Here is a 115,617-nt window from a genome sequence, read left to right on the forward strand (position 1 = left end):
GTGAAACAAGTTTCACGATGAACTAAATTAGCCCCGGAAAAGCCCACGTAACAACCGGATTCATTGGCGATGTGTGGGGTACAAATTGCCCATTCTACTGAGCACCGCTTTGGTAATCCAACTGGCCATTGGAACCCAAAGCACTTTGAGTCCCGAAATGGGACGATCACACCAAGGGTGGCGACCTACCGCTAGGGTGGTGACCTCATGCCAAAGGGTGGCGACCAAACGCTATGGGTGGCGACCTGTAAGACTCAGTTTTTAGACACACAAAAGTCGCCAAAAGGGTGGCGACCTCACGCTAAGGGTGGCGACCTACCGCAAGAGGGTCGCGACCTACCGCAAGAGGATGGCGACCTACCGCTAAAGGGTCGCGACCTACCGCCAAAAATGAGGGTAGCGACCTACCGCAAAATGGTGGCGACCTACCGCAAGAGGGTCGCGACCTACCGCAAGAGGGTTGCGACCTACCGCCAAAAATGAGGGTAGCGACCTACCGCAAAATGGTGGCGGCCTTACGCTGAGAGTGGCGAGCAAGTCAAACTAATTTCTTATAAGGCTAAAGCAAGATGGTGATGGCGATGCGGCAAGTGAGGACACTCCTACTCCTCATGACTTGGACACAGAGTCTGGTGGACTTGTAGACTATGGCGAGTGAAGGAGCATGCGTGCTGGGCGGATCTTCTCCTAGGGACGATGCGGCGTCGACTTCAGCTTGAAGACACATTGTGCTCTCATGCTTCGAGCTCGGTGTCTTGTGGACTGGTTGAGTCCCTTCGCCATATTAGGGGGCTCGCCCAGGAAGCAACTTGATCCATGAAGATGCTACGAGGGGCGGATGCGGGGGAGATTGGCGGGAGACCATGTCATCAGGCGAGGCAGCTTCTATTCAGCGAGTCACGTCATATAAGGCGGGCCACCACGACTCCTTAATCTTGTAGGCGTTTGTACACCATCTTTCTAGGTCCCGCGTCAATCGGAGATTCATGTATTTGCGTATTTCCTTGCGCTATTGGCGGTTTGTGTTTCATTTGCGCCATGTCGGCGACCTACACGCTTTATACATCCTTTGTTGATCCCGCCAAGTAGCGTGGCTAGGTGATCTTCTGGGCGGGGAAGCTATTGCAACTAGAAACTTGGGAATAGTTCCTGCGCGTTGGTCGAAACCGCCAGCCGAGGAACGCCGTACCAAGTGGAAAGTGGCAACGGGCGACTTGCTAGGGGAATCACAAGGGGACAGAGATTGGCGGTCACAGTTTGGAGACACACTTCGCTCTCCTGCTTCGAGCTTGTGGACTTGCGGACCAAGGGCGCTCGCCCTTCATCTTTTGGCTGTCAAACCCAATTGTTATTGTTTGTGGGAAAGTGCGAAAAGCCTCGCCATTATAAAGATCAAACACCATCGCCTGGCAGGTGACACCAACAACAAAGTTCAGTCGCTCGCCGGGGTTACCGCCAGTCGGTGATTGAATGATCAGCACATGACCCATGCCTGCCACCTTTTCCGCCGGCGAACGATCATACACCTGCTCCAACTTATCGCCAATACGAAGTAATCGTTCTCGCCGCTTGTGGACTAGTGGACTTGCCAGCTCGGGTTGCTCGTCAAGTCAGTGGACTGGGTAACTGAAAATGCAAGTTTCCTTTTGCTCACGCCATGTTGGCGATATAGTTTACTTCTCTTTTCTCAAGCCATGTTGGCAGTGCAGATTCTGGTGTACTGTAAGACATATGTAAAAGCATTTAAAAGACACCCTTAGCTCTCGTACCTCGAGCTCGGTGTCTTGTGGACTAGTGGACTGGGCGAGCCCCTAGAGGGGCAACGCCCAGCATGTATCCCGCCCTGAGGCGGGGCCCTGGCCTTCAGATGGGCCTTGACCTCGGAGGCCCAATTGGCCCAATAGGTAGTACCCAAGCTCTATAAATAGGAGGTAGTTATCAAGTGTAGAGGACTTTTGGGGGCTCATTTGATGAAATAACACTCGAAATTCAGCGCACTCTCTCATTCTGATTCTCTCTTAGCACAATCCTTCTACCTCTAGGTACTATACCTCTCTTTAATGTTCATTCCCAGAACAAATATTAAGGTGTAACCAAAATTTTTAGATAGATTGACAACTAAATCACGTTCCTTCTCTAATCTATGGTTCAACAACCCTTGTTCATTCCTAAAAGCCCCAAAAGCTTATCAATTCATATTCCAACCACTGTTCTTGATGCATGACATAAACTATTGATACATGTAGGATAACTTTGATGATCTACTGGTCTTCTCTCACACAGGAGAAAAGAACGAAGGAGTTCTCTGTGAGTTAAATGGTTATTTCTTCGTTTGCTAATTTTAGCAATCGGTACTAATCCTTACTTTGAAAAAGGTTTCATATTTACTTCAATATTTTTATATCTACCTGCTTCTTTAGTAATATTAGTACAAAGGCTGAGAAAGGAAATGAATGTTGATCTGCAAGCTTAGTATATTCACATGCCTAAACCCTTAGTTAACATGATTTTAATTCTTCGATTATGATTTAGTTTTTGAACATTTTGGTGCAGAATGGTTTGTGCTGATCTTGCATTAGCCTTCTAGATTTTTCTTTGCAATTTCCTATCTCAATTCGACTTCTGTTTCATGAGCAAATTTCTTTTTAACTCCAATGATCGGGGTACTTGTAGAATATAGAAACAAAGATCCAAATCATGTTGATAGGCGAAAGCTCTGAAAGAGTTATATCTACCTGGTTTGAGAGATTTTGTCAAGGGCCTTTATCCTTTAGGCCATGTTTGGAGTCCAACAGGAAGCACAATTTCTCCATCAAAATGGTATTATCAAATACCAATAGTTACGTTATAATGGTTCTCTATATAGGCTTTGTTGGTATTGGTTGCTATAGCTAGAATGTGTCATGGTTCTCTACTATCTCTAGGTTAAAACTAAAGATTACAAAATTTATACTTACAAACAATAAAACATTTTCATACATGTAACTCATTATGTTTGGATGGTTGATGTGATGTTGTCTTTTTCTTTTATTTCTCAATATCAACTGTCTCTTCCATTGAGCTTGTCTGGCATCCATGCTAATTGGTGCTCAAGTTGGAGAAATTATCAAGCAGGTAAGAAGGTGCTTAAGTTAATTTGTAAAATCATTGCATTGATTACAGATTATTGACTGATTGGAATACTGTTAAAAATAACCACAATTAAATTGGTAGTTCAAAACAAAATAGATTGATATATGTTAGATTCATTGGAAATATGAACAAAATAGATTGATATATGTTAGATTCGTTGGGACTTGGAGTGATATATGTTAGAAAAAGATTGATATATATATATTTGAGTGATATTCGTTTGGGCCCGTGCATACAACATTAAATCAGATGGATATGATAATTGATTGGGAGAATAGAAATATATATTATTACAGTATCATAATAGATTATATTTGCTAATTGTGTACAAATTTAACCAACATTAATATATGCTCTTAATCAATATATTACAACATTTACAACATCAAAGGCCACTTTCAAAAAAAATCAAAGAGACTCATACAAAGTAAGAAATCTGAATTTATTTTAATAGCTCAAAGCTATTTAATCATCCCTTTCACAAATATAGACACTCGTCTAAGTTTTTCTTATATTCACCATTTCTTGTATTTGATTGAAAGTGGTGGAATGCTCTACTCATGCTTAAAAACACTTTCAGGATCTACTCTGGTATTTATCTTCACCAAACTGTTGAAGTTAACCTTAAAATATGTATGAATCGAAGCACTTCTTGTAATTGATTCAAAATGGGTAAATAGCCAAGTTCGTCCCTGAAAGTGTCCACCGCCTTCAACTTAGTCCCTAAACTTCAAAAATGACGCCCGTGGTCCCTGGAAGTGGCAAATCTCCCTCATTGGTGGTCCTTCGTTAAAAAAAACTCACGTCCGTTAACGGACGTGTGACATGGATTTTTTTTTTTTTTTTTTTAAATCATAGCTGATATGGAAATAAAAAAGTTTCCCCCCAAAACTAAAAAACGTAGGGTACGTGTCAGATCAGGATAGGCAGATATTATGGTCAAATTGGTCCTTACCACCTTCCTCCTCATATTAGCAACCTCTACACTTCTTACATTTCCAGTTGAACTAACAGAGAGAAGGAGTGACGGAGAGCGCGAGGTACGACGGTGAGCGTGAGGATAGCGGTGGTTGTTCGTCGGAGGCGTACGAGCACTCGACTTTGGCGAAGAAGAACGATCGTCTACGGTGATCATCACGAGAGGAGCAACGGTGCTCTTCATTAACGTACAAAGGTAACATTTTTTCGTTTCAATCTTGCAATATGCAGTTGAAATCTGTATAATATGCTTATGTAAACCCTAAATTTCAGATCCATAAACTTAGTTTTCAACTCTAACCGGAAGTTGTACCTGAACTTGTTATTCTGAAATGGGTTTTGTGTCTGTGTTAAAGTTTCAATTTTTATGGGGTTTTCTTAACATTGGGATTTATGCATGTAGGGATTTTACTCTATTCTATATATTAGTTTCTTTGTGAGTAACCTACCATGGGTTTGAAACCCTATTTTGTGTTGCAGTTCTTGACTGTTGGATATCTTCATTTTTTTACAGATGGATGATAACAATGTCACTCTGATATTGTATCATGGTGGATTGCTAGAGTTTAGTGGTGAGAATGGCAGTGTGTCCTATGAAGGGGGTCAAATGTGTGTTTGGGAGGATTTGGATTTTGACAGAATAAACGTTAACATTGTGACGTTAATGGGCAAAGAACATGGCTATGCCGTGTTTCAGAACATATGGTGGCGTGACCCAACAGTTTCAGAGGACATTGTGTTGAATGAACTTTCCACTGATCGTGATATCATGGATATTTGTAAAGCAGCCAAGTTGAACAATGGGGAGATTGAGATTTATTTTGAGCACCCTCACCATAAGCCCTTATCTATGATTCCTCCACCCCTACCCCCACCCCCACCTGCTGATGAAGATGGTGCAGTTGTGGTGATTGTTCCTGATGAAGATGGGCTGGGTTGTGGTGTGGGAAATGTGTCTGAAGAGGGAAGTGGGATTGGTGCTGAAAATGGGAATGAGAGGGTGACTGGTGAGGGAAGTGAGATTGGTGCTGATAATGAGAATGAGAGGGTGACTGGTGAGGGAAGTGGGATTGGTAGTGTTCATGGGAATGAAAGGATGACTGGTGAGGGAAGTGGGATTGGTGGTGTTAATGGGAATGAGAGGGTGACTGGTGAGGGAAATGAGATTGGTGGTGTTCATGGGAATGAGAGGGTGGCTGTTGAGGATGTGAATGAGATAGGGAATGAAGAGGAGAATAGAAGAAGAAATGCCAAGGGGAAACAAAAGGCTTCTGAACAGTATGACTACAATGGCATGGGGAGGAGAATCAATGATCCTATCTCAGATGACAATAGTGAGACTGAGTCAGATGATGATGCATTTATCATGGCTCATGCAAAGGGAAAGGCTGCAGTAACTGGTACTGAGTCAGATAATGACAGTGACTACATACCAGATGAAATTGAAGAGGAAAATTGGTCTTTGGATGATGACAACAACTCTTATTGTAGTGAGGACCTCCATAGTCCTGTGAGTACAGATGATGAGGGCAATTCTAGGATTAAGCAAACTTTCCCACAATTTGATGAAACTGCAGGGTATGGCAATATCCATCTAGAACTTGGCATGGAGTTTGCAGATTTGCAATCATTCAAGGAAGCTGTTATAGATTACACTGTTGAGGTGGGGAGACAAATCAGGTGGTTGAAGAATGATAAGGACAGGTGTAGGGCTGAGTGCATGGGAGAGACCTGTAAGTGGAAGATCTACTGTGCATGGTCCAGGGCAAGACAAAGCTTTCAGATAAAGACCTATGTAGAAGAACATACCTGCAGCAGGTCTTTCAGAAATAAGCAAGCATCAACTAGATGGGTTGCAAAGAAACTTGAGAAGAAACTCAGGGCACAACCAAATATGACTCATGCTGAGGCTTTTGATTACACGAAGACTGAGTTTGGAGTGCACTTAAATGAGACTAAGATTTGGAGGTCAATGAAGAAAGCAAGGAAGATAGTGGAAGACAGTGAAGCAGAGCAATATGCCAAACTTTGGGATTATGCACATGAGCTTCTTTTAAGCAACCCTGGATCTACTGTGAAGATGGATACCATTCCCATTAGTGAAACAGAAAGACAATTTCAGAGGATTTACATATGTCTGGATGGATGTAAGAGGGGATTCAAAGCTGGATGTAGACCCCTCATTGGCCTTGATGGATGTTTCCTCAAAGGTTACTATGGAGGGCAGCTTCTTTCTGCAGTTGGCCAGGATGCAAACAATCACCTCTATGTGATTGCATATGCTGTAGTTAATGTGGAGAATAAGGACAATTGGAAGTGGTTTCTGGAACTACTTCATGCTGATTTGGGTGACTACCAGCAGTATGGATGGTGCTTTATTTCAGACATGCAGAAGGTAACTTTTTCTGTTAAGTATTTGTTATATTTTTTGAGGACTTGTTTGAAAGATTGTTTATTCATTTGAGGACTAATGTGAAATGTTTTATGTTTTCGATCAGGGTCTTATTCCTGCAATGCAGGAAGTTATGCCAGGTGTGCACCATCGATTTTGTGCAATGCACCTTTGGAGGAACTTCACAAAGCAATGGAAAGACAAAGAGATGAAGAATGTGGTGTGGGAGTGTGCTAGAGCAAGAACAATCCCTGAGTTCAATGCTAAGATGGACAAGTTGAAAGATAAAAATGTCCAAGCTTGGAACTATCTGAACAAGTGGCCTAAAGAAGCATGGACTAAGGCTTACTTCAGAGACCATCTCAAGGTTGACAATATTTGCAACAATGCATGTGAGGCCTTTAATGCAAAAATCCTCAAGTATAGGGGGAAGCCAATTCTGACTTTGCTGGAAGAAGTTAGGTGTTACATTATGAGGACAGTGGCAAATAACAAGATGAAGCTGAGGGGGCACCAAGGCATGCTTCCACCACTGCAGCAGAGTAGACTTGAGCACCAGAAAAAAGAGAGTAATGGATGGACACCAGTATGGTGTGGAGATGGTGATGGTTATGAGTATCAACTGCAAAGCTGGGAAGGAACAGTTGGTGTGCATCTCTCAAATGGGACCTGCCACTGTAGGTTTTGGCAATTAACTGGGATGCCATGTAAGCATGTGGTTGCTGCATGTGCACACAAGAATGAGCCTCCAGAAAATTATTGCCATGCTTGGCTGACTATGGGGGCATACAGAAGCACTTATGAGTTCTATGTGCACCCCACTAGAAGCCAACAATACTGGGAGCCAACTGATTATGTTAAGCCACTTCCACCTAAGGTGCCAAAGAGGAAAGCTGGAAGATCAAAGAGGAAGAGGAGAAGAGATGCAACTGAGCAGCAAGTGGCTGGAGGATCAAGGACAAGGCTGAGAAGAATTTATCCAGACATTACATGCACAAGGTGTGGTCTGACAGGTCACAACTCAAGGGGCTGCCACCGCCAAGGTGTGTCACGTATGCCCAGGAATTGGGTTCCACCACCACCTGAGGAGACAGAGAATGGTGAACAAACTGAGAATGGTGGGCAAACTGAAAATGTTGATGCACAGCCAGGGCTGCAAACTGAAATTGATTTGTCTCAAAGTGCACCTAATGAGATTGATGTCTCCCAGCCAAGACATCCAGCACCTGAGGTAAATTATTCTCAAAATTTTACTTCTTCCTTGTACTATAATGAAATTATTAATTCTATTTAATTTCTTGTTGTAGGGAACTTCAAATGCTCCAGCTGATCCAATGCCCACTCCAGCAGCTAGAGGTGGCAGAGCAAGAAGGAGTTCAAGTAGGGGCACAAGAGGTGGTACAGGAAGAAGAGGTGGTACAGGAAGAAGAGGTGGAAGAGGTGGGAGAGGTGCAAATCCTGAAGTCATAAGCCAGCCAACTCCTGAAGCTCCACCTCTACAAAGCCAACCCACTCCAATACCCCATAGGCCTGCATCAGCTCATGCCCCAGCCCGTGGACCTGCCCCTATTGGATATGTTATCTGGCCCAATGCTCCCACTGGAATTGTGCATAGGCCTTCAACAACTGCCATAAGAGCTCCCACAGGAGGGTATAGACCACCCCCTATTAGAGCTCCAATGTTTAGGCCTCCACGCCAATCAAACCCAACTCCTCCCCAAGTCCAGCCAAATTTCCAAGGTAGGAGGAGTTCACCTCCACCAGGTCCAGTTCCAGTTAATCAACAGCTCAATGGAGGCCCTATGACATTCATGCAAACTCCTTCAGTTCCATGGAGGCCTTAATGAAGATGCTTAGGTTTCATTAATATATTACTTTTTGATATCCCCATCCTTATATGATGGTGGAAAGTTGTACTTTTTTTAATCATGTCTCAAACGTGTGGTTTAACTTTGATAATGCTCTTTGGTATCCCCATCCTTAGTATGATGGTGGAAAGTTGTTATTTCCTGGGATCCTGTCTGAAACTTGTTAGCTACTTATTATGGTTATGTGGCCAGTTAAGTTATCTTGCATGAAAGGCCTAGTAGCCCTTTTGTTTATGTTATAAACAAGTTGTCTTGTTATGTTATAAACAAGTTGTTTATGTATGTTGAGCAGGTTGTTTATGTATATTGCAAAATTTCTGTTATAAGTAGGTTGTTTATGTATGTTGAGCAGGTTCTTTATGTATGTTGCAAAATTTCTGTTATAAGCAGGTTGTTTATGTATGTTGAGAAATTAAAATTCATTGGTATACTGTGATAGAAATTTAAATTCATTGATAGAGTTCAATAGACTAATACAGAAAAACAATACATGATTACAAACTGCTTCCCTCCCCCCTCTCCCCTAGGTTCACTCATTCTACACAAACAGTTTCAAAAACACAAAAAAAAACACAGCAAATCCCATGAATATCACACATGATTTCATGAAGTGAATTTGTTGCATATGAGTGTCATTGTTCTTCAGCATAATTCCCTTCATGATCCTAATCTCTTCAACCAAAAACTCATTCTTCTTCTGCATAATCTCCTTCATCATCACTACCTCCTGCAAGAAGGTCTGATTCTGCAACAAAATTTCCTTCAACAGCCTCACTTCTTCATCATTGTTGTTAGGGTTCTGCCCATTTGAAACCACTTCACCTTCTTCTTCAACCCAACGAAAAAAATTACAATTGGACACATGACCCTGCAAACAAACACAACAAAGTTACAAAATGAGGCTTCCAGGTCCATATTCAAGAACAAACTTTGGAAACAAGAGTTACTAACCTTAGGTAAATAGCAACTATAGAAAGCTTTTCCTGGGTTCAAATCAGTCCTCGAGACCCTAACCACAGCCTCTTGACCACATTTGCAGTGAGGAACAACAGCATGCACACGAGAGCTTGAAGAAGCACTGTAATTTCTGCAATTGTTCGGTTGAATCCGCGACTTGGAGCTCCCACTCATTGTGTGTTCAATTGCGACAGAGAGGGAAGGAGAATTCAGATGAAATGACGAAGGAAGCTTGGAAGGTTAGGGTTATGCGAATTAGGGGAATTTGAGATTTTAGGGTTCATCATCATATAAAGGGCTGGAAGGACTAAATTGAAACCTACACAAACATCCACAACGTTAACATTCCACATCAGCTATGATTTAAAAAAAAAAAGAAAATCCATGTCACACGTCCGTTAACGGACGTGAGTTTTTTTTAACGAAGGACCACCAATGAGGGAGATTTGTCACTTCCAGGGACCACGAGCGTCATTTTTGAAGTTTAGGGACTAAGTTGAAGGCGGTGGACACTTTCAGGGACGAACTTGGCTATTTACCCGATTCAAAATCAAGATGTCATTATTTCACATATGCTCCCCTTGGAAAGTTAGACACATAAGGAGTCATGCAGTTTGGAACATTGTTCTTGTCACCATCTTGCCATAAAGAGGTGAAGTGAATGTCCTTCCTATGCATATACTTATCATGCATGAAACATGTATCTTTAAAACTGTAAAATTTTAAGGCTCTGCATTATCTTCAAAAATCTGAATCACAAAGTGCACTAACGCTAGACAAAAAGAAAGAATGTGATCAATAAACCAAAAACACACATGTCACATTTTAGATTCATATGAATGCAGGACAATGCAGAAAAAAGAAACAAAACCTTCTATCAACTATAGAACACATGGTATGAAGTGAAAAATATTTAAAAAATGAGAGGCCACAAACACAAACCATACACCTTTCTCGCAATCATCCCATGACCTGCAACATGGACATCACAAGCTTTGTAATGTTTAAAACATATTTTTTTTTTCGAAAGCAAAAGATAACTTGATAATATAGAAACGAGCAACAAAAGAGCAACCATCTCAAGAAAGAGTATGATTGCTCGCCCTCACCAAAAAATCACTATACACCACCCACAACAAAAGCCCAAGCTCCCTATACAACAAAATACCCGCCAAAACAAAACTCCTAAAAGCTCAAAACAGCAACAACCTCTTATCCCTCAAAACCCCAAAGAACCACCCACCCATCACAAGAACCGCACCAAACAAACAAGCAATCACCTACCAAGAAAGCTAGCTCTATGATGCTTAAAGTTTTGTTTCTCCGTGCAACTGCCAGTGATGCATAATCTTCCTTTTATAGTCCTTAAAGTTTTGTTGTGTGTGCACGACCATGCATGTTTTGACAACCTTCATAGAATATTTCAATTCTATATAAAAGAATTGAACACAAATGAACAACAAAAATTGCATGCAAATCTAATAGCAAAAAAAAAGCACAAAATTTGTTTCTAGTGAAAGTTATGATCAAGAACTATAGGTTATTGAATGTTTCCATTGTACCTTGACATGGAGGCAACCAAGGGTCATCAGCACAATGCCAATATTCTATACCGCAACATTGAAAAGCATAAGCCATGCACTTCATTCCAATATTCTCTTCTCTATCATCAATCACCACCCCTGATAAATTACAGAAAAAACTACAATAAGTTGGAACCATAAAAAAATACATATCCATATTCATATAAGATACATAAGACAACAAATAATTTACGAAGTGCTTAGAAAAGCAAAAGAACTCTATGTAAGATATACATTAAAAAAACATATATAATGAGAGGAAAAAAATTAACTTTTAGAGCGTACCAGGCATCATATTTAGTATTTACATACCAGATGAATGAAAAAAAATCCAACTAACCAAAGATGCGTGGGCAATGTGATGAAAAATATGATATTTAGTCTCATAAACGTAGTATAAATAGCCCCTGGGTAGACAAACAAATCAAAATCAAAATATTACAAAAACAAATCAAAATCTTTCATTTGGTTTGTTTTAGGTGGGTAATGGGTTTTGTTTTTAATTTAAAATATGTATTCAAATATGTATACGAATAGTTTTTGGAAAAAAAGAAAAGTGCATGATTTCATTAAAAAATAGATTATTTCAAAAAATTCTACAATCTACGTATGAGTGTATGCATGATTTGGAAAAAAAAAGGTGCATGATGTATACGGATAGTTTTGTTTTAGAAATCCTTATTTTATACGTTTTTTTTTTTTTAAACAGTTTCTAATCTTCACCTCGACAACAGTTTTTATTCTTTATTTTTTTTTTCAATGCACATTTTGATTTGTTTTAAAAATCTTTATCTTATATGGATGGTTTTTTTTAAAACAGTTTTTAATCTTTATTTGTTTTTTTAATGCAGATTTTGATTTGTTTTGAAATCTTTATTTTTTTAATCTTTATTTATTTTTTTAATGCACATTTAATATTGAACAAAATCTTTATTTGTTTTTTAATGCAGATTTAATATTGAAAAACAAAATTTATTTAATTTTTATTGGGATGTTGTGGGGGCGACACGTGGCAAAACCTTCTAAAAAAAACCTTTCTTTAGTATATTATATAGATAGATTGAATAGATAATATTTATCAAGATAAATGAATATAGTATTTCCCAAGAAATTTTAATAAGACATGAGATAGAATTATGAGATTAAATACCTTCGAAATTGGAGAGGACTTTGACAACTTTGGACTCACAACTTTCAAAGTCCATTGAAACCTTGAATTCCACTATAAAAACCATTAGGTATCTCAAAATGGTCTTAACCTCTCTTTCCTTCACGAGCACATTGCCGCCCTCTTTTTATATTATGTATATCATCCAAATGGAAGAAAAATCATTATATATATATATTAGAATATAGAAACTGTTATGAATATTTTGATGCCCATCAGAGTTAGAAGTCCATGGGCCAGGCCCACATGTATACTTGTTCAACACTCTAAACCTAATAGTATAAATACAAGGGAGTCTGCACCTAGCAGAGCATCCTCATCACACTATTTCTCTATCTCTTGTTCCTCTCTTCTCCTACCTCATTCACTTGCTTACTCTTTATTCATAACACGTTATCAGCACGATAGTCTCTCCATAAAATTCTCAATTCCTAAGTGAAAGAGTAAGTACCACTTCCAGAGTAAGTACCACATCCATGTGGAAGGTTATAATTTTACAATTTTTCTTCTTCTTTTTTCTTCTCCTTCTTCTTCGAATCATTTATCTATGAGTCAAAAGAATAAGCATGAATCCTGAAGATTCATAGCCTTACAGTCCAGAAGCACTGTATTATTTTGCATGAATCAGGAAGATTCATAGCCTTACAGTCCAGAAGCACTGTAATTGAATTATTTTGCATGAATCAGGAAGATTCATAGCCTTACAGTCCAGAAGCACTGTAATTGAATTATTTTGCATGAATCAGGAAGATTCATAGCCTTACAGTCCAGAAGCACTGTAATTGAATTATTTATAAATGAGGAAGATTCATGGCTTACTCTGTACTGTAATTGAATTATTTATGCATGAATCAGGAAGATTCATAACCATACAGTCCTGAAGTACTGGAATGAAATCATTATAAGCCTATGTAGAAAATCACTTTTACGATGATTGGTCATAAGCCATGATAATTATTTATCTTATGCTCTTTTCCTAAATCAATCACCCTATTGATTAACCTTATTATCTATTTTCCAAATTAAATAAATGAAAAAGCAATCATATATATATTATTCTAAAGGTTACCGTGTGGTTGTTTTATATGTGTGGTGCAAATCAATTTTTTCTAAAATTGTGCTATTTATTTGAAGCAAATTGGATATTGATTTAAAAACCAATTTCGTAACAATCTTTGAAAATATTGTTTCCATGATGATTAGATTGTGATACCAAGTAACAAATTGAATATATATTTCATCATTATCATAAAAAACAGTTTCGGAATATATGTGCCTAACCAATAACAAATCAATTTCAGTTATTAAAAGATAGATTTTTTTATTCCAATATATGCTGAATATATATTTTTTTTCATTATAATAATTTCCTTTTTCTTCTTGTTATTCATAGTTAAAAAAAAGTCCAACCTAGCAAAGCTTGAATTCATGGTTCTAGATATCACTGGAGTTCCTTCTTTTATCATAAATGAATATTTAAACAAACTTAGCCATTTGAAATAAACAAAAGAAGAAGACCCTATAGTCTTTTGTCATACATTATAGTTCATGAAGAATTATATCGTTATCATTATAAATGATCAAGTTGATTGAAAGACATGTGTCTATCATGTAAGCTACAAAAGTAGCTATATTAAGGAAGGATTGAGATATTCCTTGAAGTGAATATTTCAACAAACATGACAAAAGTTGTGATCATTTAGATCAACGCATGGTTAAATGTCCCTGAAGAACATCCAATGGCATATATGGTATTGTTTCATGAAATGAAACTTTTGTGGTGGCTCACTAGAAGAAGCCTATGAAATTTCAAAGCAATATCTTAAAATTGATCATTGACACTCTTGAAAAGATCTATTGATCAATAATCTTATATTTTCTATTGAAGAAACAACCCCAGATGCGGTTGCAATCCTAAAAATGGTATTTGAATTCATGGTTGATGTGACCATGATAATGACTCCTCATATCGAAAGTCTTCTTGACACAATGTGGTGGTCAGACAACATGTCCTATTGACACGGTGATGAAGCGAATTGCAGTGCAATTGCTAATGGTTTGTTGAAGGGGAGCATAATAATATGATTGTGACTCACACTTAGGGGGAGAATGTTGAGAATTGAAGTGTGAGTTAGAGTCTCACATTGGTGCATGATCTCATGCTTTCTGCTCCCTTTATCTTCCCCTAAATTGGTATCAAAGTATAGAAAGATAAGGAGCAATATAAAAATATAAAAACTGTTGTTAGATATTGCTTGGATCGGTAGTAATCCAGACATGTAAATATGTCAAACCTATTGCGTTTTCCATTCGATGGATATGAGTTAAAGGAAATTATGAGATGTTGCTTGTGACACAATTTTCATGTACACATATTCCTTATTAATTTGAAAGTCTTGAAGGACTTTATTTACATCTAATTGATGTAACGATAAACTATGGGTTGAAAATATCAAAATCCTTGAAGGATTTAAAATGCCAGAAAATTTTACTTCAAACATTGAAGTATTATTTTGAATGATAAAGTTCTATATATGGAACAAATTGAATGTGATTGACATGCATGACCAGTTAGACCATCCCGAGTCTTATGATGCGAAAGTATATGAATTCATATGAGTACCCATCGAAGAACCTAAAGATTCTTCAATATAATGAATTCTTATATTTTGTTCTCATTATCAATTAATAATTGGTAAAATATATGGGTTTGAATCCCGCATACTCTTGAGTATATTAGATGCGATACATGTGCACGTATTCACTCTTTTATGGGTCATTTAAGTATTTCATAAATTTATCGATGCATCGACTAAATGACCAAATATATGTCATCAACTCTCAATATTGACAGAGTGAAAATTCCAACCTTGATCAAGTTGGTAAATGACATGATTTTGAATATCTAGTTGCACATGTTCGTATTCAAATTATCTAGCTGATTTGTTTAATTAAATGCCTCATATTTATAGCTAGACAATTACATATGAGAACAAATATCCTTATTTATGGACATGTGATATTGCAATTAGCAGCATTGACACGCATCAAGCCGACAATTCATTAGAATTCTCCCCATTGTAATTGGTTCATGGTCAGGAACCTAATATCTCCCATCTAAGAATTTTTAATGTGCGTTATATATTTTTCAATTGCTCCACCACAACGCACTAAGGTGGGACCACAAGGAAAGCTGAGATTATGAAATCAATTTGAACCATTACCGATAGATATTTCATATCTTACTTGTTGTTTCTCAGCATTAGGGGGAGAGGAAATTAAGCAGCTCTGAAAATTTGTGAAGAATGCATATGTACACTCGCACTATGAACCAGAAGTTCAAAAGATGCATTCTCTGACCTAAAAGGAATTATTAAATTCCTTATGTGCTGCAAATACCCTTCTCTAACTTGATATCCCAGTTGGAAAATTTGTCATTATTAGGTTAAGGCATGCCTAAAACTTGGTTCAAAAAATATATATCCTAGAGAAGGATGATGGTCTTGTTAAGGAGGCAAACTATCTTGAAAAGTGTAGAGACTACAAAAATGTTTATTCCTCCTAAAGAGGTTCAGGTACCTGTAATTATTTATTTAAGAGGTCTCATATGATTATGTCTCTACAAGTTAAAACAAGGAACCAAGAATATGAAGAATTGTCGACATGATGAAGTAGCGCTCAATATTAGAAATATGTGCGAGAATCTTGAACCCGAAAATGAATGGGTATGATTGGCCATAAATAGAAGCAATTCATTTGCTGAATTTAAGGGTCTTTGGACCTCATGTCTATACCCTAAAAGTATAAAGACGATAAGACTTAAAGAGTCTTTGTAGTAAAATGAAATAATGTTGTCATATTTAAGACACATGTGACAATCGTGGTGGATACTTGGAGTTACAACATATTGGTATGGCTCACTTGAGATTTATATCTCTATAAAACTCCTTCAAGATTGTAAGATGTCTAAAGCACACAATTCATGTTCTCAACAATGAACAAATTACTAGATTGAGGCAATCTAGATGATTATTTTCTTAAGGACGGTCACAAAATGACCCAACAAACTCATGCATATTTATGATGAGATATGAGATTGTTTATGTCATAATTAATGTTTATTGAGACTCTAGAAGTGCTCACAAAAGCTGTAGATTTGCTAAAGAAAGAATTTGAGATAAAAGAGTTGAGAATGAAACTTTTGTCTAGCCTTATCAATTGAGTATCTAAAGGATGAGGTATTTATGTACCAAAAGACTTATATTGCAAAGGTACTAAAAGGATTATATATGGACAAATCATGTCCACTGTGTAAATAAAGATCCTTTTAGACCTTGAGAAAAGAATGAAGAATTACTTGATCCTGAAGTACCATATTTTAGTGCTATCAAAGCATTATTGTATCTTGCTAGTCATACTCGACTTGATATATCATTTGCTATTAACTTATTAGCAAGATATAGTTCTTCACCTACACAAAGACATTGGAATGGAAAACAAGTGTTTCGTTATCTTAAAGGCACATTAGATATGAGTTTATTTTTTCCCTTTATGTCCAAGCTTAATCTAATTGGTTATGCAGATGCTGGATATTTGTCTAAATATCTCAAACAGGTTACTTGTTTACATGTGGAGGAACAACTATTTCATGGAGATCTGTGAAAGAAACTATGATAGCAACCTCAGCTAACCTTGCAAGAATATTAGCATTACATGAGGCAAGACGAGAATACGTTTGGCTGAGATTCGTGATTCAATGCGTACTTGATATTGGTGATTTGTCATCTTGAAAGATGCCGCCAACAACTATATATGAAGATAATACTACATGCACTACTCAATCAAAAGAAGGATACATCATGGGAGATGGACAAAGCACATATCACCGGAGCTTTTCTTCACTCATGATCTACAAAATAATGGTGACATAGACATCCAACAAATTCGTTCAAGTGATAATTTGGCAGACTTATTTACGAAGACTCTTCCAACTACCACATTTGAAAAGCTTGTGCAGAATGTGGGAGTTCGTCGGCTTAAAGATTTCAATTAAAATGCATTGTACTCTTTTTTCCTTAACCATGTTTTTTCCCATTGGGTTTTTCATGGTAGGGTTTTTAATGAGGCAATGTACAAAGACGAACTATAGAATGATGTACTCTTTTTCCTTCACTAGCTTTTTATCCCACACTGGGTTTTTCCTAGTAAGGTTTTAATGAGGCACATTCTTAAGGGATGGTCATTCAAGGGGGAGTGTTATGAATATTTGGATGCCCATCAGAGTTAGGAGTCCATGGACCAGGCCCACATGTATACTTGTTCAACACTCTAAACCTAATAGTATAAATACAAGGGAGTCTGCACCTAGCAGAGCATCCTCATCACACTATTTCTCTATCTCTTGTTCCTCTCTTCTCATACCTCATTCACTTGCTTACTCTTTATTCATAACACGTTATCAACACGATAGTCTCTCAATAATCCCTAAGTTCTTCCACTTCTCTTTGAAGTGAGTAAGTTCTCCACAATTCCTAAGTTCCTCCACTTCTTTTTCAAGCGAGTAAGTTCAAGCGCATGTAAGAACAGCAACCTTCTCATCTCAAGAAACTGCCAATATCTATCAAGTGAGTAAGTATCAGATCTACATGAAAGACATGTAAGTATATCAACCTTGATAGTTCTCATCTCAAGAAACTATCAATACCCATCAAGTGAGTAAGTATCAGATCTACATGAAAAGTTACAATTTTATATAAAAAAAAATAATAACAATAACAACTAATCAATTAAATTTAAAATAAAACAATAACAACGCAAGTTTTAAAGAAACTTTGATACTAAAAAACGTAACTCTTAGAAATGATTATTATAAAACTGATAAGTAAAGTAAAAGTAAAATTAAGGCTTAAATATGTTTTTAGTCCCTCTAAAATTAGGGTCTTTTGGTTTAGGTCCCTCAAAATTTATTTTTTTGGTACACGCCCTTATTTTGAAAATAATATGGAGGGACAAGCCCCTACTGTGACATTTACCTAACGGACGCTGACATGACATATTTTAGACGAACTTAAACTAAGGATCTATGATTTTAGAGGGACCTAAACCAAAAAACCATGATTTTAGAGGGACTTAAAACTCATTTTTTATCATGTCTTAGGTCCTCTAAAATCATGGTTCTTTGGTTTCGGTCCCTCTAGAACAAAAATAGTATCTTAATTGTCCCTCAAAAAACTCCCTTCGTTTCAATATAAGTGTCCACTTTGAGCAAAAATATTTGTTTCATAATAATTGTCCACTAAGAATTCCAAAGTTGCATTAATTGATGTTTTTCCATATAATACCCCTATGAGAACAATAAATGAGGAGAGATAGAAATACAACTTAAGGGTAAACTATGAAAACAAATAATATAATTTTAAAAGTTAACAATATTTATTACTATTCTTAATATGTGTGCATCTTCTCTAAGAGCATCTCCAATGCTAGGTTTTTAGTTTTTAGTTCTTAGCACTATTCATGTGGGCCCGTACTGCCACATGTGCTTAAGCAACTCTTTGCAGATTTTACTTTAATCAGGAGTTCTTAGTTCTTAGTTCTTAGCACTATTCATTGCACAATACCATTATATTAGTAATATTTTTTATTTTCATGTAATTTTAATACTTTGCATATTTTGTTCCAACCATTATAATATTCATCTGGTCACACAATACCACAATACTAATTTAATACTTAAATTAAATCAGTTGATGAATGAGAGAAAAATAATAATTTTTTATGCTAAGAACTCAAAACACTCCTTATATAAGAATTAGTTCTTATTTTTAAGAACTAAGAACTCCACGTCAACTCCCTCCAATGGTAAAAACTAAGAACCTTGCATTGGAGATGCTCTAAAACTCTAAGTGAATACTTATTCTGAAACAAAGGAGTAGATAAACATCTCTGGAAGAATACGTGACTTGCTGATCATTTACTATAGTTACTTTTGCAGAGTATTGGAAAATCAAATAATTAAAGTGAAAATTTATGGCGAAATATACTTTATGGGCAAAACTGCAAAATAAATTAATGGAAGTGGTTAATTTTTTATGGGCATAAATAATTTGGTTGTTTTTAATATGCAAATGTTAGTTGTTGTTTTTTTAAAGTTAAATAGATAGATTTATATATATAAGAAATGTTGAGAAACAAGCCTTCTCAACGACATGGGTACAGTTAGTTGTTAGTAATGTTAGTAAATTAGTCTCCCTCAGGCTCTGAACACTGGACCCTTCACCCCACCCAACTCTTATATCCCCTAACTCTTACCACTTGAGCTAGCCATGTTGTTTCCCCTATACAATTTATTTCATCATTTTTGGTTGAACTTTTATGGAGTATACAAATTTCCCCATTTTGACGTTTTATGCAACTTTCAACAACTACTCCATGTAGTAGTTTTTGTTATGAATAAAGAGTAAGCAAGTGAATAAGGTAGGAGAAGAGAGGAACAAGAGATAGAGAAATAGTGTGATGGAGATGCTCTGCTAGGTGCAGACTCCCTTATATTTATATTATTAGGTTTGGAGTGTTGAACAAGTATACATGTGAGTCTGGCCCATGGACTCTTAACCCTGATGGACATCCATATATTTCATAACACTCCCCCTTGGATGATCATCCCTTAAGAATGTGTCTCATTAAAACCTTACTAGGAAAAACTCAGTGTGGGATAAAAACCTAGTGAAGGAAAAAGAGTACATCACTCTATAGTTCGTCTTTGTACATTGTCTCATTAAAAACCTTACCATAAAAAATTTAAAATTATAACATTTCACATGGATGTGGTACTTACTCTGGAAGTGGCACTTACTCTTTCACTTATGAATTATGGAGAGACTATCGTGCTGATAACGTGTTATGAATAAAGAGTAAGCAAGTGAATAAGGTAGGAGAAGAGAGGAACAAGAGATAGAGAAATAGTGTGATGGAGATGCTCTGTTAGGTGCAGACTCCCTTGTATTTATATTATTAGGTTTAGAGTGTTGAACAAGTATACATATAAGTCTGGCTCATAGACTCTTAACCTGATGGGCATCCATATATTTCATAACAGTTTATTTTATTTTATTTTGAAAACCATATAGTAGCTTTCTTTTGGTACACTATATAGTAGCTTCAGATTAGGGGTGTTCGCGGATTGGATTGGATCGGTTTTGAGGAGAAAAATCATCCGATCCGATCTCATCGGTTTTATAATTTTGTCATCCAATGGATTTTTTACTAAATTCAAATCCGAACCAATCCGATCCAATCTATAGCGGTTTGGATTGGATTGGATTGTTCGATTTTTGTTTCACTTTTTTATACTTTGAAATTGTGTTGTATAAAATTTAAAAATATATAATATATGATAAATACAATGATACATAATTTATAACATTAATATAACATTCATAAATTATAACATAGTCAACATATTTTAAAATTATGATTATAATTGTTTACTTTGATGCATGTATATAGTAAACTTTGATGCATGTGTGATATAATCAATATATATACAATAAATATGTACTATGTAAGTGTAAATGGAATGATATATGTATAACTAAAAGTATACATATTTGTGAATGTTCGGTTTGGATTGGATTGGTTCGGTTTTGGAAATCAAATCCGAAATCCGATCCGATCCAATAAATAATTTCGGTTTTTTCAATTTTCAGTCCGTTCGGTTTTCGGTTTGATTGGATTTCGGTTTTTTTGGATCGGTTTGTCGGTTTTGTTTGGATTAGTTCGGTTATGAACACCCCTACTTCAGATCATATACTTTAGTCTATATATGTGGTATATGATATATCAGCTATTTAAAACTTTTTGTTTATTTTTCATCTAAAATAGTACATGGACTAATATAGGGTTTGTGGCGAACCAAGTTGTCGCAAAATGGCCCGGAGAACTTTTAGCCGAGGTTGAAGTTGGGGCCATGAACAAGTCAATCACCTACTAGTTACTACTGAGCTAGGGAGATGTTTAAATTCATAATTCGTACATAAATACAATTTCAAAGAGATCGTCCAATCCTCTTTCCCATTAATGTAATTATTAGGATCTCTCGTTCAAAAAAAATTATTAGGATCTCTTAATATTCTCCTCCTCTTTATGTAATTTCCTAATTGTTTCTTTAATTGTAATCTAAATGAAGGAGCTTCTCCATACATCGTAAAACAATGTTCATTACGAGAATTCTTAAAGGTTAGGCTTTGTCAACCTGATTCTTAGGCATTTTCCACAAAGAGCATGCTATATATCATCTGTTTGTATTGTTCGAATAGATATTATCTAAACAACAATAATTTAACTGTGCAAGTTACATGAAAAATATGATACCAAACCTAAATGTCTTATTGAATGAAAGGTATTACAAACATAACAACTTTGTTGTTGTTCACTAACTTTGTTTGTTTACTATGTTTAGCCGCCGAAAGGGAATACTTCAAATGGGTTGAATGAATTTTGACTTTTGTTACTGATTTTACAAGATTATCAAGTAAGCACCCCAATCCTACTCATTTTTACTGGATAAGATATATATACATCTCGCTTTCACAAATTTGCCTTAATATATATAATCATTTAGTTAGCAGGTTTTTTTTCTTCCCCTGTTTAAGGTCTCTCCAATTGAATTCACTTTACGACTTTATACTTTTTCTGGTCCCATTTGTGGGGGTATATACAATCCCAATTTCATTACTGTTTTATTGGGCGTGGGAATCTGGAAAAATCTATGCATGCAAACTTGGCTTGTGGCTTTCTGTGGGCGATGCCTTTCACCAGCTAAGGGGATTTGTATTGGACTCCCTAGCTCCCATCCTATCAGTGTCAAAATTACGCACTTTTTATGGTGTACTTAATTTCTCTCGCAATTTTGACCATGTGTAGATTAAAGGTCTTTCAAAAATACGTTTCTTAAAAATTAAACTCTCCATGTAAAGTTTAAACAATCACGTTTAACTACTGCGTTCAACACGCTTTGATGTCAAAGTTACACACTCACTTTGTAGTTTTTTTCCTTCTATTTTTGTTTCAATAATAATTAGAGGAAAACCTGTTAGAAAATTTCGAAACTAAAAATTAAATATACTGCCAAGGAATAAATGTTGAGAGACATCAAACATATATTCAAGGGGAATTACATATATTAATCAAATATACCACATATTATACAATCAGAATCAAACAGTAATTAATGATAAAGAAATAAGAGAAAGAGTTTAGATGAAGCATGGGTTGAAGCGCGTTGGACGCTGTCCTTAGAGAGAAAACGCCCCCACTACACACATGGTAGAATGAGAACTTAAATGCGTTCCTCTCCCAAAATACGTCAACCCGCCGGACCAATTGTGTGCAGCGAAAGATCCCGAACTGATGACCAAGTTTGTGCTCTCAAGAAAACTTCATCAAAACTAGTAGAAAAGAGAAAAGCTAGGTATGCAAAAGATGAAGGGGAAAAGTTTATGCTCTGTAACGTATTTTTTTTTAACTTGACAAAGTGTCACATATAAAATAGGTAATCTGAAGTCAGGCAAGTTTGTAACCGTCAACAAGTGAATAGGAGTTTGTTTCTTGACTCCTTTGAAGCAAGCTTCATGTGGGCTAAAAAATCGGAAAACATGTTACTTCACTTTCTGATACATTTTCAACAAGTAAACAATTAGTAAATAATATAATATTAATTAAAATATAAGAAAATAAAATAGTAGTTAAAATAAAATATCAATTATATTTAAATCATAATTTTAAATTGAAATAAATAAATGTAATTTTTCCAACAAAACCTAAAGCAACCTTTTTTTTTCCCTGTAGGATAGCTCAAGTGGTAGGAGCTGGAGACATATGGGTTGTGTAGGGGAGATTCATAGATCAATTTCTAGTGGGTGCAATTTATCTTTCCGATGTAAAAAAAAAAAACAACATTTTTTTCTCTTCGTCCGCAAAAGATGAAGCATTCTTCCATTATATTTCAAGCTATATAACCTCCCTCCCTGCATGGTATAGGGCGGGGTGTAGTTTATGGAACTACAGTGTTTTGAAGATTCAATCTAAACATGCTAATGGACCGTTATGGGGGGGGGGAGGCTTGCTATCTAATGCCAAATTAACTATTAGAAAAGAATTATTTTTTTGTAAATGAGGAAAAGATATTAGAAAAGAAAGCTTAATTCTCCCTATCCAAACACAAATTTTAAATTTTATATGCAAATTGAGGCAAATCTCCCAACAGGGAAACAAAATTGAAATAATTTATGTGACTTCACACTTTCTAATATCAACAAGAACATCATTAATTAACAAATAAAAAAATGCATGAGGAGGTGAGGTAATTGAGTGAGTGAGTCACTAAAGAACTTTAATTCGAGTTAGTTGTAACAAACTTGCATGATTGAGATGAGGCCAAGCCGGCCAATGTATTAGAATATGTTTATTTGGCCTCTCCAAGATTCCAACTAAAAGACAAGTTTGTAAGCTTAGGTAAGGACTAATGAATGATCAAATGAATACTATATTAATCTACGATATAGGAAGGAAAACTAAATGTTCTATAGCTGAAAAAGAGCTGAGACAAAAAATTATATGCATCACTGTTTCACAATAACTTATCCAAAAAAGCAAAAGTGCAAAAAGCACTTCTTGGTTGGCAAGAACAGATGGGCGCAAGTAAATCCAAGTTCGGACTTGAAAGCAAAGTGCTTTTTTATTTATGATTAAAAGGTGATTCCATTTTTACATTTACAGAAAAATGATTCTTCTAAAATCAATTAGACCTTAATTTTCTCATTACTTTAGCATTGTGAAGAATTGGGTTGTTAAGCAATAAAAATGTGAACAGTTTTTTTTTGTTTTATGGGTTGCCCTCTCCAGAGATTGAACCATGAACCTCCCTATCCAACCTACATATATATCTCATAATTCTTACAACTTAAGTGGTGTGAACCGGTTAGATGTATGTTTTTACATTGACAGTGTATATTCTTTTTTTTTAACAGTAAATATTCATTAAATTAAAAAAATATTGTATTGGTAGCATTTTCACATGTCCACTGTTATGGGCTTATGGCCTTAACTCACTTATTTTGGTCAACTGCCTTAACTCACCTTTTTTTTTGGTCAATTGAAACTGATATTATAACAGAGGCCCAAGGCCCAAGGCTCGACCAAAAAAAAGATACTACTTTGACAAAAAAAAAAAGATACTACTTAACACTTACATCGACCAAAAAGAAAATGAAAAGGACTCGCTTACTTAAGTTACCATTTTTTCAAAAAAAACTTCTCAATATAAGGCTATTTATGAGTTTTTTTATAGACAAATGTTAGTTGTTAGTAAATTAGTTCATACTCAGTGTTCGAACCCTTAACCCTTTATCAGTGGCGGATCCAGGACCCAGGGTCAAGGGGTTCAAAATATATAGGGGGTAAGAGCATTTTTTTAGTGAGATGAGTAAGTAAGTGTGGGTTTTTGGTTCAAATAGGTGCAAAACTTGGTCTTCTAATATAATTTAAAATTTTAAGAGGGTTAAAAAAATTATATAGGGGGGTAAGTGCAATTTTTTTTCCAAGGGGTTCAAATGAATTGTAAGCTGAATCCACCATTGTCCTTCATCTCACCCAACCCTTATGTCCTCTAGCTCTTACCACTTGAGCTAACATTCGGTGACAATGTCATTCATGAGTACACCAAATATTAAATAATAGCATAAATTTTGAGATTATTTGTATAATTTTAAGGTATATTTAATTGATCTTATATGCATTGAAAGTGTAAAGAGTTTTACACACATCCAATCATATTTCTCTATATTTTATTTTATATTGGTCTTAAAAAAATTAAAGATCTATTTTATGCTAGAATATTTAAAATAAATATTAAATTATTTTCTTAGTACACTTACCTACCAGGCAAACCAATAGCCACAGTGTCAAATAACATACAAGCCAGATCAAAGGTTTCACAACTACATGAGCACCATGTTTGTTTGTTGAGATGACTAAGACAGTAAATGAACATTTCGTGTAATGACTCAACTTGGATTAGTAGTGCCTCTCTAACTCCAGTGGTGGTGCTTGGCCTTGGAGGTACCTCGAAAGACACTAAGTTAGTTGAGAGAATTGAGAGAGAATTTTAAAGTATGACAATAAGTTAGTATGAGAGAATTGAGAGAGAATTTTAAAATCACAGAAAAACAATGAATAGGTAAAATGAGTAATGCTACAACCGAACTTGTATTTAAAGAAATGGCGACTGCTACATTTTGTGATTATGGGTCTCTAGGAAGTCGTAGTGAGATAATACTTACTGTTGACCCATTGATATAAGGGTATTTCTTATCATATTTCAATTTACTTTTTGTAAATGAATAATAGAACCTGTATTTATAAGGTCGGTATATGTGTCAACTGTCTCTATAGATGTAAGGGAAGCCCTTTAGTGGAGTTTTCGAGCGCATGGTTAGCTTGGTGTCGTCATGCTTTAAGTGTTTCATCTCGACCCTTTGTGAGGCTGCTTGGACACTTTGCTAGTTGGACCAGGGTGGTCCTTTTCTGTACCAGGGTGGTCCTTAATAGTGTCTTCTTAAGAGCAAACCCTTGAGGATAGGTTATGTCGCCGTCGAACCTTATGTCTTGAGAGCCGGCTAGAATAAAATACAATATAAATACTAAATTGAGTTATTTAATAGAAAAATTCTTCTCCTTTATCTTCTTCTTCCAATCACACTAGAAAAATCATTTTCCTTCCTCTTTTTCTTATTCTAATCATCATCACATTTAACCACAACAATACCTTCACCCAAATGACCAACATCAATGCACTACCATTATAAAACACATTTCACTTGTTTGAGAAGTTTATGCTTAAATAAGCCCGAAACTATCACAATATGTATACTCAAATTCATGAAGATGGAAGTTAAACTATTTAATAGATAAATCAACCAAACAGAAAGCAAAAGCAAGGGACTTCAACACCATATATAAGAAAGAAAGAAACCGAAAGAAGGTGCAGTGTCTTCTCCTTCAATCCCTTTGGACGCGTAGTGTCATCTTAGAGAAATTAGAAGAAATTTTTTTGAGGATGAAGAAATAAGGTCAAGAAGGAGAGACAGAGGGAAAACCAGTTGCAACAATATTGGAGAGAGTGCATCTAACCATGGTGCGGGTGATTGGGGCCTCAGATTGTTGGCTTGGGGGAACAGTTGGGTTGGCGAGGAGAGGGACCTGGCGCGAGTTTAATATTGGAACTTGGTGGTTCACGATCTGGGTGATGGTAGTGCATTAATGTTGGTCGTTTGGGTGAGGGTTTTGTTATGGTTTGGTGTGATGATGATGGGAAGAAGAAGATGAAGAAAAATGGTTTTATTTTGGGGCGTGATTGGGAGAAGAAGGTGAAGGAGAAGAGTTTTTATGGGTTGATTAATTTATTCAACCTAATTTAATAATATTTTATTAATAAAAAATGACATGACATTTGAGAGTTTTCAGTCCCTATAAAATAAAGGTCTTTTAATATTAGTCCATCGTTAGCCACGTTTTTTGTAACAGAGCTTGACGGTAGAGACTAAAATCACACTATTATTTTGTATTTAAAGGCTAAAATCAAACTAAAATATCATAGGGCCAAAACTAAAAGACCTCTAATTTATAAGGATTTCCAACATATTTAAGCCTAGGTGCAAGTTACTCAAATTTAAGTCTCCTTTAACCCCGCTTGAGGCCATGGTAGCGCCACGTCCTATGTTTGTAATAAAGCGGGAAGATAACGAAGATGAAGAGGAAAGAAGAGGTGGAGGTACTACTCTTGAGTCTTGAAGCTATAAAAAAATGGTAAAATAAATAAAGTAATAATAACAAGTCAAATAGATACCCAATACGGAAACAAAGGATGAGAGGGTGTGAAAAATACCGCAAGTTTTACTCATTAAAAATTCTCCAGCAATCTTTGTAATCTACTATTTGATTTATTAACTAATATTTATTTATGTGGGGGAGGTTTTGTTTTGTTTTGTTTTGTACTTTTGTTTATTACTTTATTTATCTTTTGTTGGTCCCTTTTTTAATGATTTATTATGTTGGACAATTTATGAGGTTGTGGCGCTACCTTCACTGTGCTTATGCAAACTAGAAAGTCTTGTTGTGTGGCTGTGTTTCTGAGGCTGTCTAAACTGAAACAAGAGATCTTCTTATTGTGATACTGGTACACCTCTCTCTCTCTCTCTCTCTCTCCTTCTTCTTCTTCTTTTCTCTATGTTATGTTCTTTCTTTTTCTTTGTTTCTGTCTCAGTACACGTGTATGTTTTCTTAACTCTAATGGGTGGTGGAGAATTCTGATCAATTTGGATAAAATTTGGTCATTTTTTAAGGGTCTATGTTGTTTTTCCTAGTCTTCTATGTTGTAGTTGAGATACAGGTTTTCTTTTAAGTTTGGTTTGAATATTGAATAGCTTTTAATCTTTTGATAACTTGACAGGAAGTTGTGATCAAGTTTAGTGTGAAAAAAAGGCTGAAAGTTTGATTTTGAAATTGGTTCCTTGTGGTTAGCTCTGACTTTTGAAATGAGTTTTGAGTTAACATGGTGATTTTGGAGGTGCAAGAGTGTAAATCATGTTGGAGGAGTCCTCTGTTTCATGGATTTGATGTACCTGGCCTACATGCAACTCTAGTTGGATAACAATGGAGGGTTCTTCTGGGTCTGGTTTCCATAATTCTGACAGTTCTAGGGCACTGAATAGTTCTGGAGTCTCTGACAGGAATCAAAGGCCTCATTGTCCTGAAGGAAACCCCTTCTCTGGTGAGGCAGCATCACATGATTCTGGTTTTAGAAAGGAAAGGGATTGGCTTCTGTTGGCACAAGGTGACCAGCATAAGAGCCTAGGTGGGTTTTGTGAGGATGAGGTGGAGGCTGATCCTCTTATTTGTTCTGTTGAATGGGGTGATATTAGCTTGAGGCAATGGTTAGATAAACCCGAACGATCCGTAGATCTGTTCGAATGCTTGCATGTGTTTAGGCAAATTGTAGAGATTGTTAATGTAGCGCATTCTCAGGGAGTTGTAGTTAACAATGTGAGGCCTTCATGCTTTGTCATGTCATCTTTCAACCATATCTCATTTATTGAATCAGCATCTTGTTCGGATACCGGCTCGGATTCTTTAGGAGAGGGAGTGAACTGCCAAGGTGTAGTAGAGGTTAAAACTCCAACATCTCGCTGCCCACACGATGTGCATCCGCAGAGTTTCGGAAGTGAAGACTTTATGCCTGCCATGATTTCAACAACTGCTCTTTCAGATTCTAGCTGCATGCTGTCAAGTGCTGTGTATGCTGCTCGTGCATCGTTAATAGAAGAAACAGAAGAGAACAAAATGAAAGATAGGAGGAAGGATGAAGAAGTAGAAGGAAAGAAGCAATCGTTTCCGATGAAACAGATACTGCTAATGGAGATGAGTTGGTACACTAGTCCTGAAGAGGCTGCTGGTACTCCTAGTTCATGTCCTTCCGATGTTTATCGATTGGGAGTTCTCCTTTTTGAGGTTTATTTCATGATATAAATTGTACAATTCTTTAGTTCTTGTATTTTAATTTGGTGCTTTATATACTTTATTTTCTTGTTGTTGTTGTTACAATGGAATTACGATATAGTGTTGAAACACCCTACTTACATTTCAATGCATTCTAACTTGATTATTGTACATGTGAACAGCTATTCTGCCCACTCAGCTCAAGAGAAGAGAAAAGTAGAACCATGTCTAGCCTCAGACATAGAGTTCTTCCTCCACAGATACTTCTAAAGTGGCCTAAAGAAGCTTCATTTTGCTTATGGTTACTACATCCAGACCCAAATAGTCGTCCAACCCTGGGGTAGTTTATCTTCATCACATTAATTTTGCATGTCAAATATACAATTACCAGTCATTTGTTTTCCAATTAGCAATAATTTTGAATTAGATCCTTATAAGCTGCTTTTACATTGAATTTCTGTAAGCTTCAAGGTCTTTGGGCTACATATCTCCTTAATCTAAAGCCAATTATGAAGTGCCTATTTTAGAAACTAATTAGATAAAACAATATTATGTGGTGAGTTTTACAGTGCTGGATCAAATTAGCTTTCTTAAGAAGTTGTATCAGATAATGATGTTTTTGCTGAAGGTGAAAGATAAGTAATAAATCATTTTCTAATTGCTGACTGATTTAAATTTTTTAGGAATTGCTTGGCTAAATTTGAGTTTGCAAATATTCATGGGAACTTTAAGGCTTTAATTGTCTTTGGGCAGGAGTCAGCCAATTCTTCACATATACTAAAAGTATGCATCTAGTGCCTGCGACCATTTGTTCACAAAACTTATGCTGACCTTTGTTATGAGTTTTCAATAAGGAGATCTAATCTTATATATCTAAATTTCTTCATTTGAGTAGCTTCTCTAGACATTTCTATTTAATATTAGCTAATAATAAAGATTGTGACTGATCAACCTGTTTTTTATCCTGTAATAGTCATCACATATTTTTTAAACCATTTGTTTTATTGTTTATCAGGGAGTTGTTGCAGAGCGAGTTTCTTAATGAACAGAGAGATGATATGGAAGAACGTGAAGCAGCAATAGAGCTTAGGGAAAGGACAGAAGATCAGGAGTTGTTGCTAGAATTCCTTTTGTTACTTCAACAGAGAAAACAGGAAATTGCAGAGAAGTTGCAACATACTATCTCTTTTCTGAGTTCAGATATTGAAGAAGTGACCAAGCAGCAAACTAGATTTAAAGAGATTACTGGTGATGATCGTTCAGCTTCAAGTTTCCCATCCATGACAATTGTCGACAGCAAGGATTCGGCTCATATAGGAACTAGAAAACGAGTCAGACTAGGGATGCGTGTTAAAAATATTGATGAATGTGAGGATAACATAGGTGATGATGAGATAAATCAGGGAAGTTTTCTTTCAAAAAGTTCACGGCTAATGAAAAACTTCAAGAAACTGGAGGCAGCGTACTTTCTAACAAGATGCAGACCAGCCTACTCAGCGAAACCGGTGGTTAGACATTCTGCGATAGCAAATGATGGTAGAGGTTCTTTTGCTGCTACTGAAAGAAGTTTCATCAATAACATATCATCAAAAGAACAGGGAAGGGATGGTACAAGTGCTTGGATAAATCCTTTCCTTGAGGGTTTGTGCAAGTACTTATCTTTCAGTAAGCTGAAGGTTAATGCAGACCTGAAGCAAGGAGATCTTTTACATTCTTCCAACTTAGTATGCGCACTCAGTTTCGATCGAGATGGAGAGTTTTTTGCTACTGCGGGTGTGAATAAGAAAATCAAAGTGTTCGAATGTGATACAATCATAAATGAGGATCGTGATATCCACTATCCAGTAGTGGAGATGGCTAGCAGGTCAAAGTTAAGCAGCATATGTTGGAACACATACATCAAAAGTCAAATTGCTTCAAGTAACTTTGAAGGTGTTGTACAGGTAAGTCAAATGCCATTCAGAAATTGTTTATGGTTTCTTTAACAATATTTAACTTCTAATCTTATTCAGTTATGGGATGTGACAAGAAGTCAAGTACTGTCTGAGATGAGGGAGCATGAACGGCGGGTGTGGTCCATAGATTTCTCATCAGCGGACCCGACAATGTTGGCAAGCGGAAGCGATGATGGTTCCGTTAAGCTATGGAGTATCAATCAGGCAATTCCATTTTTGCACTTCGTGGATGAACGCTTTGAAACTAAACGTACTGCAGTCTTTTTGCATGTTTTATATGTTTAATGCGGGATGTATAATGAGTTGTTTCTCTCACCTGGGCTGTTACTGCAGGGAGTTAGTGTCGGTACCATCAAAACGAAGGCGAATGTATGCTGTGTTCAGTTCCCTCTGGATTCTGCTCGTTTCCTTGCATTTGGTTCTGCGGATCACCGGATATATTACTATGACCTCCGCAACTTAAAAGTGCCACTTTGTACTTTAGTTGGACATAATAAGACTGTGAGCTACATCAAGTTTGTAGACAATGTGAACCTTGTGTCTGCATCCACAGATAACACTTTGAAGCTCTGGGATTTATCTACGTGTTCATCTCGTGTTATAGACTCTCCAATTCAATCATTCACGGGTCACATGAATGTTAAGGTATACCTGTTGATAACAGAAACTAATGTATTTGCTGTCATATGAATTTTCAATTATATCTGCCCAATGTTTTTGTTTTATGGTCACTCATTGAACTTGATACCACTTTTATGTGTGTATGCAAGAGTCTCCCACCCTCAATTAAATGATTTTCCTCAGTAAATAGAGATTATAATCATAGTAGTGTGATAATTTGAACTGCCTGCTTCCTTTGTCTTGTTTTGGGGGTAAACGAAGAAGCTGAAATCTGCCTCTTCTTTGAAAGATCTTGTGAGTATATATTTAGCATCCCCTCCTAAAATACCTCCCAAAATGCATTACTATAGGGGACCCCATTGACTTGGTTTTAGTTTAACAGATTCCAGAGCTTTCATTCAAATCAATATTTTACATAGTTGGTTTTAGTTTAATCTTTTCAAACACCCAATGAATTAATGATATCTTTCTAGGAGACCTGCCTGTTCAAGTGTTCCTGGCCTAGTGGTTGATTCTTTTGGGTCAATAGGTATTGAGATCTGACGAGTTTCGTGTACTCCTTGTTCATGGAGTATTATATCTTCTTGATATTTGAGATCCACTTCCTGTTCTAACTAATTGGTGGGTTTGTGTCTTGAAATTTGGGTTAGGCCTAACTCTACCCCAACAGCTAGTTTAGGGATGAGGGCTACTCTACCTCTTCTAAACACTTATTTGGCTAAATCTTTAGTCAATGTGGGACTTGTGTGAGAGGATTATTTTCTATGTTAGGACTATCTAGCCTTAATTTCCACAACATTTCATGTAGTAAATGTTTCAGTTTTTGAGGGATCATATATGATCTTTGCTGATGCATCCTCCCTTTGTTGCAGAACTTTGTTGGATTATCAGTATCTGATGGTTATATTGCTACTGGTTCAGAGACAAATGAGGTATATATTTCATGTCACTTTGTATCAGTTTTCCTACAAATGACTTTGCAAAACTACTGAATATAATTCTTCTATGTGGATTAGGTGTTCATATACCACAAGGCTTTCCCCATGCCAGTATTGCAGTTCAAGTTTCAGAATACAGATCCACTTTCAGGGCATGAAGTGGATGATGCTTCACAATTTGTGTCCTCAGTTTGTTGGCGCGGTCAATCCCCAACCTTGCTTGCTGCAAACTCCACTGGGAATGTCAAAATTCTGGAGATGGTTTAAGTTAACCTTTCTACACAGCAATCTACATATTATGATAGAGTTTTCTGTGTAAGATGAGGAGACACAAACACAATCTTTGTTATACAGAGGGGTATACAAATTCCTTCATAATTACTTGAAATTTGTAACATAACAAATTTTTGCCTTATTAGATCATAGCGGAAGCAGTTAAAAAAAAGAAGAGTGAGATTGATCTCTTGACAAAAAAAAGGTCCTGTAGATCAAGTGCTACATGGGAAAAGTTAAATGTCCAAAATCTATTTTATGATCCTTATTCAATTTTATATATTCATTTACCTACAGGGAAAGCTACTATTTTCATGTAGAAGTCAGTGATATTTACATCCAATGAACTTTATGATATTGCTTTTCTTTTTTGATGTTGCTTTTCATGTGTTCTAATTTATATATTCATTTACCTAAATGTCACTATCTATAGCTTTTTATGAGCTCTAATGTGGCAACCTTTGATTAGTTGAATGTTGAGTTACTATGTAAAAAGTGGTCCCCCTCCCTATGTGGAGGGAATGTTTAGAAGCTGTTAATTACAATTTTGGCCGTTGCTTATGTTATTTTGGACCGGGGATAATAATGATCAAATATAGTCTTTTTTTATTTAAATATCATAAAAGAAAATGACGCTTTTTTTTTTGGCCAATGGTTTTAAACAATCATATTCTTATTTTCTTGTTTGACTCTTTAAATCGTGGATCAGGGAGTGCAAAGGGCAAACAAGTTTCTTAGTCATAAATACCACAGTAGAGTTGCCACAGTACAACTTCAATGGCCTAGGAATATAGTCTATAACCCTAAGCCCAAATATGAAAATTTTCAAACCATATATCAAGGTAGCCTCAAAACAAGAAATGAAGACGACCTCAATAGTAACCAGATGCTGATTTTCAAGTTCCAATGAAGCTAACGTAGTCTAAACCGAAGTAGTCAACCACTTCTAGATCACCATTTTGTTTGTACATGAGTATGAATTTCTTTTGCCTTCTTTGCAGCTCTCCAATGGTCAATATGTGAATTATTCTGATATCTTCCCAAATCTACAATAATAGGCAATGTTAGGTCTAATGCAAACTTGAGCATAGACAAGGCTTCCAAGTTCCAATACGTTTATACAACATGGTATATTCTTCATGTGTTCGCACACAAAATCATTTTTTTACTGACTCAAATCAAGTTTGTATACCTTCACTATGGGATATTAAATTATTGTTAAACATAATTGATATAGCTCTATTGAGACGAACATAAGATGACTCTAGACAACCTTTTTCTTTGGATCTTAATGCCAATGACATAAGATGTCTCTTCCATATCCTTCATTAAACCTCTTACAATCATGGGTGTCTACCCAACACTTTCCATACATTAAACCTCTTACAATCTAGCCTCATGTCTTATATTGTAATTTTTCTAAAACAATTATAATGAAAAAGAAAATAAATGTCCATTCGTGAGAGATCAAAGTACTGAAAATTCACTCACAATCTTACATTAGGCTTGATATAGCAGAAAAAAATTGTATGACAGTAATTATTAGCTATTTTATAGCTTATTATTCTCTTATCAGAGCAAGCTTGAACTCTTCACCGCATTGAGATTTACTGTATTGTATTGATCATGAACTTTCATTGCCATTAAACTAAGCAATTTAAAACAAATAAATTCCACTGAATTTTTTTTATCATGATAAATAAATGACATGCACAGTTTCTGGCTGATTGAGCCTGTAGCTATAGGTCCACATTTCTGTTGTCCACAGGAAGCCAAAAGATAATGATCCATCAAACATGAAGTAACAACAATGATTCAATAACCTATAAATTTCCGTGATCTTGATGGTGTGTAACCTCTTATGTTCAAAAAGAAAGATTACTCTGATTGATATTAGATATAGAGGCAATATAGCTAAAGTGTGAATGGGCACTCGAACTTCAAATGTTATTTCCATTCAATTGGGGGCTAAAATAGTGCACTTGGCTACAAAAATAACCTATATCTATGTGACTGTTCCATCTCCAAGGATCTACTTACACTGATCACGACCAGATTGAGCCTTCAATGTTAGCTCAGCTACAAGGCGCTGAAGCCTCTGAGATCCCGGACCAGGTTTGAGTTTATAAATGTTCCCAACCTCGGTACACTTGGGTTTACCGGAACACCACCCGCCGAGTGTGAATAGTCCATTTCTCCGGTGTAGGAATTTTTTATCAATCAAATCCAGGGCTGGGTCATCTTGCTTAAATTTTCTGGCAAATGCAGCACCACTTGCAATCATTTTTTCAGTGTAGTTGATGTTAAGGACGTGAGGGTGCTGTCTAGGAGGATTGTCCCAGGAAATATAATGCATGTCGCTGTTGACAACGGTTTTCGCTAATTCTGGCACATTGCATGCAACTGTCTGAAAGTAGCCTTCAGGGGAAGATATGAAATTAGAGTAGTACATGAGAAGGGTCCTTGGCAGATTATCCCAACCCCAGACAACATATTCAACAAATTCACGCGATAAAACCATCCATGCTGAACCTGCAATGTAGCAACAATCATTCAACAAAAAAATAAGAAACAACTTTGGAAAACAAAGTAGATAACTATAGAAAGGGAAAAACAATGGCAAGCAAGAAATCAGTCATTTCGCAATTGGTGTGTAGTGTACTACAAGGGGCATTGTTATGAACTTATGACTTATGGCTTGAGATTGAGATTTATTGCTCTTCACTCTTCTGCCCAAAAGGTAAAAGAACGTTTTTTCTTGTTCCAAAAGGAGAATATTTCACCAGACCATGCATGCTTTACTGATTGTAAGAGCACAAGTTTCTGAAATTACACATGCATATATTGTAATTGTGCCTTAAAAAGCTATCTCCTAGGAGGTAATGAAACGAATCAAATAACTTCTATCATAACCAAAATGTTATTATCTTCTGAAAAATAAAAAGAAGGTAGTTATATATAAGGAAGTGACCAATTAATCAATTATTATAAGGACAAAGAGGTGTGTGATCAAGGGGGAAACCAACCAGTGAATAGTTTAAACGCAGTTGGCAAAGTTCTCTTAGGATTGACCCAAAATACATCAGACTTGGTTGACATGTAAAGCCCAGGGTCTATAATTAAAGGCATTGCTCGTTTATCCCTGCAGAGTATGGTTCAGTTCATTATTATGCATAAGTTCAGGTTTCATATGTAGCTTTTCATTTCAGGGAGGAGAGAAGAAAAAAATTACCGCTTCCATCCTAACCGACTCGTGTGCTCAATGAAGTTAAGGCCTCTATCTAAATTCGAAAAAGTATATAGTAGATCTGCACAGTTATAATCCATATTAGTTTAACAATTATAGTTGCAAGTTGCAACCTTAGCATTTGTAGCAGAACAAAATACTAATAGAATCAATGGCCATCTAAGATAACAAACTAACCATCCTGAGTGACAAGAGGATAGTCTGAAGCACTAAGATTAATAAACCAGTCCCAGTCTTTACTTCTCTTGAGCAGAATGGCACAAGCATGAAGAGTATTAGCAACCATCGTCGGTCCTCTATAGGTTACCATATTAGCCTTTGTAATTACAAAAACATTTCCAACCTCTGAGAAGACAGGCTGTTTCTCAACTCTAGAAGCAAGCTCCGACCTTTCTTCTAAGGGCGATTTAAGGTCCAAATGAACAACATAATGGTTTAGCGGATGGTAAAGCGCGAGAAGTGTTCTCCAAAGCTTATCCAAATCACCTTTGGAGCCGGCGATCAAATACGCAAAACGCGGAATTGCAGGCTTAGAAGGAGCCAGAGCAGGAGAAATCTTCCTCTCCACAAATGGGAGGGAAGTTTGGTTTGGTTGTGAATGTGATGGGAGAAAGAAGAATAGTGAATTGATGGAGTGAATTGAAGATACAAGGCCTATGTACAAGGATGTGGCTAGAAAGAGAATACAAAAAGCAGAGGTCATGATGATAGGAAAGATCCATTTTTTCTTCATGTTTAAGAACCCCATCACTAAGAATTACCATGGATACTCATACACTTACACAATTCTCACATTCTAGATTTCATGAATCATTTGAAACATGAATAACCACCAACCAGCTGCTAAATAAATCTAAATGGCATCCTCTTCATATATCTTTTCAATCAACAATCTCTGCCTTTGAAGTTTGAACAGTATCTGTTGAATCCACATCAAACATTAAATTCAAGAAATTTGCAGTTCTCTTCTGGGGTGAGATTAATTGTTCCACAAACAAAGCAATCTCAGGTTTCTTAATCAAACAGGTCAATTAAGAAACCTTTAATTAAATTGCCAAAACTAGAAAATATGTACAGGAAAACAAGACAAATTTGAGCATGAAAAAAATCGACTGAACTTGGAAAAGAATATTAAAGCATTAATTAATTTGTAACAAAAAAAAGCATTAATTAATTAAGAAATAACAGATTTTGCCCTTGGCATTGAAGAACTAAAAATTGTAACAGAGAAAACGAATTATGCAACGAAACACGTATTAGCTTGAAAAATAACGATCTAGAAAAAACAATCGTTATATTGGGATAAAATAAAGATAGGTTTAAGCTCAAACAATGGTCAATTAAGGCCTCGTTTGGAAAAACAACTTAATTAAGCGCTTATGTCATAGGTGCGATCATAAGTGCTTATAACATAAGCGTCATAAGCATGTATTCATAAGCGTTTATTATATAAGTGTTTGTTCATAAGCAATTTTAATTTTTTTGTTAAAATAAATTGAAAATAAGTTATATAAGCATAAATTCTTTTTCATAAGCTTTCATATAGCTTATGAAAATAAGCTCAAAACAACTTATAATAGGTCATAAGTTGTTTGCATAAGCTTTGTCAAACATTTGCACAAACGCTTATATTATTAGATAAGTTCAAATAAGCTATCCCAAACGGATGTAATTTCAATTATAACGATTGTTTGGGAAATACTATGAGAAACACACAACAATAGATGTGCTGTAACGCGTGAAAAGAATATGATCATAAACAGAAACAAACGCGGATCAAAAAATAAATGTCTCATAGAAATTGAAACTGCAGAAACACACAAAAAAATTGAAGAGAGAGGGAACCTGCATGTGAGAGTTAAGAATCTATTAAGTTAATGATCATAATCTAGATCAGAGTGATGTGAAACACTTAGATAGATAAACACGAGAGACAAACCTGTTTTTGTGATGAAGAACGCGTATGAAAATAGAGAAGAAGCAGAGCACATATAAAGCACTAAAATTTAGAGGAAGATGTAAGCAAAAGGAGTTTCTTTTGTTGATGTACGTGTCACACAAAGTGGTGCCATATATATAGAGGGCGTTGCTGCTAACTTCTCGATTACTAGTGCTTTACAACTGAAATAAAAATAAAAATAACAGTCTCTCTCAATATTGACTCGCGGGGTGAAGATGCAATGTTTTTGTTAAGAGTTCGGTTTATATGAATTGAACTTTTAACCTCCAGTTTTAAACAACAATTTTTTATTATTGCGACTAACACATATTAAACCTTTTGATCTATGGACCGTGTGTTTCTTTTAAATTGTGTTATTTTTTATTGTTAGAAACGCATAAAAGTAGAGATAATTTAATTTAGGAAATTAAGACTTGTTTAATCCACGTCTACCCACTCTTAAATATTAAATTTGACTTCTTTTTTTTAATATCATGAAGGCACACCATTATCTTTCCCCTCACACGATCATGTCTGTCTACTTGTAACACAGATCACCATCTTAGACTAGACAAATTCGTAAGTCGTAATGAAGTCAAAAAAAAAATTATGTAAAATTATTCATTTTCGTTGAGGCATGGCAAAAGAGTGGAAATCAGACAACTAATCAAAGTTAGCACTTCTAATGAGATAAGTCAGCCACGACACTCAATGTCAATGATGGTTTTTCACTTTTTCTGCTTGAGCAAAAGCAGAAATTGGGTATACGTCGTTTTTACATTTTAGGATTTTTTTTAAGGATTTTTTAGGCTAATCATTCATATTCATATTTATACCCTATTTATTGGACCATTTAAAAGGGAATTTAAAAAAAATTCCTCAACTACCACCAAACGCGTGCCGTCAACTGTAGGATTCCCCTGGTAGAAAAAAAAAACAAAATTTCCTCATTCAATAAGTATTACATATTCAGACTTTTTTTTTAGAGCAAAAGGAAACATATACATATTCAGACTTACACAAAATAGAGTACGCAACGAAAATAAAAAATATAATAGATTTTTTTTAAAAAGAAAAAATATAATAGATGATCATAAAGATAGTAGAAGAAAAATTACTGAAAAAAAATGGAAGAAAGTAAAGTGATGTGAATAAATCAAAACTTTTTCACATCCCCGGCCACAAAGTGTATTGCAAAGTTTGGTGGTAATTTGTATTTTTGGTAGATGGAAATAAAAGACACAAAATCAATAACACAACTACCAGAAAAATTTTCCAGCCTCCATACAGGGATGGCAATGGGTCTCATGGGTACCCGCTAAAAATACCCACAATGGGTAGTGTAAAAACCCGCTAAACGAGTATGAGGTTGAGTATGGGTAATTACCCGTAAAAATAGTGGGTATGAGTGCGGGTATGGGTACCATACCCGCACCCATACCCGCACACATTTATTAATTATTTTTATTATATATATACACACTTGGAAGTATATATATCAACAAAATTAATTAAAGTTATAACTTTTTAACTTACTCTTTTAAAAATGAATCATTTTACTTATTAAATATTTGGATAGATCCCATGGATTAAAATTGTCATCACCTTCCCAAAAGATATCGGGTTGTCCTTCCCATCCTTGGTCATAGTATTGATGTTGGTCATATCCATGGAATCCACTCAAACCAAAAGCATCCATTGAACCCTGTAAAAATTACTTTCACACACAAGTTAGTAGCACCGATTCAATGAAGCAATTGTAATAAAAACTCCAAACAATAAAACTCAAGAATCAATCAACAAAACGAAATTATCCCCGGCAACGACGTCAAAAACTTGATAGCAATTTCGCAAGTGTACAGATTGATCGAAGTAATACAAAAGATTGTCGAACCACAAGGATAGTTGTTTGTTGATTTGATCTTGGAGATTAATGTTTGGAATGGAAAAGAAAAAGAAATATAGATTAAAGTTTGTTGTGATGGAAGCAATTGTAACAAAAGCATAAACAAGAATATTGTAAAACTTATGAGAAAACAGTACCCTGGGTCAAGTTTTACCCAATTCAGTTATGTTACTCACAATCTAATTCATATATGAACTCTTAGGAACATTTCTATGGTGATGTAGCCTTTACCTTCACTTGTTAATACATTAATCAAGTAAATCATTCAATTTCAGTTGCTAAGCCTAATGCCTTAGTACCTAGTCAATTCAATTGAAGAATGAAGCTTGTATGTTCAGGCCAACACAATAAGTTCTCACCCTTATACCTAAGTGATAGCAAACAAATCAATCTAATCCCAAGTCTCTTAATCCTTACCAACTGTCGTTGTGCAAGAAGAAAGCAAAACACTTGCATGCATTCAAGAGAGTATTGAAACAGAGAAAAGATACATAGAAAGGAAACTTTATTCATATAAGAAACTCAGAAGTTCATAACATAACTTAAACTAGGATCCACAATCCCAAGGTACAAAGGTAAACTAGCCAAACATGGCTAGAGAACTCATAATGCAAATCAAAAGAACAAAAACCTGAATTAAGAGTGCTAAGAAGCCTCCACAAGCTCCAAGAAACTAAAACTCTAAGTTTTATTCAAAAAGTTACAAGCTACCCAAAAGAAATGACAAAAACCCAATTTATAGAGTTTCCAGCGGCGCACCACGCATGTGCGTGGCCTCCTCCACGCACATGCGTGGAGCATCTGTAAAAAATCAGCCTCCTTGTTAGCCCACCACGCATGTGCGTGACCTAGGGGGCGCACATGCGTGGCCTTCAGCGTTTATTGCTTTTCTTCAACAGAACGACCACGCATGTGCGTGGCCTCCTCCACGCACATGCGTGGGTCATCAGATTCCTCATCAATTTTGTAACTCATTCTTCATCTATCATCATGGCTCATTACTTGGCTTTCAATCATCATCATTAGCCATCAAAATCCTATCAAACCTGAAAAGCTTCTCAAGAAACCATCAAAACAACAATGTAACTCATGGAAACATCTTATTAATCATGGTAACTCATCAACCCCTCATTCAACTCAGCAAATAAGAACCCCAAAGGACCATCAACACCAATATTCTCACAAGATTCCAGCTCAAACCTGACCATAGGGATTAACCTTAAACTAAAACTAATAAAAACTAACAAAAAGATCAAATAAATAAATTAAAATTCATAAACTAATGCAGATGCATAAATGAACTAAGAAGGACTCAATTTAACTTAAAACTTGATGAAAGACTCAAAAAGAAGAATAAAGGAACAAAAAGGACTTGATAAACATAGAATAAACCTCGGGTCATCAAGTATTGTTCTTAGAGCCTTCTTGGGGCCTTTTTCCAGGTTTGATTATGTCTTTCTTAGCCATGCTTGACTAAGTTTCTTTTAGCATGCAGGATGTGAATTATTTTCTTAGTTATGTTCTAAGTTTCTTAGTTTGTAAGAACGTGATATAAATCTATGCATCTATTTCCCTTTTACAATATTAACCTGAATTCATGAAAGTTATTTTGCTTATTATCTTCATCAAATGGAAGTTTGGTTTAGAATAATGAACTTGAGATTAAATTGATTCGTTGCTGGCACCTTATGAATAATGGTATGGGCTAATAGTCGGTGGTCTGATAAAGAAATCTAATCTTCAATTGAATTATTTGTAGGTACTAAGGAATTAGTCTAATGAGATTGAATTTAACGTTTTTCTCACTTAAGTAATTAACTTGTAAAGATCTAAGCTAGATCAACCATAGATGAATTTCAAGAGCTTCATACACTCTTAGTTGTCTTGAACATAACATGAACTTATGAAACTAAAGTCAAGTGCTTGTCTTTTATCATAATCATTTATTTGCTTCTTAATCAAGTTCAATATCAAACTAATTATATATTGCTTTAGCTTTTCTTGTGTTCTAAACAACTAGTTCTTCTTACAATTTGGTTTGGCACACAACCCATGTGGATTCAACAATCTTTTGTATTACTTCGATCGATCTGTTCACTTACGAAATACGTATCAATGGACCAGCTCAAATCATGGAATAAAGCTCAGTAACGTGCTTTCTAAGGGAAAATATAATGGCAAAGTATTGAGCACCATAACCCTTTTTTTTAATTATTTTTCAATAATAATGCGTGGAAATACACAATTCAACAATCACTATTCGACATACAATTTTGTGGCGGTTAAAAACAGCGGTTAATGTTTATTTGGAGTTAAAAGTCATCACTAAAAAGTAGATGGGATGTTATAGAAAAGTCAATGTTTATGAAACATCCTTACTCATTGTTTTTACTAAAACAAGGAAGAAAGAAAATGAAAAAAGCAAAAAAATCTCACAATAACAGTGTCAAAAACGGGAATCTAATGTTTTACCGTTTCGAAGAAATCGAGGTAGCGAAATCCACTCCGGAACCTGATCACATTTGTTTTATAGTATAAATAGGACAATGTAAAAAAACACCACACTCTCTCTCTCTCTCAATCTAGTTCTGATTAGTCTTGCACGTGGAGACGCTTGAGGTTCGGGTCTAAGATCTGACCCTTCTCCCTATATTTCGATTCGGATTTTGAGACATCCTTTTTCAAAAGGGGTCTTCTTCTTCTCTGCACTCTCTCCACACACACTGGTATTCTTCTCTCTGTTATTGCTTGAGCAGTTTTTAGTTTGTTTCTGTTGTTTTTTCAGTTGAATGTTTGTAACTTTTTGTGTAAATCAATGGTTTGGATGATCGTTCAATGTGTTTAGATCATACCCTTTTGGAATTTTGTTTTTCTGTACTAGTTGTTTTCATTTTCTGGGATTTTGATTTGCATGTTGGGTTTGATCATTGAACTGGTTTGACTATCTCCCTAAAAACCCAGATTTGAAATCTTATATCTGAATTGTGGTGTTGTGTTGTGTGTTGTTGATTTCCTCTGCATGTTTGAGATGGAGATGGTAATATGTAGATCCCCTTCATCCATTTCACATGCCATGATTGAAGATCGAGTTTCTGTTATCTAATTGAATGAATTCAGTACTCATCGTTGACTTGACTGAGCTTTGTCCTGCATATGCTCTGTGGCTTTATATATATGTGTGTATTTTGGTTAATTTATAGTTATATAGACGATTAGTGTTCCGAAATTTTTCTTTTCGATTCATGATTTAGCCTTTGCTTATGCACTCGACTTGATTCGAATCGAAGAGAATTTTTAGAGTATCTGTTTGCTGAGCTTGTGGATGAACTTGTTAAATTATACATGCTCCTAATTGCTGAATCTTTCCCTATATTGATATGATATACATGTGTATTTTTTTCTCTGGAATTAGGTTTTGTGACTTGTTGTTGGAGACATGGCGGTTGAGGTTGTGGGATTTGAGATGGTTCAAGGACCAGGACCATTTGAGAACGGTGCTGAAGGAGGCAAATCTGTTTTGCATGAAAAGGAGAATGGAAAACTGGACCAAGATGTGGGAGCTGGTAAGCCCATCAAGTTCGGGTCACATGGAGATGAATCTGCTGCTAAAGGGGAAGGGAATGATGTTTCAGATTCCAATGTGCCCAAAGATGTTGGTGAAGAGTGGCCTGCACCTAAGCAGATTCATTCTTTTTATTTTGTCAGGTGCCGGCCTTATGATGATCCAACCATCAAAACTAAAATTGATCAGTTTGACAAAGAGATTAGCAAGATAAATCAAGGCCGGTTTCAGATCACTGAAGCTCTGAAGGCAAAGCGGGTGAGTAGAGAATAGTTCATCATTGTTGCTTGTTGAAGTTTTAATTGTTCTTAGGGGAAATTAAAATGTGAAGAGAATCGAAGGAGTAAAGTAGGATGTGGCAATGCAGTCAAAGGCCCCAAAATGAGACTGCAGAAGGGTCTGCACCATCTGCTTGTTGTATTCATAACTGTTTAAATCCTTATTCATAACTGTATTACCCCTAAAAGTCGAGTCATTTAACTTGCTACTGTGATGCTATCATGTTAAGGGAGACAGAATAGAATGTTCCATAACATTTTCAAATTGAACAGTTAAAACTTCGTGTTCACTATAATGTATGATGCTTGAGTTGTTAGTCATATGGAAAGTTAATGGAAAAGAGGAAATGATTTATTTTCTGATGTTGACTCCTCTTATGTGGATAATTTATACAAAATAGTAAATGTTTTATAATCTAATGTTGACTACTATTTCATGAGGCACACATGTTTTGGTGCCTTATGTTTGGGAGATGGGGTGTATCAGCTTGATAGCTCTGTGGTTAAATGTGCAAAAAGATGTATATAATGTTATGACATAATTTTAGTATGTTTAATTATCAATGTTGGGATCTTTTCAAATGTGGAGCTAGCTAACATAGAAATGTAAATATATGGGAATCACCTGATAGTAGATTAATGTGGCTTGCACATTCTGCTCTTTCCTTGAAAGCTTATATTTGTGTAATGATATAATGATCTTCTTCTCTACAGACATCTAACACAATTGTATTTTGGTGTTTACTCTTCACTGCAGTCAGATCGTGCAGAGTTGATTTCTCAGATTAAGTCTCTTAGAGATAACAGTAGGCAATTTCAGAGTATGGTTGATGAGAAAATAAAAGAGATTGAACCTCTACAGCAGGCACTGGGAAAGCTGCGTACTGCAACTAATGCCGGTCGGGGTGGCTTATGCTCATCTGAGGAGGAACTTAATGATGTTGTATGTTATGAGTCCCAAGTTTTTTCAATTTAGAGTTTGTCAGTTTATCTGTATTATATAGTTAATCCAAACACCTATCCTCCATTCACCCACTTCTCGCATTGCATATTCTATAATGGATGCAGATATATAGCTTTCAGTACCGCATACAACATGAGAGCATTTCATTGGCTGAGGAAAAACAAATCCTCCGAGATATCAAACAGCTTGAGGGGACAAGGGAGAAAGTTGTTGCTAATGCTGCAATGAGAGCCAAGTTACAGGACTCTATGGGGCAGAAAGACACAATTCAAGATCAGGTTAAGGTAAGATATTTGTGCTATTGGGGTTTAAAGTGTTTCTTAATTAATTTATTTTTAAATCTGTATTTTTCATCAAGTTGTTGAGAAAAAATATTTCTTGCAGCTTATAGGTGGGGATTTAGATGGAGTGAAGAAAGAGAGACAAGCAATTCGATCCAAAATCAAGCAAATTGATGAGGAGCTGAAAGCCAATGAAAAGGATATCCAGTCTCTACAGGAAGAACTGACAGCTGTCACACAGAAGAGGGAAAAAGCTTTTGAGAGCATTCAGCAGCTGAGAAAACAGCGCGATGAAGGGGTATGTTTTGCTTTAAATATGAGCACTGTCTAGTGTCTAGTGTCAAGTCTAAGGTAGCTTTTGGTGAACAGGTTAGAACAGGACAAAACATGAATTCTGTTTCATGTTTGATGCATATTAAAAGTATAAAATAACAGGATTCAAGTTAAAAAATAAGTGATATATTTTGGTTTTACTTAAAAGATGCTGCCAAAGAAAATGACAGGATAGGCCGTCTTATTTTTGCATTTTCATCTCACTTGGTATGCACAAATTTAAAGATGGAATGCTGTGGTGTTAGATCATTTTCGTCTTTCATTTGTTTTCTTGATTTTACCAGAATGAGGCATTCAATGACTTCCATTCGTTTTTCAAATTCAACTAATTTCATCCATTACCAGAACCCCATTCAATCTTACTATTAGTGAAGTTTATACCTAAATTTTGCTATTTCAGAGATTTAGTTAAAATTGTAATAAGAATCCTGACTCCTGAGTTCCGCCAAACTGACAAGTGACAATTATTTAACATACCTATTGTCATGAACTGAGTAAAATATAATTTTGTCCTTCATTGAAACCTGCTTGATCCTGTTTGTGTAGTTTTCATGTAATTTTTGTCATTTCTTTATTCTGTTTTCCTGGGCTTCAGATTATTTCTTAATTCAAATTAACATTTTCTTTTGCAGAACTCCTATTTCTACCAAAGTCGCACACTTATGAATAAAGCACGGGAGCTTGCTGCGAAGAAAGATATTAACGCTATTGACGAACTTTCACAGACAGAGGTTTGTCTACATGATATTCATTATTTGGAGTTATCCAATATTTAATGTTGGCATTGTCCTTTAACCATGCAATCGTCTTTTCCTACTTTTCCTGACTGTGATGAAATGTGGCTGAATCTTAACTTTACCCCCATGGTTCTAGGTTGAGAAATTTATGTCACTCTGGAATAGTGACAAATCTTTTAGGAATGATTATGAGAAGCGAATGTTGCAATCATTGGATATGCGGCAGTTGAGTAGGGATGGACGGATGAGGAACCCAGATGAAAAACCACTGCTGGAAGAACCAAAACCTGCTGAAACTGATGCATTTTCAAAAGCTATCCCAAAGCAGCCAAAGGAGGAGCCTAAGCCTTCTCCCCAAGAAACTTTACCTACTCAGAAAGAATCGAAAAACAAAGTGAGAGATTTGAAAGCCAAACCGGATAAGAAGGATTTAGAGGAAGCTGATGAATATGAATTTGAAGTTCCCCGAAAGGAGACCCCTCCCAAAGAGCCTGAAATCGATCCAGCAAAGCTGAAAGAGATGAAAAGAGAAGAGGAAATTGCAAAAGCGAAGCAGGCCTTGGAAAGGAAGAAGAAGTTAGCAGAGAAAGCGGCAGCCAAAGCAGCTCTCAAAGCACAAAAGGAAGCTGAGAAGAAGCTTAAGGTGATTTGATTGTTGATGTGATTCTTTTTGGATTTGGATTCTCTCATGTTAGTTTTTGTCATGTATGAGAGAGGATTGCATAAAACTAATTATGATAAGACCCATTTTTATTTATGTAGGGTACATTAGTTTTACTTGTGCTGTCCTCTCTCATAACACGCCATTGTTATTTGACTTCTTAACATGAGAAGATCCAAATCCTTTATCTCATTTCGTTCATGTATGTATTTCAAATTCTGACATCTGTTTTTAGGACCGCGAGAAGAAGGCAAAGAAGAAAGCTGGAATTGTGGAGGAACCGGCAGATGAAGTCGTCGAGGCTCCACAGGAAGAAACCATCAATGATAATGTTGAAGCGGCAGCTCCTGTGAAGGAGAAGGTCCCAAAGGAGAGTGTTATCAGGTCCAGGAGTCGAGCGAAAGGCCCAGATTCTCTTCCAAAAGGTATTCTCAAGCGGAAAAGGTCTAACAATTACTGGATATGGATTGCATCTGCTGCTTTGTTAGTCCTGCTGTTGTCGGTGCTTGGATACATCTATCTTTTCTGAAAAGCTTAGATCTACAAGAAGGAGCTGTAAACCAAATTTTCCTAGTGAGTGGCTAAGTATGTGAGGGTAGGCCAAGTAATTTCTGTTGTATACACCTTTTTGGGAGAATGGACCAAACACGCACTCTGTTATGCTTAGCTCCTGCTTTATGGAGAAGCTGTATACATTAGCTTGACTTTGTACTTTTTGAATTTTCAGATTTCATGAGATGTTTTGAATATGTTTGTTATAGTTAATTGGTAGGAGGAATGGTGCTCTATGATATACTGAACATCTTTATGTTGAGAGAAAATGTTGGTGGTAGTCTTTGATGATACAGATTAGAGAATAAAATCTCTGCAGGAGGATGAACATGGTCATCATTCATCAAGCTGTCAATTGAATATTAGTGCAAAACTGCAACTACCAATTGGAATGTAATCATTTTATATTGCAAGTTGTTCAAAATAACCATGTTGACCTAATGCAACTATTTTGTTTGAATTTGTTTCTAAAATTAAATCTTTTCCTCTTTTTTAGAGGATGCGCATTTTGTCTGTTAACTTCATTGTGAATGAAATTTTGACATTGCCAAAATGATTTTTACCTAAGAGGGGATCGAACCCGGGCCAGAAGCCTAGGTGAAATAATTAAGTTTGAGAGAACGAATTTCTATTTTTAAATAATGGTGTAAAAATAAATTTTGCAAATTGTAGAATTATTTTTTTAGAATGAAATAGACAATTTTTGTTTTTAAAACAATTGTTTCTAAGATATTTATAAATATTTATTGTATATTTATTCAAAAATATTTTTCTTTACTCATTTTTTTTAGAATTTAGAAATGTTTTCTTAGAAACATTTTCACCATAATACATAAAAAATTTAATTACTTCGAGGAATTTAAAATATTTTATTAATATTTTAAATATTTTCAAAATTATAGTATATTTATTAAGTACAATACTCTAAAATTCAAAATTTTGTACATAAAAGTATTATAGGTGCGGATAAAAATTAAATATATGAATGACTTAATCGGTACAAATAATTTTCTCCAAACCCTAATTAATTCAACATGTGAACACCCTTAGGTTCACTAAAAGTTAAGGACTAACTATATGGCAAAGGCTAGGGTGGTCCCTTTTTTTTTGGGCCACCGGTGGACCATCATTAAACACCGTTAGATCTTGAAATCTCAGAATATTCTTTAGGTAAGTGGTTAGAATTGAAAAGATGATAACATGGTAAATTTATAATCATGCTGCCTCACTTTCATCCTCACCACTCTCACTCTCCCTTTACCTCGCCTCCTCCTTTGCGACTGCAACCACCGCACAACCTCTAGAATCGCCGACAACCACCAGAGCTCTTTTGGTGGTTAGTGGAAGTAGCGATCAAAGTCTCCTCTTCCTCCTCCTCCTTATGCTTCTTCTCCAATCTAACAACCTTCAACCCCAACACCCACAACCAAACTCTGCCACCACCGAGCCACTTTCTTAAGCCTTTCTCTTCCAAGACAACATCTTCATCACCATCACCATCATTGAAACCTAGATAAAGCTGACCGATGGATTTTGTTGCAGACGTGATGGTGCGTTTTGTTGTCGAAAATTGGTGGGTTTTGTTGCCGACGTGATGGTGATTCCAATGGTGTTGGTCTTGTGATGGGAGGACACCAGAGTTCGGTGGAAAACGTCGCTGGAGCTGCCACTGAAAACTACTCCTAGCGGCGGTTTGTGACGTAGATCCTCCAAGTCCAAGCTTCATCCTTACCGAGGAAGGTATATGTGAAAGCTTTGTGGAGTTTTAACGAAGGAAAGTGGAGATCCATGATGGTGGTGATGATATTAATGAGGAAGAAGTGAAAGTGTAAATTGAGATTATTGCATATAGTTAATTATTTTCTCCGTTCCAAAATATAAGTTGTTTAAGAATTTGTATTATATTTCAAAATATAAGTTGTTTTGCAAACTCAATGCATTTTTTCTCTATATTTTCCTTATATACTCTCATTTAATATTATATTTCTTAATTACTACCTTCAATTTACACCAATCATAACTTTCACTATGCACTTAACCAATAATAACATTTCTCTCTCCTTAATATAACAAACTTTAATTAGGGGTATTCCAATCAAAATATTTATCAAATAATGAGTTCTTAAATAATGTGCACAATTTTAAACAACCTATATTTTGGAACGGATGGAGTACCAAATAGGTCATTGGTCCACGAGCAGTAAAAAAAAGTGACTACCCTATTTATTTTCATAATTTGAAAGATGCAATCCTATGCAACAATTCTACGGGTAATGAGCACGAGTATGAATATATAGGTACTCAGAAGATACGAGTACAAGCATTGCCTACGCTAGTATGGGATAGATAGGGGTAAGTTTTTAAAATGCGAGTATAGGATCGATACTATATAGTATCCTTCAACTTTAACCCTTTGAATTAAATGTAATGGAAATAAGAGCTGATTATGAAAGGAAAAAACAAAGCTCCTAGTCTCACTGTTTGAGCGCTCGTTCACCCGAACAAAGGGTGAGGTGAAGATTCCCTCTTCTTCATCACCCGGGTGAAATTTACCTTCTCGCCATGGCTGCTGCTACTAGCTTTGGAACTTCATGGTGTCTAAGAAGAGCAGCTCATGCTTTTGCTCTCTCTCATCTTCATATTCTACGCAGCAATGCCAACCTCTCTTTCCAAACTACCCTCACCGCCTCTCATCTTCTCTCCGTTTCCACTTCTTCAGGTCTCAGCTTACTTTACCAATTTCATTTTCCCCTTGCTTTTCAGGTTTTATTTGTAACTTGATGCTTTTTCGCATACCCATTATGTTTAATCGCTTAAAAATGTAGTCTTTTTCACAAACAGAATCATGGATACTGGAAACCAGGACGAGAAAATTTGTTCATTATTTTAGTCCACTATTTTAGTTCCAAGGTGCATAAATTACAGTATGAAAACTCAACAGGGTTATAAATGTTGCTAATGAATGGAGAAGTGGGTTTTGTAAATTATAATCAAGTTGAAAACTTGGTGTTTAATGGCGGATAGGGTAGCGTAGCGGCAAACCCAAAAAAACGTTATTTTGAGTGCTATTGCGGTGCTATAATGGCAAATAGCGGACAATAGCGGCAAATAGCGGTGAATAGTGGCGTAGCGGTGAACCCCAGGGTGCTACGCTGTAGCGCTATTGAGCCGCTATGGCGCGCTGTTAACAAGCCAGGCGAGCAGTGATTCTTTTGTGTTATTGCTCAAAACTCATAAACTTTACTACATGTGTAATAATGGTGAAGCGGAATTGGGACGGAGGGACAGATTATCAACTGTGTTGTTGTGGGCTAGTGTGTTGCAAGTTAGACTTCATTCTTCGGATAAAATCACCAATAAAGTGATTGATTGGTCAATTAAGCAAGTGAATTAGAGCCATTACGTGTCAATTAGCTTGACTTGTGAACTGGTGACAAGTGGTAACATGAGTGGAGATATGGCTCCATCAGTGGTATATGGCTCCTGATTCTTGAAAGTAGGCTTGTTAAGTGGTTTTTCCAGGTCACAAGTGGTAACATAGTTAGATACTTGGCTCAGAGTAAAATGTGCTTGGTGTGCTCCTAGAAAGACCTTGTTTGTTGACTATTGAGTACTTGGGTGAGGCTTGAGCATGACTAGGAGTGTTAAGGATTAATACATGAGGAACAGATTGTTGGGAACTGATAGAAACTGAGTCCAGCAATGGGTAATGATGCAGAATTAACAGAGAATATGAAAGGAGAACGGAAGAAATCAGTAGCAAGAATACTACTGCCCACAGCAAAGCTCCTATAGAGAGAAAGCTCTCTCCATTCTCAACAAACTAATTGATACTCAAATTATACATCCCCACTAACTCTCGTAGCCTATTTGTTGATACTTCCCCCATGAGTATTTAACTTCCCATTCCCCTTTTCAATCTCTTCCAGTTCGGCATCCTTATTCTTTCTCCTGTAAACTCTCCAAACCCAAGGCCTGTGTGCTACCAACTGATGGGGCCTATTTAGGATGGTAACAGGAACTTATTTATTTGTTAAATGAAGGTGTGAGTGAAGGAGTTTCATATTGGACAGGGTGAGTATAATTTAAAGTGGACCCATGAACTTGATGCCTTAAGGTTTTGGGTTGGGTAGTGTCAGGTTCACTAATGTGGTTTCCCCGGTAGCTCCATTGATACATATCTCTCCCTGGTGTTTTTGACTCCGCCAACAGCCAAATAGTCTGGCTATCTCCAACAAAATGGGGGCTGTATGTCTTGCGTGAAAAGTTTTTGTGCAATGGGAAAGGTTGTAAAACACTGTTCTATTGTCATCTCCAGTCCTTGTTAGTGCCAGTTGTATTTTATGTGTCAGAGATATTCCAGGAATGTTTATCATTAGATAAATTTCACTTTAGATTTTATTTGCTTGCTCCTTTAACTGCTATGCGATTTGGAGATATTATCCTTATATCATCTAATGTAAAGATGCATGCTAGGTGAATGGAGAAGCAATATTCATGACTTTTTTTACCACTTTTAAACTGCTAGTTCATAAGTATGTACTTCTTCTTGTAAGCTAAATCTATTATTTGGGCATCTCAATCCAGTTTCATGTTTTTAATGCTTCATGAAGTGCAGCCTCAGGGGTCAGCCAGACTGTACAGGCTTTAAAAGGAGAATTTGATGTGTTACTCAAGGGAGTTGGAGAAAGAAGTGTAACAAAAGAAGTGAAGCATATTCTTGAAATGGTAATTTCTTCTGTTTCCGCTAGTCCATATAAATGTCATTTTGAAATTTGCCTGAAGCACGTTGTGTGCCACATTGGAAATCCCTTTTTCGCCTCATGTAAGTCCGATGTCCATTGCCTGTGTAAAAACTATTTAGGTCTGGTTGGGCCTTTGGTCCATTAAATGTGTTAAAATCTTTACTTACCAAACATTATTCAATCCCTGACTTGGTTGTCAATTTCATTTTGTTGTAGGCTAAACGAGCATCATTAAAACGAGAGGTTCTCCATACAGATTTTCTAACCCCTCCAGTGGTGAAGGAATCTATGCAAATATTGGAAAAATTAGCAGAAGTGAAAGCAATTGCTCAAGGAGGTTACCCACAGGTAAACATCAAGATAAATGCTTTCCATTCCCTTGGCACCTAAGTTATCTGTACTTTTATGTGGGCATTGAAGCTAATGTTCTCCAGGCTGAACGATGTCGGATTTCTGTTGGTCATCCAGATGTACTGACAAGTGATCCAGTAGTTATTTCAGCATTAAGGTAAGTGCTGAAAATTTTGTTACCAAAATGGTCAAGCTCACTGCATCCATTATTAACGTTTACTTAAAATTACACTTTCCAGCATCACAGGGAACTTTCAGTTTGAACCTTGCTCTCATGGTGACTTCCTTGGCTCAGTTCTCGGTACAGGAATTGTCAGGGAGAAAGTTGGAGATATCATATTGCAGGTATTCCTCCCCCCCCCCCCCTTCATTCATTTCAAGAATGTGCTGTTTGAAATTATGTTCTGTGCACTCAAGGGTACTAATAGAAGAATTTAATAGTATCATTCTTTAACCATGTTCTTATGTTGTTTTATGCAACTGAAGAATAGTAGTGTATTTACAAGGAACAGTTAAGGCTTTGCAGCTTTTAATAGACATGCTTCTCTGGGATATGTAGTTTTCCTTTATTTCAGAAACTAGTTCATGTTACACTACTTTACAGTTTGTTTGCGCATCAAAGACTCCCATTATCTAATCCAACCATATCAAAGCTGTTCAGAGAAAACGTGACTTGAAGTAAAATCCTAATATAAATAGACTTCAGCTATAATAGTAGCATAGCATAATCTGCAATTTGTTGCATATTAGATATTATAGTATTATACAACAATTTACCATCTCATAAGTTGTTCATTTGTTGAATTTGTAGTTCTAATCTCAATTTTATCCCTCTCATCGTGTGCACAGTAGAATACAAGACTATTGTCTAAGGCTGCTATTATCTCTAATGTTAGTTATTGACTCCAGTTGTTGTTTGATGACAAAATAATTCTATTTTCTTCTGCTAATTAGTTAGATCTGTAATAGGAAGTTATCCATACAATGGGGCTGAACAAAGTCAAATCATTGTGGCAGAAAGAAAAACTGAACTCAACATCTGTCTAGAAAGCAGTATTGGAAAGAAGGGTCACTTTTATATAATTCAGTTGGCAATAATTCAGTTTGCTACTGTGTTGTTCATCTTTTGGTTCGCTGCAATTTAAGTTTATTGACATGACCTGGATTACATTGTCTTATTTGCATTCATTTTGATTTTTATTTGACTTCGTCTGTTGTATTTATCCCATTAAATATTTGTTTTTTCTGTTTATTTTTCCAGTGTGCATATAAATAGCCCAAACATATTTTAGGGAACTTTGACATTGCTGCCTTTGCTGTCCAGGGTGAGCAGGGTGCTCAGATACTAATTGTACCAGAACTTGTGGAATTTATTATGTCAACACTGGATAAGGTAGCGCTATTTCACTTACTACTTTGTACAGTTTAATTTCTGAATAAACGTCTAAAAATTTGAACAAAAGGAAATAGTTTGATGTAATACTTATTTTACATGATAGCATGAATATTTTTCCAAATTGTGGGGTGCAATTTTTTTTTAAGAATCTGTATACGAGCATGGTAGACTATTTAAGTTATGAAACTATATAGTTTCTTATAAATAAATATTGTGAAAGTTCATTTATAAGGATAAAATATGTATCTCTTCATTCTAAATGCTTCTACACTAAAATGTTCAAATATTTCAGCGTGCAATATGATACTAGGAGAGGTATAATGGCAGGCTTTGGCGATGAAACGAAGTAATGTTTCATATGTTAGAGGAATCAAATATATGTATTGTGGGACCACAACTAGTGTTAGATGAGAACATGAGGTGTGGCAACAAAAGATCTTTGTGAGTTGGGTTTCAACCTGTTTTTCCCCAAAAGAACCTGATATAACCCATCTGTTTTCTGAACCCCTTATCTCCTCTTTTGTCTTCTAGACCCTCTTTCCAATCTGATCTCTAAACACAGTTGTTCTCTTCAAAACCACTTGCTGGTTACTGGTCGCTGCTGTTTCTCTCAATTCTCTGTGGTTCTTCTTGTTCAAGTTTCACCTTCTCTTGCTGCTGCTTGTTCTCTTGCATGTTTTGGGTGCTTATTCTGTCGCTTCTGCTGCTTGTTTGAAATCTTGTTGGGCCCTTGTTCTCCCTCTTGTTTCAATTGGGTTTTTCGGCTGCTTCTTTGTCTTTCTTTTGCTTGTGAAGGAGGTACTCTCTCTAATTTTTTTGGTTAAGGTCTAGATTGGTGCTGTTTTGTTGCTGAAATTGTCTTCCAAAGGCTGGTGTTAGTGGGTCTGAGGGATATTTTCTTGTTTATAATATTTAATATACATACATATATATATATATATATATATATATATGTATGTATGTATATATTGTGTGTGTGTGTGTGATTTATATGCTTACATATGAATTTTTTAGATATTATGATTAGGGGAGGAAATAGGTTAGGTCACTTGTCGGGAACAAGCAAGGCCTATTAGTTGCTCAATAAATCAATTCAAGGCATTTTAAAAGCGTATTTAGCTAAAAATAAAAATAAAAAAAATTTATTTTTGCTATTATTATTATTTTATATTTTAATAATAATATCATGAAGTTATATCCTTAGTGACACATTTAAAGATTTAAACATGTTGACGTATTTATAAGTTTGAGTTTATAAGCCTATTTAGAGAGATTTATAACTTATTTAAGTCCCGTATCTTAGTTAGACTTGTAGGCCTGAGTGCCTGACCAAACTTTTATAAAAGGCCAAGTAAGACCTTGAAAAATGATATGTATCAGTCCTACAGGTCAATCTTAGGTATTAGAAAGCTCAACTCAGCCTATTTCCACCCCTATTATGCATTTTTTTGATAATGTAGCTTACTGCACCTAGTGGGTTAACACTTTTGTTGTTGCTGTTTTACTGCTTAAGAGAAAGGTTTTTGTTGTTGTTGCACTGCTTTTGAGCAGTTTCTCTTTTGTGTAATTGATATTATTTATGCACTGATTGCATTCTTCTTTCAGGTTGGTAATGTTTCTGTATCTTGCAGCAAGATACCATTAATTTCTCTTGACTATGAACCACCAAGGTATGTTGATCCTTGTGTCAAGTCCACATAGTGTTTAATTGCCAGTTAGACTTTAGTAATTTTGTTTATTGTGCAGAACAAGATCATTCAAAACTGTAGAAGCATCACTAAGAGTTGATGCACTTGCAAGTGCAGGATTTAAGATTTCACGTTCAAAGCTAGTTGACATGATCAGGTTGGCAATCCCTAATATACATATACATATACATATACATATACATATACATATACATATACATATACATATACATATACATATACATATACATATACATATACATATACATATACATATACATATACATATACCATGCCTGTTCATTATTTGTAAATTGTTGATTGCGTACGATTGTAGTGCAGTGGTCCATGAGATCTTGTTTTCTAAAAACTATTTTAAACTTGTTTCTGCTAAGTAAAATAATGGTCAGTTATGACTTATGAACGTTGTACAGAAACATATGCATAAATTGACTGTCTTTGAATTTGATTAGCTGTAACTGAATCAGCCGGGATTCCCGTTGAACTCAACACGAATCCACACTGAATCCAACATGTAAAAATCCTGCTTCTCCAGTCCACATTAAACTCAACGTTGCAAATTTTAGCTTCTCCGTTTGTGTCTTGAGTTACTTGAAATCATGTTTTTGTTGGCTCTAATGCCATAACAAACACGCACTGGTCTCCTCGCTGACTTTCTTTTCTTCCCATTTCTTTCAATGTCCCTGTTGGCTCGCAAAAAATCCCTAACAGCTATGAGGGTAGCCGAAGAGATGAGTTAGCCGAAGCAAGTAGCTAGCTGTTTGAGTAAAGTAGCCGGATGAAGAGAAGTCATGCATCTGGACGGGATTTATGGACAATTATATCAGTCGTTGTTTGACATACACTCAGAATCTATTTTCAAACTATACTCAGAATCTCGGGTTTATCACGTGAAATATCAAATATGGATCTGATGTGTATCGTCCTCCAATAAGGAAGGTTAATGAAAGAAGGAATAAGAGGAAGGCTGCTGTTTAGCCTTATTCCTGTTATATATTGTTATCTGTGTAATAAAGACTAGCTTAGTATCTAGTCTGTTAATTGGGCAGTTGGGATTCTGCTATATAAATATAGGGAAAGGGTAGTTAGTCAGTTAGGGAAATTGATAGGTAGTTGGGAGAGACTGGACTCTCGAAGTTCTAGAGGAATCTAGGGTTCCATTGTTACAGTTCCATTCTTGTAACCTTGAGCCATGGAATCTCAGTTCTGAGAATCTTGGTTCTGTTCAACTGAATAAGCAATTCCATTTCTTTGTTCTTGAATCCTTGAGGATCCTTCCCTTTAAAATAGGAATGGTAGTTACACCTTACGAGCCAATCAGTCAAGTCAATACATGGAAGTCTTCCTAGCTGACTAGGAAAGAGAGGGTATTAACAAACCCACGATTATAAGGGTTTGCATGGGACGTACGACGTAGGTTAGTGGTTACGTTCTTGAACAACCGTTGTAGTCAGCCGATCTAGCAATCACTAAGAGCTTTTTAGAGTGTCTTAGGAACCTGCATTGAGGAACATAGTCCCTATCTTGAGGAATCGCTTGTTTAGAGAATCATTAGTTGGTTTCTCAGCCGTCTCACATGGCAACCCGTAGACCTAAATTTATTTGAACCAACAGTTCCCAATAAATGTATTAGTGTGTCACAACTGCTCGGATTTCTCTAGCTATTTTTGCCTATGTTTGTCAGAGTTGCTTCAAAAATCAAAAGAGAGCATTTATCTTTCAATAAATAGTTGCAGTTTCACTGTTTCAGCTTGAAACAAATCATAAAGAGTTTATAACAAGTGAACTTGCTCTTGATCGCAAGACCTTTGTAAGATACATTTTCTTGTATTCCCCAAACAGCGCTGCACCTAACTCTGTTAACATTTTCTGATTTTATTTGGGGGTTAATTGATTGTTTAGAGAAGGAGCATGGTTGGTTGGTACATTTTTCACCACATGCATTTTTATCATGATAGAAAAAAGCGCCAATTTCAGTTGTTTGGTCTGCATAACTTGAAGAAAATGAATTAATTGTTTAATTTGGAAATCTTTTTCTCCGCCTCTTCATGAAGCTTATCAAATATGTACAAATTATGCATAGCACTTCAAGTCAGAAGATAGTCAAGATACTTAATTTTTTAATTTGTGCTTTTCTTTTTCATTCTAAATTAGTCTTGTTATTTTTAGTTGGGGCATTTGAACTTTAGATGATTGTTGTGAACCCTAAATAAATGTGCATCAGTGACATTTAAGGCCAGGCACCAGGACAAAAGGAAAAAATAAACACAAATCCTTGGGATACATGATATAGAATAATTACAACATAAGACAACAGCTGATATATTTCAAATATTTTCATCCCCTACTTTCTTTCTCGACTAATATCTGATTAATGATTCCTTCATTCTTGATGCTGTCATGAAAGTTTGTTTTCTTATGATATGAGGATGTTGAGATGTTTTGTTGATGCAATGAAAAAAATTGTTTATATTTATATGATGATTGTGCTCTACACATGATGTTTGTAGCCATGGTGATGTGCGTATCAACTGGATCTCTGTTACTACCAAAGGAACCACACTTAAGAGTGGAGATATTGTATCAGTTAGTGGAATGGGAAGATTAAAGGTAACTTGCCAAAGCTTAAAAGAAGGTAATGATTTTGTGTATATATATAGTCATTAATGTTTTATTTCATTTTGGTCCAGATAGGAGAAATAAACCCCACAAAGAAAGGAAAATTTGCAGTGGAGCTCATTCGGTATTTGTAGCAGGAACAAGAGCAATGTACGAATTCCTACACATACAGGACATGCTCCTTTATGCACGAGTAATGATTCATTCATACATCAGTTTCTCTCATATTATTTTTATTCATTTTTCTTCTCATTTATTTGCATTTCCTATCACATCACTTATCATACCACTTATTTCTCTCTTTTCTTCTGATCTCATCAAATGTGAGTGGATTTGAAGTCTCAATGAACTATGGATAGCCAAATGTACAACTGACAAAAAAAAAACTGTACAGACAAAATTGTCCTCTCTTGTTACTCTATTCACTAGATTTAGACCTGGGCAATTATATAGTACAATATTAATTGTGGTGTGAAGCTTTAGAAAATAATTGCTAAGAATCATATTTCCGGAAATATTATGACAAGAATGTTATTATGGAGCATATTTATGAAGTGTTTGGTTAAAAAATTTAATTTCCTGGATTACTTTCTGATATTCCTTGGAACAATTATAACAAGCATTTGTTTTTTTATGCATATTCTAAGAAATAGATTCTGAATATCTTTAAATATCCTTATTATATATCTATTTAACTTTTTTAATGTACTTATTAAAATGGAATAAAAATTCAATTGATTATTATGTCAATTGTACGATTTTTCTATTGTGAGGAATTGTGTGGGTTGATCACCTGTCAACCAAAATATGTCATCTTTCATATTATCAAGGTTATTTTGCAATATTTGATAGAGAATCTATCTATATATATATAAGTAAAGCACACTTGAACCATTACATTAAATACATTAGTAAATATTGCATGTATTATAATGCATTAAGTAATAAAAATTTTATCTTTGTAATAAATATATTAAATAATAAGATTAAAAACTGAAAAAAAATTTGTATTATCAAAAGCTATTCAACTACCTATATTAAATATTTACAAAAATACCTATATTAAATAATAATAGTTATAATTTTAAAAAATAACATGAGTTGACAAATGTTAAGAATTAAAATAACATGGGATTTTCTCTGTCAAGCATTTCCTTTAGATCTTCAACTATGGTTGCATCAAGTTCTTCTGCCTTTGCTCCCTTTTTGAAGGAGCGCATTCTATTTTGGATTTCATTTTCTGTATCATGGATATAAAGCTGGCAGAATTTTGGGGTTTCTCCATTTGCATGCAAAATCTTAGTGGAAGTGGAGGGGTTGAATCTCGTTAGATTTGTGCATTTCACGCTCTCTACGAGCTTGCCTTTGTAATTTCGCTCTCTCTAGGCTTGCCTTCTGGGTTTTGGAAAGGCTTAGATGGTGGAAAGATCTTATTCAACCGTGTGAGGAAGAGGAAGATGGGTGGTGAACCCAGATCGTGCGAATGGTCGCCATCAGAGTCGCTTCACTTGGCCAATAGTGGCACACCACAAGCTCACAATTAGGGGTTTCTTTATGTCTTAAGATCTACATATATGTCTTCATCTTCTTCCACTATAACGAGTTAACGACAAAGAACGACGTCGGTACCACAAGCTTAACGACGATGGTTGTGCGTCAGGGAGAGAGGAAGAATGACAACACGATCTGAGGGAGAGAGAAGAGGTGGTGGTGTCGCGTTTCTAGGAAGGGAAGAAATGGTGGTGTTGCACGACTAGAGAGAAAATGGTGATGGGCTGGTGGCTGCATGACTTAGGTTTTTTGTGGAGGGGAAGGATAAAGACTTGAGTATTTTGATTCTTAATTTTGAAATTTTCAAAACTTAAGTTCGAAAAACCACTCGTCTTCACGTAGGAGAGTTAGATTCACTTTTAATTTTAATTAATATAAAATATAATTTTATGATTTGACAGAGTTCAATTGGATGTATGTGTAAACTTTGTTTCAACTGTGAGTGCATAGACTTTTTTTTTGTTGAAAGAATAGACCTTTAATCCTATTGATAGTGTTTAATCGATATGAACTATTAGTATAAAATAGTTTTACCCTGATATCCAATCAATTTATGTCACATAGGAGAGAGTTACATTCATTTTCAATTTTAGTTAAAATAGAAATATATTTTTCTGATTTTGCGGAATTAAATCGGATGTCCATGTAAACTTTATTTACACATCGGTGCACAGACCTTTAATTCTATTGATAGAGTTTAATGAATATGCAACTGACATCCAATTAATGTATGTCACGTAGAAGAGAGAGTTACATTCATTTTTTTGATCTTTAACTCAAATGTTTACCTTCAAATTCAGAAACTAATCGTAATTATCCCTCTCAATTAATGACTTTCCTTGGGTTCATCTCGAACTCCAACCCCATTTTTGGTCCTTGAAAGATTTGGAGCCTTTGGATATAGGGCTTTCACGACCTATGACACAGCCAAAGAAAATAAAACTATAGTGTTTTCTTTAGTTAGTTTGTGATTTGTGATCAAACATTCTATGTATTGTAGTGTTTTATTCTTAAGAATGGTAGTAATGGTTTTGGGGCTTACGTGAAATTTATGAGTGATGTTTGTTTACACTCGTAGCTTTAATCAAACGGGTACTCTTGACAAAAAAACAAAATACAAAAACCAATCCAAATTAATTAACAACCACTTTGAAAGCCAAATATTTAGCCTGAACTTATTCAAAGAATCCTTAAATAATTCAAAATGCTTGAACGAATTCTAACATTCTAGTAGTACCCTTCAAGCATACCCACAAAACCCATACCTGCAATGTATCCCATGTTTACACTTCTTGTTGCACTTGCCACAGTTGTTGTTATTTTTCAATATGTTGGTACAAACTCCACCACAACAACGCTCTCCATACTTGCACTTCTTTCCACACTTTCCACAATGGTTCATGTCTCCCCTAACATTCACACATTTGTTCTTGCAGCAATTTAGGAGCTCTGTCCCTTTGTTTGCTGAAATCCCATTGCAGATGTTCTTATAATAGGGATTGCAGTGTGCCCCTTTCTTTATTACTGTTGCCAAGAACCTGCTTCTTGATGTCAAATGAGGAAAAGGGGTATCCACTTCATAGTACTCTTTATCATCACCCTCATCATCATCATTATCATAAGTTAACTGAGTTGAAAAGGCCATTTGGTAGTGAAGGGATAGAGTGATGAGCAGAGAAAGAACAGCAGTGAGTTTGAAAAGTGTTTTGGCCATTGCTTAGAAGGTGAAACTTGAGATTGCCAATGCCAACAAAGATGTTGTGAGATACCTCTGAATGGTGTGTCTCTAATTTAAGAAGCAGATTTTCTTGTAAAATATTACATGTTGCTTAAATACTTTTTTTCATTTTATGTCACTTGCTCTGGATTCTACATGGGTTTGAGCATCTTTCTTTATTTCACTTGACTATTTCTGCTTAGTGCTGATATTGTACAAAGTAAACTCCTGATGCTGTCTCTTGGGAATTGACTATGATTAATGAAAATTTTAGTCCAGCTGTAAACGTGCAAATTCTGTTCAACTTAGTAGATCTTGTTTCTTTTCTCTTGCAGAGGCAGAACAAAACAGACCATATTATTGATAAAGCATTTGTTAGTTTCTCTTTTCACATTAAGGAACTATAATTAATTTTTATCCAAATTATAATAACAATGCTGAACACATCCATAATAGTATCCTTCTTCGTTTCTACTATGTATTAACTTTTGGAAAATGATCAATGGTAACATTTAGCTTCAAAGGCCCGAAATAGAAAGAGACAATGGTATTGTACTGCTTGCCGACTGAAACTTGGATGAAATTTTGAGGTCAACACGTTTTGGAAAATATTGGCCAGCATGTAGAAGCTCTTTGTCAACTATTTGGGGGTTTAATTAAAGATCATAATTTGTCAACGTTAAAACCGACTTTCATATGATTTATTGTATGAGAAAAAGTTTGATTCACCGACGGTGTAAAGTTTTTTTACACCGTCAACCAATCAATCAAATTGTCATGCTCCTTGAAATCTGATTGGTTGACGGTGTAAAAAAACTTTACACCGTCGGTGCATCAAAATTAAACTCTTATTGTATTTGTGATTAGAGCATGACAATTCTCATCATGACCAGATTTCCTTGGTGTGAAGCATTGCTGTCTAAGTTGGAAAACGGAAGAAGATTCCACACTAGTTGATTGGATTCCACCTTGTTGGTTATTATCATCTGATATTTATGTTCATTGATAAAACCCCAAAGTACGTGGGTTTGCTCCTAGCTGTGCTGTGGTACTATAAACTATATGAAGGTGAAAGTAACTTTTAGATTAGACACAATTTTATTCTGCCCACACTGACTTGGGTGATTTTCATATATATGCTAATGGGATGACTTGCTTGGTGCAACTTTCCTTATATTTTTTTTATAAGTCATATGAAATATATTGAATAAAAGTACAAGAGGTACTTCAACCCAATACAAGTAGAAAAGAGAAAAGAAAAGAGAGCTCAGAGTAGCAACTATTACAAAACAGCGACAAAGATATTCCTACTAGTAAGATAGTCCACCACCCACCACCTCCTTGGAGACAGATTAAGGAACTCAAGCCTCATTAAAACCTTACCAGGAAAAACCCCTTTGGGAAAACCTGGTGAAGGAAAAAGAGTACATGAATTCAATAATCAAGATGTAGTCTCCAAGGAGGACTATACAATCTTTAAGTACATATCGGTTTAGCCCATAGGCTCTCTGTGTAATCCTAACTCAAAATAGTGATGATGGGTGTTGGATCCTAAAGGACCATTCTCTTGGTTTCGATGATAATCTAGTGATCACTAAAAGGTCGTGCTGATTTAGCGTCCAAATTTGTGCTGGCCGCGACAGCGGCACTAAATTTAACTGCTTTGCATCTGTTAAATAGACGCAAATAGAGAAAGAAAACTCACTTAATGTTGGTTATTGCTGAGATCAAAATCATCAGTAAACATAACATTCGCCCTCAGACAAATAGCGACGTCTACTGATCGATGCTATGTTCACCGACCAAATTAGTGTCGACATAGAATGAAGCTACGTTCATCGACTAGACTAGCGTTTGTATAAACCGAAGCTAAATCTGCATGTGAACCGCTTCATGGGCAAGAAAGTTAGCGTCGACCAAGCGGACGTTAAAAGCCGTAAATTTCTCCGTTGAAGATTTCTTATAGATTTATATATGATTCATATAAACTTCCACTCCTTTTTCACCTTCATTTTCGATTTATTTCTATTTTCTCTATCAATCAAATCACCTATCACATCTTTACTTTCTCTTTTCTTTCTTCCTATCTCTCTCTTCCTCCACCTCTTCACACCTCAAAAATGAGGTGTGAACAAATAATCATTCTTTCTCTGCCACATTTTACCCAAACCCTACTTTCTCTCGTCTCTTCTCTGCCCCTCTTCTTGGTCTTCCACCCCTTTTCCTACTCCGCCACTCCTCCTTATCACCCTTCTTCGTCGCCTGATATCCTCACCCTCTGTCCCTTTTCAGCCATCACCCTCGTCCAACAAACCTCACCATCACCTCAACCCTCACCCTCACCCTCACCACCGCTATGAGCCGCCCCTTCCTCCTTCGCGACTGCCATCTGCCCTCCAGCAAAGTTACCTATTCCTCCCCTTCCCCCCTCCTATGCCACCCTCACCACTCTATCGGCTACCAAATCCACCCCACACCCGCGTTGCTGCCTTACACCCATTTTCGGGCAACACACCATTGTGGTGGGTAACCCCACTTTTGCAACCCAACCTTCCCATTGATGCGTCACCGCCTTACACCCATTGTTGGGCGACACCCCATTGTGATTGACCGCCCCACTATTGCAACCCTACTGCCGCAGCCGCATTGCCGTGTCGTCGCCATATTCACTACCTTATGTGGAATTTGGTGATATATGTTCATTTGATTTGAATTTTTTTATGATAAGTATCTTGCTTCTCTGTTTTATTTGTTGATGATAGGTTAATTTGACTGACTTTTTTGAGTTATATTTTTCTAGGTCGTGTCTATCAGTGATAGATATATCGAATGTAAATATGTTATGAAGTGGTTTGTCTCTCTTCTGTTCTATTTTCTTATATGTTCTAGTTTGACGAATGAGGATTTGCAGCTCCGTGTATAAGGCAAGTGCATTTAGGCAATGGCCTTTAGCCTCTAAAAAATAATTAATACCAATATAGTATTATAGTATATACTACTAAAACTTGAGAGAGGTAAATGAAAAATAAAAAAATTAGGCCATATTAATTGCAATTGGGTAATGCAACTTGGGAATTGAGAAGTACAGTATGGAAAATGTATCTTTAACAGTTATTAGTTGTAGTGTTTTATATTAGCAAATGTATATTTAAAAAAAAATTGATAATTAAAAAATCCGTAATTTTTATATTCCCAAAATTGAAAAAGTAATTTGTATTTACTCATAACCGTTAGTTTTTATGACTTAATTTTTATATTCCCAAAATAAAAATTTCATTGTTTTTATGTTGAAGTTAATTATCAAAGGAAAAGTGTTGCAATGTCTCTTGCATTTCAGGTTATATTGTTTGGATCCCCTAATATGCACAAGTTTTTTGCTTGTGTAACTTTACACAAGCCGGTTTGACCACTTTTTCTGGTTGAACCGGTAATACTTGTTTTAATTTAATTCAGCCTAATCATCTTCATCTTCAACCTAATCCACGGGAATTGAGTTTGGTGCCCCACCCCTTAGGCTTTGCACCCCACTTTATTAAATACGGAATTTAAAGTTCCGTATCAATACGGAAAATAAAATTCCGTATCTGTTTTAGTATATAATGAGTGGTTGAAAATGTGACACGCATGCTTAAATACAGTACGGAATTTTAAGTTCCGTATTCAATAGGGAGAATACGGAATTTTAAATTCCGTATTTGATAAAGTGGGGTGCCAAGCCCCATAGGTGGGGTGCCAAACCCAACTCCCCTAATCCACCACCACTACAACCCCAATCAATTCGTCCCACCACCTCTGGAGTATTGCACCGTCACATCACCGTTGGAGCACCACAAAGCCGTCGTTGTTTTCCTTCTCGACCTCAACCTCAAGCCTTGGTGCCAACTTCCTCGGAATCCATATCAAGCCATCACCACTGCAAGATCCAGATTGGCGATGGACCGTGATAAGGAATGGACGGTGGTTCCGGTATCAGCTGGAGGGGAAACCACCGTCGACAGTGACGAGAAGCCCAAGGGAACACGCTGGTTGACAGATATGGGCGGCGAGATTCAGATCTTGATGTGTGCGATTGGGGGTTTTTCAATTTAGATCCCATAATTCTTTTGAGCTTAAACTCTTTCTACTCTATCCAAATCCAAATCTGGACGGAAAATCCCTCGCTCGTCGGAGAAGATTCAGATCTGAGTGTTGGGGGTTTTGGGTCGGTGATGGTAATGATTGGCTTGAAGGGGTTTTGGATTGGATGCATTTTCTCCTTCATCTCCTTACTTCTTGTGGTTTTATTCGGTTGTGATGGTTGGTTTTGGAATGGTTTGAGATGTCCATTGCATTTGGGTTTTGGGGTTGTTGAATTGATGGTGGTGGAGTTTTCCGACATGGCTGTCTGTGGGATGAGGCTGAAGAGAGACCAGATATGAGATTGATAGAATTTTTGTTGGTGGCTGCTGGGTCTGAATCACTGTGTGTATTGCTGATGAATATCACTGTAAATTGGAGAAGTGAGAGAAGAAGATGAAGTAAATTCAAAATGGATTGGACCGGCTTGTGTAAAGTTGCACAAGGAAAAAACTTGTGCATATTAGGGGATCCCTATTGTTTATCATTTTTTATTTATTTTCCACTATTATTTAATTCATATTTTTTATTCTTATTCTTTACAAGAGAAAACATCAACTTGAAAGTATGAATCGGGTTTTAAAAAAATCAAAAGATTAATGCAAAAAGTTGATAATTTATATAATATATTAAATCTCTTTAAGATTCTTGTAGAAAAAATCACTTTAACATTTTCGCCTTAAGCCAAAAAATGTATATACATAACCCTAAGGATTTGAATTAAGTTTTAGAACACCAAAGTATTTTTAAAAACGTATTGTTAAATATCGAAAGTTATACTAGTATGGATAGCCTAAATAGTACTTGATGGATTAAAATTTCCCAAGTCCTGGGTTCAAATCATACTGGTATCTAGATACCAAAAAAAAATATCGAAAGTTATAACATTATTCTCACTCTCATTTATTGTTTTCCTTCACTTTCAATCAAATCATCTATAAAATAAATCATCTATGGAACTACAAGTTGTGTTCCATAAAAATCGAACTCAGCAGGTGATAGTGTATACTGATTCACTACTAAATTCCTGATACATTACAATTTCCCTTTATAAATAATTCCAATCACCACCAATAATATTGGATGCATGCAACATCCAGGAATAGAAGATCATATATCAAAACTACTATAAGCAAGTTTAGTTACGTACCTAAAAGCACTCATTTAAAAAGAACACTAAATAAGTTCATATAAATGCTCTTTGATCCGCATCCGAACTTTAGATTAAGTATCCCTACCTTTTAGTAACCTTGTGTGATGTGATCATCATGCATACCCACAAAACCCATTCCCACATAAATCCCCAGGCGAACACTCCTTTTTGCACTTACCACAATGATGCACATTAGACAAAACGTTGGTGCAAACTCCACCACAACACCGCTCTCCATGCTTGCACTTGTTGCCACACACTCCGCAATTGTTCTTGTCGCTGAGAACATTACGGCAGTGCTTCTTGCAGCAGAAAAGCATGTCCCTTCCCTTGTTCGCGGGAACCCCGTTGCAAATGTTGTTAGTCTCGCGATCGCAGTGTGTTCCTTTCTTTATAACGCTCGCCAAGAACCTGCTTCTTGGTCCAAGATGGGGTAATGGGGTGTCAAGAACATACTCTTCAGCTTCCTCTTCGTCTTCTATTTGATCATCATGGTTGAGATCATCGGTTGAAGAGACAAAGTGGGAATTGTTCAGGGCTAGGGAGATAAGAAGAGAGAGAATTATTGTTGTGAGCTTTAGGATTGTGTTGGCCATGTTTCTCTCAAATGAATGAGCTTGCTTGCCTGCTTGAGTGTGTTATATGATTTGAGGGAATCCGTGTCTTATTTAAAGTGTAGGCTCTCGTAAATTATTCCATGATCTTAGGGGAAGAAAGCTTGTTGCTTGCAATTGCAAGGTTGAATGAGAGACTGCTTCAACTAAATTCTCGGTTTGAGCATTTGTAATGTGCAAGCAAGATCCCTGCTACTAGTGTAGCTTCTTATTTAATTATTGCAAAATTTAATAAAAACAGGGAAACTTGAATTGAAGGGTAAATCGTTAAGTTAATGCCAAATTATGTAAGCGAGTTTGATTTTATTCCCTCCGGCAGAAAAATGACGTTTAGTAGTAGTTAAACATGCACATTTAGTAATTATAAAAATAACTACGTACCACTAAACGTCATTTTCCTGGCAAATGACAAAAATCAAACTCGCTTACAAAATCAGGAACTAAATTGACTATTAATCCAAACTTGAATTAATTTCTATTTTACTCATGTTTGAAGAAGTTTCAAGTTAACTTAGGTGCCTCAATAATATTTTATGGAAAATTTTAATTAATAACACATGTTAAAATATTATTAAATCATATATTATTATTATTTTTGTTAAAATTATTTTTCATCACGTATTACTAAGGTGATGATATCCGATATTTAACTTATGTTATTTAGACGACGGTAATTGTCTAGAAAATTATAATCAAGGATAAAATAGTGCAGATTCAAAGTTATGTAATATAGTTTTTAGCGCAATTATATATAAAAGGTTTACGTTGCATAAATTGGGTTCGTCATACTCATATGAAAACTGCATGATTATATTAGCGTGTTAGAAACTAATTTGGAGTTTAGTGCGTTAAGTATGATTGGGAATATGATATGAGTCACTTATTCTCTTATTTTATAGCGTATATATGTATGAACCAAAGCAGGAAAAACTGCAATAGATTCATGACCGTGTAAATTAAGAAGGTACAATCAGAGGAGTTTGAACATGGACTTTTAATTTGTTGTGGTAGTACCTTCCTAATCCGGAAGCATTAGATTAAAGGGGTAAACCTCTTCCTCAGCCCAATACATTTTAGCTAGGGGTGGAAATGCAGGCCAATTCACCCCAACTCTTGCATGAACTTTATATATATACGAAGTAAAACTATCCATGTTCTCTACAAGATTAATTTTTTCAAAAAACAATTATATATCTATTTGTTGTGTATTAAGTGTGAGTAAGTCTCACATTGGAAGATAATGATAAGTTTGAGTGGTTTATAAGTGAAGACTCATACACTCATTGTCTTAAGGTTTTTGGTGAAATGTGTGGTGTATGGTCCACTTATAGTTTGCTCTTTAAAGTCCAATGTGGAGTTTTATCCCCCGTTTTAAACCATCTCATTTGTTTGGCCCTTTCTTTAGCCCAACACTATTATCTCTAGCAAGCCTGGTTAAAAGTCCAAAGCAAGAATTTCATAAGAGAAAAGAGTATAAATGTTGTCTACCATTGGAAAGAACAAACTCTTCCATTTGAATTCTCATTAATTTATCTTGAATTTGCCATTGCAATTTGCAATAAGAGATGACTTTCCCATGGAGAAGGCAAAAATGTTCTTCCTGAATCTTAGAAAGATGATGTTCTCTATCTATGGTCATACACTGACACAAACTCTTGTCAGCTAGCGTCGGTCAATCCGATGCAACACGACGCCACTGGCTAAAATAAGGAATTCGCACTCAATATGTAATGTCGGCTGAGCCGACGCCCACTCTACGATTAATTAAGGCTGAATCTACACATGTGTATGAATTACCATCGGATGTGCCCGACTCCAAATAAGAGGCTACGAGCTAGGTCCATTAGCCCAAAGCTTAGCGTCGAATGAGTTGAGGCTAAGTTTGATTAAAGTGTACAAAACATCGTATCCAACCCCATTATATATACCCACTCACACTTTCTTTTCTCACCATGAACCCTGATCTAATTAGCTAGGATTTGTTCCTCTCCGTAAAAATGGATCGAACACACAACACCGTCACTGAATGCTTCCCAATAAAATGGCTTGAATCCTGCATCTTTGATAACCCAAAACGCACACAACGGTGGAACAAAACGAGACAATCATCATTACTCTTGGTACAACGATAAAACAATCTAAGAGGCACAACCAAAAGTTTCTAACTTTCACTACATTCTAACGTGCGACTACACAATCGAAAAGGGAGACAAAGATAATGATGAAGAGCCTAACAAATTAGGAAGAGTTGAAGATCTTATCAAGGAGCAATTCACGCGTCCTGCATATCAAGGGTCTCTAAAGGAAGAACGTTAGCAAGATGGCAAAAATAGGAATAGGGCAAATGGCACCCAAATTCCTAATTTGAAGGAGACGTGCCAAGACCAAAAGTTATCTTTCACTTCCAAAGCCAGGAAAAATAAGACCTTTCACACTCTGCGACTCATCACCGTGACACCTTTGAAGAATCACACTGAATCAATCATCACCAATCTAGAAGTCGCAAGCGTGCACTCCTACGATAAAGGCTAAACTGGGACCAGGCACATCGATGCCCATTCCAAGGTAACTTGGACAAGGCATTGATACGAAAGGTAAAACCTTATGGCTGCGAAAATCCGACTCACATCATCCTGAACACAAAGATCTTAAGCTCATCTCGAATAACGAGTATGCCTCGTGGGGAGGGCTAAACATCTCATTGCCGCGGACATGAGACTATCTTGTATCTTGACACTCCAAGCATCTCAATGCCTCGGATACTCGAACTTGGGTGTAACTGTTACGAAATAAAGTGATATGACAATGTACTTGGATGAATAACGACAATGTCCCTCACATATGAGAATAGAAACCCCTTAAAGGGGATATCTTATATTACAAGATATTAGTTGTTATATCTTAATATATAACTATCATATACCGGATAATTCCTTCATGTTTAATATATGCTAATACACAAGAGGGGACACATCTTAGGTACACATTATCTTCTTACCTTACTCATTATTTCTCATTCATTTTTACTGATTGAGCGCCATAGTCCCTTGCAGGCAGGGGAATAGGTAGCTATGCAGTGGCCCCTAAATAAAGAAATATATAAAGAAAAAAAGAAAAAAAAAACGACTATTACTAGTCTCGTGAAAAAAAGAATATATATGCCCCTAAATCAATTTTATGGCGCATTGGGACAAGCTAAGAAAACACCATCTTTCCCCAAGAAAACAGTCTTACCCACTAAATCAATTTTTTCTTTTTTTCCGGTATTGTAAAACAAACCTAATAGTAGATCATAACTAGTGAAGTTGAAAGAAATAAGGTAGCGTTTGGTAGACAGGTGGGAAGGGAACGGAACAGGACACATGGGTTCCGTTCTGTGTTTGTTATGTTTTTAAGATGGAACAGAACAGGACAAAAGACTCTAATAACGGGACACTTTGGTTCCGTGGAAAATGGTGGAACAGAACGGAACGAAACGGAACACTCTCTTAAAACTTTGATAAGTTCAAAATTACCCCTAATTTATATTTGAAATTTTATGGATCTAAACAGTTTAAAATCACTTCTAAATTGAAAGCACTTATTATATTTATAGACAAAGTTAAATGAAAATCTACTTTTTCAAAAAAATCACTTAAAATAAAATCAATTATTTTTTCAAAAGTAAAATCACTTTTTGTAAGCAATGATAAACAAGCCAATTAGAGTGCGTTTGATTCAACTTAATTCGGAAAAATCACTTTTTAATCAAAAAATCACTTCTTAATCAAAAAATCACTTTTTTAATCAAAATATCACTTTTTGTGTTTGTTTCAGGTGAAGTTGAAAACAGATTATTTGACATAGTTACTTTAGCTTATCATGAAAATCTATGATGATAGTTGAGAGGAGATAAAAAAGTGATTTTAATTAGAGTAATCTAACACGAATCAACTTAATTAAAATAAAATCAATTATTTTCTCAAAAGTAAAATCTGTTTTTGTAAGCAATGATAAACGAGCCAATTAAAGTGCGTTTGATTCAACTTATTTTGGAAAAATAACTTTTTAATCAAAAAATCACTTTTTGTGTTTGTTTCAGTTGAAGCAGATTATTTGAAACAGTTACTTTAGCTTATAATGAAAATCTATGATGATAAATGAGAGGAGATAAAAAAAAAGTGATTTTAATTAGAGTAGTCAAACACGAATCAACTTATGCTTTTCTCAAAATCTCTTTAAATTTTTTTTTAAAGAAATAAGTGATTATTTTAAAGAAATAAGTGATTATTTCATGAAGTAAGCAATAACAAACAGTTTCTATGCAAAATGTTTAATTTGTTTTTCTCAATCAAATATTAAACATGCAGGGTTATATATGTAATTAAAATCATGGTTCCATTCTATTGACTTGGAGTTACCAAACACGACACACATAACATTATTGTCCTGTGCCATCCTGTTCTGTCCCGTTCCGTTCCGTTCTGTTCTGTCCTGTTCCGTTCCATCACCAAACGCTACCTTAAATCAATTTTATGGCGCATTGGGACAAGCTAAGAAAACACCATCTTTCCACAAGAAAACAGTCTTACCCACTAAATCAATTTTTTCTTTTTTTCCGGTATTGTAAAACAAACCTAATAGTAGATCATAACTAGTGAAGTTGAAAGAAATAAGAGTAATCGTGAAAAGAATATTATTAGCTAGGCATTCATAGGCTCTAACTCTAATACGGTAGACATCTAAAGTGTAGGCGCATGTGTAGATGATCCTCTTTCCCGCCGGGAAGTGCGTCACCGCTGATGGGGAGGTCACGGTGGCCATTGCTGCATCTTCAAGTGTTCACTCTTTCAACACTAAATATATAATCAAAAAAATCATCATAGTTCACTATTCTATCTAAATTCATGCATGCGATCACAGCCGCAATAATAGATTGAGTCTTGAGGATGACGTTGACTTTAGTTACTTTTATCTTATCTTATCTGTCATTTACGCGGGTTTAACATTGACTCAATGAATCATATAGGCATGAAATATGTAATTTTCGAATATATTTATTTACCATGTTTAAGGTCCATTAGCAGTTATTGCTTAAAAAAATATAACTTTCAAAATATGTATTTATTTATATATTGATGAGGAAAATATTAAAAATATACAACTCACCTAAGAGGGCGCAAAAATAAGCCAGCAAGAAGTACAGCCAGTTTACCCCAATAAATAAAAGAGTAGAAACCACTATAAAGTCACAGAGAGGAAACAAAAATCCCCAAAATAAAAAATAAATAAACAACTAGAACCTCACAACACTAGTAAAAACTGTTAAGATAAAAAGAGAAGATGAGGAGAGCATAAGTGAAAGATGTGTTAGGGTTTCATTGGAGGCAAACCAATAGTCTTCATTAGATACAATAAGAGACAAAGTAAAGTATAAATAGGCAAAGAGTAAAAAACTATTCTACCCATAAAACATAAATAATAAAATAAAATAATATTATCTAACACCCCCCCTCAAACTCACGATGCATTAACAGGGAGCATCGAGAGTTTGCCAACCAAGAAACAAAAACGCCGAGCAGAATGAGACTTGGTAAACAGGTCAGCAAGCTGCATGGAGGAGGACACAAAGGGCAAGGTGATAGTTCCCTGTTGAAAATGATGTCTAGTGAAATGACAATCAATCTCAATGTGCTTGGTGCGTTCATGAAATACTGAATTGCGAGTGATCTGGATGACACTCATATTATCACAATACATAGGAGTAGGTGTAGAGAGGGAGACACCCATGGACTCAAGTAACCAACGCAACCAAACAATTTCTGCAGTAGTGGATGTCATGGCACGATATTCAGCTTCGATAGAAGATCGTGAGACAACAGCTTGCTTCTTACTTTTCCAAGAAATAAGAGAATCTCCGAGAAAAATGCAAAAACCAGTAGTAGATTTCCTATTAGAGGGAGAACCGGCTCAATCAGCATCAGAGTAGGCACGCAGCTCCAATGAAGAAGAGGAAGGGAATAAAAGACATTGAAACTGAGTGCCCCGAAGATAATGAAGAATGCGAAGAACAGTTGCCCAATGATTTGTAGTAGGGGAGGAAACAAACTGACTAAAAACATGCACTGCATAAGCAATGTCAGGTCTAGTAATGGTAAGATACACTAAGCTGCCAACAAGAGTGCGATACAAAGAAAGATCTGCCAAAGGGACACCATCAGATGAGGTATATCTGGTATTAAGTTCTCAACTGTTCGAGTATCAGAGAGACGAGCTTGTGCAAGAATGGTGGCAATGTACTTGGATTGAGAGAGGAGATAACCTCGAGGGGAATAGTCAACCTCAATTCCTAGAAAATAACAAAGATTACCCAAATCTTTCATTTCAAATTGTTTAGCCAATTGAAGTTTCAAGTTTGTAGTCTCAACAACATCATCCCCAGTAATAATCATATCATCAACGTAAAGAGAGAGCAAAGTACGACCATGAGGAGAGCATTTGACAAATAATGCAGAATCATGGGGGCTGGAGGTGAAACCAAGGGATTCAATCACAATGGAGAACTTCTCAAACCAAGCACGAGGGGCTTGTTTAAGGCCATAGAGGGCCTTCTTCAATTTGCAAACTGCACCTGGATTATGAGAAACACCTGGTGGAGGAACCATATAAACCTCTTCCTGCAAATCACCATTCAAGAAGGCATTTTTAACATCCAGTTGAGAAATATGCCATTGACGAGTATATGCAACTGTAATAAGGGTGCGAATAGTGGTCATTTTAGCAACAGGAGTAAAGGTCTCTTCATAATCCATACCATACTGTTGAGAAAACCCCTTAGCAACTAAACGAGCTTTGTATCTCTCAATAGACCCATCAGACTTGGTTTTAATCTTATAAACCCAACGAGAACCAATTGCAGTTTTTCCTGGTGGAAGAGAGACAAGATCCCAAGTATCAGTCTTGTGTAGAGCAGAGAGTTCTTCTTCCATAGCCTGCTGCCAACAAGGATGAGGGCTCAGACAAGCTATGAATGGAGGTTAAAAAGGAAGCAAATGAAGCGGAATAGAGAGAATAAACAAAGTCAGGATGTTGAGTGGACTTACGGTCACGTTGAGGACGATGAGGTTGAGGATCCACAATCTCAGAAGTTGCTTGGGGAGGCATGGGGGCGGATGAGGCTTCAAGAGGAGCAGAACTACTAGTGTCGACCCTGCAAATCTCAACATGAGAATTAGTTTGACTATGGGGAACAAGGGGAGCATCTATGATGGCCGAATCTATAGAAAATAGATCAATGCGAATGAGATCAGATTTGGTAAGATCATGTGGACTAGAAGGAACAGTGTAAAAGGGAATGTGTTCAAGAAACACGACATGGCGTGAAAGATACAATATTTTACTTGTAGGGTCATAGCAACGATAACCTTTTTGACCATCACCATAACCAAGAAAGACACAAATCGATGAACGAGATGACAACTTACTGCGTTCTACATGGGGACGAAGAACAAAACAAGTAGAACCAAAGACTCGCAAGATAGAATAATCAGGAGCATAACCATATAGTTTTTCAAAAGGGGACACACCTGAAGTGAGAGAGGTAGGTATTCTGTTAATGACATGAACAAAAGTGAGGACAGCTTCCCCCCAAAACTCACTGGGAACAGAAGCAGCCAAGAGAAGAGAACGAGCTGTTTCAACAATATGACGATGTTTTCTTTCAGCAACTTCATTCTGCTCAGGAGTATCGGTACAAGAGGTTTGATGACAAGTACCTTCAGATGCAAGGAGTTCAATAAACTTGTTAGAAGTATATTCACCACCTAAATCACATCGAAAACACTTAATAACAGCATTACGTTGAGTTTTAACCATAGCACGAAACATATGATAGATGGTTATAAAATCAGAATGACGTTTCATAAGATAAAACCAACAGTAACGAGTGCAATCATCAATGAAAGATACATAATATCTAGAACCACCTTTAGTAGAAATTGGGGATGGATCCCATACATCATAATGAATTAAGTCAAAAGGTGCAACAGAAATTGCGACACTTTTACTAAAGAGCAAAGCAGAAAACTTAGCAAGTTTGCAACCACAACAATCAGAAATATCATTAGCTTGCAACTTTCCTAAAACTCCTGTAGAAACTAAGTATTTCAAACGGGAGGAAGAAACCTGACCAAGACGAGAGTACCATAAATAAAACTTAGAAGAGGACGAAGTCAAACGAAAAGACGACAGGTCAGCACTAGTAGCTGCAACATTTGGACTTCGTAGCTCTTCCAAAACATAAAGTCTCCCATATCTACAGCCTGTCCCAATCTGTGACGCCTTGAGCTGACGAGGGCGAGGATTGATCGCCTTCTATGTGGAGGGACGCACCACACCCGAACAAGAGGTATTCCGAGACTGTGTAGGGATGGACTATACAGTTGAGGAGGGCATATATGATTTGATTGCAACAAGTTGCAACTTCTTTTCGGGAGCCCAACTCATAAGAACTCCATGGTTAAGTGTGCTAGCCTTGGAGCAATATTATGATGGGTGACCTCCTGGGAAGTTTTCCCGGGAAGCGCGCGAGTGAGGACAAAGTGCGCTGAAAAGACTCGTGTTGTTACCGTGAGGCCAGTCGTCAAGTTAGAATGTTACACAATCAGCCTCTGAGACCGTAAATCCTACACATAACAATAGGTAGAAGAAAAGGAAAGTAAGCAATCAGAATCACATAACTGAATTATAGAAATAAGACCCACACATAATTTATGAATGTAATAGACATCTGGAATAGATAAACGAGATGTGGAAACTGAACCAATTCCCGCTACAGGCAGAGGTGTGCCATCAGCAGTTACAATAGGTATAGTTGAAACAGGGTGTATGAACACAAATGATTTGAGATCAGGTGACATGTGATGACATGCTCCAGAGTCAAGGATCCACAAGGATGGAAATATACCTGAGGGACTAGTGGAGGACAAACCTATGTTGGACTCGGCGGAAGATTGTGCGGCAGACATAACAGACATGGAATATGAGTGCGTGGAAGACGATGCAGGCATGGCAGAGGATTGTGCAGCAAGAAATTTGTTGAATTGTTCAGCAAGCTCATCTAAGGAAGGACCAGAAACATATTTGCTCTCATCAAACATAGAAGTAACTGCATTAGTATTAGGTGCTTGAGGCCTGAAGTTCTTAAAGTTGCTTGGGTTGAATTGACTCGGAGGTTTCCATTGAGAGGATTGTTGTGTTTGTTGTGCCTTGTTCAACAGTTTTGGACATTGAGCTTTCCAATGCCCTTTTTGCTTACAAAAGCTACATTCATCAAGACCAACCTTTCGATGAGATTTTCCTTTAAAAGGAGGAACAGCAAGAACAGGAGAATTTGGACTTGGGAGAATTCCTTTGTCAACCTTTCCTTTATCAGATTGGGACCTAAAGAGAACTTCCTCAGCTAAAAATTCACTAACCACTGAATCAACGGATGGAAGAGGATTACGATGCAGAATCGACCCACGTATCCCCTCAAAATCATTCCGAAGAGCCATTAGAAATTGAACTAGATGTTGTTCCTCTCTACGTTTAGTGTATGGTTCAAAAGCACTCTGTTCAGCAGATTCAGTGAGAGCCAACTGGTCCCAAAGGTCAGACATAGCAGAATAGAACTCTTGAATGCTCATGTTAGAAGAGCTCGAATGTCAATTTCCAGCTGATATTGCTTTGCAAAATTGGACTGCGCATACAGCTTTTTCAAATGATCTCAAACCTGCTTTGTTGTTTCAAATTTTGCTAACTGAAAGCCAATAGACTGGATAACAGAATTATTAATCAAAGTAATAATCTTTGAGTTATTTGCTTCCCAAGATTCAACTTCTGTTTCATATTTTCCATCTTTCTTGTCTTTTGGCGTTTGAGAAGTTTCAGAAACATAACCCCACATTCGTTTGCCTTTCAAAAAGTTTTTCAGTACATAGCTCCAATATGGATACTTTTTACCATTCAATTGCACACTAATAGCTTGAAGGGAATCATATTTTTCACTAGCCATTGCAAATAAAGATGAAAAAATACAAGTAAAGAGAAAAGTGAGTATTACCCAAAATCTGATACAAAGTGCAAAGAGCAGCAAGGTCAGCACCAATATATATCTTTTACAATAACCCCAATGTCAATTCCTTATCAAATCTATCAAACCTTCTAACGTTGGGTCAATCCAATGCGTTGCAAATCAAATTCTTCAACACATAAGCCAAATCACGTGCAAATCAAATTCTTCAATCCAAGGTAAGCCAAATCACGTTGACGTGGTGGCATCAGAGGTGTTGCAAAGCCTCACAAAATCAAAATTGCAATAACATAATAGTTGGATCTACAAATAATTAGGGTTATGGACCAACCTGGCTCTGCGATACCATGTTAAGAGAAAAAGAGAAGATGAGGAGAGAGCATAAGTGAAAGATGTGCTAGGGTTTCATTGGAGGCAAACCAATAGTCTTCATTAGATACAATAAGAGACAAAGTAAAGTATAAATAGGCAAAGAGTAAAAGACTAATCTACCCATAAAACATAAATAATAAAATAAACTAATATTACTAATGTTTGCAAAACGGGATTAGACTGGGTTGGCCGATATGACTGGTTGAACCGAGAACCAGGACCTTAGCTGTTTTGGTCTACCCTTATAATTGGTCATGACAAAAATAAGTGAAAATCCGGTAGAATCGGTCACAAACCGATAAAATCGGTCAAAACTAGTGTATGATCGGTCTGAACTGGTTCAGAGCATCTACATGTCCAGAACCACTATTGTGCTAGATAGACAATGGCGAACCGAAAAATTGGACATAACCCGTCGATATAGGGTGAACTAGGATAAAAGACTTGCTTGCATTGTACGCTGCTTAAACTTTTTATCTCAATACCTGCCCAACTCATCTCTAGGCTAAGAGCTTAACTGAAGCCTTCTATTACGTAGTCCACTTGAAACTAGTCAATCATGATCGAATTAGATGGACGCAATCCAAATCCTCTTGTTGTGACCCATGGTTTTTTTACCTTTCACATTTTAGCCTATTTTTTCAAAGCTAAAAAACTCATTATTCTAAAAACGAAACAAAAAAGGGTTAATGGTCAAATTAGTCCATGATTTTTCAAGCGAGTTTGATTTTAGTCTCTTGGGGGAAAAGTGACGTTTAGTTGCAGTCATTCTTATAATTACTAGTTATTTTTAGCGCTACTAAATGTCATTATTCCGTTGAGGGACTACAAACAAACTCGCTTACAAAATTATGGACTAATTTGACCATTAACCCAACAAAAGTAATACATCTCTTAAAACAAACATTATGAATTTATCCATATTGTTTGGTGTTAACATTGTATTGTATAAGCTTATACATAAATCCCCTTTTATACATTAAAATGATGGATTATTTACTTCACCATATAGATGATGGATAATGCATGATAAGAGTGTGATGTATAAGCTACATGAAAATATTTAATCCATTGCCACCACCACAACCCTCAACCATCGTTTCCACCACCACCTTCCACCACTGCCACCACCGTCGTTGCCATCATCACCATCGGTGTCACCACTACCATCCCCGCCGCCACCATCCACCTCGACCACCACCACGTACTGCCGCCTCCACCACCACTACCACCTCTGTCATTTCCGCAATCACTATCGTCATTGCCACTGCTGCCACCCCACACCACCATTACTGCCACCACTGTCGTTGCCACCATCACTATCGTCATTGCCACTGCCGCCACCACACACCACCACCACTGTCGTTGCCACCATCACTATAGTCATTGCCACAGCCGCCACCACATACCACCACCACTGCCACCATCATTATCATCATCACCTTCCAAACACCACCGGCCACTACCTCAACCGCCATCATCATCGCCACTACCAATACATAGTGCCACAACCACCTCCCTTCATCACCGCCACCATCATCATTATCATTGCATTCCAACACTATCGTCGTCGCTGCCTCCTCCTGAACCATCATTGCCCTACAACACTGCCATCACCACAATACTCCACCAACATTATCCACCACCACCACCTCCTCCACAAACCTCAACTTCCATCGTCATCGTCACCACCACTACCTACCGTCATGACTCACCACCACCACAACTACCACAACCACCGTTGTCACCTTGCTGCATCACAACTTTCACCTCTACAACCACCACCACCACCATCATTGTCATTGTAGCAGCCACCTCAACCGCTAGTGCCAACTTTACCACCCACTAACACCCTTCTCATTTTTATAGTATCTATCAATATTCAATATTTCATGAAACATAGATTTATTTTAATTTAAACGAAATAATTAGTTATACAGTATATAATCAAACGTTATATAATATTAAATTTTTATCAGACTTAATTCTATCAGGCCTAATACTACCAAACCTTATACTATCAAGCCTTATGCTATATAAGGGTTGGGTGGGATAAAGGGTGAAGGGTCTCCCGGGTTCGAACCCAGAGGAGGGACATTTGCTTATCAAAAACAAAAAAAATTAATATACTTAACGGGCCCTAAAAATCCCAAAAACGCACCACACCCAGAAAAAGCAAATTAGCCAATAAAGATCCAAAAACAATCCCCAAAATCTGTACAAGTCCACCTAAAAAAGAGCCGAATGGCCAACAAGCCTAGAAAGCCCACAAAGCCCACCAAACAAAAATAAAAAAAAAACCCAAAAACCAGTTTTTACAAATTATTCATTCTAAAGAATTTTCTTTCATTTTCGATTTTTAAAATTAGAAACTATTTCATAAAATAGTATTAAAAAATGCCCATAGTCATGGCATGCGCATATTTGAAGGAAGCAATTGTGTATCTGACAAACTCCGCATATATTAACATTTTAATAAATATTGAAACACTTAAATCAAGCTCACACCATTCAACATTTGTGAGTTACACTTAAGAGTTGCATTTTTAGGAAATATTTGGCATTCGTCACTCTCGGTTAAAATTTCACGGGCAACTTAATATATAAAAAAAAAAGTCTGACTCACCCTGTGAAATAAGAAGTGAGTGAAAAGTCTTACTCACCCTGTAAAATAAATGATATGATATGAAAAAAAAATGAAATAAGAAGTGAGTGAAAATATTAAAAGAGATATTTAATACCATGCATGAAAGAAACTATCTCTTCTCATGTCCTATATATAAGAAAGTTTGTTCACTGACAAGGTCTTTTTGACCCAGATATGATTATTGCACCTTCCTTGTATGACCTTAATAAATAAGCCATTTTTCTGATAGTAACTGCTTCCTACCAAAATTGATCGGGTCAAATCGGTATGGTTCTTTTTATAAAAGACAAAGAAGAAAGGGAAGAATTCTAACTAGTGTACTAATAGTAGTACGTACGCCCTTCATAAACCATACATTACATATTTGCACAAGCTGGCCCCTTCCAATTATTAGTGTTGACCATACTTTAGATGCTTGACATTTTTTAAAATAATCAGAATTAGCCGTTTCTTCCAGCTTTCTTTCATTTTCATTTTTTCAAACTTTTTTCCTACATTTATTAAATAATGGAAAATTGTATTATTTGATGGATGTCATCCTTATCTGACAAAAGATGGGAAATATACACCTTACTGTATTGCATCAGATGATTTTTATGCACTTCATCCAGTATCATTCTTGCTTTCCAAAAAAAAAGGATTTTGTTTGAGGAGTAGGATTATCAAGGGGTCAACACTGGCAGATCTGGGTCGGTGATGTTCAGGTCAACGACGGTAGTTTCGGGTTTTTGAGTTTAGGCGGTTTTTACTCCGCTCTGATCTCGTTGTCCAGTTTGCTGGTCCGACCGAATCAACAACGCGACTGATCTTTTGAGTGGATTTTTATGTTTTCTCTTTTTTATCGTTGTCCCGTCCTGATTTGCGTCCCCTCCTATGGTAGGATGGACTCTGTTTTTGTTGGGTTATGGGGCTTTCGCTGCTTCTCGGTCCCCGAAAGTTGTTCCTTCTCGGTTTGTTCGTTTGATGCTTCATCCAAGGAAGAGTCTTGGTCGATATTGTTTGGGGTTTATCCTGCATTTTTTGCAAGTGTTTATTAGGTGTGTCTCAATAGTTTCTTTACATGTGGGTGCACCAAAGCAATTTGATTTTAAGCTTCCTTTTGTATTATAGGAGGGGATTGTGCTCACTTCGTTTGTATTATGAACCTTTCATCTAATATAAATGTTGGAGGTCCTAATAGTGCTCATAACATTGCTTAAAAGAAATGTCAGGACTTAATGAAACAAGATCAACATATTGACATTGTGATGTCTAGGCATTCTGACAGACAATGTAACATCTACAGAACACGCCTAAAGACAACAATTGATTGTGTTTGTTGGCTTTAAAGCAAGGACTAACTTTTCGTGGTCATGATGAGTCAAAGGGTTCTACCAATCAAGGTAACTTCCTTGAGTTGCTTAAATTTCTTGCCATGCACAATAATTTGATAAAGAGTGTTGTTTTGGATAATGCTCCTGAAAACCAACAATTAATTGCTCCAACAATCCAAAAAGATATTGCTCATGATGTTGCATTAGAAACTGCTAATGCTATTATTGCTGATATTGGAAATGAATTCTTTGCTATTCTTGATGAAGCTCGTGACGTATCAACTAAAGAACAAATGGCAATTGCTTTGCATTATGTTAATAAAACTGGATGTATTGTTGAGTGTTTTCTAGGTATTGTTCATGTTAAGGATACCACTGCTTCATCTTTGAAATCAGCAATTGATGAACTATTTTGTAAACATGGGCTTAGTATATCAAGTATATGTGGACAAGGTTATGATGGTGCTAGCAACATGAGTGGAGAATTTAACGGCCTGAAAGATTTAATTTTAAGGGAGAATCCATGTGCATATTATGTTCATTACTTTGCTCATCAATTACAACTTACTTTAGCTGTTATTGCTCAAGAACATGGTAAAGTTTCCTTATTTTTTAACTTAGTTTCCAAGTTAATGAATGTTGTTGGGGGATCTTGCAAGCGAGTTGATATACTTCGTGAAAAACAATTGGAACATATTAGAGAGGCATTAAGCATATTAGAAATTTCTAGTGGACAAAGTCTTAATCAAGAAACTAATCTTAAACGCCCTGCTGATCCTGTTGGAGTTCTCATTATGTCACTTTGGTTAGTATAATATTGATGTATCCTGCTATTATTAATGTTTTGAACATTATGAAAGAAGACGAAAACCCCAACAAGCAAAAGTGAAGCATTCGGTTTTCTAATTATGTTGCAAGATTTTGATTTTGTATTCTTCTTGCATTTGATGAGAAGTGTATTGGCTATTTCACATGAATTGTCACAATCATTGCAAAAGAAAGATCAAGACATTATGAGTGCTATGAACTTGGTTAACATCACAAAGACTATGTTTGGAACACTTAGGAATGATGGATGGGAGCCTTTATTGAAGGAAGTCATTTTATTTTGCAATAAACAATCTATTAGTGTTCCTTCTATGGAAAGTGTGTTTGTTAGTGGGCAGTCACGACGTCAAACTCATAGCATTACAACAGAGCATCATTATCGTGTTAAGTTATTTTATACTGTGATAGACATGCAACTTCAATAACTTAATGACAGTTTTGGTGAGATTAATACTCAATTTCTCCTTTGTTTGACTTCTTTGGATCCATCTAATTTGTTCTCTGCTTTTGATAAGGCAAAGGGGTTGGAATTTGCAAGTTTTTATACAAATGAGTTCACTCGATTTAATTTAGTGATGCATGGTAATGCATTAGATTGTTACATCATGAATATATGTATGAATGATGAATTTTTCTCTTTGAAATGATTCCAAAACTTTCGGAGAAGTTGGTTGAAAAAATAAGACATGTTGTTTATCCACAAGTTTATCTTCTTTTGAAATTGGCACTGACTTGGCCTGTTGCAACAACAACTGTAGAAAAAGTTTTCTCTCCTATGAATATTGTGAAGAATAGGCTGTGTAACCGAATTGGAGATACATGGATGCACGATTGTTTAGTTACTTACATTGAGAGTGATGTATTCAATAAGATTGACTCTGAGTTTATTGTTCAATGATTTTAGAATATGACATCGCGTAAAGGACAACTATAACATGTACAATTTTTTATGTATGAACATATTAAATTTATTTTTTATTATATTTTTATTGATGTGTATATTTGAAAAATTTGAACCCTGACCCCGGTTCCCAGATCCAGTACTGGGTGTACCACCATACACAACACCAAATTTTAAAACTGTCAATAAAAACAGGAGTGCAGTTGAACTTGCCTTACAATATGAACCAGCCTACCAAAAGTGTCAAACTTTTCGGCATAGACGTGTTGAGATTGAAAAAATAAACTCAATCCACTATTTTATTTTTTTGTAAATTGTACACTTTTTAATATAATATTTAAATAGCTCTAGAGTCTAGATATAGTATACATTTAGCTCAACACATGCCTAATGAATAGTAGTTGTGAGGCTTAAACGACGATGACGGTGATATATTTAAAACATATATAAGTTTGGCGGACCCTGCAAAGTCATCATAAATTCAAGGCTAAAAAGCACTTTTGGCCCCTGATGTTTTAAGTTTGTGTAAATTCTGTCCCTACTCTATTTTTGTTGATGTTTCTACCCCTCATGTTTTCAAACAGTGCATCGTCTACCCCTCATGTTTTCAAACAGTGCAGTGTCTACCCCTGACGGAGGGGTAGACGGTGCACTGTTTGAAAATATGAGGGGTAGAAACATCGACAAAAATAGATAGGGGTAGAATTTACACAAACTTAAAACATCAGGGGCCAAAAATGCTTTTTAGCCTAAATTCAAAGTAACTAAGGATTCCCAATCTTTGTATAAGAACCACCAATATGACAACTAATCAACTATTACATTACATTGTTAATGCTCCTATAGTCAAGCCGGCCAATAACCTTGTTTTACCCTATGTTTTATGATTCCATCTAGGTTTATTGTATTGGACATATGATAAAATATATAAATTGTTGAGAACTCAGAATTAATTGTTTACTAATGTGGAGCAGATTTGTCTTGACCAATTGCCATTTGCCATATAATTTATTGCAAAAATTTTGTGAAAGTATGCACATGACAGAATTTGAAGAAAAATAAATAACTAAAGGTTTGATAAGGTTAGGGCATCATAGAATATTTTAATTTGCTGTTTCTGTAAGGTTTTTACATGATCCTGGCCTATATAAATGAATGAAACGTGTGTGTTGGCGTGTCAGCAGTTTTAGGACCATACTGATTTTTGTTTATTACAATTGTATAAATCACCTCAAATTATGGGTATAATTGATAATCATAATCTTAGGTAATTCAGTAATATTTTAATACGTGTTAATAAATATTAAAATATTACTGAAACAGGTGATTTGATCTAATATACCAAACCGTCCCATTAATTAATCTATATACTTATTAAAAGAAAATTCTTATCCAGAAAAAGTTAACACATGACACTCTCAGAATGATTTTCCTTCCACCCCTCTCTCGGCTGACAAGTGTCACACAGAGAGACTTGAATAAATTAATTAGACAAACTAATTATCCCATGATATAATTTTGATTATTTGTTCCCTATTAAATGGTATTTTCAAAAGTAGAATTCATTCACAACCCAATATAAAGGAGTTATGGATCAACCAAAAGCCCACAACAATAAACTTTGCTATTCCTTGGCTAAATCAGCTTTAATTCATAGGAAATACTTTGGGCATTAATGTTTGATTGATTCCAACCCATAATAAAATAATTTGGTAAATAAATGTGAGATTTTCTCTAATTAACCAGTATTTCCTTAATTAAACACCAATTTCGAATTAGTTATCTATATCTATATAATATACTAAATGAAGGTTTTTTTCTAGAAAGTTTTGCCACGTGTCACCCCCATATCATCCCAATAAAAAATATATAAATTTTGTTTTTCAATATTAAATCTGCAACTATTAAATCTGTACATATTTTTAATACATATTTTAAATCTGTACCTATTTTATAATATATAAAAATTATATATCCACCCCATATAAAAATACAGATTTTATATGTTTTTCAAGTAAAAAAAAAACTGAAAAAATCTGCATTCAACCAAAATTAAAGATCATGTCTCAATATAAAATTTGGTAGATAAAAAGAGTGACACATAAAAATCAGAAAAAATTTATAAAAAATAAGGCAACTAAGATTTTTTTTTAAAAAAAAAACCCTAAAGTTCAATCTATAAATAAGAGGTAAGATTCTTTTTTTTTTTCTGCTTTGATTTTTACAGGTGAGGTTTTCATCACATCTCATCATGTACATTTACTTTTCATATTCTTCCATATTCACCAAATTTCTTTCTTTGCCTATAAAAAAAAAAACCAAATTTCTTTCTTTGCCTTCCCTTTTGAGTCATGTTTTTTCATTGACAATTTTTTCTTTCTTTGAAACCGTTCGGTGTCATTTTGCTGGTTCTTCACCTACATGGTAAGGTTCTTCAACTTTTAATTTACCAAATATTATTCTTCTTCCCTCTCTTACATTCATTTTAGCATGCTTGAATAAATTAATACTAAAACATGCATAGCTCATATTCCATAATTAAAAACTTAAATGATTTTCATATTTATTAATGAATGAAACCATTAATTTACCACCCACAAATGCATTTGTTTAAACATAATAAACCACTTAATAAACCTTACTATTTTTGTCTTAATTGTGATGGATGACTTTTAAAATTAAATCAGTGTTATTGATTTTGTTATTCATTAATTCTAATTTAAAAGTATTTTGTTATTCATTCAAATCTGCGTATAGATGATGAAGAATTAAAGCACCTATGTTTGATAGAGATCGAAAAAATACTTCAAGGAAATGGAAGGTCATTGAAGGAATTTCCATGTTTGTCATATCCTAAATTTACTGAAGCATATAATTTTGAAAATAGATTCGTTGCAGATGAGTTGAATTACAATAAAGATGAAATGCTTAAGATTCATGAAGAATTGGTTTGTTACCTTACTTCAGAGCAAGAGGGAGTTTATAAAAATGTTTTGAATGCTGTATTATCTGATAATGGGGGATTCTTTTTTCTATATGGTTTTGGAGGAACTGGAAAAACATTTGTGTGAAACACCTTATCTGCTGTTTTGCGTTCAAGGGGTCTTATTGTGTTAAATGTCGCATCCAGCGGAATAACATCGTTGTTGTTACCCAGAGGTAGAACTGCTCATTCCAGGTTCTCTATTCTTATTTCAATAAATGAGATATCAACCTGTAATCTTCGTCAAGGTTCCCAAAAGCTGAATTGTTGAAAAAAGCAAGCCTAATTATTTGGGATGAGGCACCTATGTTGAACAAACATTGCTTTGAAGCTTTGGACAGATCTCTAAATGACATTATAAAGACTAGATCTAAATATGGTTATGACATTCCATTCGGAGGGAAAGTTGTTGTACTAGGAGGCGACTTTAGACAAATACTCCCAGTTATTTCCAAAGGAAGCCGTTCTGAGATTGTGGGATCTGCTATCAATTCTTCATATCTATGGAAAGCATTGCAAGGTAATGAAGTTGACTGTTAATATGAGGTTGCAAAATGCTAACTCATCTTCTTCAACAACAGAAATAAAAGAGTTTGCTGATTGGTTGCTTCAAGTGGGAGACGGAACAGTTACAACTATTGATGAAGCCCAATCACTCATTGAGATTCCTCCGGATCTCCTTATTGAACACCGTGTAAGGATCCCTTACTTGAAATAGTAAATTTTGCATATCCGAAACTTTTGTTTAATTTGGAAAAAATTCATTCTTCCAAGAAAGAGCAATCCTTGCACCAACACTTGAAAGTGTAGAGGAAATCAACAACTTTATGTTAGGTATGATTCCTGGTGATGAAACAGAGTATTTGAGTTGTGATACTCCATGCAAGTCAGATGAAGATTCAGGTGTCAATGCGGAATGGTTTACATCTGAATTCTTAAATGATTACAAATGCTCCGGAATTCCAAACCATCAAATTAACCTGAAACCCGATGTCTCTATCATGCTCATTCGAAACATTGACCAAGCTGCAGGGTTGTGTAATGACACTCGAATGATAGTCAACGCTTTGACTAAATATATAATTGTTGCTACTGTTCTAAACGGAAACACGATGGGGAAACAACCTTTATTCCAAGGATGAGCTTAACTCTATCTAATTCTGACATTTCATTCAAATTCCAGCGCAGACAATTCCCTGTTACCCTATGTTTTGCAATGACTATAAATAAAAGTCAAGGACAATCTTTATCTCATGTTGGACTGTATTTGTCAAGGCTTGTCTTTACTCATGGGCAACTATATGTTGCACTATCAAGAGTTAAATCTAGAAAAAGGTTTGAATATACTAATCCTAGATGACAAAGGAGTAGTTTCTAACACTACCCGCAATGTTGTCTATCAAGAAGTCTTTGAAAATATTTGATATGTAAGTGCTGTTTTTTACTACAATTTTGTTGGGTTTATATTTTTTTAAATACCAAATCTGATGTCTTTGTTTTAATTGTTGACAGTATAAATAAATGTCAAGCAGCTTATTGGCCATTCATGGACTTGAAGGATAATTCCGTTGCTATAAGGTTTGTTTTTAATTTTCAAATGATATATCAACTTCATCTTTGTTTTGCTAACTAATTATTACTCTGATATCTACTTTTTCCATTGTAGGTTATGAGGCTCAAATATTGAATTGGTAGTAAAATTCAACTTCAAGTCTGAAGTCATTATAACTGAACATGGACAGCAAGTTCTACTAAGCGATCATACTGTTGACATTTTTGTGATTTTTTTAATTTTTTTGTTTTTTCAACGCATTCCGTAAAAACTTGGATTTATAATATTGTTTATGTGTTGACATCGGTAGGTCATACAACGAATTCTATTTAACAATTTTACATTGGTCTATTCACATACATGTTTGAACCTATTTTCTGTTATTTCATATTCTACAGATATATCTACACAATAAACTTAATCGTCGTGCAACGCACGGGTGAAAATGACTAGTATCAGAGAGAAAAAAAGAAAAAAATGTAAAAAAGATAAATGAAATATATGGATGAGAGTTACTAGCACAATAAAATAAGAAACTTTTTAACAACTGCATCTAAAGTTACTAGAAGCAGTTAAATTTGAATTTAAAGAAGTGAAAGAGTTAAGAAATATGCTTTAGTAAACATACACCACCCTAGAGTTTTGTTATAAAGGAATTCTACCTTAAAGTAAAGCTATGAATTATATTAATTAGTTAGGTCAATTTACCCCTTTGCATTAGTCTTGTTCTTTTTTAAATGCCGAAGCATGAAATTGACTCATGTAGGATTATGGCACTTGAGAGTGGAGGATGATTTTTTTTCTCTAAAAAGATCAATAGACAAACGACAGATCTTCCTGTTGTGACCAAATGAGCTAATTGCATCAATAATATCATTCATAGATTATCATTATGAAATTTGAATATGTTTAAATGGGTTCTCCAATCATCTGTCTCCAAAGAGTTGCGGAACCAAAAGAAACGTTATTTTCAGAAAGATAGATTATGAGTTAACTTTAGTATGGTCTCTTTTATTTCTAAAGATATCATGCTCTGTCATCACTTCATTGTTTAGTCATTCTTCAATGCCTACTCACTTCCCACTTGAAGGTGGGCATGGTATCACTCACTTTCTCAGTGAAATCCATTTAGCTTTCTGAATAACTTAAACTATCTCACTGATTTAGTAGCCCATCAACCATCTTTGGAAACTTCTTTTTTCATTCAAACCAATGGGTGTTCTTTTATATTTCTACCATTGAAAAGCCTTTTTTTAATTTCCTAATCACCATAAACTCTGTTTCACTTGTTGGGGGTAATAATCTTTGTGAGAAATAAAAGTTTGTACGAATTTTATTCCAATCACCATCACATATCAGAGCTTACGCATATGCATGATTGTCAATCTCTAGAGATTACCTAATCTCGTGGAGGGACGTAATCTCGTAAGAGATTACCTCATGCAAAAATAATACTTTTAAAACTATAATAATGATCAAGTCACACTAATAGTACTAAAAATTATCCAAATTATTCAACAATGACAATTAAAATCATGCATAAAACTACCAAATATCCAAACCTAAGGTACATAAGTCATAACAAGTAAACAAAACATCAATACAAGTTAGGATAAAATTAAAACAAGAACAAAGAAGTCATTAGTCATCCAAATTTAAAATCATACAACACAGTCGAATTTAGAACAACTAGAATCATCATCTCCATCAAGTTCTTTCTCAGATGAGATAGACTTAGACCCTCCAACATTAGGATCAAGAACCAAATTCTCAATGTTGTCTTGAACTGATGCAATGATATCCACAATATCATCATGACCATTAATATCATTCTCTCTACATCTACCTCTTTAGTTATTCATTTATCATCAGATTGAGGATTTCATCAAATGGAGGAGGAAGCCGCGTCGGAGGAGGAGGAAGTTACACTGATGGTCGCGCGAGAGAATGAGTGAAGGCTGCGCATGTAGAGATGAGAGAAGAGGTGGAAAGAACGACAAAGTTGAGTGGCAAGAACGACAGAGATGAGTGAAAACCCTAAAATTTGTGGGTTAAATGACTGAAATAGCCTTAGACAAAATATTTCTTGACATTTTTAACAAAACAAGCTAATCTCGTAATCCCGTGGTAATCTCGTGATATTACACGAGATTAAGAAATATCTCGAGATATCAGCCGAGATTTGAAAAAACAGTTACTACCCCCGTTAGTCTCGTTTTTTGTACGTGATATCGTAATCTCGTAAGAGATTAAGAGATGTCTCTAGAGATTGACAACAATGCATATATGCCTTCAAAATTATAAATCATTTACATAAGTACTTACAGATCATCTGCCAAAACAATTCTCTCAGTGGATTACAATCTTGAGATCATAAGATTATTGTCAACGGAAAATATTTTAGGGAAGTAAATAACATTATTTTCTGTAAAACACACCGCCACATCCCATGGTTCGAATTCAATGCATATGATGCAAATTTAATTATAATGATATAGCTATACGTTTCTTATTTGACACTTAAGCCAGTAATCAATATCAATATATTAATATTAATATTAATATATATTAGAAAAGAACAACTTCTAGCATGATGTGTCAGCACCAGATTAATTCTTAGTGACATGTCATTCTCACGTTAATTCTCATAAAAAAAATTTCACGTGTCATTCTCAGGTATTTTTAGAGTATTAATTAATTTTTATTGAATTTTTGGATTTTTAATTAATTCAGGATTTTATGAGTTTTTACAGTGATTTGCTAGATTTTGGTAGTTTTTATCTATATTTGTTTCTCTATTTTAGATTAGTATCTACATAAAAAAATATTTTTTTTAAGATTTTGTTTTGTTTTTATTGTTATTTGTTAGATTAATTATTACTAGTCTTATCTCATTGAGATATAGTTTAGATTTGTTACTCTATTTTAGATTAGTATCTACTTAAATAGTTAAATAGAGATAGGTTTAGATAGATTTAGTTTCTTTTTATCTCTTTGTTAAATTAATAATAAACTAAATCTTAACAGATATTCAACAGAGTCCTTATATGTCTTTGGCTTCTCTGCATTTTTAGGACTTTCTTCTTCCCCATCTTCTCTATTCGTACAACTTGCTTTGTTCCCTTTTCATAGACAATATTTTGTTCTATTTCTGCTGCTTTATGCTACCTTTAATCCATGGAGACTACCTTCTTGATTGAATGATTGACTTTTACTTAATTTTTTCCTGACCGAGAAAGAGTAAACGTGTTTTGATTCAAGTTCGATGTGAGAATTTTTTAAATTGCTATGTTCGCACAGATCCTTCTCAAGGATGACCTTCAAGCTGTATGTTTCAGAGACCGTGAATGAGGAATAAATTGATTGAAGAGGTAAGCTAACATAGAAATAGAAACCGTTTTGTGTTTTATGTTTTTGATATGTTATTTGAATTGTGATCATTGTTATTGCTCACCTTTCTTTTCTTGGATTTGCCTCCTCTATATTGTGGACTGCACTCTTAGTTTTGTTGTTTAATCAACAGTCATATAGTTCTCTGACATAGTGTCATCTAAAGTTGCATACTTCACTTTGTTATTCCTGACCCTATTTTATTAGTTATAGCATCGTATTGAATGTTGTTTTTAATAAAATATATACACATTGAATAATTCTAAATAGTTAGTGTATATTTTTTTAAAAAAATTGTATATTGGAAAACACAAAAAATCATTTGAATTAATTTTTTGAATAGGTAACTGGATTTAAATTTAAGGCATTTATAAAAAAAAATCACATGTTGACAAAAAATATGAAGAAAAATCCAACAAGTTATCCAAGCACATGTTGACCTTTTTAAATTTTAGATTTGATTAGGATTTAAGTTGTTTATTTCTTGATTTTTTCTTGGGTATTTTATTTTATTTTGAGAGTATTAAATAGTTTTTATCGTATTTTTATTGAATTTTCGGATTTTTATTTAATTCAGGATTTATGAGTTTTTATTGTGATTTGCTAGATTTTGGTAGTTTTTATCTATCTTTAGTTAGTACCTTTTTAAATTTTAGATTTGATTTAGATTTAGGTTGTTTATTTCTTGATTATATCTTGGATCTTTTATTTTATTTTTGATTTATTTTGAGGTTATTAATTAATTTTTATGGTGTCTTTATTGAATTTTCGGATTTTTATTTAATTTATAATTTTATAAGTTTTTATTGTGATTTGCTAGATTTTGATAGTTTTTATTAAATATTAATTCCAGGAAAAGGGAGCTGATCTGGTGCTGAGGGTCCACAGAGCTACCATGGACACGCAGAGATTTGATGGTTGCTAGGTGAATTTGGCAGAGTTTCTCATTAGCTGCGGACTGCAGTTGTTTCTATATTGTTTCCATTTATCACCTAAGAGAAATGTGTTTACTTAAATTTTCAAGCTCATGTAAGGATGTAAAAGAAGGGGAAATTAATCAGGGACTGCTAAGTTAGTTAGATGTTATTATAGTAGTTACTTAGTACTAGAACGAGATGAGTTATAAATAGAGAGAAATCAAATTAGAGAACACATTATGCAGCATTATATATCTCTCATTAAGTATGTCCTTTAGTATCTGAAAATATTGCTAAAGTATGGTATTGAATATGGCTTAAGCACAAGAGAAAGTTCTTCGTGCAACACATAGATAAAAAGTGATTGTTTGAACTTATAGGTCGAAATCTAATTCCTATGAGTGGTAAATAAAAAATCAATATGATGTCATTACTTTTTTCATAACTTTTTGAAAATTTAAGAAATAAATATAAAGGCATGATAATTTGATGATTAAAATGTGTCGTGCGGAGATTAGAAAACATTAATACATATATAGTGTATTTTTGTTTAAGTTAAACTATAGGGTTAAGAGTTCCCACGGGGATGAACATTTTACATGAAAATTCATGTAAAATTAACAGAAAAAGCTCCTACTATACGGGGCAAAAAGCTAGAAATAAACCAAGGTATTGATCCATGCCTCAAACACAAGAGCAAATTTCACCGTAAAAACACTAGAAATATTTGTTCTGGAGATGCACACAATTTTCTACTGCTTATCTTTCTGAAACCTAAAAGCGGCTATTGTTTGTATTTGCGTATAATTTTCAATTGATATGTTTTAATTTTAAACTACTATGATGCTACCTACGTGAGATTTTATTTTATATAAAAAGTATAAAAAGTATCATTATACTTTTTTATACAATCATTATATTCTAAACTAATTGATTGGTATTATTTTAATAGAAAAATTTAATATAATTAATTTTAGTATTGTTTTCAAAATTTTAAGAGTGTATATTTATATATGTTTATAACTATAATAATTGGATAGTAAGAAAAGTACGAGGAATAAAAAATATTAATACATATGTACTATAAAATTATGACCTAAATTTATTAGTGCTAACAAATTAGAGTTATGAGATCTCATGGGGAGGAACATTTTATATGTAAAATAAAAATTTGTAGGAGTTAAAAAAAATTCATTTTTTCTATAACTTAAGTGTATTTTTAATAATTTAAACAATAATAATATATTTATGTATTGTTACATATCTAAAACACAAAAACATTACCCTTTATGCAACACGAGTACATATTCACAAACAAAATTCAGTTATACCTCACATATGCAAAACTTAAAGCTTTTGGCTTATTAACTTCTGTGTTTTTCAAAATCTTTATATTAGTTAATGAAGTGTATGCTTACAAAACACTAAAATTGAGTTTCTGAATTTATGCTCTTTAAATATCTACATCTTTATTATGATTGTTCTTACATTCTTAGCATCTTAAATATTTTATAATTTAAAATATTAATCGATGTATCAAATACAATAATCAAATTCCCCGTGCAACGCGCGAGTAAAAAACACTAGTATATTAGAAAAGAACAACTTCTAGCATTACGTGTCGCTCTCACATGCCAAGTTAGTGACGTGTCGCTCTCAGATTAATTCTCACCTAATATTTTACATGTAAGTTCTTTCTCCTTGGCCCCACTTGTCACATGTGCCTTGATTTTTCCTTACCTTATTTCTCCTTAATAAAAAAATACATCTTTAAATTTTAGATTTGATTAGGATTTAGGTTTTTTATTTCTTGATTTTATCTTAATTTATTTTTGATTTATTTTTAGAGTATTAATTAATTTTTATGGTATTTTTATTGAATTTTCGGATTTGTAATTAATTCCGGATTTTATGAGTTTTTATTGTGATTTGCTAGATTTTGATAGTTTTTATCTATTTTTATTTAGTACATTTTTAAATTTTAGATTTGATTAGGATTTATGTTGTTTATTTCTGTATTTTATCTTAATTTATATTATTATTTATTTTTAGAGTATTAATTATTTTTTATGGTATTTTTATTGAATTTTTGGATTTTTAATTAATTCCGGGTTTTACGAGTTTTTATTGTGATTTTCTAGATTTTGATCGTTTTTATCTATATTTATTTAGTACATTTTTAAATTTTAGATTTGATTAGGATTTATGTTGTTTATTTCATTATTTTATCTTAATATAAAATCTGTGATAAGTGATTTAAATCAATAATACATCCCATCAGCAAAAACTCTCTTAAAACCCTGCCTAACTCCACTATCTCCTCCATGGAATTCATCTCCTCCATGCAATTTTCATCTCATCTCTCCACTGAACGGAACCACCCCCACAAAATCGTCTCATCTCTCAACGGAACCACTTTGCCATCGACTTGCAATCGCATCCCTCCGATTTGCTGCCTTGGAGTGATTGAGAAGGTTGCATATGGAGGTTTCAAATTATTTTCTTCCTTTGCTTGCATAATATGTTATGGTTTTTTTCAATTTTATTTTACTTTACCTTTAACTTTCATTCACTCATGTTTGACTTCAAGGTCAATTTCATTCATCACTTGCCATGCTAATTTCAAATTCTTTTATTCAGGTTTTTTTTATAGATATTCCACCAAAAGAGATTCTTTGGAAGCTATGGATGGTGAGTCCATTTTATATTCTATATGAAATTTTGCAATATTTTGATTTGTTTTTTATGTTTTCTGATTCTCCTTTGTATGTGATTCTATTTTATTCGTTTTTCTTAATTTGCATCTAAAATTTGTGCCCTATGTTATAGGAGGTGAAACATTGATATGTGTATGTTTTGATTAACCTAATCATTGTCAGTGAAGTGGATTGAGGGAGTGAAAGAATTGAGGGGAGAGAAAGGAGAAGTTGTAGATTTTTTTTCTTGCAACTTTTTTATTTGGTAATTTTTTCTTTTTGCCTGCTTCTTGCACCGAGGAAATTAATTATTATTGTTGGTGCTTGCCGTTACAACTACAGAACTACATATCATGGATGAGGTTTTACTGCTTATCTTTGTTCGCTCAAGCTATACCATTGAGGTTAGACTTTTAAAACTGGTGCTATCCTTTCTAATATGCTAAATGCCTAAACCAATGTTCTAACAATAAATTGATTTCCTTGGCTTCCCTGGAAACATTTGACATGAATTTATCCGTAGGTACAGAACGACAATGAGGTGCATACCTCTTTCTGACTACACTCTCTGATTCTCAGCTAGCTGAAGATGAAACATGATTGATGACTCAAGATCTTATCTTGCTCTCATTTCAATTAAGCCACGAAACATGTGAGACCAGTACTCATAGAGGTTTTTCTCAGTCCATTATATGTATATATTCACCAGATAAGAGATAGAGATGTGTATTTGGTGTTGCACTACTGTGATGCATATTTATATATTCACCAGATAAGAGATAGAGATGTGTGTTTAGTGTTGCACTACTGTGATGCATATATAGTTTTACTGACTTAGTTCATCAATTCTACATCTATATATCATCATTACATATATTAAAAGTCATTTTTCGAAGGCAATATTAGATTTTATAATTAATCATTGTTCTACTATGATTCAATTAATCAAACTTTAGTGTGATTGGAAGTCTTGCTTGCATGAGTGTGTAATTATCACATTACGATTTAGTATCAGAATATGTTTTTGATTTGGTTATTGTACTTTCAACAACAGTGCTACATAAAGCAAAGAGTTGTTTTAGCCGTTCAACAAATATAATGGGTCTAAAATTTCTAGAGGGGTTTTCTTCCATTTATCTTCTTTAGTGGCATGTGATTAGTTTCCCCTTACAAATAGATCTGATTGGTTATGGAAACCACTGGAAGGCCATAGCCAAAAAGTGGCTTCAATTCATTCTTTGGCTTTCATATCTGTCTGCAAATTTGATTGCTTTCTTTGCACTATCATAGCTAGATTGATGTTGCACATATTGCTATTATGTTTGGTGGTCTTTAGTCTATCCTACTCTAACATGTCTATCAATCTCGCTTCATGAGTTCTTGATTTTCTGTTACTTAGAATGCATATACGGCTGGAAGCTGCTGATTTGGAAGCAAGTTTCATTTGAATTAGCATGAGTTCATATTAATTCATGTTAAAGTTGGACAACAATCAGGAATAGCACCTAGGATTGTTGCTGATTTGGAAGCAAGTTTCATTTGATTTTTTAATTATAAATAAATATTTTAATGATTTAAATTCAAAATGTGATACCTTCTTACTTTATGAAGTGCTTTTTTATGCCAGAGAACAGACTCTGGTTGCAGTGAAAACAAAATTTGTATATGATGTTAGGTACTGTGTGGAATTTGTGAGTGTGTTTGTGGATAATTTATAAGAAAAACGGTGGTGATAGTGAGGTAGAGAAATCTGAGAGAGATTTTGATGTAAATGAAGATTTTTCTTTCTTATGAGATTGGACTTTTAACCCTTATCCACACCATTCGAAATTTCCATTACTATTATTTTCGACACTTATGTCACTGACAAATAATAATTAGGTTCTGATGTAATGTATATTCTTTGTAATGGAGAATTAAGTAGTTGTTTTTAAGAGTCTTTTATATATAATTCAGATGCAAACAGTATGCACTCAGCTATCACTTGAGCACTAGAGCAAGTGAAAGGAGCATACTACGACTGCTTTACTATTCTGAATTTTTTTATCGCAGAAATGCTCCGGTAAGTACAACAAGCTCAAAAGCAGAATAGCATGATGAAACTACTAGATATTATTAATGAACCAAACATTTCAGTTCCAAACTGTCAAGACCTTCGCTAGAAATTTGTTCTAAAGTACGCCCATTAGTACTACTATAAGAGCAAAGCAACATGCTTCTTATATTGGGAGATAGACAAAAGCAGAGGTTGCCTTAATAAGCTTTCTCACCTGGATCAACAGAAAAAACAACTGAAACTCGATCGATGAAAGTTGGAATGGCAAGGTTTACTCTTAAAGTCTTCGGTAGGAAGAGGATACAAGAGATCGACCTTGAAGCAAGCAAGGTATATATGGTGGGTGTCACCATCTTCATCGATATTACCCACCAGATAGACTTGAGAAAAGATTTTCAGGCATCCTGAGAGTAAGGAGAAGCTGAATCTAAATGTATTAGAAAGAGCCTAAAAGCTTTTATATATAGGAAGAATATTTTACATGAAAATACTTCTACATAAAAGTAAATGTTAATAAGATTTCATCGGAATTTTTTTTTGTTACAAGAAAAACATAATATAATATAGTTTGATGTTAATTTTTTACTACATAATAATATAGTCCACTTTAATTTTTTTGTACAAATTATTATAGGAGTTAAATTCTCCTACGGGAAGAAATATATTTTAACAAGAAAGTACCTTCATTAAGTATTAATTAATGTATTAAATACAATAACAAATTTCGCGGTACATTCTTTTTTTTCTAAGATTAAAATGTGTTCTGAATGCTTTATTGGTGATTCTTCATATCTATAATTTGTGTTATTGTTTTTAGGCTCATGAAGAATGTGAAACGACTTCATGTTGATATGGGTCAAACTTAGTTTATTTTATTGTGTAAAAAATGAACTCGCATAATCACGTACATAAAGAAACTTTTCTCTTTTTTTCATTGTAGATTAAATCAGCTATTGTTTATTAGCCATCATTAAACCACATCCCCTAATATGTTTTGCATAATTTGAGATTTGGTTAACCAATTTTTTTATTAGTTATTCAATTGTACGAAGTTCAATTTATGCAACAAGGGTTTTAATTTAAGATTTTTTGTCTACTTTGTTCATCATTTCATACTCTTCTATTTCATCAGTTGTTTATTATATTTTTAACGATCAAGGTATTAATTGACCTATCAAATATAATAGATGTATTCCCCGTGCAACGCGCGGGTAAAAAACACTAGTAAAATAATGACTATCCATTAAAGATTAATAAATCAATTTATAAAAGCAGTGACTTTGTCTTATTGGCACATTTGGTCCCCTTAACCTATTAGCCGGTTTCTCTCTCCCTCTTTTCCAGTGTAAATAATATTAAATCAGAATTTGATTCCCCTTTCTTTTTTGCTTTAAGAAGATTTTTTTAAAGTGTGGAAAGAACATTATAAACCACTTACTCTAGTGGGCAATGGAAATGAAATTACATATTACCAATCAGCAGAATTGGGGAATATAATGAAAGCTGTGGAATCCCACAAGAGCTCTTGCTGCACTTTGTTTTGGGAACAGAACTGATTCACATACATAGGTGATCTAGGTGCACAATAGTGATTAAATAAACTTAAATTAGTGCAATTATTATAAGATACTAGTTTGAATTAGTGACTGGTAGAATATTTGCGCACTTTATGTTTAATGATAGATTGAAATAATTTACACCGTTGAAATTACAAATTTGTCATTACTACTCATTAATCATTACTAGCATCTAGTATTTCGGAGTGCAAGAAAGAATGACAAATTAAGGATTAGAATTTAGAACTGCCCAACATGAGATTTTGAGTTTTTTTTACATTTGAAAGATAAATTACACTGGCTAATAATTGATTATTTGACATTTTCCTCTCAAACTCATATGTCATCCAACTTTTACTAGTTGGGCTATCATTCGGAAACTGATATTTTGAAATTGATATTACATCACTTAAAAATAAATTGTTATGCATAGTACTTTTTTTTACCGTCTAAACTGAAGAAACTACGACTCAAACACGAGCAGAGGACGTAGCCTCAACTGAATTAAGAAAGAGCCGCCTATGACACTCCTCAAAAGGAGAGTCAATAAAATGTGCGGTCCCTATAATGTGTGAGTAATGATTTATACACACCTCATTTTTAAAACACTTCATTTCCACCTCTTTTTGTTTATATCTCTCTCCTCTTACCATCTATCACATCTCATACTTTCTCTCCCTTACTTTTTCTTTTCTTCCTATCTCTCTCATCATTCCACCTCACACACCTCAAAAAAGAGAGGTGTGTGAGTAACATTACTCTATAATGTGTTCCAAGATTTTGGTTACGAACACTAAAATTGCCTCTCGTGGAATATAACTATTAAAAAAATAACATACTATTAATAAATAATAGAATATCTATACTGTATATAAAGGAAGAGTTTGTGCAGCCTTGAGGGCAAACCTGTCATTCCACATTTAATTTCAAAAAGTATGAAAGTTGGGCATGGATATTTTAGTAAAAATGTAATTTATTTCACTTAGATTGAATCTCAGCCGTTGATTCTTAATTACATCAGTTACACCCTTCCATTCCATTACATTTGAAACGCACCTTTTGACGTTCTTCTTCTGTTCCGTTTCTCCTTCTCTGCGCCGATAGGAAGTCTAATAGAATTGTACCAACAAAGAAAGGAAGCATATTAGAACATGAAATTGTAATTCGCGTATTGCGGAAAAAAATGCATCCCTCATTTGCATTCTCTACTTCTGGATTCTCTGAAATTAGGTTTTGTTCGTTCCCAATAATCAGGCATGTTGAAAGGGAACCGAGATGTGCGCAGCTTCAGAGAGAATGATTCTGGCGGAGCACCCAATTAGCTTAGATGCATTTCCGCCGCTTTCAGCACCAAAATCATCATCGCTCCGCCCAGTTGAGGAAGAAGGAGGAGAGACGCGGAACAGTCGTCTCCGGGTGTTTTTGTTTTCGCCATTGTCATGGCTTCCGGAGCTATTTCTCCCCATGAACAATCTGAAGGTAACATTTTCTTTTCTTTGATTTGTCTATATCTTGGTTATGAACGTGATTTTGTTTTCTCTGTTCTTTAGAATCTGATATGAAACATGGGTTTCAGCCACAATTTTGAGGGTGAGGGCCGTGGAGATAAAGCCTGAATTGGAAAGATTTGGGGGGTTTTGTCTTAGAGTCGAGGTTTAATTATCTCTTCCAAATTTCTGCTCAAACGATTTTGAAAAATTTTCCGTTTTCAACGCTCAATTTTGTAGGGATGGCTTGAAGATGGAGTTGGAGGAGGCTAAGGCGGTGGTGGAAGGGTACTGCACGAGAAAGAGTTACAACTATGATGTCAAGGGATAGGGCATGGATAAGGTATGGCAAGATTTTTTACCTCTGTATAACATGCGTATTTGCCTTTATCCAGTTGATATGAACTGTTTGCTTACATGTAGGTAGGGTTGCAGGATGAGCCGCAAGAGGAGGTTTTAGCGAATGTAAATCATATGGAGGCTGAACCACTGGATTCAAATTTAAAAGTGGAAGGTAGTTTTGCTGTGGCTGGATGTTGTGATTATGCATTAGCTTGGGGTTTAGTTAGACTTTTTTGAACTGGCCTTTGTTTTGTATGTAAAATTGTGCATTCAGTAAGAATGAATTCTTCTCACTTTAAAATGTTTAATTGTTACATGATACAAGGATTAGGGACCTCTAAGCTCCAAATTCTAATATATATGAAATTGCCTGTATCTAATAGTTAGAAATTCATGGTTGAACACCTTGGATAAGAAAGATGCTAATCACAATGCAAGATCATGACTATCATTGTTTGGTTTTGCATATGTAACGTTTCAGGTGGCAATACACAAATTTACCCGGAAGATTGTCATGAAGGTAGAGGAACTATTTCTGATTCCAGGGGAGGGGCCCTACAATTTTGTCCCAGGATCCGAGTTAAGGAAATGGGATTTAGGTAAGATACTTATTCATGTGATTAGTTTCAGTTCCATATTATACCATTTTGAACCTCTTTATATTTGAATCCAGTTCCATCTAAATATAAAGGGAGGGAGTGCTTGGCACAACTCATGGCATTTTGTGCGTTTTTGCACTACTTATTTGCCATTTTAGTTCACAAAAAACAGAAGCTTCTGTGTTTTTTTCCCAACTATATGGAATAGAAAGTTCCCACAAGTAGAGGTTAGAAGTTGGAACCGCCCCATTAATAACTGATTTTAATAAAGATTTTAAGTATTGTTGTACCCCCCAGGTATTCATAGGAATTTTAAAATTAAATCTAATAAACTCTAATAAATAGGTCGATTCATATTCTCAACACTCCTCCTAGAATCAGAAGCTTTCTTTGTACAATTCTTACTATTATGAGCATAGTTAGTGGTTGTAGTGGAGAGTTATGAGTTGTTACATTTTTATGAGTATTTACCTTTGTTATTTATCTTTGAGATTAATAGTTAGAATTTTAGTCAATTATTAATTATGAGTTTCATGTATTTAAGTGACCTAAGTATCAATGAAAGAGTCTGAGTTTCAGTTCACCCCTCTTTATTGTAAGCAAAAAAGGGATAGAAGTTTCAAAGGAAGTTGCACATTTGCAGTGGTATATTAAACTTAAATGTAGAGCATTACTACTCATTTTGTAGACTGGTGAGTGAGCTGTCTTTGATCACACTGATGGATTTGATCACATAACACAATGAAAAAGAGAATCTGCCAAGTCTACGATTGGAAGATCCATTATATTATTGTGCATGATGTACATTACATGACAGATGGAAGCCTGTGCGAAAATAAACCATTCCCTGATTTTTTCATTCTCCAATCTGTTGGGTTGTTGCATGTAAAATGAATAAACTTTCAACATATTCAATGAAATTTTGGTGCTCTAGATAATTGTTTTCATCTTTCTTCAGCTGAAAGTCCTTCGAGGGTTGAAGTGATGTGGGCTCTATTTTGAGCCGCGGTTTTCATTAGATAACAACATGTGTGAAGTACCTGGATAACGTGTTCTTGATCAAGATGGTTTTGAGTAGCCAAATTTTCAATTCATGTGTTATTGTTTGTTTCTTTCAAGTTTCAATTGATTAATTGTGACATGATACAGAGGCTTATTATTAATTTGAGGATAAAGTGTTGTTCTGGAAAAATTGAGGAATGAGCTTGAGAGCTTTTACAGAGGTAAAGAAGAGGAAAATGGTGACGTTAATACAGTTTAGAGAGTATTTTCTTTAACAAGGGAACTGCAAGTTGTAAGAAAAGGGATATTATGTAATCTATTTAGAGCTCCTCACTTGAACAAAGCCCCAATTAGTTTTCATTATTTTTATCCTTTTGTTGTGTTTCTATTTGTATCAGATAATTCTAAAGTTTATATTCTAATGGTATAAGAGTTATTTTATATGATTGCTCATGTTAATTTTTGAAGTTCAGTCATTATGCTTTATCAATTTCTGTGAAAATATGTCATTAATATATATCTATCTATATATATATATATATGATAATCTAACAGTGAAAGTATTATGTACGAAGCTGAAAAAACATTAATGTTTATATGTAAATAAATGTAAAATAACATGGGAATGAACTTCTTATTCAAGATTAGGTTGACATATGATTATTAGCAGAAAAATACACTTTAACATAATCTTAATTGTTTTTACATTTTTTTTAACTTTCTTCCGCCCACAATCATAAATAATAAAGAATAACACAAACTAATATAACAGTACTACAATACAAATTCTGAGACGTGCATCACGAAAATGACTCACAAATATATGTTTTCTCATATATAAAATTAAATTTATTCTTTTAATTCATAAACTATATTTTAATAAACTTAAGAAAAATAATATGAATATATTAAAATGATATGCTATAAACAAAAATGAATATCCTTATGCATCGTACACGTCAAAATGGTCATGTCAGATGATATCCACACACCGAGAGTTTTTAAAAATAATAAACTCTTTAGGTCAATTAAAGCTAAAAATTGGTGCTCTAATAATGCTTCTAAAAAACATCGATCAAGATTGTGTGATGGTACACGTCTGATTAATACTCGAATGGAGATATGTTTTGGAAGTAAATGTTATATCTAGAACAAATCTCAGACAGAGAGTGTTCATACCAAGATTAACATTAATTCCATCAGATAGGAGAATTTCTTTCAAATTTCAAAGGAGACATGTTCCTATAACACTCTCTTTTGCCATGACAATAAACTAAAGTCAAGGACAATCATTAAAAAAGTGGGGTTATATTTGTCAAAACCAGTGTTTTCACATGACCAGTTATATGTAGCATTCTCTAGAGTCATGCACCGTAAAGGATTAAAAATCTCATTTGTGATGGTGATGGCAACAATTCTCATAGTACTTCAACTGTAGTTTACAAAGAAGTCGTTTGCAATGTCATATGAAGAAGATCTTTTGTAGAAAATGTGCAACGTTACGCTCTCATTTCTATTTTTAATTAAATTATTCTAATTGCCAAATAATAACATCAAAATATTTAGTAGCTATTCTTAGCACATACATGTTACTTCAACTCCCTATAATAAGCTATTCAAAAAAATCCGTGTAATAAACTATTCAAAAGAACAAAAATAACATCAATCCAACATTTAAAACAACAAGTACAAAAGATAAAAACAAAACAGTAACTCAAAAGAACAAAGATGAATACTCAGTAAAAAAAAACATGTAAATTCATGATTTCTTATATCAAAATAAATTTAGTTCTTATAATTAATAAAATATCTTAAAAATAGTACAGAATTAAAAAAAACCCACAAACCAAAAAATGAGTATCCCCGTGCATCGCACGGGTCAAAAGTACTAGTATCATATAAAGAAATATAAATTTAAAAAAATTAAAATATTTAGTTTTTTTTAATATCTTAATGCATGCTTGAACATGAAAGAATCCAACTATTTTTTTTTTAAGTAAAAGGATAATTATATATACAATAATGATATGTACACACCTCATTTTCTAAACATTTCATTTGCACCTATTTTTAAGTGTATCTCTCTACTCTCATCATATATCACATCACGTACTTTATTTCTTTTACTTTTTTTTTCCTTCCTTTCTCTCTCCTCATTCCACCTCTAAGAAAGTAGCATAATTCTTATACATATATAGCAAATGCAATGAGATCATGCTCAAAGAATACATAGGGAAAGGATCCCACTAGTCACAGTACCATTATAAGTGCATGCTTCTTGTCTAATATGGACTGGGACGGGACTGCAATCAGCTTTTATCTAACTCTAGTACAGATCTATGAGAGGGTATATAGAAGCAACTAGGGGTGTCCACCGAACGGGTTCGGTCGGATCCGGGCCAAAACGTCGGTTTTGGTCGGGTGAAATTACACCAAACCAAAGCCCGCCGCCGTCCGCCCATCACCATCGGATTTGTCGGGTTCGGTTTCATCGGTTAAACGGTTAGATCTATCGGGTACAACGGTTGTTGATCCAAGAAAAAAATCACAAAAAAGAGAGAGGAGATGAGGAGTTCCAGGCAAAAATTCATAAAATCACATCTAATATACATAAATCCTGACTTCCTTGATAAATCAACATAAATGATAGTACAAAATTCCAGATCTATATATCTCAGACACGAAAGAAATACAAAATACAAAATCAATCAAGATCTTCACCACTATGGTGCTGCATGCAATTCCTCCGACAACGTCTTCACCATCGACGAAACCATGGCAACCGACAACGAAACCCCTCAACCGCGATGAGATCGCTTTTGCTGCGATGAAATCTCTCCGTTGACGATCGGGATCGCTTCCTCCACCTCAGAAGGAGAAGGAGGTGGAGCCATGGAGGTGTGGACTTGCTGTGATACACGATGGTTGGACTTGGAGGCTCGGGTTGAGGCTTGAGAGGTGATGGAGTGGCGGCTGAGGCTTGAGTGAGAGAGGTGGAGGCTTAGTGAGAGAAATACAGAGGTGGTGGAGGCTAGGGTTGAGGCATGAGAGGTGGTGGAGTGGCGGCTGATGCTTGAGAATGGTGGAGGTTTAGTGAGAGAATCAGAGAGTGGAGGCTTGAGTGAGGCTAGGGTTTCTGAGAGAGTACATATCTGAATATATATGGTAGGGTTAGTGAATGTGGGTTGGGTTGTGGGATTGGGCTGGCCGGCTGGGCTTGTAACTTTTTTTTTTAAGAGTTGGTTCGGTCGGTTCGGTCGGGCTTGAGCCCAAACCGTGACCGACCGACTTAAACCACTGCAAACCGTTTTTTTTCACCCGGTCCACCCGAACCCCGACCCGGACCGCCCGGTTTTGCCAAAAAGGCCTCGGTTTGGGCGGTTTCGGTTCGGGCCAAGCCCGTTTGGACAGGCCTAGAAGCAACAACATATCTGGTTTGAATAAGTTGTTAGTTTCAAAGAATTATATTAATTATATTTTATCATCTATTGAAATACACATTAAGTTTTGTTTTATTCTTCAGAGGTTTTTTTTTTGTCCATTCACTATATGGTTTGAAGAAGTTGTTAGTTTCAAAAAAGAGGTTGTTACTGTGTAGGTGCGTACAAGTGATGTAATATGCAGCCCTATGTATGATATTTTATAGTTTAATACTTTAATTTTTCCTCAAGTTATATTGATACACCTCCTTCATTTCAATTTTCATACAATAAAGTATATCCAAAACATTTGACATAGATTCTCTTTATACAGCTCAACATAAGGTTTGTTAAACCATCAAAATAATTTAATATAGTTCTGCCATGTGTTAATTGAAACAGCAAGTTTGTACAATATTTATTCCAAAATGGAATCATCCCATATTGTAGATATTAATTTCAAACAATTATACTAAATATTTGTCACCTATCTGTACTTTTTTCTTAAATGGAATTCTAAAACTGACACCGAAATCAATATATTATAGTTAATAAAATAGTTCAATCCTTATGAAAATCTCATCCCCCAAACTGAATTACAAAATGTGAGAGCCCTTTTATGGTTATGGTAAAATTAAAGTAGAGAGATATAAGAGATCAAAGAGGTTGGAGAGAAAGACCTTACTCCCTCATTTGATTTAAGAGAGAGATAAGGGAGTGTGATTAAAGTGGTGGGTCATGTCACTTTTTGAAATCTCGAAATTTGAAAAGAGATTTATTTTTATCTCACTTAATTTCTTATTCATCACTTCACCATTATCATACTTAATTATAAATATTTATATACTTAGGATAAAAATGTCATTTTATATCAAAGTGTTCTCCTCTACTCTTTTCATTCTCTGCTCAACCAAACAAAGGAAAGAGTTCACCTCATTCTTTATCTTCTCTTTCTATCATATGAAACAACTTACAAAATCTACTATATTTCGCACATCTTTCTTTATAGTCATCTTTTCTCAATTCTTTTTCCTTCTTCTTTCTTTGTCTCTTAAACTAAATAAAGTGATAGCAAGGAGATTTGGGGCACAATTATCACTTCTACCAACAAAAGAAAGAACAACAAAATCAAAGGATAGAGAAAAGTCACAACAATATGTAATAATTGTCTATAGATAGGAAGATCTACATGAGGCACAATTCCAAAACTTAAAGAGCTGCAAACAATCTGTCTCAAAACAAACATTATGAAAATAAAGATCCAATTACATGGACACAAACAATTTGTGCACCTATGTATGACATTTTTAGCTACGCACAAGTCTCCTTTGTTATCTTTAAGACACAATTTTAACGTTGCATGTGCACCATCAACCCGGTGCAATGTAAACAGATATAATTAACATTAATAAAAATAAAAATTGCTTGAAATAATTTGCAAAGGAAAATACAGTACCTTTTCGTTGTTGTGTTCCATAAATGTATAAATGAATCAATCGCATACTTCACAAATGTGTTTATGCGATAACCAAGTACTGTTGATGTACTACATAAACTCAGATGAATCACCACAAAGTGAGCACATAAATTTCAAATTAGCAGTAAACTTAGCGACAGATGCATAATGCATTACATTACTCCATGCGTCACCGATTTCGTCCCACAACTCTTTGGGTTTGATAGTCAGCTTGCACCTTGCCTTCACATTCTTCGCAATGTGGAATTGACATAGCAGATGTGTACATATAGGAAGATCACTTCAAGGGCGTTTAGCAAAGCATTGTCCTTATTAGTTAGAATTACCTTTAGCAAATCATCATCTTTAAGTATCAGCCCTCTACATTTATCAAGTCCATGTCACCCCAGGTTCACGCTCATTGGATAGGTACGAAAAAGTTATACTTAATGTCATGTTAGTAGATGTCATATCTACCATCTCTAGCAAATGTATCTTATACTTGTTGGTGTTATAGGTACTTCAATCAACATAATAACGGGGAATTGATTAAACAATTGAATTGTAGCAAGATGTGCCCATAATAAAGATCTAACCACAATTGATCACTCTTTAGGCTTGGATCAATGTGTATACTTTTCTTGCTCCAACAACTTCATCAAGTGTTGTATTTTTGTTAACGGACCCTGCTTGGACTTAATGTATGACATACATTCATTGTATGCTTGTCTGGTGGTGGTAAGATTATCAAATATTAGAATTCTTCAATGTGAGCAACATGTTACTGGCTTAACCTTATTGTCATCAACCATGTGACCAAACATGGTCTTTTCTTCACTTGATAGACGACCGACATATGCATGCTCAAGAAACATTTTCGATCTCTTGTGATTGTGCATTCCATATAGCACTTTCACCCTCCAACCTATGTCCTCCTTCTTAAGTCTCACTCTTAGCTTAAAAGGACACTCACACTTTCTAGTTCTCGTGGAGCTACAAGACTATCTTGTACGTCTATTATTTTCCACTTCGCTCCACCTAATGTTCGAAATTTCTTTCTTGTAAGGCTCCCGTAGTCAGACCTCGCACTAAAAACCACATAACCTATTTCCTTTCCAACATTCACAATCCAGTTAAAAACCTCATCCCGGGATGCAAAAACCTGGAAACACAGAGATATTGGTTATTATAAGGTCACTTAACAATAAAATAATAATCAACATAAACAAAAAGCTACCTTATCTATAGTGAATGCCTCTGTATAGTCCACAAAAATGGGCTTATGGGTGCATCCCCTACCTTTACTAACTTCAAAGGTGATGTCTTATTGGGCTTATCAACTTCATATGACTTAATTGAACTAATGGTAATAGCTTCTACAATGAAAAAACAGAGATAAAAACAAACTCAACAATCTGCTATCTGTCGCAATCTGCAACAAAATGCACTTTAATGTGCGTTTCTGTCACACTTTGAAGTGTTTTTCTGTCATGCGTTTTAAAGCGCGTAAGTGATGTAGTTTAAGCTGCGCCAACTATATAGCTTAAATTACGATAGCAAGGCACTTTAAACTGCGACAAAAGACACAATTTAAAGTGTGTTTAGTTGCAACATAGAAACTAATCAGAAACGACAACTTAGTACCTTCGAGTGGAACGACCACGACGACGTGCTGGGTGATGATGACAGCGTCGAGGAATCGCAACAAAGAAGAAGGGGATGAGTATGGAAATGAGTATAAAGATGGGTAAGGTTGGTGTGGGTGAGGGTAGAATGAGGAAGGATGAGGATAGATGTGAGGTAGGGTGGTGGGTAGTTTGGATAAGTTACTTTTCAATAAGAGTATTTTAAGGTCTGTTTGATTATAGTTTTTGAAAACAGTTTCCTATTTTTAAAAACTTTTTGTTTTCAAAATTTTTTTTGAAAACAATTCTCAATTTCCATTTTTTAAACTAAAAAACTATAAGAGCTAAAAGATGATTTTTTAAACACTAAGATAGCAACCTAGGGGGTGAATTAGGTTTGCAACAAAATAATCAATTTAAAAACGCAAACTAAAAGTTCAAACGTAACGAAAGCGTAATCATAGACTTTATAATGAAATGAACTATAACAAAAAATTAAAATGCTGAAAAGTAAAGTGATAAGGGATAAGAATATAAGTTCACCTTCAACCACCGGCTTCAAATATTTACTTTGGAGAGTGTGGGTGTACTGGGGTCATGGGGTGGTTGAAAGTAAAGTCTATGTGTTGTAACAATTTTCACATAATGTTTATTCTCTTGTTGTCGGTTTTGATAACAGCCGTGGTTTTTTCTTCAATTTTGGAGTTTCCACGTTATATTATTGTGTTGTTGATTGCGTTCCTAGTTTATTTTACTTTTTCAGCTGTGTTATTTTCTAACAATTTGATATTTTCAAATTTAAAATTTAATTAATAAAATTGTTTTTAATGATAAAATTGATAAAAGAAAATGCAAATGTTAAGTATATATGTTTAACTCATATTTTGATTGTACGGTAAAACAGAAACAACCTGTTCGGTTTGCCAATTACATTCAATCGCATTCGCGCACCAAAACATGTCTCCAAATTGTGACAACTCTTGACTTACCACATAAATTGAGATAAGATATGTCTAAATACTTGTCTTGCTGGCTCATAGACAATCAAAAACAAAAAGGGTACGGTTTTTAGTCATTCACACTATTTTTTTTTTCTCATTTCAATTTTCGCATATTTTTTATTCTTATTAATCTTTTTTTTCTTATTATTTCATACATCATATTTTTTTTATTTTCTATAACTCTAGGTGTGAGTAAAAATAAGGTGTCAAATCATCTTAATCAGGGTCGGTCTCAACATTTTGAAGGTCCTGGGCAAATAATTAGTTCAACAATTCATATTCACTGATCTAGTGAATTAATAGAAGAACCCAAAAAAACCTTCCACATTCCAATGCTAATTAAGCTCTTAAATACAGAAGTACATAACTGGTCTTGAATGCAATTACTAAATATTTTTTTAAGGAAAGTTTACTGGGATTTTTTTTTGGGGCCCCTGGGCTGTAGGTCTGCCTGCACAGGCCCAGGGCCGATCCTGATCTTAATCAAAAGCAAAACTTTGATCGACTCACTTCTTACTTGAAGAAGTTGCTTAGTACAGGCGTTTTTCTCAGGTGGCTTTTAGTATAGCCCAAGTATTCTTACATTTGATGGATTAGTGTGCTAATTATCATTTAAAATAAAATTAAAGAGATAAAAGGAAAAAACCATTTGAACATCTATTAAATTATAATGAAAGCTTGACTATAAAAATTTCACAAAAAAAAAGAACAGTTTTCATACTTTGAACCTTCTATAATTGACGTCATCTTCTTGTTTTACATTTTTTTCTATCATTTTAGTTTTTTCGGGCTTTGTAAATGTGTTTGAATTGTTTCTCAATGATAGCTCAAGTGGTAAGAGTTAAAGACATGTAAGTTGGAGTGAGGGAGGTACAGGGATCAATCCCTTAAGGATGTAGTTCATCTTTTCAATGTAATAAAAAATGTTAAAATTCATCGTTAAACTTTTTAAAATAATTTTTCATTCATATATAAGTCACTTAACTTCTCTCATTTTTATTGGCTACGATGCATTTGTATTTAAAGAACACCAATACATCCTTTAATTTTTTTAGGCAAATTACGAAACTGCCTTTAATTATACTTCAATTTTTAAAAAATGTCATTCCCTGCTTTCCCTTTTGAATAATGTTTGGTTCACGCCTTAAAGTAGAGGTGGAAAGAGGTAGAGGAGGAGACAGATAAATAGAAAAGAAAGAGAAAGTAAAGATGTAATAGATGATTTAATTGATAGAGAAGAAATAAATAAATAGAAACTAAAGGTGAAAAAGAGGTGAGAGGTGTGATTGTATCATAACTCTTTCTCTTTCCAAAGACCTAAAAGTGAGAATAGCTTCAAACTTGATATCCATGGCACAGTTCTTTGAAGTTTCAATCCAACCCACATGTTTTCCTATTTGACCTCAACCTTGACCCCTTCAACAGTGAGCTATGGTCGCATGCGGTGGTTCTTGGTTTGGTTGAGACAGTTGTTGGGTTTGAAGATTTGATGATCCAGTGGCAACGTGTAGGCTAAGAAATGGAGATGGTTGCAACTACGGTTTTGATCTAATGCAAATCGTGCGGTTCCAAATGCTTCTCTCTCCAAATACTTCTTAGATCTGAAGTAAGTTGTGCTTCTCTCTCCAAATGTTTCTCAGGTTTAACACAAGCCGTGGTTTTCTCTCCAGATCTAAAGCAAATCATGTTTTTCTCTCTCACATTTGAAGCAAAACACACAGTGATCTTCTTCATATTCTTGTTGTTTGTTACTCTGAAATTCTTCGAAATTCAACTTCACATATTATTCTAATTAGTTATGAAAGTTCATCTTGGGTTGAATATCCTCCAAATCATATCCACATGAGTGAGTACATGATGTCGCATGAAAAATAGTGGGTTCTGGATCTGCATTAGAGTGGTTTCTCAATCTGAAGCAGGCAGAGTTTTAAGAAGAAGGGGGTGATGATGGAGGAGGAGAGAAGGGGATTTTTCTTTTGACAAGGGCAAAAGGGAAAGAATGGAACGGGGTAGAAGACAATTTAGTAAAACTAAATTATCTATGGTATTGGACGACCAAACAAGGGTGGCCCCCACCCATCGCTCATAACTCTCTCTTCCCTCTAACAAACAACTTGTGGTACCCAGATTAAGTAATTTAATAGATTATTATTATGTTATTCAAGGTAAATACTATATCTTTAGATTTTACTTCACTTGTCCATTAAATTTATCTCATGAAATTTATTTTTTAATGAAAAATGAACGAGTGGTGGAAACGAATGATGATGATAGAGATGCGCGTAAAATGATCATGGTTAATTGATGAACAAAATTCAAAAAACACAACTCGCATATCTCACGCTCCTAAGAATGAAACATTGCATAACTATGATAGAAGAAAATCAAAATTTTAATCGATACATGAGGCTTTATTATTGAACTAATTCATTTTGGATATCACACCTTAATCTGACTTAAGGTATCTTAAAAAACACCTAAAATATTTCATATCATATTTTTCTTTTAATTTTACTAAGTAGTGTGTATGAAGTGTCTATAAAACATTATTCAAATTTCAAAATAAAAACAAGACCACTCATCTTAGAATGAATGGGTGTGCTGATGTACCTTGTATCTACTATCTATCACTCATCATCCTCAATCCCATCCCATCACATCATCAGCTGTCTCTGTAGCTAGGCTCTGAAGTCAATGCCACAAGTATAAAGATAACTATGCCAATTGACAGTGGTGTGGGTACAGATGCTCATTGCCAAAAATTCCCAATTTTCCCAATTCCCTTTATTTTCTGTCTTTATAAAATCTCAAAACCATTGAAGCCATTTTCTCTCTCTCTCCAGCCAACCACCCAAGCCCCACCAAAACATTTCAGTTTTCAACAAAGAAAAGTTTGAATAGTATTAAAAAACAAGAGAGGAAGAACCACCAAAAGAGTATAAAGAAAGCAGAGAGAGAGTCAGAAAAAAAACAAAACACTGGCACCATAAGCAAGTAACCCTCCTCATTCTTTCCTCACAAAAAGCCTTGTTTTTCACTCTTTCACATTATTATTTCTTGTCCAATCTGCACCCAAACTAACAACCACCCTTAACCCTTTTTCTGTTTCCCCCCTCTCTCTCTTACTTGGTTTTGGTGAAATCAATGGAAATCTGCTCTAGGCTTCAACATATTCAAGACAACAGAGAGATCAACTCAAACCAAAACCAAAACCAAAACCAATCATCTTCATCATCTCCTATGAACTCTCCATCTCCAAGAAGCAATGCTAGCAACAACAACAACTACAACAACAACAACTGCATGAGCAGCAGCAACAGCAACTCCATTTCCCAAATCCAAATCCCTACTTCACCTCACACTCCAAAAACTCTTCCCAGATCTGATTCCAACAACCCTTACCCCACCACTTTTGTTCAAGCTGACACCACCACTTTCAAACATGTAGTTCAGATGCTAACAGGCTCATCAACAGAAACCGCCACAAAACCACCACCACCGCCACAAGATCCATTTCCACCACCATCATCAACCAGAAACTTCAACATCCCACCCATCAAAACAGCACCCATTAAGAAGCAAGGATTCAAGCTCTACGAGAGGAGGAACAGCCTGAAGAACAATCTCATCCTCAACACCATGATGCCAAATTTCTCTTCCTCCTCCGCCGCGTTCTCTCCACGCCAGGCGGCGGAGCTTCTCTCGCCGAGCTTGCTGGATTTCCCTTCCCTCACTCTCAGCCCTGTCACGCCGTTAAACGATGACGCTTTGGGAAACTCTTCATCATCAGAGGAAGATAAAGCGATTGCTGAAAAGGGTTTCTATTTGCATCCATCTCCAGTTTCAACTCCTAGAGACTCAGAGCCTCAGCTTTTGCCTCTGTTTCCTCTGTCTTCACCTAGAGTTTCAGGGTCAGCTACTACTACTACTTGAAATCTTGAATTATTGTTGATGATGATTTGTTAGATTGAGAGAGAATTGAATTGCACCAACAAGGTACATAGCTTGGTCTAATTGTAAAAGTAGCTTTTCTTAATCTTACCATCAAATGGTAAGAGTAAGAGTATAAGGGTAAGGCCCTCTCTTTATTATTATCATTATGCTCTTGCTTTGTTTTCATCTTAATTATTGCTATATTAAATATTTTTATCTTTTCATAAATCAAACAAGAAGAGAATAATGGTTTTGATTCATTTCATGTAATGACCGCTATCATTTCTCTCTTTTTTCTTCCTTCTTATCTACGCCTCGGTGTGAGTGGAAATCGGGTGCGAATAAAGTATTTTGTATGTATAAGTATAGTCAATCATGATGATCTGGGATGTCATTTTAATTCAATCAATAAGGTTCTTCTTGGGAGTGTCAGGTCAGGGTTTGATTCCTGGTTCACACCAACCACCACTTGTGAAGTTGTGTTCAGAGATGAACAGAATCCAAAGAAGGGAAAATTGAGAAAAAATGAGGATGCTTGGGATGGAAGGGGCACATTGGTTTTGGAAATAAGTCTTCAGAGGGACATAACAGCATCCTATGTTGTCATCATCATAGGAAGGTGGGTGGAAGGTTGGGAGGTCCCTCTTCTTGGTGTTATGCTAATTTAGTCTAATCAGTTTCTCTTGCATCTCAAAACTCAGATATGATAAATTGATTATGTGTTTGGTTTTTTTCTTCTTTTTCTTTTGTTACTTCTTTTCTGTTTTTTCTGACTCCTACTTGAGAAAAAACAATTTTGTATCAGTTTTCAAGATCCTTTCTGATGAAAGAAATGAAGTGAAGACTTTTCTTTCATTGCAGTGTGTTTAAATGCAGAATATCTACACATAGAAGTGCCGGACCTATGTATGTGTTGATCTTAAAAATTGTCTTTGTATAGGACCTATCTAAAAGAGTAAGGTTATACATCATTTTTGGAGTTGTGATTTCGGTTAAGTGGTGGCAATCACAGTTGCAGAGTAATTTAAAAGATGATTATGATAAATCATACAATAAAAGTCTGCAACATTTTCTATCAAAGTCTTTTTTTCTCATTCTATCCATATCCCATGTTTTCTTCTCTTCTCTTCCTTTTTTTCATTGTACATGACGACATAATTTTGTATTTTTGTACAAATACAATTTTTATTTAAATCCTTGGTGTTGATCATATGCATTTGTTCAATCTGGTTTTTGGTTTTTTATTGGTCAAATTGTGCTTGGTCAAATTGCGCTGATATTTCCCGAGTTTTATCATTGTTGCATACCCTCTTCTATTTATTTAGCAAAAACCTAGCCACCCTCCATTATTGGAAATATTGCATTAACCTACCTTAAAGTTCATGATTATAGCACCGATCTTTCATAAGATATATCAATTAGGAGTGTTCATAACCGAACCAATCCAAACAAAACCGACAAACCGATCCAAAAAAACCGAAATCCAATCAAACCGAAAATCGAACGGACTGAAAATTGAAAAAACCGAAATTATTTATTGGATCGGATTTCGGATTTGATTTCCAAAACCGAACCAATCCAATCCAAACCGAACATTCACAAATATGTATACTTTTAGTTATACATATATCATTCCATTTACACTTACATAGTACATATTTATTGTATATATATATTGATTATATCACACATGCATCAAAGTTTACTATATACATGCATCAAAGTAAACAATTATAATCATAATTTTAAAATATGTTGATTATGTTATAATTTATGAAAGTTATATTAATGTTATAAATTATGTATCATTGTATTTATCATATATTATATATTTTTAAAATTTATACAACACAATTTCAAAGTATAAAAAAGTGAAACAAAAACCGAACAATCCAATCCAATCCAAACCGCTATAGATTGGATCGGATTGGTTCGGATTTGAATTTAGTAAAAAATCCATTGGATGACAAAATCATAAAACCGATGAGATCGGATCGGATGATTTTTCTCCTCAAAACCGATCCAATCCAATCCGCGAACACCCCTATCAATATAACGCTCGACACCCCTTAGTTATTCTAAGTGGAATATTATGAAGGAGGAAAGTTAAATGTATTTTGTAAATTAGAAGATGTCATTGTAATAATAATTAATCTCAAGAGAGAGAGGTGATTACAATTTCCTTTTTTATTTGTTTTGTTGACATTGTTCAGCCTAGTTGTCCTTCTCAAACAATGTGACTATTTGATGAATTTTGAATATGGTGTATGCTCTTTCCTTAGGCTTTTTTTTCTGAATGGCGTAAATAAAATTATTAATTGGAAAAAAGGGGTGAAAAAAAACAAAATTAGCTGTCTGGGGTAGTTTCTTTTTAGCATTCGAGAGATTTCATGCGAAAGGTAATAAGACAAGGAGAATCAGGTGCACCAGGAGAGATTCTCCTCCTTCCCGATGCAGTCTTGTGTCTTTGACTGAAGAACAAGAGCCATACGCAATAAAGCTCGCGAATGGCTGACAAATGGATGGGACGTAGCAGAGCTGCAGGCATGCAGAGGCATGCAATGGCTTTCGTAGCCTGCCACGCGAATGGCATGTCGGCCACGATCAAAGCATGCACAGGCATTCGCACTTGACCTCGCGA

The 115,617-nt window shown here is 35.2% G+C and overlaps 8 protein-coding genes and 1 pseudogene across 15 annotated transcripts; 5 read left to right on the forward strand and 4 right to left on the reverse strand.

Annotated features, from left to right (window-relative positions):
- Positions 1–8,908: 8,908 nt before the first annotated feature.
- Positions 8,909–9,501, reverse strand: LOC130743747 (uncharacterized protein At4g04775-like). The gene is made up of 2 exons (XM_057595975.1): positions 9,322–9,501; positions 8,909–9,238 (listed from the first exon to the last, which is right to left on the reverse strand). Exons 1-2 carry the CDS (start codon positions 9,499–9,501, stop codon positions 8,909–8,911), a joined length of 510 nt encoding a protein of 169 aa, XP_057451958.1.
- Positions 9,502–27,148: 17,647 nt separating this feature from the next.
- Positions 27,149–32,713, forward strand: LOC130745252 (protein SPA1-RELATED 3-like). 3 transcript variants are annotated; one of them, XM_057597428.1, is made up of 8 exons: positions 27,159–27,313; positions 27,587–28,644; positions 28,815–28,972; positions 29,648–30,575; positions 30,645–30,791; positions 30,921–31,232; positions 32,081–32,140; positions 32,225–32,713. In XM_057597428.1, exons 2-8 carry the CDS (start codon positions 27,790–27,792, stop codon positions 32,411–32,413), a joined length of 2,649 nt encoding a protein of 882 aa, XP_057453411.1. In that variant the 5' UTR covers positions 27,159–27,313; positions 27,587–27,789; the 3' UTR covers positions 32,414–32,713. The 3 variants fall into 3 exon arrangements, with proteins under 3 accessions (XP_057453413.1, XP_057453411.1, XP_057453412.1); XM_057597429.1 differs by lacking the exon at positions 27,159–27,313 and having other exon boundaries at positions 27,353–28,644; XM_057597430.1 differs by lacking the exons at positions 32,081–32,140; positions 32,225–32,713 and having other exon boundaries at positions 27,149–27,313; positions 30,645–30,837; positions 30,921–31,064.
- Positions 32,714–34,278: 1,565 nt separating this feature from the next.
- On the reverse strand, positions 34,279–37,755 carry LOC130749175 (beta-glucuronosyltransferase GlcAT14A-like). 2 transcript variants are annotated; one of them, XM_057602484.1, is made up of 5 exons: positions 37,606–37,755; positions 35,844–36,585; positions 35,652–35,727; positions 35,446–35,561; positions 34,279–34,951 (listed from the first exon to the last, which is right to left on the reverse strand). In XM_057602484.1, the coding sequence occupies exons 2-5, from the start codon at positions 36,412–36,414 to the stop codon at positions 34,452–34,454; spliced, it is 1,263 nt and encodes a 420-aa protein (XP_057458467.1). In that variant the 5' UTR covers positions 36,415–36,585; positions 37,606–37,755; the 3' UTR covers positions 34,279–34,451. The 2 variants fall into 2 exon arrangements, with proteins under 2 accessions (XP_057458467.1, XP_057458469.1); XM_057602486.1 differs by lacking the exon at positions 35,844–36,585 and having other exon boundaries at positions 37,606–37,721.
- Positions 37,756–42,071: 4,316 nt separating this feature from the next.
- LOC130745253 (proton pump-interactor 1) lies at positions 42,072–47,076 on the forward strand. 2 transcript variants are annotated; one of them, XM_057597432.1, is made up of 8 exons: positions 42,072–42,237; positions 42,924–43,331; positions 44,109–44,294; positions 44,420–44,599; positions 44,700–44,894; positions 45,562–45,660; positions 45,803–46,309; positions 46,575–47,076. In XM_057597432.1, exons 2-8 carry the CDS (start codon positions 42,948–42,950, stop codon positions 46,854–46,856), a joined length of 1,833 nt encoding a protein of 610 aa, XP_057453415.1. In that variant the 5' UTR covers positions 42,072–42,237; positions 42,924–42,947; the 3' UTR covers positions 46,857–47,076. The 2 variants fall into 2 exon arrangements, with proteins under 2 accessions (XP_057453415.1, XP_057453414.1); XM_057597431.1 differs by having other exon boundaries at positions 42,073–42,237; positions 46,563–47,076.
- A 2,230-nt stretch (positions 47,077–49,306) lies between these two features.
- On the forward strand, positions 49,307–58,253 carry LOC130748597 (uncharacterized). Of its 4 annotated transcripts, XR_009022743.1 has the most exons (11): positions 49,313–49,598; positions 51,498–51,607; positions 51,841–51,972; positions 52,059–52,132; positions 52,215–52,320; positions 53,300–53,368; positions 54,977–55,041; positions 55,118–55,216; positions 57,591–57,690; positions 57,771–57,892; positions 58,039–58,253. XR_009022743.1 is itself a non-coding variant. In XM_057601827.1 (10 exons), exons 1-10 carry the CDS (start codon positions 49,442–49,444, stop codon positions 57,831–57,833), a joined length of 975 nt encoding a protein of 324 aa, XP_057457810.1. In that variant the 5' UTR covers positions 49,307–49,441; the 3' UTR covers positions 57,834–58,253. The 4 variants fall into 4 exon arrangements, 3 of the variants coding, with proteins under 3 accessions (XP_057457810.1, XP_057457812.1, XP_057457811.1); XM_057601827.1 differs by having other exon boundaries at positions 49,307–49,598; positions 57,771–58,253; XM_057601828.1 differs by having other exon boundaries at positions 49,324–49,598; positions 51,493–51,607; positions 57,771–58,253.
- Positions 58,254–60,329: 2,076 nt separating this feature from the next.
- LOC130748146 (protein GRIM REAPER-like) lies at positions 60,330–61,033 on the reverse strand. Its single transcript, XM_057601307.1, has one exon. The coding sequence runs from the start codon at positions 60,962–60,964 to the stop codon at positions 60,491–60,493; it is 474 nt and encodes a 157-aa protein (XP_057457290.1). The 5' UTR covers positions 60,965–61,033; the 3' UTR covers positions 60,330–60,490.
- A 4,941-nt stretch (positions 61,034–65,974) lies between these two features.
- Positions 65,975–66,895, reverse strand: LOC130748240 (protein GRIM REAPER-like). Its single transcript, XM_057601421.1, has one exon. The coding sequence runs from the start codon at positions 66,830–66,832 to the stop codon at positions 66,350–66,352; it is 483 nt and encodes a 160-aa protein (XP_057457404.1). The 5' UTR covers positions 66,833–66,895; the 3' UTR covers positions 65,975–66,349.
- A 14,164-nt stretch (positions 66,896–81,059) lies between these two features.
- Positions 81,060–82,995, forward strand: LOC130743748 (uncharacterized; annotated as a pseudogene).
- Positions 82,996–111,829: 28,834 nt separating this feature from the next.
- Positions 111,830–113,162, forward strand: LOC130748040 (VQ motif-containing protein 4-like). The gene has a single exon (XM_057601127.1). It carries the CDS (start codon positions 112,188–112,190, stop codon positions 112,974–112,976), a length of 789 nt encoding a protein of 262 aa, XP_057457110.1. The 5' UTR covers positions 111,830–112,187; the 3' UTR covers positions 112,977–113,162.
- The last annotated feature ends 2,455 nt before the right edge of the window (positions 113,163–115,617 follow it).

The sequence above is a fragment of the Lotus japonicus genome, chromosome 3 (assembly GCF_012489685.1).
Source record: "Lotus japonicus ecotype B-129 chromosome 3, LjGifu_v1.2".
In the NCBI taxonomy this organism is placed as follows: Eukaryota; Viridiplantae; Streptophyta; class Magnoliopsida; order Fabales; family Fabaceae; genus Lotus; species Lotus japonicus.

Bases quoted from the DNA above. Each gene is read 5' to 3' on its own strand.
- LOC130748240 (XM_057601421.1), bottom strand. From the start codon at position 66,832: ATGGCCAACACAATCCTAAAGCTCACAACAATAATTCTCTCTCTTCTT.
- LOC130748597 (XM_057601827.1), top strand. From the start codon at position 49,442: ATGGCTGCTGCTACTAGCTTTGGAACTTCATGGTGTCTAAGAAGAGCA. The intron at 52,321-53,299 runs GTATTCCTCCCC...TTTGCTGTCCAG, and splicing joins TTGGAGATATCATATTGCAG to GGTGAGCAGGGTGCTCAGAT. The intron at 55,042-55,117 runs GTATGTTGATCC...TTTATTGTGCAG, and splicing joins CTTGACTATGAACCACCAAG to AACAAGATCATTCAAAACTG.
- LOC130745253 (XM_057597431.1), top strand. From the start codon at position 42,948: ATGGCGGTTGAGGTTGTGGGATTTGAGATGGTTCAAGGACCAGGACCA. The intron at 43,332-44,108 runs GTGAGTAGAGAA...TCTTCACTGCAG, and splicing joins AAGCTCTGAAGGCAAAGCGG to TCAGATCGTGCAGAGTTGAT. The intron at 44,600-44,699 runs GTAAGATATTTG...TATTTCTTGCAG, and splicing joins CAATTCAAGATCAGGTTAAG to CTTATAGGTGGGGATTTAGA.
- LOC130748040 (XM_057601127.1), top strand. From the start codon at position 112,188: ATGGAAATCTGCTCTAGGCTTCAACATATTCAAGACAACAGAGAGATC.
- LOC130745252 (XM_057597428.1), top strand. From the start codon at position 27,790: ATGGAGGGTTCTTCTGGGTCTGGTTTCCATAATTCTGACAGTTCTAGG. The intron at 28,645-28,814 runs GTTTATTTCATG...ACATGTGAACAG, and splicing joins TGGGAGTTCTCCTTTTTGAG to CTATTCTGCCCACTCAGCTC. The intron at 30,576-30,644 runs GTAAGTCAAATG...AATCTTATTCAG, and splicing joins ACTTTGAAGGTGTTGTACAG to TTATGGGATGTGACAAGAAG.
- LOC130748146 (XM_057601307.1), bottom strand. From the start codon at position 60,964: ATGGCCAAAACACTTTTCAAACTCACTGCTGTTCTTTCTCTGCTCATC.
- LOC130749175 (XM_057602484.1), bottom strand. From the start codon at position 36,414: ATGGGGTTCTTAAACATGAAGAAAAAATGGATCTTTCCTATCATCATG. The intron at 35,728-35,843 runs GTTAGTTTGTTA...ATAACTGTGCAG, and splicing joins TCCTCTTGTCACTCAGGATG to ATCTACTATATACTTTTTCG. The intron at 34,952-35,445 runs GTTGGTTTCCCC...GCTACATTGCAG, and splicing joins TGCGTTTAAACTATTCACTG to GTTCAGCATGGATGGTTTTA.
- LOC130743747 (XM_057595975.1), bottom strand. From the start codon at position 9,501: ATGAGTGGGAGCTCCAAGTCGCGGATTCAACCGAACAATTGCAGAAAT. The intron at 9,239-9,321 runs GTTAGTAACTCT...GTTTGTTTGCAG, and splicing joins ATAGTTGCTATTTACCTAAG to GGTCATGTGTCCAATTGTAA.